This window comes from Rhyacophila brunnea, unplaced genomic scaffold (assembly GCF_057557595.1).
Source record: "Rhyacophila brunnea isolate RB1 unplaced genomic scaffold, BYU_Rbru_1.0 scaffold_1, whole genome shotgun sequence".
NCBI classification, from domain to species: Eukaryota; Metazoa; Arthropoda; class Insecta; order Trichoptera; family Rhyacophilidae; genus Rhyacophila; species Rhyacophila brunnea.
The window spans coordinates 28,857,524-28,960,670 of NW_028232751.1; the positions used below are offsets into that span (position 1 = coordinate 28,857,524).

General features: G+C 31.6%; 1 protein-coding gene across 3 annotated transcripts; it reads left to right on the forward strand.

Moving 5' to 3' along the window:
• Positions 1-19,772: 19,772 nt before the first annotated feature.
• On the forward strand, positions 19,773-86,739 carry nwk (FCH and double SH3 domains nervous wreck). Of its 3 annotated transcripts, none has more exons than XM_085942885.1 (19): positions 19,773-19,851; positions 41,230-41,373; positions 55,399-55,484; positions 56,391-56,535; positions 58,298-58,434; positions 61,885-62,038; positions 63,658-63,885; positions 65,020-65,205; positions 67,446-67,670; positions 68,579-68,678; positions 69,461-69,633; positions 70,765-70,917; positions 73,176-73,208; positions 76,886-77,140; positions 77,753-77,866; positions 79,711-79,861; positions 82,580-82,765; positions 85,518-85,552; positions 86,218-86,739. In XM_085942885.1, exons 1-19 carry the CDS (start codon positions 19,831-19,833, stop codon positions 86,611-86,613), a joined length of 2,922 nt encoding a protein of 973 aa, XP_085799011.1. In that variant the 5' UTR covers positions 19,773-19,830; the 3' UTR covers positions 86,614-86,739. The 3 variants fall into 3 exon arrangements, with proteins under 3 accessions (XP_085799011.1, XP_085799024.1, XP_085799017.1); XM_085942891.1 differs by lacking the exon at positions 19,773-19,851 and adding an exon at positions 20,146-20,238; XM_085942898.1 differs by lacking the exon at positions 73,176-73,208.
• Positions 86,740-103,147: the final 16,408 nt, after the last annotated feature.

The window sequence follows — 103,147 nt, forward strand, 5'->3', positions numbered from 1 at the left end:
AGTAAAATGGTTAGATAGTAGCGGTGGAGTGGGTAAGATGCAGATAGAGGGTCGCCCACTTGTATTGTCTCATTAATAAACCAATTGTCTCGATTTTTTATTATTAAAAAAACAAAACGTTTCACTTCTGTCGCGTGTTCTCGTATGAATCAAGCACACGTTTTTTCAACACTACACATCATAATAAACTACTATAAAATACATTTTTAATAATACTTACACTGAAATTTATTTTCATAGTATTTCTGTTTTATATAGGATAAGCCATCGTAAAAACATAATAGGTTGCCGACCAATGAGTTACGGCATGAACACCATATTATTTAGGTCTTCGCATGCTTTTTCTTCTATGAATTTTATTCCTAACGTTGTTCAGTGTTGTCAACCTACTTAATTATAATGTCTATCTATTTGAACTATAATTTTGGACCTATTACCATTATCTACGATATAAAAAGTATACAGTACCTACGTCAAAAAATATTTTTATTTTTATTTATAATTTTAACAGCTGTGAAATTCGAGACTAGAAACAATTTTCAAAGTCTATTGGCCACTAGAAAATAGTGCCGCACCCTAGAAAACCTCATTTTATTTTTTACCCTAGCAATAACTATCCTTAAATAAATAAATTTTGTGTAATAATAATTATTTCAAGTAAATAATTTCGTTGTTTACGTCAAAAGAAAAAAAAATATGCATTTAGAAACGCCCCACTTTGGTGTTGAATGTAGATAATACTATTAATAATAATTATGTTACATCCCCTATCCATAATATAGGTAGCGTAAAATTTAAGTTTTTTTTTTCTTTCAAAATTTGTTCGCATGAAACTGATATCTGACTCATAAATACTTTATACAGAAGAGTAAAATATTTTTTTTTATTCTATTGCGTAGCGGCTTAGATTATAGAAAAATACGTAGCGGTATATTTTTAATATAGCTACAGACGTAGCACCTCGGGCCGCACAAGTCTAATATACGTTGAAAATAGTCAAATGTAGAAAACCTACCGCAGTTGTTGGAGCATTCACCCAATATTCTAGAAATAAGCAGCTGGATATTAGGTAGATAATTTATACAATGCCTACCTGACACTCATTGGCATTGACAACAGTTTATTAAATTTAAACCTCTTATCAATATTTAATAAAAATATTTTTTTTATCAGAATATGATGAAAGTATTGTTTTTCTAAAGTTACTCAGATTATGTTAAATTATTTTTATTATAATGAATACTTTACAAGACGCTATCCACCTAACTTCCCAGTTCCGCAAAATTTATTTCTTCATTGTACTTACATATAAAAAAAACTTTACAATGGGTAGGTAGTTTTAAAATTATGTTTCTTTGTATTCATGTTTCCTGACTAATATCTGAATGAAAGTGAGGATAAAATACCTGTGTGGGTAGGTATAATTATTAACTATAACGTAGATATTTATAACACAGTAAGATAAAACCGATCTTTGAAAGATACATATTGTTAACAAATCACCGCAGCTTACTGCAAGCTACATTTATGATCCAACCCTTAGTTGCCCCTATACATCTATATAAGTAGGTACCCAATAGGTAGTTATAATAGACATTTCACAACATCAACTGTTTGCTCGTAGTCTAATATGAAAATAAAACAATAGTAGTTGCCTACCAACCCTCTCATATTTTCGTCAAAGTTGAGTCACTGGTGGTACCAAAGGGCTGCCTTCTGGGTGAGACTGTTAGAAGGTTTAATTTTCGAGAGTCACGAAATATGGAATACACTTAAACACGTGTTAAACAATATGTTATCTTAAATAATTACATCTGTATCATAATATTATACATTAAAGTTTGTCACTTAAGCGAAACATGCATTCAGTATGTATTAGTAATATTTGAGGACACTTGACGTGCTTTGTATTTCTACGTTTTATGATCTAAAAATCCATCACAAAGTAATTAGTCAAATCAAGCTTCAAAGTCTTTGTCTATGGCGACTGGCTTTCGTATTTCTATCTTATTAATCCGTTCTGTGGATAGCTAGTTGATTTTCCTGGTTGGTTTCTATACTTTTACAATATGTACGGTTTACCAAAAATATTCATATGTACCTACTTGCCACGTTTTTTTTGTCTAAACGGAAGAAACCTGTTCTACACATAAAATTATACTTACCTATGTTTTATTGTAATTAATAAATAATATAAATTCGTCATTTGATTAGAATATTAGATAATGTATTTGCTCAAATGTAATATGAGCATTATGTACCTACATATGCCTAAGACTTTAGACCCATATTTAATAAATCATTTATTTATCAATATACTTCACAAAATATGAGAATGTAACATTCTTTATTGAAAATTCATAATTAAAAAAACATTAGAAATATACATAAGTATTAGAAAAAAATCTTGAAAAAAATATGGCGCCGGACAAGACTCGAAGTTGCATCCATCGGTTCCAGCCGATGTGCTCCAATCCAAAGATCGTTTGTTATATTATTTTATCTCGCAACAGTATAATGGATTTAAGGTTATTTATTTTAAGGACTCTCTGCTTAAGGACTATGTGCCTAATATTCTCGTACTGTCATAATTCTTGCGGGCTGCAGCCATTTAAATTGTAACCGTTTAATTAATTTAAGCCGTTTTAAATTAAAATAATAGATCCAATAAATATTATGATAGTGGTGGGAACAGAAAATACTAACGTAATTTATTACCTAGGTACTTAATAAAATAAATTATCCTACAGCCACATTACATCATAGTCGCAATAAAATTATAAAAGCGCTTTGTACAGTAAAAACCAGAGCGTTGGTGCGGACCCTTTTTTGAGTTGCTCCGCTCCAGGACCTAATACATGCTCCGGCTCCGCTCCAGGGTCTGCTCCGCTCCGGGTAAAAAGTTTTAATGAAATAAAGTATTATATTAATACAAAATGTAAAAAAAATAAGTAGTTTTAAAATAATCGTCATTTTCATTATTAATTCTATTAAGCAAAACGACAGCAAATCGTCTCTCATTATTTGCATCTTCTGTCAAAAAAGTGAGGTTATTTATCACTTGGCAGTGTTGCCATATTTCAAATAATTCCAGTGCTGCAAATTGTCAAAATGTAGATAGGTACTATTTTCATTGATTTTTAGGACGAAAATTTAATAATAAAAAAAACATCCGGAGCAGTGGAGCACTAAATTTTTTCGGTGCTCCGTGTAAAATCCCATTGGTCCAGTACTCCGTGCTCCTGCTCCGAGCTCCGCTCCAACGCTCTGGTAAAAACTACTAAAGCGAGAGTCGGGATTTTTAGTTCCGAAGATCACCGCTGCCGTCCGCAAGTATGACGATACGTAATAATATAATAATGGTCTGTCTATAAGTAAGCTGGTGATCCCTGCAATATTAAAGTGGCTTGGTGGGACTGGAGCTTGCCGGGTCGGTGACCCTGGAATTTAGGCCAGAGTGCGATCCGATCTTCTTAATACAGGTTTCATCAATACGCACAATAATTTTGAATCACGTAATATGTCGCTGCCATTTTTAATTTAGAATTTTTTTTTAACTTAAATAAGTCCATAATATTTATTATATATATTAATAACCTTACGTAAACTATTAATTAATCAGATAAATAACTGCATTTTTTCTTTTTACCATTGATCAGTCACACGTATGCCGATTCTCTCGAAGATGTAGTTTGGAAAATGGTTTTCCGATATTCCTTCTGAGAATAGTGTACTCTTACAATTAATAATTTAAAAAATATATTTCCACCTTCAACACAGTTTTAGAACATTTTTTATGATACATGTAGAGTTGTCGCTTCATAACTTTGCACTCTGTGATATATTTTATTAAATAATATATTATCTACCTATTTATTTATTAGTACATATTACAGGAAGCCAGCGGCAAACTTTGAAAATAGCCGATATACTGGATTATTTGTTAGGTTAGGTTATGTCAGGTTTTCATTTCTCGATTTCATGCATTTTGCCAAAATCGGCTATGAAAATTGGCGCGGTTCACGCCTGGCTTCCTGCATACTGACTTGAATCAATATTACTTATCAATCACACTGATAAAGTTTTTTAAACAATGATCGTTGTCACACTATTATAATTGTACCTACCAAAGCATCAAGATATTAAAACAATGTGCTAAAAAATGGAAAGGAGTGGATTCACAAAGATAAAAAACTACAACATGGAATATTAATTGGTTATTAGGTACCGTTATCATAATGATTTATAAGTTTTTTTTAAAAAATGATACGAGTAGGTAGGTATTATTAATTGGTTTTTTGCCACCACAATATTATCTTCGTGGAAAATTACACAGGCGGACAGATTCGCAATATTCTTCAAAAAACTATTAGATTACAACTCACTGCGGTGTAGAATACAATTGATAATGGTTATTATGACATATTATTATAATTGCCTATATATTATTTGGATTTGGATTAGATACTCCTTTTGAATTTGAATAATTATTCTCATGTAACACGTTAAACTGAATCATGCTACGCATTGTCTCGGATTGGGTTTCTGGAAGACCACAATATTAAGTACCCTGCTTATATTCTAACAACGACAGTTTACCCATCTATCAAAAATCATATTCGAGACACTTACGATGCTTTGTTATTTAATATTTTCAAACTAATCAACAAATCTTACAATATTTTGTGTGCTAGACAAATTCTTAAAAAATGCATATAATAATTACTATTGATAGTTTGCAAAAGATGCCTTTTTTCTGTGGAGTTGCTGCCAAAAGTTGGTAAGTCGATAATTTAGGTATTTAGAGTTAACAACGGATTATATGTCTATATGTAAATATGTATGCTAGAAAAAACAGTAATATATTATGCCTGATTTTAGAGGGCATCTCAAACTTGAAATTGCAATTACTACATAACATGATTTAGAGACTTAACGACTGTTGGTAGTAACTATTCACGATAAACTCGAGGCGTGGGGTTACTGCCAAAAGTTGATAAGTCTCGAAATTATGTTATGGAGTAATTGCAATTTCAAGTTTGACATGTCCTCTAAAATCAGACATAATGCTAATTTGATAATAATGATAGTTTCATTTTACAAAATGGAATTAATTGGAGCCGCCAGAATCACCAATAATCCCAATGACGCCATTCTTATTCTTTCACTAATATTTTAAATGTCAATTAACCTTTCCCAGTCATTAAAATAGTCTCATTGTTACTTCCCATCTATTAGATTAATTATAAAGTCAGCACGTTGTGATTTATTCAGCAAGTGCAATAAATTATTGTCTATCAAATAAGTAAAGAGCATATTATGGCGCTTTACGGAGCGAAAGTTATATTAACATAATAATACCTTATATGAAAAATATGTATTTGGTTTTTACCCAACCTATTAAGATCTTGCCATAGATCAAACATTACTTAAAAACAAATACTCGTATATATTTTTGTTGCAACAATCTAAATGTTCGACACATAATATGTAATAATATACTTACTCTTCTCGCAAAAGCAATAAATTAGAACAAAAGTCCATCCCAAAGAAAAATCCTAATATAGAACGTAATCAAGTACCACAAGCAAATAAATTTATTATTATTGTCATAACTCGTAAATAATTTTATTTCATTATTATGAATATTAAAATTTACCACTATATGGTTAGAAGGGGCTACAGATGTTGCTGACTATCACTAGATGGCTTTGCTTGTAATAATAATAAATGATCTGACAATAAAATTACACAATGATTATTTTATTTCGTAATTAAACGTTCGAAATTTCGCTTTGTCGAATGAAACAAAACAAACGCTAGATATCTATTTTTTCCAATACTAGGGAATTTTCGATTTTTCATCCTCGGGAAATCTGATTTTTCACACGGGAAAATTCTATGACGAAACTGGCCGCCTTTAGATATATCCGACATCGCATGCTTATTTTCGCTGGTGAGAGTCGAAATATAGAAATTTTTATGTCGGGAAATTGTGATGTTATCAAATGTTCTTATTCGTATATATAGATGAGTATATTTTTCTTCTAACACTTTAATAATGTTTCCTATTACTAATATCATATTATATATTTCGACATAAATAAACGACAATAATATTTATGTCAACAATGACAATATAACCTAACATTCATAACATAACAAATATTACCTACTATGTGGTAGAGTACTAGTAGAGATAATATTATATTTCGCATTACATTATATATCTAACGTGATAAGGTACCTAGGTATAATGGAATGCTTTTAAATGCTACCTAGAAACCGTTATTTGTTAACTACCTACAACAATGTTTTAGATAAAATATATATAATTATAATGTATATGTATTCATAACACGATAGTCCAGTGGTTTCCAAAAAAGTTGTGCACAACAACAATACGAAGATATTTTAATTCACACACGAAACATATAGGAATGCTGTTATGTTACTATCATTGCGGGATTAATTCCTCTCCAAGCTGATTCCACCCTTCTGAATTGTGTGCATTGGGTTACCATTTATTTACGCAGAACTACCTTGTCGTTCCAGCGACGTCCAGGTTTACCTTCCGGAAGTCTTCCACCTCTAAGGCATCACTGGGAAAACTGTGACTGCGAGTAGGTAGTTATAATTATTTTCAAACACACTATAATAAATACCGTAATACTTAACATTGATATTGTACGATTGGAAGATTTAATTGAATTGAAATGTCAGACATGTTGGCCGACTATGAAACAACGACAATCGTTATTAGAATATTTGCTTTTAAGTTATTTAGAATTCTCACCTTTTTTATGAAAATTCATATTATAATATTGTAAAGAATCAAGATTGATCAAAACTGCATAGTTTGGTGTTAACTTTTTCAGGGTAGGTGCAATATATATCTTGTAGTTACAGCCATGTTACATGGACAAGTTTTACCTACTTACATTTAGTTGTACTTACATTTTTCATTATTGTAGAAACTAAAGTAAAATGTTATTGTCTGTTTTTTTAATTATTTTAAACATTTAATTTGATAATTTTTTTTTGATTTTTTATAGAGATTCAGGGATTACTTCGTGGTTATTCATGAATCATGATCATTTTATAGAATGTTCGATCGCATATTATATTATAAGAAATAAACATATAAGTTTAGTAAGGATATCAAAACACCCTATAGTATAGTGTTTATACAAGATTTATGTTAAGTTGACCTATCAATATGTAAGTATAGTGCTAGAAACTAGGGAACTAAAACTGTTGTGACATGGAAGCTATGAATAAATAATTACAAGATAAAAAGAACTTTTTATATACAACGTCTTTAAATTTTCTGTTGAATCATATAAACTTGACCTGACGATCAAAAAAAATTATACTTGATAGAAATACTGAATAATGAAATGTCATTCCATATTGATTTCCATAGTAACCCACGTATATATTATTAATAATTTAAAATATGAAAATGAAATAAGTAACTTTTTATGCAAAACAGAATTAACTAAAAATGAATCCAATTCTACTTAGAATTCCAAGATGGCTAAAAGTATTAAAAATACATTGGCATCGTGATCTGATATATTCTAAAAGTTTCAAATGTCTATCTAGTCGGCAAGTTAGTTAAAAATCGATTGCAAGATTTGTACCGGACAAACAACCACCGGACAAATAAGAATACGACCTAAGAAAAACGTTGTAAAATAGTGTGTTACTTTCTCACACTATACTAATATAACCTATTATTATGAAAAATGATTGCAGTCTTACAGTTTGAGTTATATACTACGTGCTTGTTGAAACTATCACAATATATTGTTACTTCACTGAATCCCAATCGGAGTTCTGCGAGAATTCGCCAAAGCTTAAGGGAGATTTTGTAGCAACAAAATGAATGAAAAAAATTGGCGCTATTAACTTATCTCTGTTTGTGGTTAAGTGCTTAGTATTTACATCTTTAAATTTACATTTATGTATATTTACTAATAATTTGAAAACATTTCTGAGTAATATATAACCACTAGAAAAAATCTTTTTGAAAAAAATTCGACACCTAGCACGATTCGAACCTGCGTCCTCTGGCAATCTTGCTCATGTGCACTTACCATTATGTAATGCTACCCATATTTTATAGAAATCAAAGTGTGAGTTTGGTCTGAAATATATTATGATACCGACCCAAGGTAAAACTAAAGATTGCAATACCGAATGAAAATACTAATACCGGTATTTCGATATTTAGTATTGAATACTGGCATTGATGTCGGTATTCGTGAAATATATGAAACAACAATATATATCTCTCTAAAATATTAATATTTTATAGCACGTGCCATAGCTTGTCTCCAAGGGAGTTGAAGAGCAACGGAAGTAAACCAGACATCGCGAACCCGATAAAAAATACAGTCATTTTAAACCTTTTACGTTAATTAATACATTTTGTTTCCACTTTCAATACCTAATATATCAGTATTATCTGATTTTAAAACCGGTATTTCGGTATCGAAAAATACTGGGATACCAGATTTCAAATACCGGTATTACAATCCCTAAGTATAACTAATTGTGTACTTAACTAATTTTATGAAAAACTGCAATACAACACACTGATTCTGAAGTACCTTTATCTCACAAGTTTTTCACTCGCGGCGTACAGCGGCAATCAATAAGCTAATCACGATTGATAGTATCATCTTATCAATTTGATAAGACTAATTGGTATTATATTAGTTATATTATGTAGATAATGTTTTATTTAGAAGTCAACACAAGTTAGTTTGTAGCGTGATTTCAATGGACATCGACGGTGAGAAACTTTCTCGGAGAAAGAAACTTGTCAAGAGACGGGCTATTCCTAAACATCTAAAGGAAGTTTTACATGTGAGTATGTTTACTATGTTTATTGAGGTTGTTTTGTTTACTCATTTACCAAAACATGATATTTTTTACTTTGTTTTTATATCGATGGACATGTCCTACAGGTACGAATTCAATCATGAGGTAGTTATATAAAATAAAACAAAATATTAAATATTTACTCATTTTGTTCGACCTCTTGAAAAAAATGTATGTAGGTATTCCAAGGGTAATTAATGTCATTAATGACTTAAATATAATAATTGACTAATACGTCTAATATCTAGCTTGCAAAATTTGTATCTGGCGTATGGCGTTAAATCTATCATTTTCGACACCTCAAATAGCTTAACATTTCTCATAAATAATGTCCAACCTCATTAATTTTAAATTAATTTGTTAATGGGAAGGTATTAGTGGACGGATAATTTATGTACATATTGTTATATTATTTCTGTCGCTTTGGATTTTGTTTGAAAAATATTGTTTTTAAAAAAATGTATTCAGTTGAAAATGTCCCTCTGAGGCGGACGAAACCGGTCCTAATTAATTGGTTAAAAGTAGAATAAGTACTACAAAAAATGCGTTTTATTAAATTAAGCAACAATACAATGCAGTTCCACCATGAATTGACAGTTAATAAAAATAAAAGAAATCATAAATAAAGCTAAAATATTATACCAGATTCACTTGAAAATCAAAATGTTGGTCTTACATTGTATACTTAATACCATATATTTGACACTGTCAGTGTGAATTTACCTTTTAGTTAGTATACATAGTCCCCAAAGATACCGAAAGGTGAAACCCGGGTCGCAAAAAAAGGACTCAAATGGAGTAGTACAAAACTTATATCCATTAGAATTTAAATTCAAATTCCATTAAGTACCTTCGGTGGATACTATTAATATGATAAAATTAATGTTGCATGTAAAGTGGTAACATTTAAAACAAGCATTAATTACTGCAAACCGTGAGAAAATAATTTATTAAATAATGTAAAATACTTGGACCGTTATTCTTATAAAACTAATGTTAGTAATTATGACATAGGTATTTAAAAAAATGCTGGTTTCTAGAAAATCTAGCATTTTTTCTTACCCTATCTGGCATATTTTTGTGAATGACAGTTGGTATCATTGCAACCAACAATCAATTGTTTTCAAAATTGGCGAAAAATGCTTTAAAACATAATAACATAATATTATGGAGCTCAGGTACGTACTATAACAAAATTATATTATGAATGAAATATGAGGAATACTACGCCTAATCGAGTAAACAGTTTCAATTCAAAAAAGTGATAAGAGTAATTAATTTGGTAGACAATATTATTTGTACCATATTGTTTTAATTTAATTATGTTTGGAACTGGCGATTTTGTTAAAAGTCGGCGTTTTGCTATACTTACCTAAGAGATGAACAGCCAGTAGGTATTACTACTTGTTCAAAACAAGTGCTTATATTCTAGTTCATCAGCAGCATCAGAATGGGGTTTAACTCCTACCATTAATACTCTCCAACGTCGTTATTCAAAGAGGTTACTTTACAATAGTTTTATATTATCCCACGTATACCTACAACAATTGATAGCTACATCTATCCCGCGAATTTATGGACTCTTACTATAAATTCGTTACCGTGTCATCATAACCTAGCCAGCATAGTATCCAAATCTCAACTATACATAACTGTATATAACTATAGAATTACGAATAGGTACAATTGATACGATTTTATTTATGTACTAATTAATAAAAATTATTATTCGTGTCGAAATAGGTTGTATCAAATCCGGGGGGTGGTCCAGACCATGTCCGGAAATTTTTACGTATGCAGTTCGCCTTTGTATGTATGGTTGTATATTAAAGACCGTACAATCTCTCTGGAACCTATAGTATAAAATTCATGTTTAAATAAAACACGGTTCTTGTCGGTTTACAGGATGCCAGCAGCAAACAAATTTTGAAAATAGCCGATATACTGGATTATTTATTAGGTTAGGTCAGTGGTCGGCAAACTCATTAGTCAACAGAGCCAAATATCAACAGTACAACGATTGAGTTTTGTTTTGAGAGCCAAATTTCTTCAACTTTAACTATGTGTATGTACACTACTTATTAACTTAATACACTTTAATTAAGGTCTTAATTAAACTATATGTACGCGGAATAAAACTTGATACTATACTTAATAATGATCTTATTTATAGAAAAAAATTGTAAGTAGGGTATCCATAAAATTAAATCATAACAAACACTACTTGATATCCATCTCCTTGAAAAGTTTGGGTAAGTCAGGTTTGTACGTTGTTTTTTTTTTAGAATTATTAATAACCATGCCGCTTTTTCGTACAAGGTGGTTGTTAGTAATTTTCAACAATCACAAACACCCAGGCTTTGAGAAAAACACATAAATGTTGTGTCCTCACCGGGAATCGAACCCATAACTTTTGGGTGGAAGGCAAGCTACAAGAGGTTTGCCGACCACAGGGTTAGGTTACGTTAAATTAGGTTAGATTAGGTTAGGTTTTCATTCTTGAACTCATAAATGTTGTCAAAATCGGCAATGAAAATTGGCGCGGTTCCCACCTGGTTTCCTGTAAACCGAATTGTACCTAAAGCACTTACAAAAACGTAATAAAAACTACCGAAATACAAGGGAAAGACAGTAGAAAATAGATATGTAATTAAATAAGAATACAGAACAACGCGTATTTTTTTCATCTCAATGCTATAGAGTTGACCGCGTCTCTCTTTCTGATAAGAAAACTCACGGCGAACTGTGGCTACAGTGAAATGTAATACGTACAATTTATATAATATAACCGGTCCAGATACCTATTGCCCATTCTAGTTCGTGACTGAAGTTCTTGAATTATAGGAATTATAGTACATACCTACTTTTATATTTTTATAATTCAAATAATGAATTGTATTATATTATAAACATATATAATCATTGTGTATTTACATGTAGGCGTAACTTTGACCCACTTGACTAGTCTAACATGCAGCAGGAAATTTATCAATGTAGACAGTTTGAATAATTTAGAAAATAGTTTTCAGATCAATAAATTCTGCATCTATTTTATTGTTAATATTTACCTAACTAGAACAATAATAACATGGCACACATCGGTGTTGTTACATAAGACAGTATTGATAAAAAAACTCAACCAAAGAATTATACACAACCATCATCGTTATCAACAATACAATCCAATGTAAGTTTTGGTCACCTTTGGGAAATATTTCCACTTCCCTCTATATCAGCGCTTTTCAAACTAGGGTCCGCATTTTTATACTATTTATTAGAAAGCGATTCCAAATTTCAAACACTCTTGTTGCACTTTCCAAAGGGAAAGTTTTCATACTGCATAAAAAATTTAACACTTTTTGAAAGATATCAAACCAGAGACGCACGCAAAATTCTCCGATGTCCGTTTTCTTATTTCTCTGTTATTTTTGGTAGACATAATTGAATCTGAATTCTATCAACCTGGCGCTGCAAGGAAAATATATCACAGTGCTCCATTGTCACGAAAAATTGACAGCTTTCAAAATGAAGCTCGAACTATGGATTGTAAAGTTAAAGAGGAAGAATTCAGCCCCATTTCCACAGCTGAACACATATATTGATGAAAATGAACTGGAAGTCGATCGCGATATCGATAGGCGAGGTGGTGAAACAGCATGTATTCATTCTTAGCGAAGAGTTTTCTTACTATTTTCCTGACTTACAAGAATTTGAAAAATACCATCGTTTTATCAATGACCCATTTGTACTCTCCATTAGTGATCTGCCTTCGGAGGACAATTTAATACAGGAACAGTTTATTGATTTGATAAATGATGGGGGTGCAAAACATGTTTTTCGTGAAACATGTAGTGATTTTTAGACGGCTTTTTCTACACTACTTAGTACTTACTACCAATACAAAATCTTGAAATAGATTATACGCGACAAATGACATGAGATTTGCATTGGCCATAACAAAGCCAAACATAATAATATAAGAACTAGTTCAGGCAAAGCAGATGCATCCATCCCATTAAAATTGTTATTTAAATTTAATGACTAACATGTAATTTTTTCTGAATACATAATTGTTAATTGTAAAAAAATGTTGTATTCACAACAAGGTATGTGGCACCCTTGTGTATTTGGGGCCCCAATTTCTTTAAAATAATATAGATTTTCTTTTTTTATTAAAGGGGTCCGCGAGCCATCGAATATTTTTTAAAGGGACCGCCACGCAGGAAATTTTACAAAGTTTGAGAATCGCTGCTCTATATTATGTTACAAGTTTCCTCCACTGTTTTAACTTCATATAATGCTGTTTTTCTGCATAATAATTCAGCCCCGTAGTCTATATTTCCTTACCCCCTTTTTATTTTCTGGTATCTACCTATACCTAGTGAATCTGAACCTCTTGAATGTTTGGGCTTCTTCGTATGCCCACTTGTACGTCATGTGAAATGGCAAGTGGAACATTGTCGATATATTGTTCGTGGTTTTATCTTCCCCGTATTAAGGCTAAGGGTGGCTAGTCCAGTAAACAAAAAATCGAGTTTAGAAAAGTTTATATTTTAGAAACGACTATTACAGACAGCGTATAGTTTAAAATATCCAAGTAAATCAATAATTTAACTATGCAAGTAACGTTAACGTTAGTCCGACGACTTCAGCGAGAGATAAGCGGCAAGTGACGATCCTTCTTCTTACCTGAAGTTATTGTGGCGAAGATGCCGTATGCCCTTCTCAGAAACGACACACTGGCAGAACTTTTCGTTTCAACTCGTACTCTGTTACATTTTACAATATACTTCTTAAAGCTAATCAAGATATGTACAGAAATATAAAATACTAATAATATTGAATATAAGTAAGTACATAATTTTAAATAATTTATTGAAAAAATGTGACGCCTGACGGGACTTGAACCTATAATAACTTATTTCGCGCCAATGTGATTTAACTAATTTGTTTAATAAAAGAGATGGTTTATTAATAACATTAAATAGTTTTTTATTTCACTTTATCACGCCGTAGGCCCGGAGCATAGGGTAAACGCAATGTCGCGCGATTTCTATCCGTCCAGAGCTACAACTCGCGCCTCCTGTGATACAACCTCTCAGCGCGTAGATCGCTCTTGCATCATTCCTGTAGAATACATAATTTTATGAATAGTAAATAATTTATAATTGCCTATGTTACTATGTTAAAAACTATTTTATCTAAATGATTAAAAGAATTATTTTGATAGCATCAAATAAGTATTAGCTTTATCTACATCAGGAGTGGCGAACCTATGATACGCGTGTCTACGTTATACCTAATATTAAGACAAAAGAATTTCACAATAATTGTCTGTGAATAAAAAAATATTTTTTGTAGAATTTTAATGCAACTCATTTCTCGATACCTATGTTTATTTCAATGAAAAACATACCAAATCGTCATTTTAACCGTTTTTGTGTAAAAATCTGACTGAGAAAAACTGCTTGTGTCGATGAATTATTTCAAATCAAAAGTCTTGATAATGGTTTGATTCAGGGAATACAAAATTAATGGGAATTGGCTTACCCTATCGGGTATGATATACAGTAGAACCCTGATCTACCGTTCTCGCATAAATCGTTTTCCCGCACAGATCGTTCATTTTTGAAAGTCCCGCCAAACACACATAAGGACAATGTTAAATAATCCCGCATTAACCGTTCCCCGATTTATCGTTTTATTTATCGTAATATTATGGTCCCGTCACAAATATTACTGACTGACAAATATTGACTGTTTTTGTTGAATATTTTTGATTTCGCTTTCGTAGAATTATTTATGATACATACCTACATATGATAGGCTTGTCTTGAATCTTGTATCACGAATTTTTATAAGTTGCAACTAAAATCCCCCCCATGAAGAAAACTAGAATTCTAGCTGAGAAACTGAAAATAATTCAAGACGTCGAAAAAAATCCAGGAGAAAAACGGGTTTTTTTAAAAACTGTTTTTATATTCCCGCATTTATCGTTTTTTCTTTAGAGTCCCTTGAAAACCGTAGAATCGAGGTTTCACTGTAATAGGTTATGGATCTGGAGTGTAGAAAAATATAGGATACACTTAAACATAATTATTATGTTAAAGAATTTGCTATTGTCAATAGTTACGTCTGTCTCATAATATGCATTGAAATTTGTTACGCGCATTCAACATTTTATGTCAGCCGACGCGCTTTGTCTTCCTTGATTTTATAAGCCAGTTTTCATTTTTTTGTGTTCCTTGGTTTAAGTTTAAATGAACTCGTAGGTATAGCCGCTCATCTTCAATTATATTCAAAAAACAAAAAATATCTATGTTGGAAAAACAAATATTTTCGTATAATATTAAGTAAGTAAATTTATAAAATATATAGTTGGTAATTTATATTTTTGGTAAATTATCAATAAACTATTCTATAAAAAACATTATTATTTTTAATTTTATTTGAGACACGACTATTTTTTATCAAAAAAAATAGCACTAATTTTATGATCTCACTTGTGATCTACATAATACAATAGGTATATATCGAGACTAACTACAACCTAATGTTAGTCATAGTCACCTCCGGGAATGCCTTCATTCCCATTTATTTGCTGCAGCTCCATCCAGCTCCTGAAATTATGAAATGATATCTCTCTTTTTACAGACTTCAACCACTTCAGTTAAGGTCACCAGTGGGTCTATTCTGTACTTAACGACCGCTAAAGTGATAAAGTGATAGATATTATTAAACTTAGGGTAGGTTTGTTTCAAAGTATTAGCACTTATTGTAACAATTACAATACGTTGGTTGTAATTGTTGCAATAAGCGTTACATTTTAACAGCGCCTCTCTTGCTGCTGATAAAATATAGCACTTATTGCAACAATACAACCAACTTATTGTAATTATTACAATAAGTGCTAATACTTTGATACAAATCTACCCTAAGTTTGATAATATCTATCACTTTATCACTTTAGCGGTCGATAAGTATAGAATAGACCCACAGGTTTGTCTTTTGTCGTATTCAATAGTTAATATACCTAACAATATATCAAACAACTATAACTCACTAGTGAAACCCCGCATTAATTTAAAATGTACATTTCTTAAATATTCGCAATCGGCGTCTCCTGAATTTCCCTTCATCGTAACAATATTGCATGCAAATGACACATAAGTGATCCATTATCTATTTAATTGATTCATTCCTTTTCTGTACATTTCTTAAATATTCGCAATCAATATCTTCAGATCGGGTAGTTATTAATTTGTAATTATATCATTTCCCTTCGTCGTAACAATATTGCATGCAAATTACACATAATTGCTCAATTATCTATTTAATTGATTCATTTCTTTTCTTCAACTCTACATACAGGTATGTGTCACATCTGAAGGTTTTCTTTAGACCCTTATTACTTACTGTTTTAATTGATTATTCAATTAAAACAGTATCATTTTCATAATAAATTTGCGTTTCCTTTGTTTTCGGTATCATTCGATATCAGCTAGGTATTTAATTTATACTACACGTTTTACTTTTTAATATGATTTGAAATTATTTATAAACTTCGTTGAAGACATTGCATCTTACTTGATAATCGACTTAAGTTTTCGAAATTCAAAATTATTTTTTTTAAGAGATGCTAATAATTATTCGTCAATAATTGTCAATATCCATAATATTATAAGAACAACAATATGTTAATGTTTGGTTGCCATGTTGCAACATTTTTTGAAGATTTTCAATTTGGAAAGTCCTTGAAAGAACGGGACCCTATCCTGCGCGCACTCAGAGTACTGATAAATTCGCTCCAAAAGATCTTTTCACATCTTTTAAATATGGCCTGGCTAAAAACATGTTCTAGATTCAGGATTAATTGATTGTTAACAATAATTATTAAATTTAATTAACTATCATTAAATTTAATGATTTTTATGGAATCGACTGATTGAGTAAATCTTAAATTGTATTAGTTTACTTGCAGTTAATAATAGATACTTATAAAAGCTACACATATAATAATTTTAGGAGTTTCAACTCTCATTATTATTATGCTTCGTTTACAGTTTTAGTTTATATTATATATCTCTATATTATAGAGATAGCTTCCTTCGAAGTCTTTTGTGTGAACCGTAGCATTTGCTTGTCAATATGATTTGATTTTATATTCACGTCTTAGTAGACGACGTACCTATTAATAATCTAAACCATTTACAATTCTGTAGTTATCAAAATGTAATAGAAAAATCGATATCTTTATTAAATTATCCGGCCAGTAGTTTCACCTTTTAATATAACCTTCATAATTTTTATGTGACGATGAAACAAAATATATGGATATTATTTTATTCCCTACATAAATTAACACATTTGCAAATTTACCAAGTAACATTATCGCAAAAATTAGATATTTACGGGTTCAGGTTATTTTTAGAATGTCATCTTTAGCGTCCCAAAAAGGCGTAGATACATATCCCGTGACGAAATTAAGAAAAATGTAGGTACCTAGAACGAAATCAATAGGTAATATTCCTTTTTTTTCAAATTAATCTCATCTAGACAAATCATCACTACCCTTAGCAAGCACTATACTAGTCATAGTTCTACGTAAAAAACGTCAATAGCAACCTTAGGAGTCTTGTAAAGTAAGTTTTTTAGTTCTAGAACTTGATAATCAAATATCTACCCATTACAAAAAATGTTATTTTTAATAAACGTACATACCTACTTCAAGTATTATTCGATGTTTTCAGCCAGATGACTAAAAAAACTAAGATTCGTCCGTCGTTTTCCAAATCAACGGCCGGCATGTAATACAAGTGTCGATTTTTACTGGATACCAAGCATTATGAATTTTATGCAAATTCTTCTCTAAAGAAATTATTTCTACGCAAGGGGTTATTTTGACCTAATATAAGTGGACTGACTTATCACGATCGATTAGTTTCAATTCTTCGCACAATTTATTATTTAAATTTTAAACTGATCCGAAAATACAATATGCTAAGGTGCAGGCGCCGCTTATAAATAAGTTATATATGAAAGAGGACAATCGCCATCATTGTAAATAATAAATTATAGTACTTCTTTAAATAACTGACTTCCTTATTATAAAGTTTAGCTTTGACAGTAGAATTCTACTTTTGAAATAACTGTTTACGTAATTATTATTAACTAGCGAGTACCCGGCATGCGTTCCAATGCCACTCAAAGAAAGAAAGTGTTTGTGTTTTAATTCCGTTTATTGAAGTGCTTTTGGATACACAATATTTTTTGTTTTTCCATCTGGTGCGTACACGAATAAATCAGAAGGTTTTCCAACGCATGAGCAGGCCACATACAGCTGTCCACGTGAGAAGCATGGATTTTCCAAATTTGGTATAGGAACGCATACGAATAGAAGAAGATAGAATAGAAGAAGAAGAAGATGGTTGTACTTAATCAGAAACCTTTTTCGTCAAGAAGAAGAAGAATATGGTTTTTCTAATTCAGAAACCTCCACGGGTGTGCACACAACAATTCACAAAAGTTTCATCGCAATCGGATGAATGGTATAGGAACCATACGTCTCAGTAAACACAGTCTAAGCACAGCAGCTACTAAGCATCTGCTCCCGAGACATTCCCAGGTATAAGCAACTACTGATGCTTCACTTCCGTACGTAGTATGGTGCGGGGCGGTTGGTTTCGCGGGGCTATTAACTTCAAAGTGTCGGGTCCTTAGTTTTTTTTAATCGTAATCGACACCCATCCACCCAAAATACACTTTTTCAAAAATACACATATTTCTATATCTATAGTCTAAGCATTCATCAATATTTCGATCTTTAGATAGGTACCGAAAATTTTGAAATGAACTGCTCGGTACAGTTCGGTTATGAGGAATACAGCGGCAAACACATTTTAAAAATAGCCGACATACTAGATTATTTGTTAGGTTAACCTAACCAAACCTAACCTAACTTAACCTAACCTAACCTAAACTAACCCAAACTAACAAATAATCCAGTATATCGGGTATTTTCAAAATGTGTTTTCCGCTGTATTCCTCATAAGCGAACTGTACCAACCACTCTAACCAAAAATATACAATTTCGGAATTGGCCTGACTAATCGATTTTCTCGCATTTTTACTCCAAGTTAAAACTAACAGCGACAGGGTTTTCTATATTTAAGTGATTCAAGATAATTGTGTGTAACATAGTACTGGTGAGAACTGTTTTAAGACGTGCCAGAGCGCACCACAGGCTAGAAAAAACCCAGCGCGCTCTGACTCCACTACACCACTGCTTATTAGTGCTCATGATTGTAGTGACAGTGATACATGATACTCTTGCAGATATTCCCAGAATTTCTGGAAATCACTGATAATTAATCTCAAAGTCTTTGAACCGTACCTAACATAATACTGGTCTCAACAATATTTTATGTACCTAGAAGGAACTGTTATTTATTAATCTTTATGTTTTTACATGGCTAATAAATAGCCAGTGAGTTAAAAAAGAAAATGTAAAATTTTGTATTATTAATACTTCCATATTTTATTGTATAATTAAATATTCATATTTCCATTAACAATAAGAAAATTAATTAGCTATATAATATATAAATAAAAGTAAGAAAATATATTCATTCTGATAAACCGTTACGTCAAAAACATAATATTACTATGGTAATGTACCATTTTGTTGTCATTCATCGAAATTCAAGAGGGATACGTCAACCGGGCATAGACAAAATATATCGCCGGCTGGAAAACCGAATTTTCCCTGGCCGTAAAGGGAGAAGCGCGAATCAGTAAAATGGCATTCGTTGTTGAATGTGTGAGCGATCGACGACTTGCGCAGGGTAGGGCCCGTCATCCCCCGCCCAATCGATAGCCCGGCAGTGGTGAGCGAGCGGGCGACCACGGTAGGCGGCCGAATGGAAACGCTACATCAACATGCAACCGCCTCCGAGGAAAGTAAGTCAAACATTACACCAAAATACACCGACAGATAACAACCTGCGACACAACACACCAACCCAAAACTCGAATCACAGACAACTTACTAATTCACATCAAATATCCCCAGTGTTCTTTCTGTGCGCCTGTGACTTTTCATTTAAATTTTTCCCACTCGTTTCAAGATTAACATTTTACAAACGTTACTCGATCGAAACATTAAAACATTCTAAATAAATCACATCCTCTATTACATATATATATTTCAATTTTACTTTCATTTTCCACGCTAGAATACCACGTTCTTTCCAGTTACAGTGACTTTCAACTCCGGTACGATTTCATTGATCACATCGAAATACTAGCCACACTTCACCCAGAAATACTATGCCTTCAATTAATACGGTGCGTTGAAAACATTTTGTACTTTTTATTGTATCTCTTATGTTATTGTTTTAATGTTTACTTTAATTGTTTTGTAATTAAGGCTCGCTAAATCATCGGGATATCCGTTTTCTTGTGAAATTCACAACATGGCCGTCGCATACGCCCAAGGGTTATCATTACACTTTTGGGTATATAATCCTCAAAGTTTAATCATAAACGTGTATAAAAATATAAATCATAGATGTATTGTTTCTTTAAATAAATATATGAACATTTTTAAAATAAACATTTTAATATAGCCACGTTATTTTTTATAAAAGTACAACATCGTCTCAGTGAAATTTCAACTTTATACTATACTCGACTAGTTTACTTTAAATCAACTTCACGTTAAATATAAATATTTAAAAAGTGTTTATTTATTGTTTATATAATATATTAAAATCTATAATTTATAAAAATATTTATTTATTTATATCATTTGTGTACTTATAACTTTGTTGCTTATGTCAAAAAATCCTACGATTGCATTAAAGATTCCTACCTATATTAAAAGAAGTTATTATAAATTAAAAGAATACTATTAGGTATACCTAATCTTATTTAATGCATTATTAATTATTCTTGATTATTATATTTCATTAAATCTGTGATAGATCCCATGTACACTTTTAATGAGAAATTGCATTGCATTGCGATGGCAGCAATAGGTCAGGATCCTTGTCAAAAATATTTAATGTATTAAATTTATTATAATGAAAGATCAAAATAATACCTGATACTATAGGTACGGGTTGTAACAAAATAATCTACTGTTTATAGTTTATTTTTATACTAAACTAAACCTTGACTTACGTGTTACATATATTATTTGTAACATATTACTTTTAATTTCTTTTTGTGACTGATATCTTATATTATAATTAATACATTTCTCACGAATATATTCATTACACAAAATAATGTCACACATTTTTATACAACAGCAATGTTATTTTGACAGTTACCGGTATTTCTTATTTATATAACAAAACATGTACTTTATTATTTATTTCATTATTGACAGAAATGACACTAAAACTACCTTGCTATTGTTTTTTTTTTTAATTTCCACACTAATGCTTTTGTAAATAATTATAGAATAACATAATTTGTCATTTTAGGTATCACATACTACTTACATAAATATAATAATAATAATTAATGATTAATTTATTACGTTGTATCGGTCAGTGATGAGCAACCAGCGGTCAATTTATGATTTTCAGCGGCCAAGCAAGGATTTATTTTTTTATAGTATGTCGAAAGAATAAAAAATATTTATTTATTTTATAAAATAATTTGTTTGGAAAAATATATGAGTTGTATTTAATTTAGACCTCGTTAAAAGTATGGTTGATCATCACTGCTGCAGATACATATTATATTTAATTTGAATATTAGGCTATTATGCATATTAACTATATCTATAAACAATACGCGCAGTTCCTTGTTGGATAGAAATTTTAGAAACGAAATAGCAACCCTATTAAAATTATCTATTTATTTTAACCGTTCCTCACTATAACTACTTCTCAATGCGGTAGGTAAATATTTAAATATGGAAAATACATAGGTACATTAAAAAATAAACTGACATATATTTTTACATAGGTATACAAATTACGTACTCTATATTAGTATTATGTTAGAACAATAATCGATTTAATTTAACTTAATTATTTAAAAAAAAAATATATATATATATATATATTCGGTGGCGTTCTAATTAGTGAAATAATTGACAATCTTAGTATTGTCATATTCTTCTTCAGTTATTTATTTTAAAATGTTTTTTTCAATTTTAAATAAAAAAATGAACTGAAATTTATGTGGGAAAATTCAAAGCTTAAAATGGCTCTCCTGTAAATTCAACATTTTGCAGTTAACAGGTTATGCCCAAACGACACCGAATTATATATCGTTAAGCGTTATATTATGTATTTTTTTAAATGTATATAATTTGATAATTATTAATTTTAAAGAAACGCAAAACCGGTCTAGTTAAGGGGGGACATGCTCGTCGTAGGTCAAAATTGAGTTTTTATTGTATTTTAAAACCATGATCCTGGACACTCCTTAAAGGTTGTAGATAATCTATTTATATAATTTTGAAGCCTTATTATCCCTCATATTTATTTTATACATTTGATGACTGCATAAAGTATTTTTGTTAAATAAAATTGTATTCTTTTAAACCTCTCGCTCTAATGTTTTAGAATATAGTCATATTTCGGTACATAACTGTGCAGTGGTGTTAAAATTTTTTACATTTATTAATTTTTAGACGCATTTATAAAACCATTAGTATAATTTATGACGAGATAATTTTTGTAAAATATTCACGATAAAAAATTATATTGATAATCTCTGTGATACCAAATTTGACAAGAATTAGGCATTTTATTATTAAAAAATCGGCAAGATTCAAGTGTGATAAACATTCTACGAATAATGATTGCTTTATAATAATTATTGACCTAAGAATAAGGTAGTGTTTTTTTGAAATACGCCATTTCTTTTGGCATTCCCCAGTGGTTAAACTACAACATACGGCCATAGCCATAAATTGACAAACTATATTTAAAGTAGGGAGTAAAATTATGTTAACGCGCGTGTTTGAACATGTACCTAACCGATTTTTTTTATTTTTTTTTAAACAGTACATGTTCAAACTCGCGTGTCAATATCATTTTACTCCCTACTTCTATTATAGTTTGTCAATTTATGGCTACGGCCGTATGTTGTAGCTTAACCACTGGGGAATGACAAAAGAAATGGCGTATTTCAAAAAAACACTACCTTATTCTTAGGTCAATAATTATTATAAAGCAATCATTATTCGTAGAATGTTTATTACACTTGAATAATCAAAAACATAGCTTATAATTAGTATCTTTAGAATTATCTTCAAATGTGTTAATCTTGCCCATTTTTTGAATAATATAATGCCTAATTCTTGTCAAATTTGGAATCACAGAGATTATCAATATAATTTTTTATCGTGAATATTTTACTAAAATTATCTCGTCATAAATTATACTAATGGTTTTATAAATGCGTTTAAAAATTAATAAATGTAAAAAATCTTAACACCACTGCACAGTTATGTACCGAAATATGACTATATTCTAAAACATTAGAGCGAGAGGTTTAAAAGAATACTATTTTATGTAACAAAATACTTTATGCAGTCATCAAATGTTTAAAATAACTATAAAGGATAATAAGGCTTCAAAATTATTTAAATAGATTATCTACAACGTTTAAGGAGTGTCCAGGATCATGGTTTGAAAATACAATAAAAACTCAATTTTCACCTACGACGAGCATGTGGGCCGTTAATATTTAATGAAAGAGGAATAAGTAGCACTATAAAATTGCATTTCATTTAAGTTAATAATACAATGCATTTCCACCACAAATTGACAGTTGTTATCACAATAAAAGAAAATAATTTTATAAAATATAAAATCGGATTCATTATAGACGTTCTGTTTTGCGGCAGCTCGGAAATTTATTATTTATGCCCCACTCCACTGGCTAGCATAAAACAAACAGTTTATAAAATAATACCCTAGCACAATTTTACTGTCGATCTAACTAACAAATAATTCAACGATAATGCTGTAGGTACACAGTTTCCCAATAGCGTGTTGTTTACTAATAGTAAATAGTTTAAACATCCATTACTGTGTTGCATTTACATTAATATTAAACCTGGTTTTATTTCAATACTCTATTGAACACGGGTTCCCAAACTGTCGGTCGCGACCCCCAAGTGGGGTTTTCCAAGGATTTTCTGTGGGGTAGCCGGATGAAACAGTAAACATAAAAATTATTGATTTTTAACCAAATTGCACCCCTAGTAGGTATGAGAAGGCCCAACCAAATTAGTGTTGGGAAAGTATTTATCTTATCAATAATTACAACTTATTTTTAATATTCGGATAATTGACGGAGATGCTAATTGTACATGGTTCCAACTGCATCAGTTTAGTTCATAAATTAGTATTACATATCCAATGCACACACGATAGAATGCAGATTAACACTATCATAGAAAATTTGTTTTAACTAACAAAGGATTCAAACAATTATTGCACTTTTCTGAAAATTAAAATTTTATATAAACATACTCATATTGGTGCATAAGTATTTCCTACACATAATCACTAGAAGTCGTGGTCAATGTGGGTTTATGATAGCTGAAATCAGTTATGTAATTTTTAGAATGAATTTTGTCGATGTGGTGAGCCAAGATCAAATCGATGAACAATCCACCACGAGTAGTTGAGATAGCTGGATTCGTTATCAGCAGAAGTCCGAACGTTTCCTCCATGAAAGTGTTGAAATATTGTTTTTTTTTTTGTTGTTGCTCGAAACTGGTTTTCACTTGGCGCATGTTCAGGAGGAAGCTCTCCTCTCTTTCTTCTACGATATATCTTCCATTTATTATCGTCAACAGATGTAGAAGTAAATGTTTAAGTACACACAAAAGTATATGCGTAATTAGTATGAAGTTACTAGAAGAAGTTAATGGAGGACAATGAGGACCGGGACAGACGAACATTGTGTTGCGTTGTATGTAAATAACAACAATAATAAATTGCGGGGCGCGGGTCCCACGTCATGCCCTAAGCACCGTTCACGGCCGACCAGTGATGCCAACCGTACTATAATTATAGTACAATACTATAATTTTAATTCCGCGAAATATGTAAAATACTATAATTTTACGCCAAATATACCAAAATACTATAATTTTAAAGGATTCAAGACGAAAAATGTTCCTCTACCATATATTTTTCGGAAATACTATAATATAATTTGTATTCCTTTGTACTATCAGCATAGAAAAAGCCGACTGAAGCCACTCCAGCCCGCGCCGCGATACTTTCGTGATTGAAACCATCTTGACGAAGAGAACTTACCTTACATACCAAATAAAATTTGCTCATGTACATTATCAAGACTACAAAAATAAACGACTTGTCTCTACTTAATTATTAAGAACAAATTATAGAACAGCTTGAAATTCGTTAATACTTATAGAATTAACAAAATAAATGCTGGGCGCGGGTTTTAGCGGCCGCGTACTTTTGTGACATTATTTTTAGTTACGCCTTTGCGATTTTCGTAACGAATCCGCCCAGGAGGTCAAGACAAAAGCATGTATCCATGCTAAAACTGCCGTCCAACCATACAAATTAGTGTCTTACTCACTTGTGTGACACACTATTTGGCACTAACACAATAATTTTATTGTCTCTACTAGTTTCCTGCAGAATTGTCAAAACCCGTCAATGTCATCGATTCGTAATGTTAAAATGATCACATAATCTAACTACATATTTCACGAATCCTATTCGTGAATTGAACAACCATTTATTAATATTAATTCCCTTTATGTGCCCCATCGTTAGAGTTTCACTCTCTTGTCATATAATTTTATATAAATGTTTCTGTAAAAGCCAAACAACTGCCCTATCATCGCGTGCTACCTGAGATAAAGTTATCAAGTTCATGTCAGCTTAGTAATCGTACGTATGACCAAGCAGATGCTTATAATATGTAAAATGTGTGATTACTGATTAAGCTCGATTTAATCGATTTTTCATATTATTATAAAAAAATAATCGATTTTCCTAAAAAAGTAAGAGAATCGAATGCACCTTATAACGTGCATTTTTCTTCCCTTGGTAGCATAAGGTATTATTTCCAACTTATAATATTTTATTTGTGTTGTTTAAATACAGATATTTCTTACGGATACGTTTAACGTTATGGAATTGGCGGCTCTCGCGGTGCAGTGCGTAAGGCACTTGCTTCCACCCGAGAGTTCTGAGTCCGATTCCCGGTCAGGACACAATATGTATGTGTTTTTCTCAAAGCCTGGATGTTTCTGATTATTCAAAATTACTAGCAACCACCTTGTACAAAAAAGCAAGGACGTGGTTATTAATAATTCTAAAAAAATTCTGATGGAATTATAATTGCTAATTAAATGTTATATTATGATTTCTATAATTGAAAAAATCGATATTTTCGATTTTTTGTAGAACGAATCGATTTCTGTGCAAAAATCGAACATCCCTACTTACAAGCAGAACTGTCTTTTTAAACTAAATATGTTTTTTTATATAATTCAACGACTGACCTAACCCTAACAGTGTATAATCACAATACTCTAATAATTATGTATGTGATGGAATACTAATTTCCAATACTTTAATAGATCCGAACTTTTATATTGAGATATAACTGTAAAGTGCTTTGATATTATAAATCCTACATTATGGAAATAGTACAATCGGTATGTATATACTAATATGTATATCGATACTGCATTAATCAATATAATGTATATTTTATGAAGGGAGACAAAATAGAGTGCAAGTGAAAATTTTGCTCAAAACAGGTTAAGTGCATATTTATAACTGCTCATGTTTTCACACTTTTGGGACGCCAAAGGTGACATTTATAATAATCTAACACAAGGGTACCCAACTTTTTTGTGGTTAGGAGCTACTTTTTAACTTATTTTTCATGGCGATCGACTTCTAATAAGAACCTTATAGGAATTGTTGTTGTTGCTTTTTTTAGTTCTTCAAAGTTAAAAATATTCATTTGAAAAGGAAAAGTATCGTTAAATATCTGCAAAAACAAATTTTTACATTTTCGTATTTTTTATAGATATTTATATATGGAAAAGCAAGGAAAAATAAAAATATATTTTTCATTAATTCAAAGCACTTATTGTATTATATATAATTAGTGAGATTTTTTTTATTTAGGTCAGCCTTATTGGCTTATCGATCACAAAGAATAAGTATAGATAATTATAATATAAAATAAAATTATATATGATAGTCCCAATAACAAGCGGACACAAAAAGCATAATAAATAAAATGAAATTAGATCAAAATTATTATGTACTGCTGTAAAGAATATAATTGGAGAGTTATTGAAAATGGTTAAAAAAGAAAAACACATTATCGTAGTAGATTTTTGGGTTTTCACCGTGTGTCTTTCTTCCTTCTTTACTCGACGTTTCGGGCTCGTTTCAGAGGCCATTATCAAGAGATGATATGATATTGATAATAGCCTCTGCAACTAGCCCGAAACGTCGAGTAAAGAAGGAAGAAGGACACACGGTGGAAACCTAAAAATTTACTTCGATAAAAAAACAACCGTGAAAGCCTCGAACATTATAAAAACACATTAGTAGTAATCATAGGAAAAATATATATTTGACATCGTGTAATAGGTAATATACATCATTGGCAATGTTAAAATAACAGTCATCGAGGTGATCATCCGTCAAACGTGTTTGTTATTTGGGCCAAATAAATTTCATATGGAAAAACGAAGATAGACGTCCTTTAAATATGAGTATTTTTCTGGATTTAGTACTTTCCATATGATCAGAAGTTGTCAATTGTGTCAACGTAACCTCATTTTGCAATTCAATCAACTAGACTTTGGACATTATTGTCATCTAGCAAAACCAATTTTTCCCACGACCGGGATATTATTTTTTTCATCCACGTTTGTAAATTTAAAATATGAAAATCATTATTATTTTCAAAATTCATAAAATATCCCTTACATCCTTTCGGATTAGCAGCATCGATATATTTTTAATTCAATACAAAATATCAGTGGTCTATGGTCAAATTATGATACGTGAACATTACATTTGTCAATTTCGTGATAGTTATACAATTTTCTGAGCTCTTCAACTTGGCTAATCCGAACCATCGAAATAATAATTATACTATTTTTTGATTGTCAGCTTTTTTACCGCTTTCATTTTATGCTTTATGTATATATATATCAAAATCTTTAAATCATCTAATAAAAATCAGTTTCGCTAGTATTATAAAATTATCAAACATCATGCAAAGTAAATACAAAGTGTACATATAGAAAAATAGTTGTTTCCGAACATTTATATCGAATATTTTTATATGTATGTATTTTATTTGTTCAGTTCTGCATCAACTTAAAATATCATTATACATAAAATCCAAAATAACATACACACATCCAATATATTGTACCTACTGATAATAAATTACTTCAACCGCCCACTTAGGTCGCGCATCCGTGTAGTGGGTTGCATACTTGACGTCGGAACGCCACGTGAATCATACAATTTAATATCATCGGAATGACAATGAAATGCGAAGTAATCCACATAAAAGGATAATAATAATATATACCTCTACTGTAGTGGCGGCTCGCCCATTTGCACTGCGGTATTGCAGCACCCCCAAGCAAATTGAGACAAATGTAATATTATAATATTCATACCTAAATGTATGTATATTATATGAAAATATTAAGGCCATTGGACCCGTTTTTTCCTGTCTTCTCAGAATCGTGGAAATGGCAAGGACGTTTAACACGAATTGACACATAATAAACACTTTATTTATTTAAAATCTAATAAATAATATTCAAATAACACTTTTTGTGTCATTAAAATTTTCTGATTCGCTTTACTTTTTAAAATAAATGACAAATAGTCGGTCCTGTTTTCGAAATTGGCCAAAACGACTGTCACGCCACAGTGAATTTTTGAACTTAATAATAGTTTTGCAGGTATATATTGTATGAAAGAAATGGGTAAAACAATACATTTCATTGATTAACTCACGTACTTTTTTTAATTTCAGAAAAATAAAGATTTTAAAGCCATTTTAGTTTGAGTATACATCAGCCAATTTTGAATGATTTTTTCTCACAAAATAATATATACTGCACAATAAAAATATTTTTTTATTATAATATAACATTTCCGTAATACTATAAATAATAATTAACAATGAAAAAATAAATAAAACCCTATAAATTCGGTACAATTAGTGACGCTATATTACCAAAACACGTCGTACGTTTTCATGTATTTATCCTATTTTCAGACAATTTAGATATATAATTATTTTGCAAAATTAACAAAAAGAGACCATTTGATCGATTAATCCATATAGTTTTTCTAATTTCTCATTTCTAACCTTAGTAGGCTTGTGAATTTCAACGGGTGAGGACGTCTTTTTTTTCCAAAATTTTATCCGTCGCGAACAGTATTTTAACTCATAGAAAAATGACCTTTACTCGCATTGCAGTAACAATCAAATTGGCAAGACCACATAACGTAGACCAGGTGTTATAATTTGTGTTGACAAATCAAACATCATAAAATACCAGTGAATGTCAAACTGAGAAAAATGTAGTTATATTATATTATTTATTATCTTGTAATACAAATGGTTGCAGCATGTGAGATATTGTAAGATAATTGAATCTTATAACCACGATGGCTACAAAGAAGTCCTAAAGGTATTCGTTCGGTGCAACATTTATAAAAAAAAATATTTTGGACTTGAGCAGTTTAGATAAAATATAGGTGGACTTTAATTATTTTGATAAATACCTACTTGGTTGGGCTTAATACAGTTTTTATGTACCTGGGTCGCCATGTTTTGTTATTTTCAAAGGGACGTATCCAGGAGTATGTTTATTAGCATTATCAATAGAAACAAAATAATATTATTTTTCAAGGTCTATTTATTATCGATCTTAAGTGGTTTATGTCACAAATAGTAAATTTGTAGAAAATTTAAAGTAAAATACGTTTTCGAATGCTGTCATAGTAATGGCCACTGAAACATGTGTCATAATTTTCCTAATCGTCAAAATAATAATAAAATAAGTGTTTTGGGGCACAAAATCACGTATATGTTTTATGATGTATGTATTTTTCAGATGGTTTGTGGTAAAATCTTTTTTTTTCATACTGCCACAATTCAACTATTCATAATTAATTGTTTGTTAAATTTTTCATTGTGCACTTTGACTTAATAGGTAGGTGATAAAGTTTTTACCTTACTTTATTGTATTAATTTATTGTTAAGTGAGAATTAGCTGCTTTCGTTGTCAGTGTATATTTGAGGAGTGCGCATCCTGACGATGTCGAAAGGCGAAACCAGGATCGCATAAAACGACTCAAATGAAATAGTACAAAACTTTTAGAATTTAATATATTTAATGCCGAGTTGAATTGAATGGAATCACCTTAGGCATTTATTAGTAATTATTTAACTCAAGTAAAACATATATTGAGGTAAGAACCTATTTCATTGAATAATAAAAACAATATTACTCTTCACATCACAAGTGACAAGATTTATATGAATTGTGTATTGCCTGAACTCGTTGATCAGACTAACACGGTCGATGGATATAAGAAACCCTCAATATAATAATTATCAAGTTAACAAATAATAATATCAATTATCAATTAATAGCTATCAATAGAAAAGAAAATAAAATTATAAAAAAAAACAATTTATAATAGTTATTCTAATACATTGCATACCGTTAAACCAATACACTAATTAAGGAACCAATTATTAATTTTCTATACACTAATGTTCCGAAATCCTCCGCGGCGACCAAAACGTACTGCCGTCAAATACATGCTATTATAATAATTGTTTCTTAAATCATAATTGTTGTGTACTAAATTTAAAAAAAAAAAACGTTCCTCGACAAATATTCATTGAATTGCTTTCTTTTATGAGTCATTTTTTTATAATTTAATAAAAACGCAATAATAACAGAAATCTTTCATGCCATCTTGTGAATGTTTTAAACTTATAATTTGTAATGTTAGCTTATGAAAATGAATAAAATTATATTTGTTTACACTTTCGTGTTTTTTAGTATTAGATTTTTTTTTGAAAAATATTTGCACTGAATTTGAACCTAAATATGATAGGTTCAAGAAAAGGTGTCACTTCACAAATTCAGCATATCAATAATATGAGGTTCTTATTTAGAGGTCTACTATTTTTATTCTTATAATTTATTCTACCGACTACAAAAATGTTTATAAAATTTGTTAGGAAAAAAATATTATTAATTCAACACTTTTAAAACCTCTGATTTCGTATCTACTACACGAGAAGCAGAGCGAAGCGATTTTTGTTTTTTTACGCTTCGAGCATTGTTATTTTTCATGGCGCTTACGTCAAATTTGATTCTTGCGAATAAACCCATACGCCTTAATATTATTAAGCGTGTAATCAGCTCGCCCGCGCATCGATACATCCAATGTCCAATAATATTATCATACACTGCAGTAGGTACTTGATTTTGCACAGCACCGATTTCAATAAAATATTCTCGAGTGGGCGACAGAGGGGCGCGGGCAGCGGTGCTCGCAGCTTCGTACTGCCGGTCAGACAGTCCGATTTCAGTATTTCTCAGTTTCTGCGTCGCGCGTGAGCACGCACGCCACAGCGAGGAAAGAAATATAGCTTTAATGATTTATTAACATTGTTAAAATTTATTTCTGCAAGAAATTTATGCAAAATTCTTTATTTTAATTATTAATATAATTAATTATTTATATTTAATTTTGATGTTAATAGTAAAATATAATCCAAATAAACATTTATTTTTAATCAACCGCAGCACCCCCAAATATCTTATCCACGAGCCGCCACTGCTCTACTGTCTTATCCCATCATTGTATTCATAGATAAAATTAAATTAAACTACTGTATACGTAGTGTACGGCGTCTTTAAAAAGCAGTAACATGAAGTGGAATTGTTTTTAACTCGACGTAGCTTTCTAAAATGCTATATAATTATCTTTGTAACATCACTCTATGACTCCATTGAAAGTCTAATAAAAGTGAATTAAATCCGCTGGAAGTTTTCCATGGAGTACATTATCAAGCGGTCGCTTTGCTAAGAAGTACCAGAATCCTTTGCTCTCATTTATATTTTTTTTCTTCATTCTACCAACTCCGCAATTAATTTAAAGAATAAACATATATAATTAAATTAGAGACAATATACATCATATTATAATTAATTTATAACATACACGTAGTTTGTGTATATTCAATAAAGAATGTTACTATAATACTGTTTTAATAATATTTCTTTGTTTCTAAATGTCATGTTGTGGACGTCTTCAATCAATAGTTTGTAATTTTCACTATATTATGTAAAAATAAATTAAATTTGAATAAATAAGTCTTTTAAATTATTAGCAAGTGCAAGTATGTACAAGAATTTGGAGAGATCCTGACACCGCCTGATAAATCATTATTTACTTTCATTTAAAATACAAAAGCCGATTGCCAAAACAATATTGTAATTTAGAAAGCGCTTCATTAAGAACAATTGTAAGAACCGTCAGTTAATTTCATAACAATTAGATGGGACACACATAGCTTAGCGGTCAAGCACATGCGCGCGAATCCCAAGAGACGCGGGTGCGAATCCCGCTGGGATTTTTTCTAATGGTTATATATTTCTCAGGGGTGTTTTCAAATTATGTACATAGTTTATAATTGTAAATAATTTTCAAACTGTTCTGTATAATGCCAAGTCCAACTTGACATACGAGTAAGTACATATTATTATGACATAGGAGTTTTATCGGTTAAAAATACGAGTGTAAAATATTATTAAACAATTATTAAACTATCGCAATATGTTTAACACTCATTATTAAATGTTTATGGCATACGTAATTTTTTCGTAACTATTCCATAAAAAAATCTTGGAACCTAACTCTATTGGTGTATTCTTAATAATTGATAACGTTTTATCGTCTCGAGCATCCTTCTTCTTTCTTTCACCCTGTCATGCCCCAGCATTGAGGCATAGTGGAGAATGAGTTCGCGCCACTTCCATCGGACCGTCGCCAACTATCTCACCTCCCGCCTTGCCAGACTTGGCAAGCGTAGATCCCTTTTGTAGCACCGCTACAGAATGAAATTGGGCCTGCCACGGCGACGGAATTTTACTTTCTGGCGGCATCCGAAACACATGTCACAGCCACGTGAAGTGTCTCTACGTGGTTACTACGTGGTCACTGAGGGCTGCTGCTCGTACCTGAAACTGCCACAGATCAAATCTAAATTTTTAAATGAAGTCTCGTTTAAAAGACAAATCTCATAAAGGTAAATAGATACTTTTGGCGTACGTCAGTACTGACGCACGATATTTTTCCATTTGCACCTTTTAACCAATTATGGATGTTTTATGATACAATTTGTATGGTTAATGGAAACCATATTGGTTTGACTACCACGGAAGATTGTGCGCAGATGAAACACTTAGTTATGTGTTAATTTCAAGATTGTTTTTAATAATCTCTCCGTTTACTTTACGGTTATTATGGAAAACGAGAAAAAAGAAAATTCAGTGATTTAACTCAATCAATTTTTGGTGTTAAACACAAATTATTCAAAACATTTAAATGGTACAGTAGAAACCGTGTTATTAGATATTATTGATTTGTACTCAATATCAGTGCTCGAAATGGACCTGAACGCACCGGAGCGCCGTTCCGGTTCGTGTAATCGGTAAAATTATCGCTCCGTCTCGTGGAAAAAATAATATGACCGTCTGACCTAGATAGGCTGTATAACAAAAAAAATAACACACTTATTTTCATAAAATTTGATGACTGTTAATATTTTCAGAAAATTGTCAAGCGCTCCGGTTCGTAACCTTTTCCATTTCGAGCGCTGCTCAATATATAATGCGTTCAGTCCTTTACGAATAGATCGTCTATATACATGTTCAATACTTCCGTTAAGATATTCAATCATTGCAGTAACTGAACTTATTTTGTTGAGTACCTACGCAACATGTCTTTTAGTATGATTTTAATGTATATATTTTTTCAAACGGTAGTATGTATATTTTTATTATCACCGTACCAACTGTATTATTTTCATTCCTGTTTTTCTTATTATACATAAGTTTTTTTTATAATATGTCGTTATCCTATCTTACCAGCTGCTCTAATGTGCGCATACACCATTTATTTATAAATAAATAATCATTATTAATTTTCTTCGTAGTCTGTAAGTAATAGTTTTTTTTTCGTCCGCGCAAGCAACTGCATTCAATATATTTTCATTACGATAAAGCTATCAATAAAATCTGTTGATTCGATTACTTATCATTTTACGATAGCCAGAGCAGCGCAGCCGTTTTGCCGTATCAAATCCTTACACTTCACTCATATATATCAAAATCAGGTCACATGTCGGCTGATGCCCTCAGGCGATTTGGCCGTTGCATCAGTTCCAGACATTTTTGGATTCGATCATGTTATTTAAAAAGGGCATCTTTTTAGCCGAAACAAAAAAATCAACTCATTTTAAAAATCAGCAATTTAAATTGAAAAGCATAATATATTATTATCTACGGATAGAGGCACTAAACTATGGTGAACTTTAATGTAACATTACTTAGTTTACCCCTCGGGTCTAGAATTTGTGTAATTAATTACACACATGCAATATGCAACTTAATGCACATATTATTGATTAGGAACAAAAATATGTTTGCAAACAACTAGTGAGACGTCAGGGAACACATAAATAATTCTATTTTGTTTGAGACGCAGCACTCGAAATAGAAAATTTTACGAACCGGAGTACCCAATAATTTTTCGGAAATATCATCATATTTATCTAATTTTATGTAGGTATATTGTATAAAATATATCTGTATTAGATTTTTTGTTTTATGGCCTAGCTCAGATTGTCAATTTTTTTCCCGCGAAACGGGTGCGATAGTTATAAACTGAAGCTGCGCTTCGGTCCAATTTGAGCCCTGGACTGAAACGCCATGCTTATTGCTTTCGGATGAAGTTACCGCTATTAACACATATCAAACTCATGATACAATAATGTCTGACGATCGTAATAATATGTTTGTTATCCAGAAAATTGAGAAAACTCTGTATTAAACCACATTCTAGAATCTACATTATCCCTAATTGATGGATGTACACATTATTTGCGCTTACTTCTTATCTGGTAAAAGCTTTTTTGTTTGATGACATATTTAGCCATTTTAAGACTTTGACAGTTGAGTCGTTATTGACGTTATGACTCTATGGAATAAATGGCGTCTGTGTGCGAGATTGGAAAAGCAATTTTCTTGGATTCTCTGAGCTCAGATTAAAATGGCGATGTATAGTCGACTGCCCACCGATCTCGATCGGGCATCTCGTCGACCCAATCTACACGTTGTTTTGCCGACAAACGGAACTGATATTCGACTGAGTAACTATTTATACATCGGTTTTTTTAAGTAAATTATCTGATATTATACTGATAAATTCAATCCAAACTAACAGAATAGATCCATAACTATCAACGTATATTATCTATCTACCCAAATATGCAGCGCAACCATCTTTTTATGGCCATTCTTTTTTGTTTGGATAAACCATTGTAGCAGGGAAATCTATAGGAACCCCTATCTGACTGACTGATAAATTAAATATATAATATTACAAACCACAAAAAATACGTGTAAAACGGAAAATATTGGCATGCATTGACAACTACTCAAAACGCCACTGCATATAATTTTAAGTTATATGTCAATTCATTGGTCGCTACAACATTCCTTCTAATTATTATTAATTATCGCTGTGGTTTTCAAACTTTTTCTTCTATCGACGCCCTTTGTATCGAAAAAATTTTTCACGTCGCCCTAATAATATCAACTCGTTAGACGAGTGACCCTACTATTGGCAACTCCAATTCAAAGGTCTCGCACACACGTAAATGTTGCATAAAATAGTATGCTATACCACATTTTTAGCGTGATTTTTCGATAAGACTAAGGATTTTTAGCTTAACTGAATGTACACGCAGATAAACTATTTAATTATATTATAATATATATAAAAACACCCTATTGGAATATGCCGACCTAAGCAACGCATGATCTCCGAACGGGACGTTACAGCTAGTAGAATTAGTAAAAATGTAATAAAAAAATAGTTTTGTTGATTTTTTTTTATTAAAATTGTATTAATTATAACATATACGTATATACATATTATATCGATTACAAGAGATATCTTAACATATATTATTTCAATGACAAACGCTATATAAACGTAACTTCGTAAGCGTCCAACACAACTGGTGCGTTGCCCATCAGGCGACCATTAGATATAATTATCATGTTATTTAAATTTGGTTTTTAAATATTAATTAAAAAGTCTGCGGTGAATGGGTTTTAAATTACGAAAAAGTTTTCAAATTCTACCATTTCACCAATCATTGGTTTTAATTATACAACGGATAATAGTATCAGTATATATAGATACAAATCATGTTACAAAATGTAATTAAATTGCAATTAGCGCATTTATATTTTCACAAATCTTTTTAATAAATGGTTTTGGTCTTTATTAATTTATTTAGATTGAGTATATTTTAATTGTGATATAATGTCTTAATATGAGAAATAACAGTTCACACAACTAAATTATTATTAATAGAAGTGCTGTTATCGATTAACTGTTGTACGCGAATATTTAATTTTAATCTTACACGTATCAAATCATAACTTTGGTTATCATATAGTACATAATATTATATAATACAATATAATACTATAATAAACGTGTTTATACTTAAATACTATTCGATTTTTTTGATTGCAACAAAATTTTTGGAACCTTTAAAGAACTATTTTTGAAGCAGACAAACAGCAGCAAACTACATATTCACTGCTCATGAACAAATCGAACTAAAAAAATAAGCTCACAAATATAAATTTAGCAATTAACATAATTACAAGATAAAAAGAACTTTTTATATACCACGTTTTTAAATTTTGTGTTGAATCATATAAAACTTGACAATTCTATGTATTAATAAATATAGAATACTGAAATGTCATTTTGACATTTCATCTTGATTTCCATAGTAACGCACGTATATATTAATAATTTAGTTCACCCCGTAGCAACGAGTTTTTTTTCCGAAATAACTTTCCATACAAAACAGAATTAACTGAAAATGAATTCAATTATGCTTAAAGATGGCTAAAAGTATTAAAAGAATGCATTTTCGTCGTGTTCTGATATATTCTAAAAGTTTTAAATGTCTAGTTAGTCGGGAAGTTAGTTAAAAATCTTCAATCGTCCAATACAAATCTTGGACAAACAAGAAAAAATTTATACTGGACACACATGAAAAAATCTGTACCGTACAAACAAGAATACGAGCTAATAAAAACGTGGTAAAATATGAATGTTTTGTGGGTAACATAATATTGAATGATTTTGTCAAAACATTCAAATTTCTGGCTTATTACGATGTGTATGTCTGCCTTGGGATACTTGTGTTTTGCCTTGATTGACAAAAGAGATTCACATAAGTTCATAATAATATATAATTTCAAATGAAACGTGAACACTGAGTGCTTTTCCACCAAGTAATTGGAGCATAACAGTTTACATTACAGATTACAAAAGCTACACCAAAGTTTTGCTTTGCAATTGCATTACAAAAGCTCGATTTGACCGTACGATCTTCCTTCCGCTCTTTATCATCTCATATATTATTCGGCCAATAGTAGGGATATGGATTCAAAAACTCATTCTTTTAATTAATAATATGTCAGTTATCGTGCAGTAAAATCGCCATACAACTATTCTGACTACATCTCTATATGAGTTATATTTTTTTCATGGACAGTCATAATTATAATATTATCAGTCATATATTATACAATTTAGTGAAAGAAATTTTGAAAGATTACCCCTTTTAATTCTTTGGCGTATAAGAGTTTTTAACATTTCGACTTTTCATAAGCATTCAATATGTGTAACCTTTTTTCTTGAAGACAAACGTTCAATTCATTCATACGAGTAAAATTATCAGCCAAGGAAACCACCAATTGGGCGAATAAATTTTTGTGATTCGAATGCCACAACCAATCAAACATTCTTACAGAAAACCACTGATTTCTCCCCACAGTAAATTTCAAAAAAGCATGTTATTAAAGCTTTGCCTCGTAGTAACCAACAAATATCTGTGTGGAAAAGCTGTCACACAAACTGAAATGCCATCTCGCACCCTCGTAGATCAGGGCCGCCTAGTTTGTATATGCATTGCACAAGTGCGGTAACATGTTGGGGGCAACTCATGATAGGTGTTTACTGTTAAATACCAAAGTATCAATAGTTTCACACAGATATCATCCCAGTCGAGTTTTTTAAAATATAATATGAAAAATTACTGCCATTAAATTATAATTTTATAGAATTTACGTAATCGACTTTAGAAAGGAAAGGTATTAATTAACCCTTAGTTTTTTTTTTTCAAAATATGTTTTATTAGATCATTGAACACGATTAAATACACGCTGTACCTATTCAATTAATGATAGTGGCTGCAAAAGCCGAATTATTATCTAAATTTAGGTTATATATTTTTCAAAAGGTGGAAGTGAAATGGGAATGAAGACCTAACCAACATTTTCATTACTTACCACAATAAGTATAAAATACCAAAATAATTATTTTCATGCACTTACGGTTTATGTATATGGTACGTTTTAACTTTGTTCGAAAACCATAACAAAAACGTTTTTGTGTTTTCTTGTAAAATTTTATTATTGTGCGTTAAATCATTCACTACGGACCTGTCAATTACTAATTAATTACCGCATTTAAATAACATGCTAATTATATCTAATGGGCAACGCAATAGTTGCGTTGGACGCACGTAATGAATTAAGTAATTTTTCATTTTAACAGTCGATATGTAAATCCAATGTTTTAGCCAATACGTAGGTATAATTTTATATTCCTAACGCAGAAATAATTTAAAACATAAAGGATAGAGATATAATAAGATATCTTAATCTGCAACACCTCTCATAATATATAATGTTCATTTTGTTTATGACTTGTGGACGGCCGCAATCCTTAGGGTGGGCCTAACTTTGATCTGATAATTTTAATTGAAAACTTGAGGTCATCAAAAACGGAAACCAATAAATAATTATAATTAATGTTTTTAAAGTTATACCTACTTCTTGGCGCGTTTGGGAAAACAGATCAGAGTGTATTTTTGACGTATGACAAAGTTGCGCGCGCCGATGCAACACATTTTAATATTATGATTATATTCATTTCGGTCTCAGGGGTACATGCGCATGCGCATAGTGTCATTTAGTTAGTCATTCAATACAACCAAGTAAACAGCACGTGTTGTAAACATAACCAATATTGTGTTATGTTTATAATAATAAATATGTGTTTATAAAAAAAATCTGGAGACTAACATTCTACACTGTTACTTTATATTCATAAAACTTTATTTATATTAGAGTGTATATTTATTTTTCATTGTAAAGATTGTGTATCAAGATTTGAGATGATTATATACTTACAATATATAAATAAATTTTGTGAATGTTGAGTTGGCAAATAATTTTAATTCATCATGGGCACTTCTGAATCGATTATAACCGCTGTATGGCAAAGATGGGTTTTGGTCTAATACAATAATTAAATTACAATTATCATGTGCTATATGAGACACAGATAAATCGCGTACGTTTTTTTCAACCTAATCCACTGAAATATTAATAGACTCAGGTAACGGCTTATTTTGTTTTGTTACGCCAAAGAAGTATAATTTTTATATATCTCGCTTTTACAAGCATCGTAGGAGTAGGTAGTCAAACTTTTAGTGAACGGTGCGGTGCGGTGCGCGCAAATCGAATAAAAGACAACGCAACGCAATCGTCACGCGGAGATAATAATATCGTAAGACATGCGTCGCAGAATTTTAATTTCCGCCTTCATAAAATGTTCGTCCGGTTTTCTTAAATCTATATAAACATGGCGCCTGCAGGTGACATGCGATGGTTAAATAACGAGTACAATATTATACAGGGCGTTTCAGAGAAAATTCGAAGCACGGGGCACCTATATTTCTGACGCCATCCCTTCAAAATTGTCACTACCTATTTATTTCTTTATAAAGGGTGCATACACTGAAAATACGGAAGGAAATATAATATAATACAAGCTATTTTTCATGGTACATAGTTAATTGATTTATTATTTATTTAATTACAATAATTGTTTAACAAAAGCAGTTAGGACTTTAAGCAGTAGCAACTTTTGTTATTATTTCGAAATAATTTAAAGTTTAAGGGAAATTATTATGTTTAGCGTCGCTACTCAATTTACTCGCTTTTGGCTTATTTTGATCGTAGAAACTTTTTAATCCTTTTCATTCGGTACACTAAATAATTTTAATTTATCACTCTGCTACAATCTATGCATTATTTATTATTTGTGTATAAAAATTAAATTTATTTTATGCGTTGTTACGTTTTGCTTTTTGACTTAGTTTAAAATTGTAACAGCGTAAGTTACTATTTAATCCTTGAGGAATAATATTCAGCCATTCGCTCAATACATTGAGTCTTTGCACTAAAGTGAGAACTAGAAATAATAAAATATATCTATATTATATACGACAGGTAAATATTTTTTTTATAACAACTATGTATAAATATATACACATGATGATTAAAAATATCTCCCAATTTAATGCTGCTTTCTAGAAATTTACTATAACCTCTATATATGTAAATATTTACATATAATTTTCAGTCACTCTATAGATTCCAAGACGCGTTTTAAATATATCAAACGTTCATTAACTTCTTAGTAACTTAATCCGATTACGTATACATCGGTTTGAGTTAGATAAACAATTTGTTTCCAGGACTCTGTCAAATTAATTGGATTAAACAGATAAGGAATCGTTACATGTTCGCCATCTTTAACCGTGGTGGCAGTAATCCAATTTATATAATTAGTTACACCACAATTCCAAAATAAACAAAACAATGTTTAAGCAAAACTGCATTTTCAGTTAATACTAAGTTTGCAGTACTTCACTACCTGATAATAACTTGAAAATGATTGTTTATTATACATACCCATCTAACTGGATTATTGGGGTGCTTATGCCCTGAAATTCTAAAGATTTTAAAGTACGTAGTATAGTCCTACCACTAATAATTTTATGTCATCATTAATGTTCCTTGTTCTAAAATGTGTTTTGTTTCTTTTGACTTACCAGGGTAACTACGCGAAGTTCCTGAAGAATCTTCACAGCGAGCAAGTTGCGAAATTACAGGCGAAGAACCAGCATGAGTGCGACCTCTTGGAGGATATCCGCCAGTTCACCATCAAGAGATCGGCAATAGAAAAATCTTATTCTGAGGTAAGCCCATCATATATTCATAATAGGTATAAGCACCATGACCATGCTGCAGACATTGATATTATATATCAGGTATACACACCCAACCCCCAAACAAATCTCAACACTTAAAGTAGACATATTTTGCAGAAAAGGTTAAATACGTACCTACCTCTCTAGTCTCTAGTGATAGCTTTTTCTTGACAATATCATTGATTATTGTGTTGGTGGCTGTGGTTTTGTTTCTGTGAATATTTATATATTGTCGTATACCTGGCCTGGCCATACGAGTGAAATAATAAAACCATAATGTATATATGCGTAAAGGAGAGAGGGACGAATCGAATCGATACACATGAATTAATAAAACTTACACAGAAGTATAAAAATAATTACACAAAAAATGTCAAAAACTCAACCTTCTCTTCGCCGTCCTTTAATGTAGTGATTTTGGACTTATCGACCTTATCCGTTCCACATAATATATAATGTTGGTTGTAGTGTAGCGGTAAAGCTTTTAAAATCAAACGATGATTGGGCCGAAGCTGGTAGGCTATTTTAACTTAGTTTCTACTACGAGTAACAATTTTATTTCTCAGATAAACAGTTGTAATTATTTTGATACTTTTTTTTTTTTTTTTAATATTTCTGTGATTCCAGAGTCAATGCAAAGTATTATCCGTTTTATGGTACCTACCTAATTAATTATACGTAAACCATCGGTCTAAATATCGTTGACGGCATATTGAATATTGCAGTGGTGTAAGATTTCGTTGTCGATATTGATGAATCATTCGTTCATTAAATTCTTTAAACAGAAAATCGATTACTATCTTTAAGTTTTCCGAATTGAACAATACTTATTAACATGTGATACTTCTTCTTCATTGTCTAAAGTTCGTAACTACATCCCTCTCAGTATTCATCGGTACGCATGACTTTTGTCTTATTCGCTGCGGGATATAATATTATGACCACAAAGTGGAAAGCCCGGCGAAGGCAAACTTAGGACAGTCTGGTACGAATCTAGAGTTCACTGATTATGGCATCGTTAGTTCGTTTGTGCATCCAGCACCATATTTCAAAAGCGTCTAGCCATTGTCTTTAAGTCTCAAAAGCATATATTTACATACATATTGAAACACAAGATATCTTACTAGACGTATTTTAGTTGTTTATGTCACATTTTTAACATTCCAACAAATTAGTTGCAGTTTCGAAAACAAAAATAATACAGACCTATTTTATAAAGTATCAATTATTTTAAGAATTATTGAAAATACAACGATGAATACCATGTTTTCAATATGTTTGTATATTGACGCAAATTAACTTCAATATTCTAATATTTTACGCAAGTATAGTCGAACTGGCTCCTGTGATGAGCCCTCAGAGTAATAATATAAAGAGAGTGGCTATTATTCAGCAAAATGAAGCCGTGTTTTTTACGTATAACGCTTATTTAAAGCTCAATTTTATTATTATTAACTTAACTATGAAACGTTATACCATCATGTTGCTTCTCAGTACAGCTACCAAATTTAAACCAAATGTACCACTGACTTTATTTGTAATACAAAAACAATAAATTTCAGCAACACGTGCTCGCAGTTTTTAAACGAATGTAGTCATTCAAATCAATATTTACCGGCGATGTGTACAAAAAAATGTAATTCAGCCGTAGAAGTTCCATCTTATTCTAACGCATATTGCGGAAATATAAGCGTGCCGAATGCTTTTTCACACGCACTTATGGCTCGTTTTCGTCTAGGCCTTGAATGGGCCTATATGTCGTATTTTCGTTTCGTTCAGTGGTGGTGTGAATGGATTTTTCTCTCCGGTAGCGATTTACGCAACCTATTATGATCGTTGACATTCTTTTTAGTTAACGTACTCAACCATGGCAATATTGAAAATGTGATTTATGATAATTGACTGGGGTAGGGGGCTTAAACGCGTCGGTCAATTGCAATCTTCGTATTTCGAGATTATACGGATTGGAAAACTTATCTTAATATACCCAGTCACGCGAGCTAACTTATGCACCAAATACTCCAATCATTACTACATAGCGGCAAATTTTAGATGATAACGGCAATTGCTAACTCATCGTCGAGTAAATATTGCACTAGGACAGGGTTGGTGAACCTTTTTATGTACGCGTGCCAAAATTTCACGAATATTATTTTTCAACTGTCTGACGTGCTGAGCAGTTTTTCACGAGGAAAAAAAATAGTTTTTTAAAAATCAATTTAAAAAAAATGATGGTGTTCTAGATACCACTCACAGAACATAGCACACGTATTAAAGCTTTATCACTTTTTTCAACTACGCCATACATTTCGGTCCGCCAATTTTAAAACTGTCTGGCAGAATTACTACCATTAGCTTCACCAAGTTTTTGTTTCTTATTTGGTACCGTCATTTTTTGTGGGTAGAAATGAAATTATTTGTTAATGTATTAATTAGTTTGGTTCTAACCGCACAAGTTGACATAAGAATTGCTCCGATGAGATGAGGCATTCTCTCGCTACAGTGGTTTCAATCATCGTAAATCGATCAAAATTAGAGGTTCATGGCGCAGCATCCACCGCCGCCTGATGAGGTTAGTGTGATAATATTATATGTGACGAATACATTTTAAGGACCGACCTATGCAATTATATATCTACATTAAACGTAATGATTATTATTGAAGATTATTTGCCTGCTATGTTTTATACTATCATCTATTATTATTTTGGTATCTTTTTTCTTCAAACGCGTGCCATGCAAAATCATCTCGCGTGCCATACGTTCGCCACCCCTGCACTAGGACATATGAGGACACTACACCACCCAAAATTGTTGTTACTTTAAGATTAAGTGAAGACAATAAGCGTTAATGAATTTACGCAGGCCTGGTCGCAGGGCAATTGGAGCGATTGGATCCAATCGAGCGTCACACTTCAGTGGGCCTTGCGCACCAGATAGGTAGAATTTTAATCGAACATGTGACAGATCTTAAACAGTGGAATCAACATCATCTCCAACGTGTTTCTAATAAAGATATTCACGAGTTCAGGACCATTACCTTGGGAAATATGTTAAAAATAATCTCTAAAGAATTATTGGTAAGAGAACGAAAGTGGCTATATTATATTTGCCATCATTCTTGAGTGGACACTCGATTTCAACCACCAGGAAACAAAAATCTCCCCGACCAATGTGAATATTATGTCTGACGAATTTTCGTCTTATAATCGATGTAAATGTATAGATACAATCGGCGCCAATTTGACGTCGCTGGATTCTGAACAATCGGCGTCAATTTAGTTAGCGTTGCTTGTTCTTAGGGGAAAAAATATTTTTTAATTTTTCTGAAAACCTAACAAATTTACCCACATATTTAAAAATACAATAATTATAATTAGGAATATTTCAATAACTACACAATTAAAGAAAATACTGAAATTAAAGATAATATTATAAAACAGTTTTAGTAAACTCTTGTAAAATTGACTACAAAATTATATCTGGCTATTAGTCCATCTTTATTTCCTATTACATCTGTATCCAATAAAATAAAACTTATATACTACAGGTACATAATATATCACGCAATATTTAAGAACGGCACATTATATTGGGTGCAAATCTGATGAAGAAATATGAATATCTCAACATTATTTCTCGTGGAGAAAAAAGTTTCGAAAAAGATTCCTGCTGTCCAATTGCCAATGCCAATTTGTATGTCAGATTTTTAAGCATTTTCAGTTCATTGTAATTCCCATACCTACGAACCTAACGCAAATATTTCAATCGGGCCTCACACTTACCAAGACCAGCCCTGAATTTACCAAAGGGTTTTCCTTCCCAAAAACCGGCAATCTGTTTGCTGACCGAATCATTCAGCTTACAGTAAGCTTCGACCAACATCAATTTTTTAAACTAAAATCGGTAATTTTATCACCAGTGCTTCACAGTAACTAACTAAGACTTGTGACGATTAATTTTTATAGTTTTGGAATTTCTCTTCAATAATGTAAAAGGATAATATGGAAAAAATGGGGTGATAAATATTGAAACGCTCGATAAAAACTTATATGAAATAAGGGATGTTTTCCTTTCAATAAATGTTATTGTCACATCTAGTTAAACTCTATATACCTATAATATTTAAATCTTACTCTCTTGCTTGCCGTCTTTTTAATGCGTCGTAAGAAAATCAATAAAACTGTTTTCTATGAAGTCTAATAAAGAGAAGCTTTTTGTTCAAGTTATAAGTAAATATGTTTCCATTGTGGTCTAATATAATAATTATCCTGGAAATTAGCCCAACCGCCTACGATTAATATCAATTATTAGTTCGTTTCTATTGGCATTGTTTCTTACATCTAACTCGATTTACTCAATGTGATTTATTTGCTTTTTCCCTCCACCCAATTATTGTGCGGACGAATACCGTTGCGTATCGAACGTTACGGGTCTAGGACGATTTGGCACCGGGACAACTGGACGCCACTCAATTCGAAATTAAATAGACGTTAGGTACTTATAGGTAATTTTAAAAAGAATATTTAATATTATTATTTATATTTAAATTATTATCTATTATGATTTCATAGTTGGTGAGAGTTTAAATATGCACACGTAAATAATGATTTAATCGTGCATATGTTTAAGTTCTAACGAACAAAGAGTTTTTTTTATTTTATATAAAGCCTTAGGCATGGTAATTCTCAATCCGCAATAAAAAAAAAACATTATGTTAAGAGTAAAGTGAATTAAAACTACTAAGCAGTAGATAGAAACTGATTAAAATTCCTCGTCTACGTTCTGTATACTTATATACGTGTCTACGAAAGTGCGGCGTCCAATTGTACTGGAGTCCAGTTGTCCCATTCCCAACGTTACGTGCCCTCCAAAAGTGTCTAATGACTAATATTTTAGATATTGATTTGCGTGTAGCACAACAGTGTGCGTCATTATTTTTCTAGTTTAATACATGTGATCAAACTTAACTTGTTGGCGGAAACTTTGAAAGCTGAGAAATTTCCCGCGCTTTTATCAAACATAATAATATGGAGTCACTACTCTGACTGAGTCATGCAAATTAACATACGAGACATTTGGAGATGATATTGTGTATTTGTGGTGTATTGTAGACAGTTTTTTTTTTTGAATTATTAATAAGCATGTCCTTGCTTTTTCGTACAAGGTAGTTAGTTGATAGTAATTTTGAACAATCACAAACACCCAGGCTTTGAGAAAAACAGATAAATAGTGTGTTGTGTCCTGACCGGAAATCGAACCCAGGAACTCTCAGGTGGAAGGCAAGCGCCTTACGCACTGCACCACGAGAGCCGCCTATTGTAGACAGTTGCAGTTTTCCATGAAGTAGCGGTCCCCTACTCAAAAAGTACCAAGATGTTTAAAATATAAATGTATTAAAGTCAGTCAGAGTACCTATGTACGTAAAAAAAATTGGGATTTTCTGCTACTCTAATACTTGTTGGCGTTTTATCACACAGGCAATACTTTTGTAAGAAAGGGAATCGGGTATATTATGTACCTAAAATATGTTTTTTAAAAGTCAAGGTGTAAAACTAATGTCAGTATGTATCTTAGCATTGAACTTACAGTACACCAGTCTGACATTTTACCAAACCAGAATCATAGGGGTATCATTAGTATCTATCTACGTAGTGTGACAATTTAATTCCCAGAATGCACCTTATGTGGAACTATACATTAGCGGACTAGTTGCGATTGTCACTTTTAAAGTACCCCCTCGTGCATGTACAATACACTGACTCTACGAAACGGCCCTGTCACTGATTTTCCGCATCACTGTTGAGTACTTGTCTCATATTTATTTTTAAAAAATCTTCCACATTTCTGCTCAGATTTTATTTTCGAAATAGCCAGAAATCACACGAAACGAAATTGAATAGGTAGAGTGATATAATTGGTTTAATTGTTTTTTTGGCTTGGCGCGTTGTTTGCAACTTCACAGATATCTTTCGTATACCAAATTCATCGGTTAAAATTAGTCTAACAGTTTCTCGATTAATCTGCTATTCTTCAGCTATCAATTTCCCAATTAATCGTCCGTCAGACCGTATCATATCTACCATTGTTGTTTTTGGTTGGACGCTTCTGGGATCATTTGTCATATCGTCAAAATCCCTTATGCCACTCAAACGCACTCAACTTTTTCATGAAATCTTTACCATATGCCATTTTCAATAGCACGAACGTTTCAGTAGCACTATTATTTCTGATTTTCAAAGAAAATTTGATAGTAATAATACATTGAACTAAATTTTAATCGCCCGTTTTAACTTCAACGTACCCAATACCTTACCAACAACAGGATCTATAATATATTGAAACACTAATACTCTCGTGATTTCAATACAATTCATTACGCGGGCATTCCAGAAATAAATTGCCACGGTATTATGTATTTGTTGTATCAATCAAATAATCAAATGAGAATATGTAAATTAATATACAAGAGGTATAAATGAATAGTTAATGACAAACATCATATACGACTATCTAGTAATAGTAATGACAACATTAGTCAAGTGAACGACCAAAGAATCCGAAAAATAACGGCGTCTGATAAAAGTGTTTTTGCCTAAACGAAAGTAATGAACATGTCGATACACGACGTATTCGAGTGAGAGGTTGAATCATTTTAATAAAAAATATGTTATATGGGGACACAAAATTGAATCATACACAGTCATAAATAAAGCATTATAATTAAATACTAGGTACATTGACATTATAAATCTAATAGAATGTTAAAAATAATAATAGGTACTGATATTAATTTATCTCTCTTAATCTCTTATTATCAGTAACAAAATAGTTTATACTTATCCAAAATATTAAATAGCAGTGCGTGGTACGTTCGTTTTCACTATTGAAAGTGAATAGAGCGATTGTGATCAATAAATATTATAGTAATATAAATCGGCATACCTATAGCATAACATATAATTAAGTATGCTGTTAGAAAACAATAGTTTTAATAATTCATTTTTCCCCAAGAAAATGCCTATAAAATAACACATGTTTACTATTATTGGACCTACATAATTTTGAAAAACACTTCTGAGAAAATATATTATAGCCGATAGAAAAAATATTTTTGAAAAAAGTAAACCACCCGGCAGGAAGCGAACCCGCATCTCTTGGGTCCGCGCATTATCATCTATGCTACGAGGTGACATGATAATTACGACAATTTTTAACTATTGGCCTTTTAATACCTGCTCATCAGCGCTCTTTTAAATCAAGCTATTTTGGCAATCGGTTTTTGTTTTATTAAATCAAACCTATCAATACCTACTAACTCAATTACTAACCGACGTCACGGATTCCTTCAATATTTTTATGATGTAACTTACTTGAACTTGCTAATAATTTTTAATTAACTATTTCTTTTATTCACAAGATTTTTCAAAAAGATTTTTTCTGTTGGTTATAATATATTTTCTAAGAAGTGTTTTTCAAAATTGTGTATGTTCAATAATTGGGATGGTACATTCTTAAATCTTGTGAATTATTCGTTGAATAAAAGAAATAGTTAATTAAAAATTTACTTATATTATTAATTTGATTCCATTGTATATATTTAACCATAATGCTTATAACCCGCCATCAATTTAAGTTTATATCTCATATCAGTAAGTAGTACAGATAAATTCTATAAATGGCATAAGGTCGTAAAACAAATGTGTAGGATTTGCCAGCTTATTGAACTAGGTCAAACGTCAGTCAGTATTAAAATGTGCGAGAAATAAAAATCTGTAAAAGTGATGTAAGTCGTACTTCGTTTGAAAATAAAATCTGTTAAACAGGAAAGAGTAAAGACTTATGGTACCGACTGAAAATACGTAAAAATCATCGTGAAAACATTTCAACGTGCAGATTTTTAGTTCAGGCAAAGTATAAAATAACTCATTTAAAAAATCTCAGATTATATTCGTCTATGGCTCTTTTTCCCTCTTTTCAATTTTTTTTGCTTTCATGTAGTGCTAAAGCAGGGCTTCCCCGTAGATATTTTTAGCATTTCTTTTAACCAAGTTTATACTGAAATTTCCGCACCGCTTTCATCTGTCACTCACAGATACATATTATCAAACCCTGCTTAAAATTAATTTATCATATTCAACAAGTAAATTTGTTGTCGATAGAAAATCAAAATGCTAAAACTACCAAAATGATTTGCTTGTGATTAAGTATTTTACTCACAAAGGCAGACTTTTTTTCTTATTCACTCTAGTAATTATTATTTAAAAGCGAATATCGTATAATATAATCAGTATTTTGGCAAAGATTTTAATTTTAAACAACATCGCTAAAAAAACAAATTAGCTAGGATTCCATTGACAATATTTAGACAACAACACAATGGCACCTTGAATTAAATATTAAATTTAATATAATCGATATAGGTTAGGTACATACACACTGCAATCATTACAAGATTTTAGTTTATTAAGATGTAATATAAACTAATTTGTGAAATTAAGCATATGTGACAATTAGTGTTGTAAATATATATATCAGGTAGGTGTTGTTGTTAAATAAACTACCAACTTAAAACCCATTTCGTGAAATAAGCGAAAGGTGAACAATCGCATAATTTGTTTGTTTACATTTTGTGTAGAGGCTGTGAATGAGAAATCTCGTATCAAGAATTTTCAAGAAATAATAAATAGAATCCGGAGAATTTAACTTAACAAAATTTCGAGAATTCTCATTTCTCGTTATCAATGAGATTCTCGAGAAATCGCAAAATTGTCAGTAGGATGACCAACCGATCCCAAGCGGACTTTAAAGAAACTGAATGGAATTTCTCAAAGAAAACAGCTAATTCGCAATAATGTCTATGTTTCGAGTTTTTTCGAGATTCTCGATAAATCAAAAAACCAATCTTGAATCTTCAAGAAAACAAATAGGTACTCTTGATTCGAGAAATAAACAATGTCGATAAATTACAAGCTCTCTGTGATGCATCAAAAATAAAATATTTTCACGATACTTATATAAATACTTAATAAAAGCTAAAAGTAGTATACCTACTTGAAACATTACCTCCCATTTCAAAATATGACCTACATGTGTATTTACGTATTACTAATTACGTTTTGCATGTATTCGTATAACCTTTAGCAAATATGAACGTATTTTCCTAGAAGTCTGTGAGTTTCTAATGGATCCGATATAACTACCTACTCTTAAACAACAATCTTAAATAACCACAATTTCATACATACTCTAATTAAATGTTTGTGCTATATTTACTTAGGTAATATAACACTATATTAAATATGCAATTTGTAATAGTGTTATAAGATCTGGCACTTAAGCATAAAAGTTACGTCTTATTTTAATTAAAAAAACCGAAATGTTACTGTAGAAAACAGTTTTATTTGATAAACAATTAAACAACAAAACAACAAAAAAATAAACAATTTTAACAATTGTGATACAAAAGTAAATATTACTATTAATGCATTGGATAGATATTTAACCCGATAACACGTGCATTTCAGTAATGCAAATAATTCGTAGGTAAGTACGTATAAAACAATTCATTTCAAACATATCCAGTATCATTATTCATTACTTAGTAGAGTTTCGGTTAGCTAACTTAATGAACTATTAATATCAAATTTCACATTTTAGTGTTTGTTATAATAATTTTCTCATGACCCTCCTATTGGAAATATTTTTTCTTTGTAGATACAGATCTCACAATGTCAAGACTGGTAAATTTATTTTTGATCGGTTTATAAATCTCACTGATTACAATAATATTATAAAATTGCTTAGAGATATATTAGATAAGGAAACGCTTATAATATGTAATTATTATTACCGTATCGTATAATTATCTTTAAATGTATGGAGTTATTTATTACATATACTACTTGTATAATATTTGACAACTTTAATTAATTACTATTGTTGATTAGAAAGAATATTTACGATAATAATATAAGTGCAAATATCTTGAACGAAAAAGCAAGAATATGGGTTCATAATGAATTGAAAACTATATATCTGTACAAAAGTCGTGATACAGATACATATTATTATTATTTACAAGTCACATACCTAGTTTGAAAAAAAATCACGTGAAAGATATTTATTTAATTCATAACACAAACCTTTATCAATCACTATAATATGTTGAGTATAAATAAGTCACCACCGCAAGGAGCATAAGTAGTGTGACTTATATTATCTTTGTAAAAACGTTAGAAACTAACTCACCCCCTCTCCCGTCACTCACGAAGGGCTTACAATTGATTGGTATGATTACATTATGAAGTATTTGCACCCATTACAGATCGCAGATACCTTTATACTATGATAATCAGTAATCACCCTGGCGGTGAAAGATGTGAGTTTGACTCCCACTGAGTCCGATTTTTTTATATATTTTTTTTCTACTATATACCTATGTTTCTGAGTATGTGTATCTAACATTCTTAAATCTTGTATATATTCAGTATGGAATAAAAAATAATAATTAAATTAATATACTTAAATATTCATTGAATTAAACCACAGACGCCATCACTAAATAGTCACCGGTATACCCTCAAACCAGTTCGTAGCTATTTTAATGAAATCTGTTTTTTATCATTACAATAAAAATTAAATTAAATCAAACAACCTTTTTGTGTGTTTGTAAGTAATAATTACATAAAACCGCCATCACCACATAGTGACAAGCACGCTTTAAAAAAAATAATTCCAGTGAACTACATAATATTATTATAATTAGTGGTCCATCCCACACTTTCTGTTAAATGGATAAAGGTACCTCTACGATGAAAAATAGGGCCGTACGTAAAAAAAACCTCAAAAATAATTGACCTTTTGTAGTTAATCGTGATACGATTTGAAATTAACATAATAGATATTAATAAAAAAAAAAACGCAAAACAGTTTTTAGAATATTTTGAAGTACAGCCGCAAATTATTGTACATTATACGTACAGTATAACAAAACGTCAAGACAGGCCGCCATTTAGCAATGCTGCCAATTCACAGAATATTTTTTTCTATGTCGACCAATTCAGCAACACTTCAAAAAATTCTGTAATCGCCATCAAGTGATAAAATACAAAAAGGTCATAATATGAAGCCGTCTAAATTAGTCAGTAAAATGTATTGGTTCCTTCGTAGTATAAAATAGCGCATGAGATAGGTATCCTGGTTGACTCAGACCTCTCAGTTCTTAACTCTTCGATTTTCTTCCCTGTGGTAATTGCCGCCATTCTACAGTAGGCAACATACGTATGTTATTTATACATTTTACCATAATATCTCATTTATGTGGGTCTATTCTATACTTATCGAACGCTAAAGTGATAAATAGTATCAAACTAAGGGTAGGTTTGTATCAAAATATTAGCACTTATTGTAAAAATTACACGAAGTTGGTTTTTATTGTTGCAATAAGTGCTTTAATTTTAACAGCAGTAAGATAGCAATAAGTGCTATTATTTTGATACAAACCTACCCTAAGTTTGATAATATTTATCACTTTATCACTTTGGCGGTCGATAGGTTTAGAATAGACGCAATGAACCTAATATGATAATACATAATAGTTTTTAATTAAATCATTAAAATAATATGTTATTTTTGAACATTCGCCGCCCCCTCAATTCTGTCGCCCGGGTGTTTCGCACCTTTAACACCCCCGCTTGGCGAACCCCTGGATTTCGTCCAATCCTAAACTCTTTGATCGAATCTTAAATCTCGTTACTTGTCCATTAAGCTATTATAAATTAATTACTATAAGCGTATTTTTGCAAACATTTCCCTTCGTTCTACGTTTTAATATTTCACTCAGCCTCCATGTTTTTTTTCTAATTAAACTGTCAATCAATCAATGCTAGAAAATTCATCTGCAGCTCTATACGCTATATAAATAATTCACACGATAAAACCTAGCAGTCCAGTGTTGCCAGATTTTCAAAATTGAAAAGATTTTTTTTTAATTAAAAAAAAATATCACTCGTTGGACAAAAATGTATGAAACCCAACAATTATTCTTGATTAAAATTGCATAAATAGTCTTTGTATCTTTTGAAAAACCATATTAAAAATTACCTTTTATTAAATATAAATAAAAATCAGTAGATTTACTGAAATTCCCGTAGACATGACAACACTGGCGAGCACTGAAGTTAATTAACAATTTATTGTGTTCACTATTACGTCGATGCATGTAAATTGAACGTCATGAAACTTTAATGAAATTTTCTTCAATTACGTTGACGTAAGGGCAGTGGCGTAACTACTTCGCTCAATATTCCGCAGCGTGGAAACCCATTTTTAAATAAAAATATATGTTCACAAAATTAAGTAAATTCTAAGTTTATTAAATAATATATCATAGCTTAACGAAACGTACATCCAGAGTGACTCGAACGAACCATTGCATTGGTTGATGTAACACATGTGTTTTTATATATTATATTATATGAAACCTTCTTAATATTTAAGTACTTAATAAAATATCGTAAATTCTAAAAAAGTCATATTTTTATTATAAATCATACACAGCAAGAAAAATTAAGTATGTCTTTACATTTATTTAATGTTGCTTTGCGCGATACCTACTACACGCTTTTAAGATTCAACGTGTTCAATTTATTATATTCGTTTTCAGGAAGTGTTTATAACCCAAAACAACTGTAAATGTAAATATCTCAATTAAATATTATAAAATCTACCAAAACTTTGTTTCAAAACTACTAAAACTATGTAAAATCCAGTTAAATTAATAGACAGTATGTACATATCGCATTTATGTTAGTATATTGTTTATTAATAAGCATAAAGAGGAAAGGGGAATTAACCCTCAGTTTATTTTCAAAATATGTTTTATTGAAAAGAATAAAGTGAAGCTGTAAAAAAGACCTAACCATCATTTTTATTGATTTCTCTTTAATTACCTCAATAATTAATATCAGATTAATTTAGAACATAAGATTCCAAAATAATTATTTTCATGCACTTTCAGGTTTATTGTATATTTTAACTTTGACCAAAAACCATAACAAAAACGTTTTTGTGCCTCCTGTATTTTTTTATGTTGGTTAAGTCCTTTTTCCTTGTAACAGTCGATATTATTACATAAAATAAAATAATTCCGGAAATCACTTTAGATGTTTATGTTACAAGAAGGATGGCAGATTTTCTGTTTCGTTCCAGTTCCGCTACTGCTTAAACCTATTATTATAATGACATTATTACGGTGGTTACAATCAGAGCGTTTGAACCCAAGTTCAATTTGCGTTCTTGAAAATGAATATACTCGATGTTTCCCCACGTATACCTATTTACATATTGTAACCCAGTTATACATAGAGAAGGTCTATCGTATGAATGTTTTATTTTTATTTCAAAACCTAAAAGATGCAGTTTATACAAAATCTTAAATATTTATAGCGACTATTTGTGACGAGCACATTTTCATAATCTTCAACACGGTTGCAGTGTACTACGGCAACTGTGCATAGAATACTTGTCATCACTCTATTCCACTTCTACAGAACTGAGGTTCTTCTCATACTCACAAAGTTACTTATCAGTAGCATAGTCTTCGAGACATATTTGTATAGAGGTATATATACGTAAAAGACAAAAAAAAAATACCAATGTAGGTATACAATGGGTATTATACATTGTCTGATGCTTCGAATGGAAGATGTAGGTACTGCCTAATAGTTCCCTCCAAACCAACCCGGCCCGTATCACATTTAGTCTTATTCAAGCGTATCACGAGGCCTTACGTTTGATCTGAAGCATCAGCAGTTGTTTGCACTTGGTAAATTCTCGCATGATGTAGTTCCGCAATTGAAAGTATAAGCAGGCTTTTAATAGGTTTTCTTTATCAACTTTACTGTTATATTATTGGATTCATGTACCGTTTGGATTGAAATTGAATGTATGTACCTAATTGAACGCCAATAATCCTTTTATTCTAACGTGCGTTTTTTTCTTTTTTCACAGGCTTTATTGAAGATATCGTCCGCCTACTTGAATAAGAAAATCCCCAACATACCCGATATAAAAGTAGATGGAGGGGAAGAAAAATGGTAAGCAAATGAAATGATCATAAATTCTAATGAATTTAAATTCAAATCCAAGTACATACCTTCGGTAGATTGTATTAATATGAAATGATCATAAATTAAAATAATATATTTCGATATCTTTTGAAATAATCCAGTCGACAGATAATTATCTATCGAATAGATTAATTTAAGTCTAACTAAGACGTGCAATCGACTACTAATATACATGTTTACATAGTATACCAACACCAATTATGTGCGAGCGTGTAACCAAACATCATAATTATATAACAATAACAAGTATTCAAAAAAACTAACGTTACGTGGGGTTAAAAGAAAGATAGAAGATAGCTTTTAAGAAAGATAGAAATTTGCTGAGAGATATCTTTGCTTATTTGAATCGATAACTTACTAGAAATTACTATCTTGAAACATGTAAAATCGTGATTAAAAATATACATTTTAAATGTAAAATGACGTCGTCGTCACAAATGAGGACTTTATTTAGTAAATTTTACTCTTGCACCAGTGTTGAATAAATGTGATATTTTTTAAAAATTCAAAATTATAGATGATCCCAATTGAAATTAAGAGTAGGTAATAAATAGTATTAAACATCTTAAAAATATGCATAATACAAATAATATAATATTGTTGTCGAGCGGAACTAAACTCTGAACTGCTGAAACCGGCATCGAACACAATAGCGATGATTTAATACCAATCACGCATAAAATTCTAACCACTATGCTCTCGGGGTGTTTCTCAAATTTCGGCAACCATTTTTTGTAATTTTGAATCAAGTATTAACAATATTAACGTTAATTCCTAGACGACGATAATAACTCGCGTGTTAATATTATTTTAATTGGCATGTTCAATGATTGGTTGCGTTGCCGATACTGCATGCTGAAATTGTTTCACCAGGAATATGTGGAGTGTTTGGCGGACGGTACTGGAGGAGAACGAGAAGTTGGCGAGAGCTCGCCTTGCCGCCGTGGAGGTCTTCCAGCAGCAGATTGCTGACGAGGCCAAGTCTTTGAGAGGACACAAAGTCACGTCCTCCAAGAAGGTAAAAACCAAATAAAAATGACTATAAATAGAAGGATCCTTATACATTATTTATGTTATGATATTTGGAATGGGATCGGACATGGTCAAAAGAAAGAAAAAGACGACATTTGAAATTATTTAGTAAGCTCCGTGAAGCATGGTTAAATTCGTAAACTCTCACAAATATGAGCATCGCTCAGCTGCCATTCCTATTTTCTTATTAACGCAATATAGTGTCATTTTTGTATGTCAATTATTGTGATTTCTTATTCGAGTGTAGTTATAAACGGTTGTATACAATTAATTTTATAGGTTATTTCAACGAAATAATAATGCCGAAGTACCTATAGTATTTTTGACTGCTTATCTACTCATCGTAACGGATTGTCGTATATAAAGATGAAACTTCTATATTATATAAAAGTAAATCTGCAAACAAGTTACCTAGGCTAGGGGTCGGCAGAAGCAGCTCGCGAGCCACATGCGGCTCTTTGCATGGACGTTTGCGGCTCTTCAGATATAAACTCCAATTTCACTTCATCCCAAGCAGCCTTATAACCGCCGAACAAACTTAGTCGCATACGTTCTCTTAAAATCCAATGTCAATGAACTTAACTTGACACCGTTCCTTAACTTGACGCGTTAAAAAAAACTAGCTTTTGGTATTTTCACAATCTTTGGATCTACATATATGCCAACAAACATTCTCATCTATGAACCAAATAAAAAAATAAACTTAGAAGCAGAATAATAATATTCCCCCACCCCCCCTAAAAATCCATATACACATATGTATATTACATATATGCGGCTCTCTAGTACTTTTGTTATCCTATTTCCTTGACAATTTGGCTCTTCTCACTTGACAAACTGCCGACCCCTGACCTAGGATAATGATTAAATCAGCCCGCGCCCGCGATGGCCGAGCGATATCTTCATTTATGAGGTCACGGATTTCGGGTTCGAATACCGGGTCTGAGAAATTTACATGGTATTTTTCAATGTATGTTTGAACCCAGATTTTATAAGTTAAGCAAGTGGCTAACATCCATTTCTCGTAAAAAAACTTTTAATAAACCTCTCAGGTAACATAGATCAGATTTTCGAGTCAATAAAACGTCTGCTCTGAAATTTGCATACCGGTACAGCATTCCCTGTACAGTAAAATTTGTATTTTTAAAGCTTTTGGACGTTCAATGAGACCCTTTTGAGTTCAAAGACTGTGTGGTAACCTGGTACTGAAAATTTTACTACGCCACGCAACTATATTATTGGACGCAATAATAAGAATTTTTGTAGCATATCTGCGATGTAGTCAACTTATCGTGACAACGAATTGAATTCAAAATTGTAGCAAAATTATTTATCAATAATTGGAATCTTGCCAAAAACCGGTTTCCAAGAAATGTCTACATCTAAATATTGTTATAATAATATCTGCAGAGAAATTATTCATGAGAATCGGTTGGTAAGATTTATTCCCTCCTATCGAACCTAGTGTACTTACCTAATTATTAGTAAATATATTTAATCTGATATAAGATAGGATAAGATAGATAGGTAACTATATAATAAAAAGTTTGTTTGTTTGTTTTTGGTGAACTAAAGCTAAGCAATTATTTAATTTTTAATTAACTAATTAAAATTATTAATTATTAAAATATAAATGATTAAAATTACTACAATACGTCATCTTTCGAAAGCTCAACATATGAAATACATATAAATTCGTAATAGAAATATTTTCGTTCTGATAAAATATCTTTTCATTTTACCAACAGTGTACAGACCACTTGGTGATTGTCCATAAGGAGCTACAAACCTGTGTCCAGGATGTGGACAAGACGAAGAAGCTGTATTTTGATGAGGAGCACTCAGCACACGACGTCCGCGACAAGGCCAAGGATATTGAAGAAAAGTTCGTTTACTTTTTTTATAAGAAAAATAATTATTTTATAATGATACCTAATATTTTTTTTACATTATTTCCAATGCCCAAATTTATCAACCATAAAGCAATATCTATTGTGTAGACATGTTATATCATTACTTAGTTGTATTTTTATTTGATTTACTACATACGCAAAAAAAAAATTCTGCATACAAAATATTATTTTCGTTTGATGTTTTCATATAAATGCGTTAGCTCTACATTATTATGAACATTAACACCAAAAACGTGTTCCATACCTAAAGTACTTAAATATGTTTGTTCTTTGCCTGCCAAATGATACATAAACAAATCCAATAATATTTTCCATTTTTTCAAATTCTCATTTCCATTTTCACAACCAATTAAATGCAGTATTACATCATTCTCAATACGAGGTTTTCTTTGATTGTTTTCCCGCATTTAGAGCATTCTCCCGAGTAGTATACCTACCTACAATTAATAAATAATGTTTTATGTGAATTTCTTACTTAAGCATTTTATAGGAAATTGGTATAATATCTAGGGTCAGCTGTTGCGGATGGTCCTTAATAAATTTAATGAAAACAGTCATGTGAACTTTGGGGATCTCTCGGAGGATAAAATTATTTTGATGTAGTTTGAATCTAAGAATTAAATGCAGATAAATTCTACATTTCAATCACGATTTATGCATTCATAAAATGTTTTAATGATTCAACAGAATGGCGTGGTTTTTAAATATGAAGATAATTATTTACTAGGAAAGTTATACTATATCTTATATTAATGATATAATTATTAAACAAACAAAAAAATCAGACTGTATATACCTATCGACTAAATAGTCAAACAATAACAAATTATAACTTGCAAAAATGGTCATTTAATTCAAGTAATGACGGAATAAGTTTTTAAAATATATACCTACGTGAAATACAAACCGATAGTCAGCCCATTGTAAATACGCCATCGTCATAGATGTGGGTTATTTCTAAAATAAGCACACAACAATCGAATCGCCCAAGAATATGTTCGGTGAAGGTTTCAGATAGAAAACATCACAAAAGTTTTTTTAATGAGGACAGCAAGTTTACAGAATCGGACCGCCGCCAATTATTACACCATTGTCACATTGTCTACAAAATTGCATAATATTTAAAAAGTTGCTAGTTCATTCTATAGATATAATATGTATACCAACTTGAAATAGCAAATATAAACACTAAGTGCCAAGAAAATAATTGAGATTGAACAATTATTTAAAACACAATTGAAAAATCTTTATTTTTTCAGCGATCACGATTCCACCTAATGTATCGCCGCCAGCCATTTTATTACAGAACATAAAAGCTATTAAGTAGGTAGCCGATAGTGCCGTGCCTTTCATATACAAAAAAAAACACATACCTTGGACTTAGATCTCGTCCGTTTCCTTTTATTTTTCTTATGCACAGGGAATTTTTGTGACACCTTAAACAGGAAACATAAAGTTTAAGATTTTCACGGTTGTCTGTTATCGTAATAGATTTTCGAGTTGTCGCTGCGTGCTCTTCATCCTTCTTTCCACGACGTTTCGGGCATGTTGAATAGGCCATTCTCAAAAGAATCTATTACCATACATAGAAAACCTCTAAATCTGTAGTTTGATTACTTTGATCGATTATACTTGTGCATAATAATAACATATTTAATTGTTTTAATTTTAAGTCTTTAAGTTTTAGTCTCCATGCTATATATTATGCGGGTCTGTACATTTTTTGTGTGCATTTTTTAGCTATAATAACAATGTTTAAATAATGGGAAAAGTTTTTTCTTCCAATTAAAATTATGTCAAATAAAATACATTACCTACATATGCGTTCTTAGTTAAATTTTGCGCGATGGCTGATCGGAAACCAATTTATTTCGAGCATAAAAATTTGAATACTAAATTAAGAATATTGTCAAATAATAGCTGAAATGAATTTTATATTTACTTTTCACGTGTTGTTTTTGTAAGTTAATTAGAATACATTAAAATATATCGACTTTATTTAAAAATAGATTGGTATGTATGTACCTACATTTACTCGCTATGATTACATCTTTTTAATTTATAATATTTACATTGTGCGTACTATACTATATCAGGATTGCTGACCTAAAACAAGTTGTAATTTGAATAAGAAATAACCCTCACTGACGCACTATTAGGAAGCTAACAATCTAACCCGATAATAAGTAATCTTCACCTGTATAATCACTAACACCTCTTTGGTTTAACAAATCAATACACTGGTAACTTGTAGTGCATATAATAACTGAGAAATACCTACTTTAAAAGCTGCAACGGAACTTCCAATTGTCTTACAGTTCACTTCTGAACGAACAAAGTGATAAATACCATAATAAACATTTTTACCGAGTATGCAATCAAAGGACAGGAATGGATCGGAGCACGGTTCCGGTTTGTAAAATTCTCGACCCGACTCGTGACAAAATTCGTGTCCAGAAATTTGTACCTATGCAGTTCGCCGTATCACACTTCACCGTGAAATGTTATACCGGAAATATATAGCCGTATGTTAAAGACTGTCCAACCTCTTTGGGTCGTATAGTACTGACAAATTCATGTCTAAATAAAACACGGTTCTTGTGAAGCCAACAGCAAACAATTTTTAAAAATAGCCCATATATTGGATTATTTTTTAGGTTAGGTTAGGTTTTCATTCTTTAATTCATGAATTTTGCCAAAATCAGCTATGAAAATTGAATTAATGTTCATATTATTGAATCTAATAATATTGGAGACCGTATGACTGTGTAAAAATGTTTTACGTACAATTTAGATGTAACCGGAAAAATGAATACCTAATTGAAGTTTAGTTCGTTGTTAAGAAAATAATTAAAACGTTTACTCACTGCACCCGCGATAGCCGAATGATAGCATGTCCATTCATAAAGTCATGGGCCTCGGGTTCAATTCCCGGATCTAGAAAATTCACATGTTGAAAGTAAGCAGGAAGCAAATTAGCGCGTTGTCGACATTTTTTCACGTTTTAAATATATATAACAAACCATTAATTAACGTTTAAAAATAGCCACTTCATTTTTATGGTATCATGTAAGTTAGAATTTAAACCTGGCTTCTTTTAAAAAATACTTGATCATCAAACGAAAAAAAATAATAAATATTATAAAATTTAATATTTTTTAATCAAACAAATTTTAATCTGCCGTTACATTACCACAATATGTACACCAATTTGCTAAATTATTTTCATATTCATAATATTATCTGTCGCGCGATTTTTATGTTGCTATTTTTATGTGAAAATACTCATTATTTATAAATTTAAACTGTAGTATTCTAAGGACAGTATAGTGAAATAGCGCTAGCAATTTGCAATGTATTTTATGTATCTTCAATTTATTGTATGTCAAAATATATTCATAGCTATTTTTTTTGTGTTTCAGACTCAAAAAGAAAAAAGGCTCCTTCTTCCAGTCGATAACATCTCTACAGAAAAATAGCGCAAAAGTTTCGTCCAGGCGGGATGCCTTAGAAGAAAAGTCAACTGGCGCCCGAAACGATTACCTTCTTAGTCTAGCTGCAGCGAATGCTCATCAGGTATTTCAAAACTAATTAACTCTGTCCAAAAATTGATAATGTATTCAGAAAATTACTATATATTATAAATTACTATTATAATAATATAATTATATATAACGTAATTGCTTTTTTAAAAAGCTGGTGTCGCGGATATAAATCAAAATTGTCGCATAAGCACATCTGCAGCAGCTGCTTTGTCATTCGTTTCGTATATTCACGTGACGTCACTGTCCCAGCATGGCCTCGTCTATGCACATGGAAGAAAGTTCCAATATTGCACCCAATTTTGATTTATGACTATCCCAGTCGATACGATTTCCAATGTGCTACTGGGCCTACAACTTTTGAGAGCAGTGGCGGTTTTCCATAAACCAGACGATGCGATCGCCTCATTAGAAAGTATCGATATCTTAGTTTAAAAAATAGTCGACACAAAGAAACCGTTGCTGTACCTATTAATACCCATTATAATACATATCTTTATGTCGGTTTACCGCACAGGCAAAATATTCACATGGGTGCCTCCAAACCTATCATCACTATAGACTTCCACGTACATAAAACCACCACAAGAGCAGGTTTCGTGGAAATGATATAATTCTTAATGAATAGTGTGTATGTCAATTTAAGTTTTTGGTGTATTTAAGCCGTTATTAAATAATAATAATTACAAGATAAAAAGAACTTTTAATATACCACGCTTTTAAATTATCTGTTGAATCATATAAACTGGACAATTCTATGTATTAATAAATACTATTTTTTGTACTTAATAGAATTACTGAATAAATATAGAATACTGAAATGTCATTTTGACATTTCATATTGATTTCCATAGTAACGCACGTATATATTAATAATTTAGTTGCTAGGACCACCTTAGCAACCAATAATAGTGTTTTACTTTCTACGATTTTTTCCGAAATAACTTTCCATACAAAACAGAATTAACTGAAAATGAATACCATTGTGCTTAAAGATGGCTAAAAGTATTAAAAGAATGCACTGATATATTCTAAAAGTTTCAAATGTCTAGCTAGTCGGAAGGTTAATTAAAAATCGATTGCAAGATTTGTATTGGACAAACAAGAAAAAATTTGTATTGGACAAACAAGAATACGAGCTAATAAAAATGTGGTAAAATGGCTAAGTAGATACATAGATATTTACAGACAATTATTGTCTGTAAAATTTGAAAGTAACAATAAAAAGAAACGGCATTCTAGGGCTGCTTAAGGGTGTCACTTTGTTTAGGGACATCACTGCCAGAGAAGGTATCAAAATATAGAACTGGACCGCTCTGTAAAAATATTGTGCCACTCATATAAAAGTGAAGGAACTATTTTCGGTCAATAAAAAGGTCAACGGTTTCATTTTTGCCAAATTTCAACTGCATGTATTAGAAAGCAATCACGGGTATTGGACCCGAAAAGATTATGACAACATACCAAAGAAGCGTTGTCTACAATAATATTATAATGTTGCGTGCGAATTTGAAGCAATTTAGTGAGACTTTCCTACGCACGCATCTTTAGCGATGTATGTCACGTAACTTACCTTATATCCCGTGTTAAAGGGTTAATAATATAATAATAATAATACATTGATTATTGAAACGGTTCGTTATATTTTTTCAGAACCGCTACTTCCTCGCCGATCTCCAAGAATGCATGAGCACCATGGAAGCATCCGTGTACGAGCGAGTGGCGGAGTACCTTACACTGATGGGCCGCACGGAACTCCTCACCTGTTCAGCTACGCAGCACTCCTTCGGGAAGATCCGGGACCAGGCGCAGCAACTCACCAGGGAGTACAACCTTCAATGCTGTTACCTCTACTATCCTGTCCTCAAGCAACACATACAGGTTAGACCAATATTAATCTCATTATGGCACACTAAAAGAACATAATAAATTATATATCACACTGTGTGATACCATAGTATACTTGAAGCTAATTTGTATATTTTTGCTATTACTGACAGTGTTTACATTGCCAATGTCGTATCGGGTTGTCTCGCTCGGCTCTACTCTTTTTATTTATTGTTAACCGCCCGAACTATTGAATGGTATTTTCAATGTGATATAGTTAGTTAGTCACTCGTGAGTTTTTAAAGTTGTCAGATGTATTTTTAAATGATTTTAAATGAATATCTGAAACCGTGGACCCGCAATATATTATTATCTACTGAAGTAAACATGGCATTTAAATTAAATTTAGCGGTATATATTTTGTCACTCATGTATCCATACAATACATTTCTTAGATATTGGAGTGATGAAAGGATGATAAAAAATAATGTATAAAAAATGGGGCGGCGTTTTATCTAGGGACGTCACTGATTTGGTTACATGTAAACTGTAGGTACGTATCACAGTTCACCATAGTACAGTTCGCCGTGAGCTTTATTATCGGAAAAGCACCGAGATGAAAAAATTACACTTTCTCAGATATTAAATTTGATATGTTCGATTTGATATTTTGTATTTCTAAATTAATTACATAGGTACCTATTTTCTACTGTCTTTCCCTTGTATTTCGGTAGTTTTTATTACGTATTTTGTAAGTGTTTTGGGTACAAGTCAAATTACAGGAAGTCAGGCGGAAACTGCGCCAATTTTCATATCCGACTTTGACAAAATTCATGAATTCAAGAATGAAAACATCACCTAACCTAACAAATAATCCATTTTATCGGCCATTTTCAAAATTTGTTTGTCGCTGGTTTCCTTTAAACCGACAAGAACCATGCTTTATTTAGACATGAATTTTATCTCAGTACTACACGACCTAAAGACGTTGGACGGTCTTTAATAATATACGACCATATATTTCCGATACAACATTTCACGGTATACGGCGAACTGCATACGTACCTACACATTTCCGGACACGATTATAATTATAGTAGGTACAGTTGGTAATACTCTACTATCTAATTTGAAATGGAATGATACCATCGAATCTATTATTGATTTATGTATTTATTTCGTTTTCAGTACGAATACGAAGCCTGTGACAACGACCCCGTGGATACGGTGACGGCTGACCATGACAGCGCCGCAGCCACACTTTCGAGCGAGGCTCGCCGATGGGCGACCCGCATCGCCAGAGACAATAACACTGTAAGAGAAGACACCAGGAAACTCCTCGACTTTCTAGCACTCAGAGATTCAGGACAAAAGGTATGTATAATAATTAGAATATCGTCTGGCTATAATATAATAAGGGTATTAGACCTGGAAGCCACTACCTCCAAAAATTAAGTAAACTCATCTATGAATACGTCTTATCATCACATTACCTACTATTTTTATGGGTAAAACGGAATAGCCATTTTATATTATTGTATCTTAGAGGCAGTACCTATATTGTATATACGATTTTGATGAAAATGAATTAGCCCAGTCGCACATACAAACTCGTCTCGACTGCAATACGTCTAATTTGTCGATGTGATTTTATCAACATTCACATAACACGTGTAACTTAATATACTATCACACACAGCGATATTTTTGTAGAAAATACCTGCTAGTCGCATTTCACTCGACATACGATTCTTGTAGGATATCAAAATATTTCATCGGCGCAATCATTCGATTCGGCTGCCACTCTTTTGTGTGCGGATAGTTCCAACATTGTCGGTCGTTTTGATTTATGGCCATGTCCTCATGACCAGGGGCCGATCCAGGGGACCATTACAGTATAATTCTTGTAACACTGAATGTTGAGTTTCTCCGAAAGTGTTATTTCTTAGACATACAGTTCTCTAGTATAGATTTAGATATACATATTATGTATATTTAGTGTCTTGTATTTTGATACTTTTATATTATGACATAGTGTTTAACGAGAAATTGTTAACAAATCCCAAACAAAATATTTATACTTTATTGTTAAATATGAGCTTTCCCCAATAGTACATGCCTACATTTGTATAAAAACCCTTACTGAATATACCTTAGTTTAATACTAGTTCTTTGTTTTTAAATGTCATGCTGTGAACGTCTTCAATTTATATTTTGTAAAGTTCACAATATGTAAAATAAACAATTTTGAATTTGAAATAGTCAAACCGTCGGACCAGTATTATTATAGTAAAAATTAATACTTCGGTTTTTTTTAAATATATTTGTCCAAAAGCAATGGGTCAAAGATGTTTCAAGTCGTACCCTCCTCTAAATCAATTCTCTGGAAATCCTGGTTGGCAATCATTCATCTACAGCCTACTGTATACGTAATCCGTAGCACTTCTCTGAATAAAATGTATAGGTCACAAAATCAGATCTTAATATTATTTATTAATATTGATTATACTCTGATGCATTCGGTTACTTTGAAACTCATTTGTATTAATGGTCCGTATTACTGTGGTTCATATCAATTGGAAATTTTGTCAAAAATTAATTACATATACGAGGGTTGTCCAAGAATTAAAGACCTTTATTATTTTAAAAATTAGGAACATTTTATTTTTATAAAAAAAAGCATACAAAATTTTAGGTAGGCACATATCTCCACTATTTTTCTACGTCGTCCCGTTGTGATCGATGCACTTGGTGAGCCATCGCACTAGGTTCTTGATTCCCTTGTAGAAATCTGCCGCCGCCGTCCTCAAAAATGTTTTCACCTCTTCCTCCACGTCCTTGTCGGTCTCGAAGCATTTTCCGGCCAAATGTTGCTTCAGGTGAAGAAAAAGATAGAAATAACTCGGCGCCAGGTCATAAGCAGGATGATGGAGGACATCCCATTTAAATGAGTCCAAAAGTTTCAAAAAGACCTAAGCGCCTTTCACACGATTTTGTTTATGAGTTTCCGTCAGCATTTTGGGCATCCAACGAGCACACCTTTGCATACCCCAATTGTCCCCTCAAAATCGTTTGTATGGTAGATTTACTGACGTCTGGGATCAAAATTGCGAGCTCACGGACTACCAGACAGCGATCTTCACGAACTTTATCATTGATTTTATTCAATAAAATGTCACCAATTGAGCTCCTCTTTCCTTTCCCTTCTCATCATCTTCTACCACACGAAAACTTAGTAAACCACTTTCTGACATTCCGCTGGTTCATCACATTACCATAGTTAGATGTGAGACGACGATGGATTTCAACCGAATGATTAAACGCACTTCGCTGGCGGCGGGATTTGACAGCGGATCGTCTATTTCAAACGGACGCAAAGGTCATACTGAAGCAGCCATCGAGCCGGCTCATTACTCGTTCTGGAGAGGAAAGTCTACACTACACGCCATTGCTGCCATCTTTTGAGAAATAACATCTTCGTCGCCAAAAATGAATAAAGGTCTTTAATTCTTGGACAACCCTCGTATATATAAAATAAACTAATAGTTATATGTACCTACTCGTGTATACATTCGCTACACTTATATAATTTGTATTTTCCTCTGTCATAATAGTCAGACCCGAACGGTCCGGACATCGAAACCAAGATCGACGACATGCGACAATCAATCAGGCGAGCGGAGACGTCCAAAGTAAAAGCGGAGGCGCGCATCGAGTGCCTGAGAGCTGGAGGCGTCAGCGTAGATGAGCTGGTGCAGGAAGCCGAGTCCCTCTCAGTCCAAGACCTGCCTCGCAGCAGCAGTTCGCTGAGCGTCAGAACTGATGCATCAGGAATGGCGGTATAACAATTACATTAGCATTTTTTTCAATGGGTTTCGAATCCTGAATGAATCTTGAGGTTTCTCAATTTCTTAAAAGACTTTTGGGGTGGAAGTTTTATATATTAAATCAATCTATAGGGTTTTCAGTATCTATAGTTTATATCAACGATTTTTGGATATTTCTTTGTCTTTTTTTGTGTCATTGCCAAAACTGTGAACAGCCTACCAATCTTGTGCAATTCGTCCAGTAATCTCCATAATAATCTTAAGTCACCCTCGTTCCCAGTGTTAAAACCTATCAACTGTACTGTAGGTACGCATCCACCGCCAGATAACCGACGAACTTTTGATGCTCTCCGCCATGGTTTCCATTTAAAGGCTATAATTTGTCAATTCCAACACAGCACAGTCGACAATCCCTGTTGTGGTCGGATTTGTATTGTTATAGACTTCATGATTATATGACAACGTCAATTAATTAGTCAGTTTTATGTGATATGTAACATTTTTATTACCACGTTTTTATTAGCTCGTATTCGTACTCGTATTCAGTCCTAGCAACTAAATTATTAATATATACGTTCATTACTATGGATATCAACATGAAATGTCAAAATGACATTTCAGTATTCTATATTATTTAGAATCACTTGGCATATTTAACTCAAAAACGACAAAAATGCAAAATGTGAGTTATGATTCTAAGCGACTCATTTATTCAGTATTTCTATCAATTACATAAAAAAGTATTTATTAATACATAGGATATTGTCAAGTTTATATGATTCAACAGAAAAATTAAAAACAGGGTAAGTATATAAAAAGTTCTTTTTATCTTGTAATTATTATCATTCTTATCTTGAGTCGCTAGTAAACTACCTACGGCTATATGATTGAATGAATATTACAACCCTTTATTTTTACAGGATCAACCGAGTTCGGATTCATTCTACGACAGCGATAATGCTGAAGTTGAGAATCCTCCAGCGGTTATTGAAGAAGAACCACAAGATACTGAAATGGATGGTAAGACAAAAAAATATTATATTTATTACAATGGCTAATGTGTTAAGAAAAAATCTTTTTTCACGCATTATAGTGATTCCTGTAAAAGTGTAACACAAAAGCATTATCAAAAATGAACGACTCTCGAAGTTCGACGAGTAATTTCGAACATTTCACCATGCAAAATAATGTTCTGTTTTGAGTTGGCGGCGTTGGAGTTCATCGGCGTAATTATGACGAAATCAACCGCACAATGATAGAAAGAAAACGGATGAATTCATTTCTTAAGAACAAGACATCCCACCTCTATCACGTGTGGTCGCCACACACACATGCGCGCGTTTTTCTATTATATTACTTTTAGGTACCTATGCATATAACTCTTTTCATAACGATGTAGATCACTATTTGGATATTATTCACGAGGCCAACTTTGCGACATTCGAGAAATTTACAGCGTCGTATAGGGAGCGGCATAGTCCTGACTCTTCTGTAGACTCATCCATTTCAATTCATGACACTCAGTATGCTGGTACACAAAGCGCTTAACGTCAGCGGACAGCAGAGCCAGTCCATAAAACAAAAAAAATCTTTCTTAACTGTCTTCTTTAAGCACTACGGTGCATGGTTGCAGCATCAGTCCCGTGCGGCTCTGTCTCGGAACGGAATGAGCACTTAAAATAACTTCTTTCAGACACGTTTAAAGCGTCATGGAAAGCGACCGTGCATATCCACGGTTGTGCATATATGACGGGTGGTGGTGTGAACTTTAACAGTTTTATAGTACCTACAACATTTTTCAGCTATGTTGGAGACAGAGAGGCGGCGTATAGAGCAACTGACAGCTGGCTGGGATGATCCAACGCGGGTGGATTGGGGAGCCCAATTTGAAGATGGTGCTCAGCCTGCATCAGCCCCTGCGGATGCGACTGATACCACACCTACATATAAATGCACCGCCCTATATTCTTACACAGTAAGTAAAACCCCCATTTTATTAAAATTATTTATAATAATCTAGAATAAAAGTAGACGACCATTCAGTTACATCCCGAAACAAAGTGCTTCACGTATGCAGGACTGTGGCATCCCCTATTTTTGTATTTTGAAAAAAATGGTCTGCGTCGTGGGCTCGAATCCCGTGTTGTTTTATTTAGTGTGGATTCAGATCATAAGTTGATCGAATTGACGAGAACAGTATTCATAATCAACTCTTCTTCGGAAGGCGGCCAAGATCCAGAAAGTATTATCCAATAGTGAAGGTGTAAGTAGTATTACGAAGGTATAAATTTATCACAGGTATCTACGATTTTTTATTATTTATTTTCAACTATCGGAAGTGGAAAATAAAAGGAAATTCTATAAACCTCTGACTTACTTGCATAGTATGTAGGTATGTTCAGTTTATTTTAATTGTTGTTTTTGTATTGCAACACACGATTTTTTCTTATTTCTCAAAACGCGGTCCTAATAATTTTCCTACAAATTGAAGATAATATTATTATCAAACCAATAATTTCATATGTACTAATTATTATAGTTGTCATTAGTTTCCCGAGTTGTAATTTTAATATTTACGGATGAAAGAATATATTATTTTTGACAATTCTATTAAATAAATAAAAGACAACCAAATTACTCCGCACAACTATACTTCTTAAGTGCCTAAATGAAGGTATTGAACATGTCGATGAACAAATTATTTGAAAAAGACTGAAATCGTACGTTTATATAATACCTACGTTTACTTACAAGTTTGATTATGTCTAGTATCGTGTCTTTGCTACATACTGAACTTGTGGAGTTTTGAAGTCTCTTTCGTATGAAGTTTGGCAGGCATCAACGTACCACCTTTAAAACTCCTGGATGAAGAAATGGGATTGTGCGTTTATGAAACCATGTTCTTAAAATCTTCGGTGATGATTCTTGCATGTAAAATAATTTATAAAAGATAATATTTTTTTCACCACCCATGACGTGTTCAAAATACCCTGGCTTCCTGAGCTTTATTGTGTATAATAGATACTTATACATAGTTGTAGTTTTTCACTATCTTTAACAGACACATTAAAGTCGTAAACTCACTAGTTATTGGTGTGTTAATTAGGCACAAAACCCTGATGAGCTGAGTATTATTGAAAGCGAACAGCTTGAGGTGATAGGGGAGGGGGATGGAGACGGATGGTTAAGAGCTCGCAACTACAGGGGAGAAGAAGGCTTTGTTCCTCACAACTATCTGGACGTTGAACGAGATGAACAGGTATATGAATCAACAGTAACATATATAATTTTAGATTCTACTTCCATAAACATAGTGCCTAGATTTTGTTTAGTTATAATAATATTATTACCTACCGTTCCATGATCAAGAATTGTAATTATATACATAATAAATATATTTTTCATTAAGTATGTACGAACCCTGATAAAAAAACAGTTTATTTAAATAGTATTTGTATATAAAAAAAAAACAGTTTAAAATATGTACGGAATATCGCGTACTCAAACAATTGACCGCCGCGGACAACAAAATTCATGAGCATAAAAAAAAACTATCACTTACCTTACTCTTTGTACTCACAATAACAAACGCAGAGTCAAATCACTATAGTGTCTCATTTACGTAAGTATTTGAATAAGTTTAAGAAAACTTAATTAACTACCCATACAAGTGAATTTTTATTTTTATCAATTCCTGAATAATGCAGAAACTAAAAAAGTAAATAAATCGTGGATATATAATTTTATTTTTCGTTTACGATCAATTTTATTGCTTTGTTGTCCACGACTGTCAATTTGACATGAACCGAAAAATCGTACCATTACGTGTAAATAAAAATGTTCGACGCATATGGAATCCATTTTTTGCATTTAAAAATATATATAATCAAATGTGCAAAAGGATGCTTCAAGTGAATAAAAATAAGTGTTTACGTTTACAAAAAATAGTACATTTTTAACTTCCGATAATATCGTCTTGTGTAAGCATTAATTATTGCTAAAAAAATATCAAATATTTTTATTCCCTTGGCACAATAATATTGTAATATTTCATACTAGAAAGATAGAATACTAAGTTAATACTCGAAAAAAATTGCATGGAAATACTAAAATTTAGCATGATATTAAAATGAATTAATTACCTAAAACAACCTAACAAAATAATTCAAATAACACTGAATATCGATACTCTGTATGTGATGGCGTCGATCGAATCAGTGTTTATGACTTATTGGATATATAGGTATTATTTGAAATAAAACTCGTGGTCCACCTATATGTGAGCTTGATTGGATCCTTCCTAATTATTATTAAGTAAACACAATCAGTGGCGGTTTTAGTGTACTTGAGGACCGGTGAGCTCATAAGTTCTGAGGCAAATTGCGAAAAAAATTCTGTGCGATAAACCGCTATTGGGTGGTATAACTATAGTACTTAATAGTTTTTTTCTATATACATTATTATGCAAATGCATTTTTTCATTTATGATTGTTGCCTAGGCGAAAAAAACACAGAAAACAGTGTGACGACGGCAGTTACGTCCCTAGACAAAATGCCGCACCCGGGGAACGCCAAAACGTCGCCCCATTTTTTATACAGTATTTTGTATCATCCGTGTACGGTGTCGTTTCTCGTCACAATGGACATCGGAAGTAAAATAGACATCGCGAACTCGGCAACGAAATTACAGTCCTGTTAAACCTTTCATGTTTAATACATTTTGTTTCCAATCAGTGAGCTGATTTTTTTAATGGAACGATATTTTCGTTATTACTAAGTTTAGATAGCTATTTCTATATATACCAAATGATTCTCCTCGATTTTCCGCCCTTCAAGTAACTGACGCCCCCAAGCGACACTCAATCTGCCTACCCCCACGGGACGTCATTGGACGACGGCTGAGGCGTCAGTTTTGCGAATGAAACTATCACACAAGCATTTTTACTTACACAATGTAAACTAATAGTGCGGGGCACGCGAAGTTCGGTGATATAGCATGATATTTGCCGTCGATATACTTTCCGGAATAATTACTACAAATATTTCAACAAAATAAGACGGCTGACATTGCTACTGAAATGGGGAGTCCGGTGGGCTTCGAGCGTACGCCGATCAATGACATTAATATGTCATTGACGCCGATATAACCACAAGACGTCGTTGCTCCCATCATTTCCCGCCAACTGTCACCCACTCTTCTTACATGGAAGTATATATGTGGAGGTTGGCGGTGCTAAACACGACGGCCAGACGTTTCAGTTGGCGGGTAGCGTAAAACCCAAGGTCAAAGTCAAGCAAATTTCACACCGTCGTCTCGCTGCCTTCAGTAGGCTCTCTGCCTCTGATGAAGGAAACGCCTCATCTGCTTCATGTAAAACCGCCACTGATCTCAAATTATTACTCGTATTCAGTTATGTGAGCTTGTTATTCATATTACCCCCTTTTGTCCATCGCTATTCCTTACAGTCTGTAACTGTTTTACCTATTAGAATTTCCCTCACCATTTTACTTTTACAGGAGAATGAATCCACACCTCAAACAAATAATCAGGTCGGTGTTATTTAGATACTTTCTTACTGCCTGCTTTTTCGTTGGATAGAATATTATATTTTTATAAACAAATTATTGTTGTGACTATGGTACATACGAATGATTTAGGTAGGTACATTGAATCACCATCGATTTCTACTTCTAATCCACAAAGTACCGAAAAATACATTGTTTTAAAACGTATACTACTGTCGCCGTAGAATGTTTTTCAGTGTTTTATTAATAATATTAAATCAATGCATTACGTGTGAAATCGTCGAATAATCATTTTTCATCAAAAAATAACTGCACTTTCGTTTAAAAAATGTTAGATTATTGTTGTAATTTATAGTTGTAAAATAATATTAACAAAGATTTTGTAGAAAAGTGAATGTGAAAGACAATAATAATCTGTTTTTATGTAGGTACTTACCTGCAGTGTTATTTTTGTGTTACAATAAAATAGTCGATAAAAACCTTATTTTACAACTTAGTTTAGAACCATTATATAAATATCATTATAGGTATTGAGTATAATTTTTAATATACATAAAATTCATTTATTTATCTTGAATCATCTACGAATAAATTTTTCAAAATTTTCTGTACGACGTCTTAAACATAACATTTATAACTATGATATGTAATAAAATTGAAATTAAAAGTTTTTATAATATCATAAAGCCATCCCTAACAAACTTCTACATTACCACGTTATATTTCTCTACTCCCCCTGGTCAATAATTTTCACAATTAAATTTAAATATTGAATACCATAGGTACTTTGTTTAATGATACATGTTTTAAGCGATGCCTCTCAAAATAATATAAAGACAGTATGAATATAAAACAACATAAAGTCGCAAATGGCGAAAGCTGTCTCTATTCAATTCATTGTACAGCACTCGAAAATTTTCACCAAATTATGAAGAAAAAAAAAAGGAAACATACTATATTTTTGTTTAGTAACTCCAACTGCCACCGCTTGGATCTTTTGGCAGCCATTTTCAGCTATACAATTAGATAAATAATTATTTTATTTATTATCGATAAAAATACAAAAAAATAGTGTGGAATATAGTTTTAATATTTACCCTTAAAACTAGGTAATTTCACTGTAATGGTGTTACCAATTATTCTTGGTAGAATACAATAAATAATGCTTATTCTAAATAAATTCATTATAAAATAATCTTAAATAAGCATTATATTATAATATTGCGTTTATTTTATTTAATTTTATGTAATTTCTATTAAATTATGCACAAACGTAAAGAGATGCCTGCATGAACTATTATTATGCATGTGATTTATTTTTTGACTCCAGCACTTACAAAATATAACGTATTTTTATTTTTGTTGTAAAATGTATGTTCTATAATTGACACACGTTAAAGGTTAAACTTATTAAAGGTACATAATTCTGAAAACACTCATGAGAAAATATAACCAATACAAAAAAATCTTTTTCAAAAAAAGATTTTTTCTATTGGCTATATTTTGTCATGAGTATTTTCAGAATTATGTATGTTCAATAATTAGAATAGTACATTCTTAAATCTTGTGAATTATTCGTTGAATAAAAGAAATAGTTAATTAAACTTTTATTAATATATACCACCACAGTAGGTTGATATCAAATCTCACTGCCTTAATTAATAATTATTTCACCAGCTTAACAAGATAATGGTAATATTCATAATTAACCGTAAAAAGAAACATAATAATAACGACTTCATATTATTATTATCTCACTTTTTTTATATTTTGACATATTTGATTAGCAACCACTGCGTACTTCCATCGTTTCATCAAAATGATACTTTGATTATTTCACGCTTTCTGATTATAATAAATTAAAGCATGTTTTTTCTTCTCAACAAACAACATTATTATGAATAACATTTTTAGATTTTCTTCATATCTTTAAAATTACCATTTATTTACAATTAATTTTTGTTGGCATTAGATCATTTTTGGCCAAATCCCAAACAGTGTTGACTGTTAAAAAAATGTTAAATATTAAATTGGTAGTAGGAAATATAAGAACCATTTATAAAGTACAAATTTAAAAAGCTAGTTATTATAAATATCAGTTCGTTACAAATCTAGCTTGGAAGATACACATTTTCATCAAGACAATGAGAAAAACGAATATTATATTATAATATAGCTCTTTAAATTCTATGTTCGAAGTATCGAAGGTACAGACAAAATCACTACACACATACGTGAATTTACAGTGTCAAACAATATGTTATTAAAATACCGTAATGTAGCATTGATACTGTTTAGGATTCATAAAATAACTATGCTAATTACGTAGGTACATAAAACATCCGGGAGGGTTAAAAGAATATTTTTAAAAATGTTTCAATTGAGAACATCTCACGATGCTGCTAGGTAATAAATAACATGATACAAATAATATAATACAATATTACGTCGTTATGTAATAATAATATACAATGTATATTACAATATAAGTAATATTTTGATTAATTACAGTACGCGATACCTACATAATTAATTAATACGTATAGGCTGGTACGTCATTAATCATTATTATCAACTTAAAAATAACAGATTTTCGCAACAACATCTGTGTAGTTCATTGATATTTTAATCTGATATAAAAGTGATTAAACAAAAAGTAAATATTATGATTTAGTAATAAACTAGGTAAATTACAAGAAATAGCATAACACGACTTACATACGTTACATCACCCACACTGAATCATAAGAGAATAGCGCAAGAGTAATTTTGCGACATTACCCACGTTACATGTAAATTGTACGTATTACATTTCACCGTAGCACAGTTCGCCGTGAGCTTCCTTATCGGAAAGAGATGACCATTTATAATATACGGTCATCGCTGATTTTGGCAAAATTCATGAATTCAAGAATGAAAACATAACCTAATCTAACCGAACCTAACCTAACAAATAATCCAGTATATCGGCTATTTTACTATTAAGTAAACCGACAAGAACCGTGTTTTGTATAGACTTGAATTTTATCTCAGTAGGTACTATACGGCCCAAAGAGGTTGGACAGTCTTTAATATACGACCATATATTTCCGATACAACATTTCACGGTGAAGTGTGATACGGCGAACTGCATACGTACAAATTTCCGGACATGATTTCCCCCGGTCCAGTGTCTCCCGTTATGTAAACGTGTGGCACGTAGGTATATGGCTCTTGTAGCGCCGCTACATGGTTTGGCAAGGTTATCCAAGACGGTGGAGTCCGTTGAATATTACACGGCTATTATGGAGAGTGGGGATCATAGTGATTCAAGTACTCCATTGGTTGAAAATTCATTCCTCACCCTCTCGAACAAAATCTCTTACGCGGTATTGGGTGAGAGGAAAATGTAGGGTAGGTATTCATACACCGCATATAGTAAGTATCAATTTTAAGATTCCAAATTCCTGTTTTACCCACTCTGGTGTAAAACACATATTGTCATGTTTCACTAATTAAACGAAATACTACTTTGTTCATCTAGGTTAGTTATCTACCGACTTGTATTGTTTTTAATTTCCAGTATTGCTAGTAGGTACTTAGTAGGTAATAAAATAATGTTGTTCTTAGAATTGAGTTCATGAAAGAGTGGATTTTTTTATAATGGTGTACCTCAGTAGTTTGTGTTATTTAAAAATGTGGTGTTTGAATTGACTGCAAAGGCGGCGTCCACGCCTGGATTGGTAACACAGATTTCCTTCTCGTCCGTCGACTACACGGTGGACGGAGAAGACGGAGACACCGTTCAGTCGCCAGACCAAATCTCGGTTATTTCGGCGCCAATCACCACTAAGCCCACCAGCGCCGCGCAGCCAACTCTCCCGGTCAACGGAGACACGCCTGCATCGCTGTATTGCTGCGCTCTCTACGACTATGATGCCACCGCTTCTGATGAACTTACTTTTGAAGAGGGGCAGGTAATTAAAGTCATAATATCATAACTAAATAATTGGAAATCATGAAATTTACCCTACCTACTATTATTGTTAGTAAAATCCAGTGCTTTCTAAACGATGTAGGGTTCGTGAAGCTCAGTCCAGAGATCCATGATATATTTCAGTATTTGGAAAATTTACTAACATATTATTTTATAAATAATCACATTTTTTTATTAGAAATTCCCCTCAATTTGTAATTAATATATTTGAATTGGCATATCACAATGAATAGCTTCCGGTGTTTTGAATCTTGTAGAAAGTACATAATTATAGAAAATGTGTGTGTCAATATTAATGTCAGTATTTTTAGTTATCAAGATATATAAAAATCATATCAAGTACATATGGGGGAGAGTTTAATATTACCCCTCTCCCTGAATGATATTATAGATAGGTCCTAATTCTCAAAAATATGAGTGCAGTGTTCTCTTTTCGTAGATCTAGGAGTAGAAAGCCGTATCTATTTTTTAATTTTAATAATTATTAATAGTAATTTAAGTTGTAATGTCATTCTCAATACGAATTTTAAATTTCCCAGTTATTTAGAACAGATTTTACAATTGTTATTAAAACCATACATTTTGTTGGCAGGTCTTGAGAATTATAAATAAATGTGCGCACGACGTAGACGATGGGTGGTGGTACGGGGAGCTGGATGGAGCCAGAGGCAACTTCCCCTCATTAGTCGTCGAAGAATGTGATGAGGTAAGATTATTTTACATCGGGACCATGTATTTTTATCCATTATTATTATATCAACCTTAAATGTTAATATTATGCCAACGAATACTATACAATACATAGTACCTATCCTATTCACATTCTAGTATTCTAGGCAGGTAAGTCATTACATTCTTATAATCTTCGATTTACCTTTGAGTCATCCATCAATGGGGAAGAAAAAGATCTAGAATAAGAAATAGGTATCCATTCAACATTAGTCAATGCGCGTCCCATTTTTATGACATGTATTCATTCAACTTATGTGTCACCCACCAAAGCCCTTCTTCAGTGCCTACAACATGGCCCCCACAACCTAAAACGGGCCCTCGGCCAGGATCTTTGGCGCCCCCCCCCCCTACATATTGCTAAGTTTAATGGCATGTGTGACGCACAACAGAAGCGTTTTCAAAACGTAGTTTTAATAAATCTACTTGAATTATGGAATTGTCGAGTATCAACATAAAACACTCAAATTGCTTCTGCAAATTGCAAAATGTCCCTTTCGTGAAATAGCGCCGTAAGTGACTTTTTTTACTATTAGAGCAAATTTATGATGTGTGTTTATCTCGACAACAACGACAAGCATTATCCTATTCTAACCGTTCTTCACACTGAAACATGAGGCATTTTCATAGGAAAACCATAGTGCCATTTCAAACAGTTTACGCCAAAGAACCCAACATTGTAACAAAAATAAATCTGCAAACAATATTAATGTTTACTATTATATTAGCACCTAAGCGTAGCATAGATGCTATGAAGTTTCACTTCTACCGTGCTTACGATGAGCAGATATTTTTTTATTACGAGAAATGGTTGTCAACCACTTCTCCACCGGATTCTTGCTCTGGATGAAACAACATATGAAAAAAACTACATATGAATTTGACATACGCGGGATTCGAACCCGCTACCCATGAATTCAGAGACGGACGTTCTCCCATTACTCTGAAATGGAACTCCATGACAACTGAATGATACTGTAGATAAGTAAAAAATAATCTATGTTATACTTGGGAAACTCGCTATGCAGACGTCCCTACGGCAAGGTATTGTAACAATATTAAAACGATATTATTTTTAACTATTTTTTTTATTCAACGAATAATTCACAAGATTTAAGAATGTAACATTATTTTTGTTGAACATACATAATTTTGAAAACACTTTTGAGAAAATAAATACTTAACCAATAGAAAAAATCTTTTTTGAAAAAGTACGACACCCGCAGGATCAAACCTGCGTCTCTCAGAATTGGGTCAAATCTCTGGATCTCAGGATCGAATCTGCGTATTATCTACGAATTCGATATTATTTTTCATGAAGCTGATAATCTATAGCTAACTAACCTGACCATTACTGACCTACGGGTCAGAATATTTGACTCCAAGGCTGATGAGCGTGCGCTCGATAGGTATCCTCGAGAGGAAGATACCACGTAGAATATAATGGACCCATACTAGAATGAGAAGAATAGCGCATTCGGCATAACCTGAGTTTTCTACAACATATTCCAAGAAGAATTCTATCTTCGCAATCGTTAAGCTTTGTAGGCCTCGATGGGCGGGCCATGTAGCAAGAATTGGCAGTGCTCAACCGCCGAGGGTAATCTAAACCGGAAATTCGAAGGTCGATTAGCAGGCCGAAACTCCGGTGGTTAGACGATGTTAACGGAGATGATAGAGTGGCCGACGCGGACACCTGGAGGACACTGGTCCAAAATAGGAAGAGATTGAGGAAGTTCTTAGAGGAGGCTAGGAGCCTTTCTGGGTTGTTGGAGCACTTATAATGATGTCTCTTAAAATTCAATTTCATTATGTCTTCAGAACGGTGATCCATTGACTGGAGATGAAGATTGGACTCCTCCTAGCTCCGCACCCCCGGTCTTCACTCCTCCAGGATTCCTGTTGGCGCCAGCTGAAGTTATAGTCACGCAACCCACTCCAAGTATCGATCAGCCGCCCGATGTCAATGGAAGTGAGTATAAAATGAATATGCAAACACGTGAAAACTTATACTCTTGCACTCTGAGAATCGTTTATGTTTTACTCTTAACGACAAAAATTAATTTTTCATCAAACATTCATACAACTCTGCAAAGTATTTCATTTCTTTGTTTATTTATCCACATATTCAACACCTTAAAAGTCATAATATAAACACATTGACAATTAATACGTACTCTCAGAAAACTACATTTAATACAGTGTACACATCATACATTATTGTTTAGATTATTACCTAATAGATACTTAATATTTTTTAAGTTTTTAATGTGGCTTCCTCTTGCGCGCTGAAAAAATGATTATCTAAAATTTATTATTATATTATGATCTTCTTCGTCGTATCGGGTATTCAATAGGTACAATGTGTCGTTCCAGAAGTTGGCGAAGGCAACACCATTTTCCTCGACTTGTAGTATCTCGTCGAAATTGCAGAAACATGTATAATAATTAATTAATAAGTTTAGGAAACACTTAACTTGACTGTTTTCATGTAGGTACTATCGCATAAATTTGATAAAAATGTTAATTATGGTACTTAAATTATTCTTGTATGTGCGATTATTTTTTTAGCATATTGGTAATTATTTATAAATATATTAATTTGATTGAAAATAGTCTTCATAGTACCTACTTTTGTTATGGCAATAAAATAGCGTTTCGCGTTATTATTTTGATACATATTTCATAATGTTTTATATGGGTTAACTTAATTCATAGATACTTAACATTAGTTGTATTTTTTTCAGTACCTAGGTACCTACCACAGAAGAGATAAATATGATATAAATGCGAAACCCAGACGCCATAGACCAAGACTTTAAACACAATTTTGATTTAATTGTCAGGCAATTAGACGGAAGAAATACAAAGCATCCGGAATGTCCTCAAATATTACCAATATTAAATACACGTTTCATTACATAACAAACTTTAATGCATATTATGATACAGATGTAACTATTGAAAATAACATATTCTCTGACACGTGTTTAAGTTTATTCCATATTTATCCGCACTCGAGAATTGAATTAAGTCAGAAGGTAACATAATATCATATTGTAGGTAATAAATATACTGTGGCAGCCAGCGCTTGAAATAGGAAAAAAACGAATCGGGGAGTATTTACATATTTATCTGTTATGTATAAAGTGTGTTAGACTGTTTGTTATATGGCCTATATATTGTATCAGACGGTCAAATTATGTTTTCCACGAGACAGAGCTGTTCTCCGGTGTGTTGCCATCCATTTCGAGACCCGGTGGCAGCCTTAAACGATAAGTTGGAGGCTCCGGAAGAAAATTAATTCTAAAGCCTAATGATGAATATGGCTGATTCGGGCTCTGGGGTCCTGAGCCAATAATGCCGAAAATGGTAAATCCGGTCATTTATTCACTGATTTCCAGGGACTTTTGAGACTCTTATGATTTTTAAGCAGATGCCATCCCGCGCCTTTGTGATGAACCGGCACCGGGGCGGAAATACTATTTAATCTACAATCGTGAAATCTATCCTTGAGTGACTCTAGAAAGATGCATTGTACCGTAATACAACATCTTGGTTCATAATATTATAATGTTGGCCTCATAGAGGTATTAAAGAGGGGCAAGGAATCGGTTATCTCATACAACTGAATGAAGCAGGCCAACAATAATAGCCGACAACTTATGAGAAATAGCGACGCGATAAAAAAAATGCAGGGCATCACTGAGAATTTACTTTGGTCATTATAACGTAGCCATATAATATAATGTTAACGTGAAAATTTTGCCGCAAATTGATTACCAGCCTGCCTCACCATACTTTTTCACCATACTTGCCTGCTTTACCATACTTTCATATAACCTGCCGCCCCTAGGTTGGCCTTCACAATGGTCCAAGAGCGTGGCGCTTATCATTGTGAAGTGCGACAACGCCTTGGATGGCAAATGTTTGCCGTCTATCGAGTATCGAAAGGCGCTAATATTTTCCTGACTTGGGCCATTATGAAGGGGACGATAAGAAATAATCTGTCAAATTTAATGTATTGAATGCTTTATTATGTTTACGTTTTTCACATGTATTAAAAGACATTTACACAAGCCATTATATTCGATTCACGGCAAATTGACCGATTATAACATATTACTTTAATCTCAGGTTTCTTTTACCATTTCTTTGTTTACTTTATGTTTGAGGCATTATTTAAATGAAATTATTTGAATTGTTGTTTTATAATGTAATGGTGTATGTAAAGCCGTGTACTCATTAACGAGCCGTAACTGTAATCAACTGCGCTCGGCTATTAGGCTCGCGAACTAATTATTTCGCATCCATACTGGTTACTGTATCTGCAATGGTCACAGTTACGGCTCGCTAAGGAGTACTCGGTATAACAGTTTTTTAATAAGCTTGTGAAACTAACCGCGCGAGCAATTGTACAGATGTGCGAATTACGTTACGCAATACAACAATGAGAATGCTATTATTGTTTGAATATATTTATACAAGTAAAGTTTAGCTGAATTTTAAACGTTCATTTGATTCGCGGTGGTGTTGCGATGCTCGGCGCTCGTGTAAGCTCGTGTAAGCTCGTGTACAGAGGCGAAACATCTTGCGTTTAGCAGCGCAGAGGAAGTCACAACAAATATACCTAACTTGTTTTGCACAATTGAATTACCTAATCGTTCTATGTGTGTTTTTTTCTTACTAGTTATAGAAACCAAAAAGAAAACGAAAGAGCCAGGGGAGCCTGAAAATGCACCACCCCCACCCCCACCATTGTCACAGGACCAGGACGCCAATGGATTTAATTTAGAACTTAGTCAAAACCAACAGGAGCAGTATGGGTCACAGTTCCAATCAAAAAACTCCAAAATCCCGCAGGTAGCTGTCAAAGGTGAGAAAAAATGATGATACATTGATTCACACTAGATAATGAGGTGTTGAAATTGAATATGACAGACATTTAAAGCAAAGATGAAGTATTTCGTACCACACGTTAGCAAAATTTTGGATTTTGCGTAGGTGCGTATCGATAATGTTGCAATGAAAGCTGAAAATGTAACGAGATCCGTACCCTGAAAGTCTGAGAACCCAATAATTATTTTGGAACCAGAACCAGATCCCTTGATGACGAATTGGAACCCCTTTAAAATAACAAGGTTCCAGAGGTTTCATTATTCTTTTATTTTTGGCCCATACTGGAGAGAGTTATTTAAAAAGCATATAAGTATACATTTCGACGTAATGATTTAAAAAACTTTTTTTTTTTAATATGGTTGACAACTTAGAAAGTATGGTAAATATTTCCTAGAAAATAATATTTTAACTTATTAGATTGAAATAAAATATCCATATTATACGTACATAATATAGTTTGATAAATAGGTAGATACATGACCCCCACATCCTGAAGTGGGCCCCCAGGCTAGGATATTTGGCGGGCCCCCTACCTATCGCTAAAGATAAAGGCAGTGTGACACAATAGCGTTTTTCAAATGATATTCGCGGTAAAATTAATGTGTAGGTATGTTTAGTGTTTTTTTTGCATATTTTAATACTTACATCTATTTGAATTATGGAGTTGCCGAGTATCGATATGCAATTAAAATTTGTATCGTATAACCACACAATTTTAAATAATAACATTATTGAAGAAAAATAGCGCCTATAGACTTTTTTTTACTGTTTAAGAGAATTTGTGATGTGTGTTTATATAACTTGTCTGGTCGACTCGCCACGCCGGGCCCTTCCTGAGCTCGGGCCCCCAGGCTAGAGCCCTGCCAGCCCCCCCCCCCCCCCCATTTGTGGGGGCTATGGGTAGATAGATGAATGAGTATTTAGGTTTTTAGAGCTGAAATATAGCGTGCAATAATGTTTACAAAAAAATACCCCTAAAATATTACAATATAACTAATATATATATACAATTATTTTTATAATGCTTTTTTATGATTTTTTTTATTTTAATTATTATTTTCTATAAATTTTTATTTATCTAGGCCTACTCACTAAATTTATCCAAGGAGAGAAGCTTCTTTCTGTCAGTAATGTTAAAAGAAATTTTAAATTTACAATGGTGAAAAATAATTTTGAACTGGATTTTTAACAATACTGTTGAGCGAGGACCACGAGAAGGTAGAAGCCAATCACCTTACCGGGAAAATGATTTGGATTGGATAATTAGATTGAGAGAAACCACGTTAGTACCTACATAATAATATGTATCTATATTATGCCTAATACTTTACTTGCATATATCTTTATATTACAATAATAATGAAATGAAACACGTTTATATAAAAAATATATAACAACATATTTTAATTTTCTTATAAGAGCTTCCTTTCATCATTGTCTGCTAATTCTGATACTCTGCATACACGGGTTTTTGTTTCTGTGCCTGACTGATAATGGCGATTCTAATGATGATTTTTAGAGCATTCAATTAACTGTTTAAATCCAGCGGAATACGCCGCCCACTATTTTCAATATAATCCCTAAATGCATTAAGTGTTTTTGTTTGTACAATTTGTATCATGCAAAATTTCCAAATCGTATAGAAAAAAAGTGTGGGAACACCGACCCCACTACACCACTGGATATAATTAAACCAGTATTATTCTACCATTTACTCCAAATGGTTGTCTTTGAAATTTTTGGTTACGACGACATCTATCAATGAAAAGTTTAGTGGGTATAGGTCTACCGCTATAAGTTGTCCACTGAGTAATGGCATGACAATATGCTTACATGAGGAAGACCAGTCCATAGCTCTTTGGCACCCCTCCGTGCTCGCTGGCTAACACAAATCATAAGCTTAGTTCCAATTTTCAAAGTGGATAATTTATGTCGGTATATAATATATATATATAATATACAGTTGAGCTCGGTTATTACGATCACGGATATAGCGAGATCTCGGATGTAACGAGGAAACATTCGATCACATTTTAGTTTATGATTTTTTCCATACATTTATTCACTTTTATGCTCCTTATCTGATGCCAGGGTCTTTTATGACACTAGTTAAGTATCTAAGTACCTACCTAATTGGTTGTTTTGCCGACAATATTGAAAAAGTGTCCACGCATATGGTTGATATTCCATCTAAAAAATCCATGGTTTGTGAAGTCGGTAGGTACCTACCAGCGTTCATTACAATAAACAACTTCTTCTGTAGTTTATGAATGCCATGCTTGTTTCTCGAGAAAAATTCTAATATTTTTGTTTGAATTGCGACTTTTAGTGTTATGTGACCACTCATTTAAAAATACCTATTCTCTGATATAACGAGTAATGCTTATAACGAGCAAATTCAGTCGGTCCCATCTTCCTCGTAATAACCAAGTTCGACTCTATATTCAATATAATTATGATTCGTATGATTCTATAGCGCAACTTCTATATTGTCGCTGACATATCAGAGTGATGTATGTAGGTACCTACTATGTAGTGTGAACTGGGACTAAGGCATAGACATCTACCTACATGAAAGAGGTGGGAGGATTATACGTTCCCTATATAACCATGATGATAATGTCACCTACAATATAGGAGAAACACCAGCTATCTACATAGGTAATTAATTTGACATTAATATCAATTTGACTGACATTCTCAATTTTACTCTCCATGCATTTCACTAGTGGAAGATGTCCCTACAGTTATGGTTGAAGAAGAGGTAAATACTACATATTATTATATATCATAATAAATTGTATTTCTATCATATTCCCACTTGCTACAGTTTGAACAAAATTTTTATTTGTAATATCTCATTTTTATGTCGTCCTTGTTACATAAGGATGTCACTGAGAAAAAAATAAACAAATTTCACATTGAAATCTGTACAAAGAATCAATCATTGTAGATTTTATTATTTCAACCATTATTCTAAACAAATTTAAAAAAATAATGTTGCATCTTTCTTGCATCTGCAGGTGGCTGCATTTTATGGCTTAACAATAATTACATAAGTATTAGACATATTGGACACAATTATTAATCTTTAATTTAATGTTTATTCCTGTGTCAATGTGAAATTATGATCAGATCAAATTAGTAATAGGTCGGTACATGATGTAACCGTTATAAGTCGTACGTATAGGACTCGGCATCGTATACGTGTACTCCTATGCCAAGTTGGACTTGACATTGATACATATTCATAATATATATCAATCTATAAATATTCAGCACAGTGTTGAAAATACAAATAAATTATGCTATTGCCTTCGACTATCTAATTACACCTATGTATGTTAATTTTTTAAATTAATAAATGAGTCAGAAGAAAAAACAATATGCATTTATAGGATCAATCAATATGTTGAATCTTTATTTCAGGGAAAACCAAAAAAACAAACAAAGCAAAAGCCAAGCAAAGCAGCAGAACCAGATTTTGGATTAGGGGTTGCGCAAATAGTAATCACAGCTGCGACACCAATGATTGAAGAACCGGAACAAGCTTTCCCCACAGAAGAAGCTATTGAAGGAGAAGAGGAGGAAGGAGAAGGAACTGATCCACCAGAGGGAGCAGCACCTGTGATTGAGGAATCCGTCGCCGAAGAGCCTCAAGAAGATTTACGGGATTCTCCCGTTGACGAGCCTGTGGAGTCTCCGGAAGACAGTGGTCGACAATCTCCTCCCAAGCAAGTCCAAGGAGGTAGAGCAAGTATACCCGACGAATTGGAGCCTCACCAGCTTGCTAGACTGCAAGATCTCAAGGAATCAAATGCTTGAGTGATTTAAATTGTTATTTTTTTTCATCAATTTAGTTAATCTGATATTATTATAAAAAGTATAAAAATCATATAACATTGTATATTTAACCTCTTTTAGATGTTTATTTGAATGCAAGAAGTGAATGCGAACTTTATTGCTACAATAATAGCGTAAAGCAGTCATGGACAACCCGTGGCCCGCGGGCCAGGCCTGGCCCACAGTCTGTTTTTGTTGCCCCGTGTATGTTTGTGATTATAGAATTAACGTAAAATTTTCTTCAATAATATAAATTTAATATATTCGTTTTACTTTCAAATTTATATTGTTGATATTGCTATTATGCCCTCGCCTTGCCTCATTTTTGTGGCCCGTGGTAGTTTCGCAGTAATAATTCTGGCCCACAGACCAAAAAGGTTGCCCATGCCTGACGTAAAGTATACGTGAATATAAATTTCATGCATATTCTGTTTAATTATTTGTAAAAAATTTACTCAGAATTTTGAATATATTCTCAAAATCAAAGTATCTTTTTACGAATGATAATTTAATATCATATTGAATGGAAAATAAAACTATATCAGACCGATCGATCGATCGTAGCTTGACCATAGGGTGTCGATATGAAATGCATTAATTTAAATATATATTAATTATTATTATTATTGTTGATGGTTTGGTGGAATGTTGAAAACTAATATTGGTCTAGTTACCCTCACTTAACGATATACTGTGACATGTTCATTTATTTTTAAGGCTGTTACTAAGTGAAATTATTTTAAAGTATAAATCAATTCACTTAAATTTTTCAAGAAAATATAATTATAACTTATCGTTGAAAGACTTACTCTGAATAATAAATTATCAGCATAGTAAAATATTATTAATTAATTATTGTCTAGTCTTGCCTAAAATTAGTTTTTTCCACAATAGTTCAATATTTTTATGTGAATTTCGCATTAGGTAGGTATGTAATAAAAATGGATGAAAACAATATTAGGTATTCTTAGACACTGTAAAAAAAACCCACTTTTCTTATCTCGTGCTACCAATTTATATCCCACGATACTAGTATGATTCAAAACATATTCCTATAGAGGAATGTTTGGGTTTTTACAAGTGTTATTTTTGTCATCTGTGTTATTGGACATCTTTTTCATTTGTACTTTCTACCAGATTTTGATGTTATGAAATAGTAACTAATAGCATTTCAAGATACATAGATTATATGGTATGAATTTATTTATCAAGTAAATGTAGCACAAACCCACGGCATTATCAAATAAATTGATAACTTCTGCAGGAGAATAGTATTCATTTACCTACTCCAAAATTAAGTTTAACAATAAATTGAAAATAATTTTACTTGGATCTGACTGGTAGTGACATTTAGATCAGTGTTTTTAACCAATATGCCATGGCACTCGAGTGTCCTCCTAGTGTGACGTCAAATTTTCTTATGTTCTATAAAGACCATAATAACATACCATCAAACCTTTTGACAATTGGCAAATAGATATGCAGCTAACTGAGTATATTGTGTGACAGGTCATCTACACATATTAGGTACACAATCTGTAAACTGGCCGTTCTCATGTTTCGAGTGACATCAGCGATCGCTTCGTTCCAGTTTCTCCCATGCAACTGGGCTGTGCCCCGATCGACGGGTATGAGTATCACTTTGTTTATGAGTAGATTCATGTCTAATTATTATTATTATATGGATTCTTGGCATGCCATGGGAGTTTGGCAGAGGGTCAACTATGATGCTTTAGTCAAAGAATAAAAAAACACTGGTCTAGATGAATTTAGTTTGTCGTTAACATTAAAATACAAGAAGCTTTATAATGTAATATTCATGTACTTTCCTTAGTTGATTAACTTGTTTGGAAAGAACATAATAATAATAATAATTGTATCGCCATATTATAATGACTACACACATCATAATATCTGTTTATTTTATACCTAAAGTAATACATAATTGTGTTTGTTGATGCACAAATTAATTTTAAGATAATTAAATACAATTAAAAACAAGTCTTACTACATACTAATGTTTACAGTATTTCATTCATTCATTCATTAGCTCATTAAATAATGATTGAAAACTATTTCATCGGTATTAAACTATAAACTGGTGATGATTATTCTATTAAATCCTTCTGCTATTTATATGCATGCCCTACTGATCAGTATGAGGGGGTCATCCATATATGACGTCACACTCTAAGAGGGGGACGTTTTATAGAATGTGATGATTTGTAATCATAGAAAATGAGACATCACAAAACCAACAAAATAAAAAAAAATGAGAATCAAATATTCCGTGAGAACATTTTACTGAGATGTTTTTTAAACGAGTGGGAGGAAAGTTCAATAGTGTGTTGTAACATTAGACAGACAGCAAAAGATTTTGTGATGACAGGGGGAGGGGTCAAAAATACCGAAAATTATGAAACGTCATTTATGGACGATCCCTGACAGTGCCCATGTCAATGATTAACACTATTAAAATGGCTTAACTTGTCTGCTTGTTCAAAAAATATACTTCATATTAAAGTTATTCAAAATTTCATTATAAACTCATTCTATCTTGTTGCAAAATAAACCAATTGAAAAAGGGTAATAAAAGATGCTGAACTGAAGCTATTTTCTTTGTCTTAAAATGACTATTACATAATCATTAAAATATAACTTCATTAATTTTAGATCCCATTCCACGTTCGATGAAAATCCATCCAAGTATAATCTGACCATTTGTGCATATTACTTACAACCTTCAAACTAACGTGGTGGCTCAATCTAATTTAGTGGCAAAAAAATTGTGCCTCTTTTCCTATCGTGCCTATTTCTATCGTGCACCTACCAAACTATTATGCCTATGTACCTAACGCTAACAAGGTACCATTAACGAACACCTTGTGAAAGGAACTGTCATCAACTGACTTTCTATTGTTATACATCTACCAAATAAGTTAAGTGAACAAAGTACGCTGGAGTACATTTTACTATTATGATATTATGGTCCGATCTTTACTTTTTCTCTAAGGATAAAAAGCTCTATCAGGCGAATGAATTTTGTTAAGTGGTTTATAATAAAAGAGTATTCAAAATTTCTACAACATATAAATATAAAAATTTATATTTTGCTGATTATTTCATACTTTGAGTAGGTATGTGTTGGGACCAAGACTGAGGTTCAACAAAAATGTTAAATGACATGCTCTAACTATAGCTATTTGATTTTTTTTGTAAAATAATTTATCTATGTCGTCTACATATTATTACCATATCAAAATATAAGATGGGTGAGCCATTAAATTCATTTTAAATAGCAATTTATTACAAGATTACTTTAAGTTTAGTTTTGATAGAGTAGGCTTTACCTACAAAATATATTATTATTTTATTGTTTTTATTGCTGGAAGTCACCATACTTAAAATTAATAACACTGTAGACCTTTAGAATCACTCATTTACAGTTTTTGTCCATTACATTTAAATTGTCACAGTGAGTTTTCTTCTAAAATCTTTCTACCCTTCCTCTTCCCTCTTCCCTTCCTGTAAATATAAACATTGATTATTAAATTTACCAAAAGCTCAAACTGCGACATAAAATAAATGTTATTATTATTACATTCGTCCTAATAATTTTCGAGATTGACTTTATAATAAAGTACCTAAGTGTTACATTTTTTAAGAGTTTGATTTATTTAAATAAGTTAAATAATTATACATTTATACTCAGTGGTGGAACTACATGATGCAAGCCCCGCAATGCTAAAGAAATAGAGGTGAATTTTTAAATATATGTTATTCAAAAGTATTTATAAAAAATATATATAAGTAGGTAGCTAAGTAAATTATAGATACATTATCCTATCACAGCTTGGTGAAATATGTATTAACTGCTTCTAATGTTTGAGGCAAAACAGATTTTCTTTCCCAATAATTATTATTGTCATACGTTACAAATTATGCATCCAACACTTATTTTTTTTTTTGAGTTAAAGGGTTTTTTGCGGAGTTGAGCATAATTTAAAGTTCCGCCACTGATTACACTAGAATAACAGATAATGTATCATCAAAATCTCTAGTACTATATATTTATAGTGGTACTAATCTACCATATCAATGCCTCATTACTACAACTAGGTATGTTCGATTTTGACATTGTTAGGAAATTGATTAAAAATTGATGCAGTGTAAATAAATAACTAGGTTGATTTAGTTGTCACTTCATCGTGGTAATAGTCACGTATGTCAAAAAGTAAGCTACAACTAGATACTTATCTCAAAATATTATTGTTGTCAGTACCTAGTTGCAGAATTTAGAGAGCGTAGGTTATGAAGACATCTGCTTTATCAAAGCTTTATAAAATATAAATGATTCCAGTTGAGTAATATACTGATTACATTGTGTAGACTGTAGAGAAAGAAATAATATATTATGAGATTCAGTACCTAATAGTCTATTAAACAGAATTATATCAAGTTACCCAGTTGTAGTATCAAGGTAGCGATATAAGAGTGCCTCATGGAGCGAATGTATTCATATCCAAATTTTTTGGGAAGACCATATTGTATAGCAGTGTTTCCTAAGGTATAGTTAATAAACGTAACCCTGTAAGAGGTTTTTCAGATGAATTACGAATGTGTTATAACCGTTACCCCCTCGGTCTAATTCTTTGGTCTGAATTTCCTCACGTCTCAAAAGGAGTAAACTTATATTATAAAGTTGGAAAACACTGTCTTATAATGTTGCCCATTGAATATCAATTCATATTTTCATTGTACAGCATTTAGTTATATTATTTGATATACTTGTCGATTTACCGTCAATTCTGTTTTGTTTAAGTACACTTAAAAGTATAATTAATTTCTGTCATATTTAGCATTACCTAGCGCTGACAACTTGAACGCACGAATAATAAGGTATTCTCTTATAATTGTTCAATAAAAAAAATGTTTTACGCAATATAGGTAAGTATCTAATTGTTTTTACAAAGAATTGGCGGAATATCGACGTGTCATCTGTTACACGAGTACCTACCTAATTCACTATCTCTTCCTTAAGTTTATAAAACCTAGTTTAAGCGCAATCCAAGGAAGGAGATGTTATGCAATAAAATTATACTTAGGCTAATATGTTATTAACTGTGTTGACTTTCGAACAATCAGTTTATCTGACGTACCTTATAACATAGTAATTGCGATAATTTATTTAGTTCCTTCATTGGATAATTAAATTTATAGTTTAATTTCATATTGTACTCTAACGGTGTTTTCTGTATATTAACAAATAAATAAATGCACATGCACTCATTAAAGGAGAAAAACTATTTTGCAACTGTGCCTAATTTAAAAATGTAACCAATAGCTTGCGTTTCTGTTTTCAATGTATTTTTCTTTAAACGACTGACGTATTATAGTCATACTAATGAAAAGAATCTTAAGATCTCAATGCATATTGTGACATTTTTGTTTAAATCATCTTATGAGCAGTTTCATATCATCTGTAGAATGATCCTGATGACTGCTGCCAAACGTTTCATAAATGGTCATTTAATAAATTAGTTGGGTTTTTTTTTAAATACGACTGAAGAACCAGGGATAAAATACTGTCAACCCGCATTTTGGTTAAAGTTCATTTAATCATGCCATCTATGAGAATCATCTCTACGCTTTTTGTCAAAATAAAAACATATTTAAAATGCAGTCGATATGAACGTTGGGTTATTCAAAAATATTAATAATACAACCACAAATAAATATTTGTGGTAAGTGTAATACCAGATATTCACACGAGCGATTAAATTTAGGCAAACAACTTATATGAGGCATCTGATAACAAAAACCAATACACCCACAAATGGTCAAAATCCAACAAAAAATACGTCCATATTTTTATATGCGATTTCACACTATATTTAATCAACTATAATATCTAAAACGCTACAAAACCACACAAAAACAATGTTTGAAAACCTAGATTTACAAAAGTGAAATAAACAGATGTTGACACATCCGATTTTATTTTTCATGAGTGTATAAGGCAATAGGGATTAATCAGCTAATAGAAATATGCATATTCTTCTAATTTGAAAATAAAATACAGTAGAAAAATGTGTGCGAAGCAAAGAAGGGGTTAAGTTTATAATCACTACTTTTCAGGAGAGCCAAAAGAAGGTTGATTTTTGGACCATTTTGTATGGGAACATTGTCTCTGCGTGGAATTTAGTAATTAGGCGTTGATTCGACTCATTGTTTTTCTATTTTGTTCATTTATGTTTTATGATAATTTGACATGCTTAACTCGTTTATCGATTTCTAAGACCTATCGCCGTTTTTCTTTCGCTCACAGAATTAACTAACGTTAAATTAAAACCAACTTTGCCTGATGCACAAAAACGTAATTTCGCGATAATATTGAATTGTGGACATATCAGGTTTTGTTATTAGACACCTAATATATATATATATATATACTTTAATGACAAAATGTTCCCAACTACTATTCTTCAATGATTAATTGTTTTTTCTACATCTCTTACAACTTTTACTTTAATTATATTTGTGGCAAAATGGAATATTTAAACATCTTGACAATAGCTGTTCTTTAATAATTATTATGTCTCATTCTTTTCTCATCAGAAATGCTCACAACCTGTAAGTGCTTTCATATTTTAAGTACCTAGTCGATTGAAATGTATTGTGTAAATGCTATAAATACATAAATGTAGTGATTGAATATGTTAGTATCCACATGCTTTGTAAATATTATAGTCTGGATTTATGTAAAATAAACATAAATTATATCTATGTTCATGTTATGGAATATTATTATCATACTATCCGCCGAAAGCAATGATCTTCTCTTGCATTTTACTGTTTTGACATATTCTATCAACGTTGGTCATAACAATAGTTTTAATCAGGTTTTCATTGTAAAATCCTTCAAATGTATGTTTACTTATCGTACTCATGTGTTTATTTCATGATTAAACATATGTTTTTGCAAAGTCTTAAGTATGTAATATTAAATTTGCCTAAGCGTTGGAATCTATGGAGATGTGAAATATTAAACCTTAATTTTTTTTTAATATTCACCGACATTGTGTATTTTATGATATAGATAAAGCATTATATTTGATTATTAAGAAGTTGAAAATGTCAAATGCAATAATGTAAATTGTGAGCGAAAAACTACTACCTAACAAAAATAAAGTATTAATTTAGCTGTGTTCACAATGTTAGCAATAATTCACATTTAAAAAAATGCTTTACTCTAATATATTTATCTTTGTCACTATCAAGTTTGGTTTATCTGTACATACTTATCTAACTGATGTTCGATATTTGTAAGATGAAATAATTATACTGGTTGTACTAGTTTCAATAAAAGTTGGTAATATGATTATGGTTAAAACCAAGGTTTGAATTTAGAATAAAGGAATTGTTATGCTTTTACAAAAAGTAGTAAAACGTTAAATATTTTATTTTCGTTTTATAATCATCATCAATCATCAAAATATTATTTAACGACCGTATGGTGATATAAAGTCAGTGAATTTGAAAATATAAAATCTAAATAGTCTCCAACCAAAATAAATGTCTATACGGCAATTTTTGTAGCTTCTAAAATCAACACCATCAAAATTAGGGTTTGCAATCCACCTTGATTTTTTAATTCTGAAATCCAAGAATTAAAAATATAACAAACCCAGGATTTTGGAAGTCATTTTTAAATAAAATTTGAGAAAAAATACATGATTTTTTCAAGTTAATATAATTTAAAGAAAGTGGTTCATTTACAAATAAAAATTCATTGCAATCTCAGAAAATTACCCTAACTTTCATGGTATTTTGGGATTACACAAAACAAAAATAATGATTATAAAATCGTCAATCAAAAAAGTACTAATTTGTGATTTGTTGGCATAAATTCATATTATCTTGGGAGAGTGGTTATACCTGATTGTGGAGTTTGGAAGGTCATTTCAGCAGATCAGCAGGGTATGAGGAAATTATAAAGTCAGATCAAGGTAAGTGAGTTAAAATATATAATTTTAGTAATTTGTTAACCTTGCTCGTCACTGAAGAGATATCATAAATGCCACGACTAAATGTATCTACTCTACTCTTTTTTATGTAAGTTTAACCCTGAAATTGAAAATTCTATCCGGCATTGCAATCCCTGATTTGAATACTCCAAAAGAAGCTGAAATATACAATATTCAAAACAGATGGTGCCAGCTCACTCCAAACTCGTATGAATTAATATATTAACATTTAAAGCATAGATCAAAATTTGACAAACTAAATTTGACACAGTATCTATGAAGCAATTAGCAGGTTTAGCATTCTGAGAAGACAAAATACTACTAGACTGCGGCAAGTTTAACATGAAGTGTGGCCGTTTCGAGAACTACAATTCTGACAATCCTTTCATAATATATCACAGCGCCACGACGGTGACCATGACACTTCAACTTACAATTTTTGCACTCTAACGTCTTTAATTTCAGACCATCATCAGAAGTTTTTCAGCCGAATGCAGAACTCTTCTAACTCATATTTGAAATATTTAAGGAAGTTCTTTGAAACAACATAGATACCTACTTCAATTATTTATTTCTTGTATAAATAAATGTATACATCATTTATTTTAGTAGGACTATTGATGAAAAAAATGATTTACAAATTTGTCTATATAAATAAGAAATAACTTAAGTAGGATGTTTCAAAGAACACTTTGAAGAATGTATATATACATCTTTATACATTCTTTCTTTCGTTCCTGAATAATGACAGCAAACATGAAGTAAACAAATAATTGGTAAAAATTACTCTGGTATAATAACATATCGTCTCGGTCAATTTTCAGTGAACCGAAATAATTAGTGGACAAATAGATATTAAAATGAATACACAAGATGAATTTGGAATATCTTTATTTGTTTAGATTGGTACTAATATCTACAATAAATGAGATATTGTTTTAAAATGTTCTATCAATAACAAGAAGTCTTCCCTCAAAGAATATTCACCACAATCAAACTACTGTAGAGCTTGATAAGCATGTTCTTCTTTTTCTTTTTATTTAATAAAATTTTAAAACTCATCAACTTGTAATTTAATCAACATTTACAATCTGATTACTTAATGAATTACGTATACAGAGTTGTCTTAAAAAAACAATTATTGGGACTTGCATCTTAATCATTAGCAACACAGCATATTTGTTGCTTTCGGCTATACCTCCCATCGATGCCTATCAAAGAGCACGCTGTTGAACTAAATAACAATACTCTTTCAACAAAAGACTGAGCATCGATATATTTAGATTTATATTAAAAATTGATAAAAACATCCAGTATTTCCATCTACTCTTTTTTTAGGCAATATCACCGCATCAATGTCTACAAAATAAGTCATGTCTCAATAATTCCCTGTGTACAGACTACGAAAGGCTCCGTTTTATAGAAAAAATTGGTTCCAAAGAATTTAGTTAAAATAAGTTTAGTATTCATAAAAAATATTCTAATAGAAGGGTTACATCGTGGTTTCTTTGCAGGAAGACTTTATATATCATAAAATAATAAAACTAATACAGATACTGCATCGCATCAGTTCCAAGTCGTGATGCTGTACTGACCAACAGGACGCCGAACGCTCTACAGCACCAGTTTAGAATTACTTTAGTAGGTACAAAGTACAAGATGTCATGGATAGTGCGACAGAGAACAAAAAATTGCTTTGGCCACAAGTTTTAATATGAGAAAGAGCGATCTGTAAAATTCATATAATCTGATCACATACAGTAATATACAAAATATTCATTTAAAATATTTATCAAAAATATGATTCTTCACAACAAAAAATTACTTAGTATAATAATGCATTGGTTAGTTTGGAAATATATAATGCACTGCAATGTGAGCCATGGAATTAAAAATAACTTTTTTTATGTTTATAATTGAGAATTTATTTTAATAGCACTTTTTTCAAATAAACCAAAATAAGCCTAGAACCCACATTTTTTTAGTTTACAGCCTTATTATTGATGAAAGTATAACAATTTGGCTTTTATATTTTTATCTCCCATGACTCTTTTGACATCTGAGTCAGTATTTTTGTTAACTTTGATTTTTATTTTTTTTAATATAAGAATACAAAAAATATTACTTAAATTACTACATATTTATATTCGTTTCCAAAATCAAAACATATTATTATAATAAAATGATTTCATTGAAATGGTTCGCATTGTCAGGTATCGGAATGCTTTTTGTTATTATAAATGTAAGCTCTCAGGTATGTACTCATATTTTTCTTACTTAGACCTAAGTTTTTAACATACTTATTGTGATGGCAAAACTGGAATGGTTTTTTTTTATTATTGACAAAACACACTTAATGATGACATTATTATAGATTAATGAGAGATGTGATTTTATAGCTTCACAAAGCGCATTAATTTAACACTACCTGTATCATTATCAGTCTTATACAATTAAATTACTGTCTAAAATATAACTAACATTATACATCTGGAATGTAAATGTGAAACTAGTTTAAACTACACTAGAATTATTATAAAATATGAAATTCACTATTGAGATGTAGTCATCAGACATTGTCATCTAAAATATTTATATTTCCGCAAATAACAAAGTTACTTACCACAACAATTTTTTAAAGAGTTTACGACAATAAATATAGGAATTAAATATCAATCAAAATTTACTGAGATGTTTTAATATCATCGAAGGAGCGAAAGTAGACACTAATGCAAATATCCTATATAAAATAATTAGCAAGCACCATTTTCATTTCAGAATGAAGTACTTGGAAGAAAATGAGAGTCAGCGGAAGAATGGCGTAAGTTTAGAAATGGGTAGCTTGGTATGAAAGTCGGACAAACACCAAATCCCACTAAATTCATGTTTTAATTGATTATGGTAAAGATCTACTAGTATAAGTTGTCTGCTGAGTGAGGGCGCCACATGTTTGACATATCCTTCAATACTTTTTATACTGTGATGGGGGCTTACTTCTAAATTCGAACAACTGATGATATCTATAGTTGCAAGTAGTGCTCTTTTCAAAAAAACCGCCAAAACAATCAAAAACTGTTGTTATCATATAGATTTTTGAGTTTAAAGTTAGTATATAATATGAAAAAGGACACTTTACACCCATGTTCGCGAATCTCCTGTCAATTTTCATAAATGGCATATGTTCCATTTTGATACTCATGTACTCAAATATCAAACTGAGATAAGAGTTTAAAATTCAACCAAGTTATAATATAATAGGATGTATAAAGAACTCAATAGAGAACACAACAGTGTTTTGAATGAATAGGAATAGAGGGTTTCATAAAATATATATCCGAACACTTTCAAGTTAACTCGATTTAATTTTGTGGGATAGATCACTTCTCCACCGAATGCTTTTTCAAATTTAATAAAAATGGCTATGAAACTTAGATGACAATAATGACATCAACTATATCATTGTCACCTTTCACTAATTATAATTTGTCATAAGAATTAAATACGACTCGGTTTGTATTTATTTTTGAAATATGAAAATTAACCACAGGTGGATATTATTTATCATCTTTTTTTAAACATTCCACATATATTAAAAAAAAGATTACAGTGGTAATTATTGTGATAAAAACTTTGATAGTAAAAACAGTGTAGCGGTTTAAATAATATGAGGTACAAAGGTTATGTGGACTACAGAAGATGAACTGAACAAAATATAATAGTAAAATAGATGTCACTACTGATTTCACAGTTATTGATGTTTAGCAGGTAATAATAAAATTACTACCAACACTTATCTACACTAAACAAAAGGGTTCACAACACGAGGATAGCAGCCAGCCACCCGATGATTGATAGGGGGCTACATATAATTACTTTATTTAAGGGTAAGTAGATAATAATCATATTATTACTTTATGATAATAAGCTCTGACAATATACACGCAGAGGTTGTGATAGAAATTGATAGCGAAAATTATGAAAATACAAAGACTCTAAACATAAATTACAAATAACTTTATATTAACTAAAAATGAAGTATTTTATATTGGATTTTCCATTTAATGCACAATGTTATGTATAATGTTATGTTATGGATGCGATCCACATTGAATAATTTATACAAAGTAATGATGAAATAATCAAATTTGATTTTTGATTAAATATAGATACATAATAGTTAACTTAGAACTAATCTATTTAAGGCATTGTAGATTTTCAATTAAATTGTACTTTAGTTTGTTTGAAAAATAATTTTTTAAATTACTTATCGTCATGAATTACCCTAAAACAAATTATTATAAATATTAACTTAACTAGTTTCGAGTGGTATAGACATAAAACCAACCATTTCTGACAATTGTAAATGTAAACAATTTATTTAAAAAAAAAAAAACATATACAGATTCAAGGTGCCTTATGCACAGTCATAGTCATGTAATCACTTTACAAACTACATAACGCGTTATATGAAATGGGAATTATTATGGAATGTTAGATACGTTCCCATTCCAACATAACACATTAAGTACAACTATGCATAAGCATTATAATTTACTTTAGGTGTACTCAGTAAGTTTATAAAGCTCCCGCTTCAAGCATTTCACATATTCATAATTCAAGGATTGTCAAAAATATCAATTCTGGTTGAGAAAATTAAAACTAATACACCCTAACCTCAGACCTCCTCAACCTAAGAGTTTAAAAAAACCAAAAAGAATAAAAATACTTATGTATGTACATATTTATCAAAAAATTGTGTTGGAATGGACCGCACGCCATTAGTGCATATATATGTTGTCACCGGATGCCACCCATAAATACATACATACATACATAGCGGCACTAGTCAGTCACTTCGGGTTCGATTTTAGAGACGCGCCGCGTGCTTCTGCGTCAGCGTCATTAAATATTTTCAGCAATGAGATTGATTTTTGCCAGCGAAAAACAGCAGTAAACGAGCACGTTTACTGTCAAGTAGCGACACTGACTGAATATATTTCTCTATGCCTAATGTAATTTCAATCGAAAACTATATATTTTTATGTATAAATAATAAATAAATTCGATTTGTTTTTGAGTTCAAGAATTTCATATTTTGAGTTGATTATATTAAGTAATGGAACCTATCTACCATTTTTATATGGACACTATCTACTTATCTTTATCTTCTTTTACACGGTTTTGTTTTGCACGGTAGTCTTTGGTATGTAACCCCCGTGCAAAAGAGGATCGGGTGTATATCAGATTTAATTTAATTCAACACTTGACAGTTTATTATGTTGTAATGGGAAATCTTCAATGTAAATGAGAGTTTGAAGAATGAGTATCATGTTATCGTTTGGTTTTACAAGACAAAAATTTTAATAAGGCACCTAAAAATTACTAGTTTTTGTAAGAAAAATAAGATTATAGAAAGAAAAAATTATGTGTCTCCGTCATATTTTCAGATATTTAAATTCTCCTTTGTGTATTAATAGCACCTTGCTAGAACTTATTATGTATTATGGAGATTATACTGTACTGAATAAAAATTAATACGTGGATAACAAACTTTTCAGATGGCCAATATAAATAAATTACTTTAAATACCTAATATGTAAAATGTTGTTTTTATTTCTATACCTCTCACTTAATTCAATGGGTGGATAATTAACAGTAAAAGAATCACCAAGAGAAATTTATGTTTCTCTCATTACTACCATTTCTCTTTAAACTAAGTTGTTACATATTGTGCAATTAAAAATTCTATAAATAAGTTTGTTGATGTTACAGATTCCTTACATGGTTTTTTGTTCAGTCAGATATCTTATTTCTATGTCTACTATTTATGTAATTCTATTTGAAATGACAGGCAAGGAAAGGCACATTATTATTGTATATGACCTATGTTATAAAAATAGAGAGCTGCAACTTAAAGGTGATTTTTTTAAATGTAAAAAGGGGGCTCTAAAGTCAAAATTATCAATATAGAAAATTGAATTTTTTTCAAAATCAGCGCTTTTAACCAATTTTCACAAAGATACTTTTAAACAATCAAGGAAATTAAAAAAATATTCGTTGCAAAAATAATATTATATACTTAAAAACCATTTTTTGATTCTACAACACAATTAAAAAATGAATCTATGAAATATAATTGAAATCTATTAAACTTTTTATTAACATATATGGACAAAATAATAAAAAATGCAGTTAATAATCAATATAAAAAAAAAAAAAACCACTGGGTTATTTTGACAGCCTAACGAGGAATAGTTGTTCGTTATTCACTCAACCAATAGTTACAAGTGTTACGAAATATATCATATTTGATCTATCGTGAGATTCGAACCTGAATAGTATTTTTTTCTTATTCTGTTTACTACTCCACTGCAGACTCGAAGTTAGCCAGCAAGTGATCTGATCGAACAACTTGGATATTACTTATTATTGATATAATTTTTGGAATGAAACAAATTTGTATATGCTTCACAGTGATTTAAAATCTCATAAATTAATAAAAAGTAAATGCTGAATCTATTAGAAATTTATATGATAATAATATAATATGCAAAAGCCAAGTATATTAGATATATCGTCGCTGTAGATGTCAAGGGAGCCAAGCCACAAATTTGGCGAAAATGAGTAAAGTACACAAAAGCATTTTAAAATCATCAAAGATGCAGTGGTCAATGGATTTAAGCCATGAAACTCCTTTGACTACATTTTTTGTACATTTCAATATTCAGTGGTCAAGGGATATAACACATAACTTCTAAGATACTATTTTTTTTAGTTATTCGTACAATTCGTATATTCTATGTTGAAAGTTTCACCGTTATATCTTTAAAAACAAAAAAGTTCAATAAAAAAATGTTACTTTTCTTTGTCACACAAAATCATCGAGTGCCTGTTTCTCAGCAATATGATTTTGTGGACTGGCTCCCTTGACATCTACGGCGACGATATATAGATAAAAATCAGCACAATTGCTGATATGATATTATAAAAATTATTGCTTCTTCTAATATTATCGTTATAATATTTGTGTGGTGTTAATATATATTGATAAGTTAAAAATAATGAATACATAGAATATCTTGGAATTGCTTGTAAATTATATTTATTGTTTTTCATCATCATTTCACTACAATATAAAACTATATAAATTTAAACAAAGCAATGCGGTGGTGTCTTAAAAATGAAGATTTTGAATTATCCTGTTATTGCTACCATAAGAAAACTACTGAAGTCAAGACCGTTTTGCTATATAGAAATATAGAATCAACGGAATAATATTTGGTATAAGACCGTTGTCTTAGCGGTCTCGAAGACGGCTTCAAAGGATTCATGAACAACGAAAGCTAAAAAGAGTACGTATATAAATCATTGGATAATGTTATGCATAAACGGATACATATCCAAAAAAAGGGATTTCAAAATTTCACTGCGAGTAAAACCTGTAAATATGTGAAGAAAATAAAAAATTATAGATTTCTATTTGATTGCACCAATTGTATGTAGGGATTGCAATACCGGTATTTCAAAACCGGTATTCAATTATTTATCGATACCGCAATACAGATTTCAAAAATCCAAAATACCGGTATTAAGAAAGCATCCGCTTTCGAATATCATAAATGAATTTAATGTTATATTTTCATTACTTATCTACTACTATATTGTTTAATATTAAATTTAGTGTATAAGATTAATGCCTAAACCCAAATATATTGACTGGAACCAACAAAAGTTAAATAACAATAAAACAAAATCCCTCAAATATATATAATATAATATAGAATTGTCGAGATGAATTAATATATTTCGAAAAAGAAAAAAGTGATGGAAAATATTTCCAATTATTCTATAACTATTGATCCAACGTTGATAAATCATCCAACAAACGTTGAATTTGAGAGAGATTTTTGTAAAAATTCTAGCAGTTCTAAAATATTATGATCTATAAATATTTATAAAGGATAATATAATAAATGTAGGTAGGTCTTTTAGGTTGCTATAATTTTAAATATATTTTTAAAGCTATATTTATTGATAGTTTTTTTCTATATGTTTTGACGAATACCGGTATTCAATAAGAAATACCGAAATACCGGTATTGAAATATTCATTTAGTATTGCAATCCCTAATTATATGCATGATTAAGATGAGACAAAACTAGCTGTGATCATTTTCGGTTTGCCAAAATATCACTTAATCTCAGTAGCGAAGACTGTCTATTAAACAGAGGTATACAATTTTATTATTACGAACAAAAAAATAACAATAGACGGTACCTAATCGGTAACGTCAAGTAGTTCATGGAAATTTATTCTGGTATATTGACTTACGCTGAAAAATTCGGAGTAATCTGAATAAGTGTTTTCATACAAAATAATATTAGTTATTATTATAGACCAACAATTCCATACTATTTAAGGTTAGTTTTTCACATTGTAATGACATTACATATGCATGGAATAATAAGTCATTTTGCAATACTCGCGAC

What these genes read in the sequence shown, in the direction of transcription:
- nwk (XM_085942885.1), top strand. Translation starts at nt 19,831, where the DNA reads ATGCAACCGCCTCCGAGGAAA. An exon ending in TAGAAAAATCTTATTCTGAG is followed by an intron (nt 41,374 to 55,398) that starts GTAAGCCCATCA and finishes CTTTTTTCACAG; the next exon opens with GCTTTATTGAAGATATCGTC. An exon ending in GCCAAGGATATTGAAGAAAA is followed by an intron (nt 58,435 to 61,884) that starts GTTCGTTTACTT and finishes TTTGTGTTTCAG; the next exon opens with ACTCAAAAAGAAAAAAGGCT.